The sequence below is a fragment of the Ochlerotatus camptorhynchus genome, unplaced genomic scaffold (genome assembly GCF_037179485.1).
Source record: "Ochlerotatus camptorhynchus isolate MF236.1 unplaced genomic scaffold, CSIRO-AGI_Acam_v1.1 ptg000074l, whole genome shotgun sequence".
NCBI classification, from domain to species: domain Eukaryota; kingdom Metazoa; phylum Arthropoda; class Insecta; order Diptera; family Culicidae; genus Ochlerotatus; species Ochlerotatus camptorhynchus.
The window spans coordinates 73,160-217,338 of NW_027040564.1; the positions used below are offsets into that span (position 1 = coordinate 73,160).

The 144,179-nt window shown below is 39.7% G+C and overlaps 4 protein-coding genes across 9 annotated transcripts; 1 reads left to right on the top strand and 3 right to left on the bottom strand.

The window, feature by feature from the left end:
* Window positions 1-27,490: 27,490 nt before the first annotated feature.
* On the bottom strand, window positions 27,491-31,141 carry LOC135697551 (uncharacterized). 5 transcript variants are annotated; one of them, XM_065217309.1, is made up of 2 exons: window positions 31,106-31,141; window positions 27,491-30,304 (listed from the first exon to the last, which is right to left on the bottom strand). In XM_065217309.1, the coding sequence occupies exon 2, from the start codon at window positions 29,089-29,091 to the stop codon at window positions 28,090-28,092; it is 1,002 nt and encodes a 333-aa protein (XP_065073381.1). In that variant the 5' UTR covers window positions 29,092-30,304; window positions 31,106-31,141; the 3' UTR covers window positions 27,491-28,089. The 5 variants fall into 5 exon arrangements, with proteins under 5 accessions (XP_065073381.1, XP_065073379.1, XP_065073383.1 ...); XM_065217307.1 differs by having other exon boundaries at window positions 31,048-31,131; XM_065217311.1 differs by lacking the exon at window positions 31,106-31,141 and adding an exon at window positions 30,960-31,003.
* A 32,784-nt stretch (window positions 31,142-63,925) lies between these two features.
* LOC135697567 (medium-chain specific acyl-CoA dehydrogenase, mitochondrial-like) lies at window positions 63,926-95,627 on the bottom strand. Of its 2 annotated transcripts, XM_065217336.1 has the most exons (5): window positions 95,622-95,627; window positions 83,897-83,913; window positions 82,968-83,226; window positions 64,905-65,005; window positions 63,926-64,846 (listed from the first exon to the last, which is right to left on the bottom strand). In XM_065217336.1, coding segments are annotated over exons 1-5 (1,263 nt in total). In that variant the 5' UTR covers window positions 95,623-95,627; the 3' UTR covers window positions 63,926-63,961. The 2 variants fall into 2 exon arrangements, with proteins under 2 accessions (XP_065073408.1, XP_065073407.1); XM_065217335.1 differs by lacking the exon at window positions 95,622-95,627 and having other exon boundaries at window positions 83,897-83,978.
* Window positions 95,628-98,370: 2,743 nt separating this feature from the next.
* LOC135697552 (uncharacterized) lies at window positions 98,371-99,000 on the bottom strand. The gene is made up of 3 exons (XM_065217313.1): window positions 98,862-99,000; window positions 98,536-98,805; window positions 98,371-98,465 (listed from the first exon to the last, which is right to left on the bottom strand). The coding sequence occupies exons 1-3, from the start codon at window positions 98,998-99,000 to the stop codon at window positions 98,371-98,373; spliced, it is 504 nt and encodes a 167-aa protein (XP_065073385.1).
* An 8,350-nt stretch (window positions 99,001-107,350) lies between these two features.
* LOC135697553 (uncharacterized) lies at window positions 107,351-109,138 on the top strand. The gene is made up of 4 exons (XM_065217314.1): window positions 107,351-107,547; window positions 107,609-107,697; window positions 107,762-107,939; window positions 108,033-109,138. The coding sequence occupies exons 1-4, from the start codon at window positions 107,409-107,411 to the stop codon at window positions 108,122-108,124; spliced, it is 498 nt and encodes a 165-aa protein (XP_065073386.1). The 5' UTR covers window positions 107,351-107,408; the 3' UTR covers window positions 108,125-109,138.
* Window positions 109,139-144,179: the final 35,041 nt, after the last annotated feature.

Sequence of the window (144,179 nt, forward strand, 5' to 3'; positions counted from 1 at the left end):
TCTGCCACACTCTTTCCCAGATTTCCAACTCCAATCCATGAGCCTCCATCCGATCGAATCAAGGAGAAAACATGGCCACCATATGGTTCCACTCGGCACCGGCTCTTGCAAGCCGGAGGAGTTCCAGCGAACAGCGAAATTGAGTGCAAATTTATTCCTCTGCACACTGCACGGTGGTTCAAAAGCGCTAAAATGTGCGTTTTATTATTTACGTGACAATCGAGAGACCGACGGAAAACAAATCAAGGAAAAAATATGAGAAAATATAATCCAATAATTTAAATATATTGTAGCTTTTTCCCTTGATTTGTTTTCCGTCGATCTTGTTTTCCACCAATGCTACCGACGTGCCAGGAAGGCAGCTCCCACACCTGGACCCTACCTATCGACCCATCAACTCATGAACCGGGGACCAACGGCTTTACTTCCCATCCGAAGGAAGGCGTGATCAGAGATGCTATGCCTCAGAACATCTCGGCGGCGCCGACTGGGATTGAACCCAGGACTACTGGGGTGAGAGGTAATCACGCTTATCACTACACCACCGGCGCCGCTTGATATTTTAGCTTGTGTTGTATCAATCTGGGTTGGTCGAATTTTGTGCGACATCAGACCCAGAAAAAAATGCGAAAACTTTTAACTTTAATTATTGCATAACCCCACTTAGGGGCCATGCAATAATTACGTAAGCACTTTTTTGGGATTTTCAGAACCCCCCTCCCCCTATTAAGATTTAGTGATATATATATCAAAACCCTCCGTCCCCTTTTTGTTAAATCTTAAGTTCGATATTTGAATGGTCTGTAAAGGCCGTTCACACCAAAATCTGGACTGAGTTTAACGATTTTTATTCAGTCAAATTACTGCGAAATGGGTTGAATTTTGTGTTTTTCTCATAACCAATAAGGGTAAGAATGTAAATCACATGCATTGCTTCTACGAGAGCTAAGATATTTTTGAGACTCCTTCCCTCCCATGTAAGAAAAAGTAAGAGAATTTCGAACCCCCCCTAGGTGCTAACGTAATAATTGAATGACCCCTTAATCGAATATCAAAGAGCTTCAAGGCAGTTCCATTATTTCAGAAAGATTGCAAGAACTTTACAGTTGTTGGTAAAATTTATGTTATACATTTAAAGATCTTTAAAAAAGCAACGTGAACTTCAAGGCAGCTCTGAAAATTTCCAGGCAGTTCCATGCATAGCATGAAAATAGATTGAACTTTCGGGCAGTTTCATTAATTTCAGGAGAATATCGGGAACGTCCAAGAAGTTCCGAGAACTATAATGTATAGTCCATAAATCTTCAGGGAAGTTTAGTGAACTTAAGGATAAGTTCAGAAACTTCACAGAAATTCCGAGACGTTCACCGAACTTCAGGGAGGCTAAGAGATCTTTAGGTCAATTTCAGATCATCATTAGTAAATTAATGAGAACTTCAGGGAAGCTTCATGAACTCCAAGAAAGATAAATTCACAGCAATTGTTGGAACTTTGAAGAAGATATGAGGAATTAATGTCAAGGAAGTTTCATAAACAAACTGCGAGAAGTTAAGGAAGTTCCGTAGATTTATGGAATGTTTTTGGACACTTCAGGGGAGTAGAAAGAACTTCAGTGCGGTTTCACAGTAAATCTGCAGAAACTTTTACAAAGTTCTGCGCCTTTAGGAATATCCAGAGAAATTCAGGGAATTCGTGAGAACTTCGAAGATGTAGAGAGATCTTTAAAAAAAATGAATTCCAAGTACCTCAGAGAAGCTAGGTCTACAGATCTTTGTGGAATCACGGACATCTTATGAGCAGTTCCAATAACTTCAGAGAAGGTCTGGAAACTGCAGAAAAGTTCAGCCCTTCGGAAAAGTTTTAAGTGTAGGTGTGAGATCTGTTAGTGTTAGTTCTGATAAATTCAGAACAGTTACATGGACGTCGCTAAAATTTCAAGAACCCTGAAAAAGTTTCGAGAATTTCAAAGTAGTCCAGAGATCTTCATAAAGCTTAAGAAACTTTGGGAACTTCAAAGACGCCTCCTTTAGCTCAGTCGGTAAAGGCACAGCTACAGAGCAAGACCATGCTGGAGGTGGCTGGGTTCGATTCCCGGTCCAGTTTAGGAATTTTTCGGGGTTGAAAATGTCTCGACTTCCCTGGGCATATAGAGTATGATTGTACTTGTCACACAATTTTACTAATACAAAAATGACACAGGCATCGAAAGCTCTCAATTAATAACTGTGGAAGTGGATCTAGAACACTGAGAATTGAGAGCACGAAATAAGTTGAGTTGAGAGCACGCAATAAGCTAATATGCGATAAGCAATAAGCTTGCAATGCGAAAAAAAAAGAAAGTAGAAAGGATCGTATTACCGTAACTTCATAAGAATTGTTGGAACTTTGAAGAGATTCTGATGAATTAAAGGAAATGCTGATAATTTCAAGGAAGATTCATAAACAAATTGCGAGAAATTAAGGCAGTTCCGAAAGATTCTGGAATGTTTTGGATACTTCAGGAGAGCTTATAGAACTTCAAGGAGATTCTGTTTACTTCAGGAAAACTGCTAAAACTTTTGCGAATTTCTGAGAACGTCGAGAATATCCAGAGAACTTCATGGAAGTCGAGAGAACTTCAAAGATGTAGAGAGAACATGAAGACAATTGTGGATCCCAAGTAACTACCTCAGATAAGCTAGGTCTAGAAATATTTGGGGAGCTACAGAGATCTTATGGGCAGTTCCAATAACTTCAGAGAAGTTCCGAAAACTGCAAGAAAGTTCAGCCTTTCGGAGAAGTTTTGAGCGTAGGTGTAAGATCTGTTAGCGATAGTTCCGATAAATTCAGATCATTTCCATGAACATCACTAAAATTTCGAGAACCCTGAAAAAGTTCCGAAAATTTCAAAGTAGATCTCCATTAAACTCAATTAAAAATTTTGGAATTTCAAAGAGCCTCCGTTAGCTCAGCCGGTAAAGGTGCAGCTTCAAAGCCAGATCATGCTGAAGGTGGCTGGGTTCGATTCCCGGTCTGGTATAGGAATCTTTCGGGTTGGAAAATTTCTCGACTTCCCTGGGCATAGAGTATGATTGTACTTGCCACACAATACTAATTCAAAAGTGGTACAGGCACCAAAAGCTTTCAATTAATAGCTGTGAAAGTGCATTTAAAACACTTCGTTGCGAGCAAACAATAAGCTTATATTGATAGCTTGAAATGCGAAGAAAAATCCAAATAACAATTTTAGCTGCTGATCAGCGTATGCAGCCAAAAAACGGCCCATACATCTAAAGTTTGCCTGTATAATCTAGTCTGCAGCTTAAATTGTTTGTTCAGAGGAATCGTATCACCGTTACTTGATAAATGATGGAGGAACTTTAAAGAAGTTCTGAGGAATCAAAGGAAATGTTGTTAATTTCAAGGAAGTTTCATTAACAGAGATACTGAAAGAAGAAAAGGGAAGTTTCGAAAAATTCTGGAATATTTTGGAAACTTCAGGAAAGCTTGAAGAACTTCAAGGCATTTCCATTTGCTTCAGGAAATTTTCATAAACTTCTTCAAAGTTTTGAGCACTTCAGGAATTTTCAGTGAACTTCAGGGAAGACAGATGAACTTCAGAATTGTAAAGAGAACTAAAAGAGAATTATGGAACCCAAGTTCTTTAGAGAAGGTAAGTCTAGAGATATTTGGGCATTTACAGAAATCTTATGGACAATTTCAATAATCTTAGAGAAGTTCCGAAAACTGCAGGAAAGTCCAGACTTCCAGAAAAGTTTTAAGCATTAGCGTAAGTTCCGATAAATTCAGAACAGTTCAATGAACTTCGCGAAAATTTCGAGAAGCCTTCCAGAGATCTCCAGAAAATTTAAGAAACATCTTCGAAAGTTTGGGAACTTCAAAGAAGTCACCTTTAGCTCATTCAGTAAAGGTGCAGCTACAAAGAAAGACCATGCTGGAGGTGGGTGGGTTCGATTCCCGGTCCGGTATAGGAATCTATCGGGTTGGGAAATTTCTCGACTTCCCTGAACATAGAGTATGATTGTACAACAACAATTGGCGTCGCCGGCGCCGGTACTGTAGTGGTAAGCGTGACTGCTTTCTAACACCCCAATGGGTCTGGGTTCAATCCCAGCTGAGGTCGGTGGGATTTTTCAGAGGCATAAAAATCTCTGGTCACGTCTTCCTTCGGAAGGGAAGTAAAGCCGTTGGTCCCGGCCCATGTGTGTTGTGAATGGGTGCGATATCCTACGCAGGTGTGGAAGCTGCCTTCCTGCACATTCGGTTGCCGTCAATGGATGGCAATCGATGTCCGTCGGTGATTGGCACTAGATTGCGGAACAGAGACCGACGTTAAATAGAGTAAAAAAAAAAAAAAAAAAGAAAAAAAGAAAAAAAAAACTATTGTGGCAACAATTACAAAAATGCCAAAATGGAACAGACATCGAAAGCTCTCAATTAATAACTGTGGAAGTGCATCTAGAACACGAAGTTGAGAGCACGCAATAAACTAATATGTGATAAGCAATTAGCTTGAAATGTGAAGAAGTAGAAGACGATTAAAAAGAAGAAGAAGAAGAAGAAGAAGAAGAAGACATATTAAGGTAATTCTAGAGAATTTAATGGATGTTCAGAGATATTTCTGATAGCCCTAATAACATCAGGAAAGTCACTATTGAGGAAGTTTTGAAAAGGTGATGGTTTTGTTTCCATAATTTCAGCACGTTTTCATGAACTTCAGGAAAACCATATTAAAAATCTTAGATCGACATTTATTATTTCGTTTTAATTTCAGGTACATTGAGGGGACTTAAATTTATACCAACTATTTGCAGGCAATTCCAAAGAACTCAAGGAAATTTAAGCGATTTCCGAGAGGGCGGCTGTATCTTAGATGCAGGAAAAATTTTGCTTTGCTGTTATGAGATGCGTCCAAGCTTAGTAGATCGAAAGAAGATTGACGAAGGTTTTGAAGATTTCCTGCAAATAGCTGGAGAGCGATGTGAGTAAAAGGATTTAGATGCAGGAGCAGAGTTGGGAGAAAACCGGTTACGTACCGTTGCGGTTCACCAAAGCACAATATGGACTGCAACACATCGTGTTTGGTTTAGATGCTGGTTGTGTTTTCATCAAAGCTTGTAAACCACCTCGGATTTCAAAATGGTGTCAGACATCGATTTCTGGTCCCTAAACGTCGTCCCAATTCCAAAAATACTCATATTGTGGGGTATTTGAAAGTATTTCCCAGTTTTTCTCCAACCGAAAGCCACCATCTTGAATTTCAAAATGGCGTCAGACATCGCTTTCTAGTCCCTACCCATCATCCCGATTCCAAAAATACTCATATTGTGGAGTATTTGACAGTATTTCATAGTTTTTCTCTAACCGAAAGCCGCCATATTGGATTTAAAAATGGCGTCAGACATCGATTTCCGGTCCTTACCCGTGATCCCGTCACCACGATTCCAAAAATTCCCATATTGTGGGGTATTTGACAGTATTTCCCAGTTTTTCTCTAACCAGAAGCCGCCATCTTGGATTTATAAATGTTATCAGGCATCGATTTCCGGTCCCTACACGTCCTCTCGCTTCCAAAAATATCCATATTGTGGGGTATTTGACAGTATTTCCGAGATTTTCTCTAACCGGAAGCCGCCATATTGGATTTCAAAATGGCGTCAGACATCGATTTCCGGTTCCTACATGTCACCACGATTCCAAAAATACCCATATTGTGGGGTATTTGACAGTTTGACACTTTGAATTTTTATCATCTAAGCTTTAAATCACTTGCAGATTCGGCAGCACTGTACCTCCATTTACAGCTTCTTCGCCCAACCGTTTAACCATGTTCAGCAAAAACCAGGTTCGGTTTGCAAAAACTGAACCGAATCCGTGGTTGATATTCCATACACCCGACCCCAAACTCGTTTACACGTGTAGACGGTGCTGATGGACTCGGTTGTGTTTTCGAAACAGAGGTCCGGTTTTGGTTTCAGTTTCGTTTACCGTGTAAACGAAATGAAAACTTTACACTGTGTGCACCATTCGTTCACACGTGTTGCGATTTTGAGGACCGTACCAGTACATGTGTGTACCGGTTGGTTTTCTTGTCCACCACTGTGCAAGAGTTGAAACAAGCTTTTTCGTAGATTTATTAGCTAACGTGAGATCTTCCGACCATCTACAATTCAGATTTACATGTGTCGCACCCCCAGAAAATTTCAGGAAAACTGAAACCTGGCGACACCTAGTGCTGCGGTCACGGAAGTGGTCCAATAGGAACGAAAAAATCACCGTGAAACTACATTCATGAATAAATAAATCTACGAATTTCCATGTATTTAGCCCCAATAAAAATCCTAAAGAAAGGCTATTTTTCGGGTCGCCAGAGTGTACTACCCCCTTAAGCTTAAGCGCTGTTTGCAGAATTGAGAGAACGTGACGGAAGATCATTGCAAATCTGTTAATTTCAGAAAAATAACGGAACAGTTTTCAGAAGTTCGCAGATTTACAAGAAGTCCAGAGAAATTAAGAAATGTTTAAAAATCTTCAGTATTATTTTTGGATTTTCAGAGAAGTTCAAAGTGCTCAGAAGAAAGAGTATTTCAAGAGCTTTGGAGTAGTTGCAAGAACTTCTGGAAGATCAGAGAACATTGGGACAGTTCGATTCATTTCAGGGAAATTAAAAAAAATAAAGAATTGATTAGAATTCAAGACGTTCCTAGAATCCCAGAATACTTGCGGGAACTTTACAGATGATTGAGGAAGCTTTAGGGAAGTCCACAAAAGTTCAGGGAAATTTTAAGGTTTCAGGAGAAGTACAGTGAACATTAAAGTTTTCATTCTAAAACATAGGAAGAACTTCAAGGCAGTTCCAGGGCTGTTACAAAATTTTCTAAATATGATCCGCGAAATCCGCGGTTTCTCAAAAGAAATCCGCGACTTCAAATACTAATCCGCGACAACAAAAAACTGTTTTCATTGCCTAAAAATACCATTGGTATACTACTACATGGTAGTTCAAGCTTGTTGCTTATAGCATATTAGATTTTTGCCTGCTCTCAACTTAGTGTGCATTGAAGTACTTTCACATTTTAATTGAGAGCTTTCTATGCCTGTACCATCCTATGCCCAAGGAAGTAAAGAAATTTTCCAACCCGAAAAATTAATAGACCGGACGGGAATCGAACTCAGTCACCTCCAGCATTAACTTGCTTTGTAGCTACGCCTTTACCGACTGAGCTTAAGGAGTATTGTTTGTAATCTTTGAAAAAATAACAATGTATCATGGGTTATTTATGTATAGTTTAAATTCTGAGTAATTAGTGAACGTAATAAAACACCCTTACATTATGAGATTCTATTGAATAATACCGGCCTAGATTTGATGAAACTTTATTAAAAAAATAATGCATTTTCATTTGAAATCCATTTTTTTTTTGAGAACTAACCTTTGCGTCTCTGACGTATTTTGCTGTCCTAAATGTTGTAGTTAATTTGGCTCTAGTTTTATCAATTTTTTACTGATTCAAGCCAAACACCCTGCACATAATCCAGAGTTTCATAAGTCACACTTGTTGGTCACGTCGCGGTTATGTGTTTACACGGATATTCCTTGGGGTCTTTCTAATGGTGAGACATTTTCATGATAGTTTTTATTTCGAATATGAACCTTTTCGATGTCAAATTATAACCGAATCGTATATATGTGACTTTAAGGATCATGCGACTACTAGATCAACCGAGATTGGGATAATGTCTTTAGTATCGAAATATTTCCAGACAGATGCACAGTGTCTACGTGGATCATGCATGAACTATTGCTATGTATACTAGATGTTTTAGGATCTCTAAACCATTCTGGAGTTCAGATGATTTATTTTACTAGATCAACCATGACAGGAATAAAGTCTGTAGTATCGAAATATGTCCATACAGATTCATAGTGTCTATATGGATAAAATGTATGATTTATTTCCACGTATACCAGATGATCTAGGTTCTCCAAATCGTCCTGCAGTTCAGATGATTTGTTTTACTAGATCAACAAAGACTGGGATAATATCGATTTGTAAATCTTAGAACATTTGGCATACACGGAAATAGGTTGGCATGGTCCACATAGACACTGCAAATTTGTTTGGACATATTTCGATACTACAGATATTGAATTAGTCTTGGGTTAACTAGAAGAAAAATAATCTGATCTCCAGAATGATTTCAGAACCTATAACATCTTGTACACGTAGCAATAGGTCGGGCACGATCCACATAGACACTTTGAATCTGTTAGGACATATTTCGATATTACAGACACTATTGCAGTCTTAGTTGATATAGTAGAACAAATCAACTGAACTTCAGGACGATTTGGAGAACCTAGAATATCCGGTATACATGGCAATTACTCGCGAATATAAAAAAAAAAACATGAATATGTCTCACGTTGCATAGACCAGGGATTTTTCCGTGTAAATCCGGTGTGACTTATGGAATTGAGATAATTTCTCGATTATTTGCAGGGTGTTTGGTTTGAACCGGTAAAAAATTGAGAGTGAAATGAACAACAAAATTGATGACAGCAAAATAATCCGGGACGGAAAGGTTACAATGAATTCCACAGTTTTTGTGACAGCACATCAGCTCCTTCGCGATTTTCGCGACATCATTTAATGTTTCCGTGATTTTCACGACTGAAAGTTCAAATCCGCGACAAATCCGCGAAAATCGCGAAATCCGCGAAATTTGCGAAATCCGCGCCTGTTGTAACAGCCCTGCAGTTCCATTAACTTATGGAAACTTGTGTAGCTTTCAGGACTTCCAGTCAGGGATCAGGTGCTACTCAATTTTTTGCAAGTAAAACACACGCTGTTGCGAGACTGCACTTTCATTTCCAAAGAGACGTGAAAGAGCATTTTAAATCGTGCAGCACATTTCATTCTTCTTGTGTTGGAGAGCTGCCGCTCCAATGGTGTTAAGTCTCTTTCTCTCACGCTTTGTTTCTCCGACAGGGTACTTTCTCTATAACTGTAGCGTTGTAGGATAGCTAGCATCAGTGCTGTTAATTTTGTCATTCGATTGAAGATGAACCAATACAACTATTCAATCGATTCTGTGAAAAAAATTCTCTCGTACCCATCATTTGAAGAGCCCCTTTCTCATTCGAAGCTCGTTGTCACTGTCAATTGAGTCAACCACTATCATTTGATATATGACAGTGGAGTGTGGAAGAAACCCAGCAAAATGGTCCCGAACAGACAAGTCGACCCGATGTCGGATCAATGTAAGGCTAATTTAAGGTCAATGTCGACCAAATGTCGTGTTGTTGTCGGGTCAATTTGGGGTTTATGTCGGATCAATGTCAGGTCAACATCGGGTTGGGGTTTCATAGAAATCAGGTTGGTGTCGGGTTGGCTTAGATTTTTCGCCGGAATGTCGACCAGAGCTAACCCCCTTGTGAAGAAAATTACACATCGATCTTAAAAACATAGCTTTAGGAAAATCATCAAAATTTGCATTTTCATTCGCTTTTGAATACCATGCAGTCAGTGCAACATATATTATGTGAGTGTAAAAATATTCTGCACCCAGCCTAAAATATGCAGCCATTCTCGAAATCTCTAAGCCGCGTCTCTCCCGATTGAAAAGTGCTACTCCCGTCATAACACCGTGCACTACTCGATTGTGCTATACGCAAGTAGCACCTGAGCTGTCCAACTACTTTCTCCTAAATATGAAATCTCTCTCTCCTTAGTCTCTTTCTCCTTCCAAATATAAGGGACGCGCTCCCTTATTTTAGAGTAGCACCAGTGTTTTTTGCACCACTCTGAGTTTTTAGTCAATCCCTGCTTCCAGTGAACTTTAAGGAAGTCCCGAGAATGTAAGAAATTCCTTAGCACTTCGAAGAAGTATATATAATTTCATAAATGTTTACAGAATTTTGCGACAGTTACGTGAATTTCAGTACAGTACCGAGAACTACGTCTTAGATAGTTTTACGCCGAGCTATATGCAGACAAGTTTTCCTCATACCTCAGTGTCAGTTTGAGGGATACATAAGATATACATAAATTTCTATTTTTGGGATATTTCCTTCTTAATGGGAGCGCATGGATTTTAGGTGGGCAGAGCGCGCTCATTTAAGAAATCAATGAGCCATCAGTTCTAAATTTACCATAACAGTACTGATAATCATGCGTTGCAAAGGCAGCTCCAGCTCCTCCATAAGAAGTGAGGCTGGTTCAAAACGGTAGGGTGGTAGACTATCTGGAGCTGCTTCCGTGACATCCGCAGAAAATACAGGAGAGCTTGTTTCTTGGCTGGAGCTACTTGTGGAACATTCCAGTTGAAGCACTTTATTCTACAGAAGGAGGCTGAAGTTCTCTGGACTTCTTGAAAATCTGCGAACTTCTTAAAAATTACCCGGTATTTTTCTTAAATTAATAGATTTGCAATGATTTTCCGGACGTTCCCTCAATTCTCGAAAAAGCCCTAAAGCTTACGGAACCAATTTTAACATGTTTCTGCATTTTCTTGATGATCTCACAATTCTCTGGAATTTTATGTAGTTCACGTGTGGAATTCCATGAATTTTTTGTAACTTATTAGTTAATTTAGCAATTTACCTTAAATTAAAACGAAATAATAAATGTAAACTTCAGGTAAATCCAGTGAATGTAAGCAAATCATTTCGAGGAATTCTGAAGAATTTCACAAATGTTTCCAAATATTTTAGGGCAACTTCAGCACAGTTCCGAGAACTACGTCTCAGATAGTTTTATGGCTTGCTAAATGCAGTGTCAGTTTGAGGGAACTAAGTTGTATGTACAGGCAGATATACATACATTCCTCTATTATAATTAAGGGCACTCCTGGTGCGTTACGAAGGCAGGTCCAGCTCCTCCATAAGAAGTAAAGATGGTGCCAAACGGGGTGGTAGACTATCTGGAGCTGCTTCCGTGACATCCGCAGAAAATACAGGAGAGCTTGTTTCTTGGCTGGAGCTACTTGTGGAACATTCCAGTTGAAGCACTTTATTCTACAGAAGGAGGCTGAAGTTCTCTGGACTTCTTGAAAATCTGCGAACTTCTTAAAAATTACCCGGTATTTTTCTTAAATTAATAGATTTGCAATGATTTTCCGGACGTTCCCTCAATTCTCGAAAAAGCCCTAAAGCTTACGGAACCAATTTTAACATGTTTCTGCATTTTCTTGATGATCTCACAATTCTCTGGAATTTTATGTAGTTCACGTGTGGAATTCCATGAATTTTTTGTAACTTATTAGTTAATTTAGCAATTTACCTTAAATTAAAACGAAATAATAAATGTAAACTTCAGGTAAATCCAGTGAATGTAAGCAAATCATTTCGAGGAATTCTGAAGAATTTCACAAATGTTTCCAAATATTTTAGGGCAACTTCAGCACAGTTCCGAGAACTACGTCTCAGATAGTTTTATGGCTTGCTAAATGCAGTGTCAGTTTGAGGGAACTAAGTTGTATGTACAGGCAGATATACATACATTCCTCTATTATAATTAAGGGCACTCCTGGTGCGTTACGAAGGCAGGTCCAGCTCCTCCATAAGAAGTAAAGATGGTGCCAAACGGGGTGGTAGACTCTCTGGAGCTGCCACCGTGACATCCGCAAAAAACACTGGAGAACTTGCTTCTTGGCTGGAGCTTTTTACTTGCGGAACGTTCCGTCTGAAGCACTTTCTTCTACAGAAGGAGGCTCATGTTCACAATTTTGTTGAAATTCTTCTTTCGTTTGAAAATGCCGGAAGCCTTGATTCTTTTCCATGAATCCTCGTTGAAAAAAGTTTTAGTGCTGGTTGTTTACAATTTTATCAATTTGGAAATAAGTAGTTATCACTGTTTTAAAATATATATTTCATAGCTAACACGTTTTATTCTGGTTGCTTATAATACAACTATGGGATTCGTTGGATTGGTTGTTGGATTTTATGAGAGCAATTCAGATTGTTTGTTTTTTTTTCGGAAATTCACAGCAATCATAAAACCTTTCATTAATCAAAACAGCATTGACATTGGACCAAACAATCATAATTGTTCGTTTCCTTCTTTACCACATTCACATTTTAGCAAGGAAAAAAATTTAAGCATGTGAATAAATGTATCAATGATATATTTACGATTTTCATACCAATGGTTGATTGAAATTGAAATCTTATTTAACTAGATTTAAACAAAAATGACCAATGTTAAACCTTCTGGGAGGTGACATTTGGCCAACACACATTTGATTAAAATATCTTAAAATATGTTAATGTGTCGTAGCTATTAGGAGTACACTTGGTCGTCTATCCGCATAAAAGAGTGTTGTTGCTGCAATAAAACCATTATAAAATTCGAATAAAACCAAGCAGTTCTAGATTTGTTACTTGGAATGATCTTCAATGCGTACCAATTACTATACTAAATGAGACTGTGCACAACATAGCTTGTGTACTAGGGCTAATGTCCCTAATGTCGGCCTTAGTGTCCCTAACATTGGGCCCATATATAAAATTAGAAAGAATACATATTTTTGATAGTTTTCCAATAGCAACCAAAAATATGAATATGTATTGTCCAGAAAAATTAAGGAACAGGATAATTTTTGAAATACGATTTGTGTCCAACGAAAGAACCATTCTGCCCCAGTGTGCTCCGGAACGCCTTGGCGACATAAATCCCGCACTGTTTCCACTTCCCCATCAGCACAGTGCACTGCAGTCGCAACGGTGTGACAGTCGCAAAGGACGCCAACGCATCCGTTCGAGAAAGATTGATTGGCATCCGCTTTGGGCACGTTCGGAAGTTTTATTTTTGGGTGGGTTGGTAGCGAAATCGTAAACAGCCGCAGTAACAATAGCCGGAAGGATAGGTCAGGACGATACGTGCGGAGGTAGGAAGCTGGCAGACGCGCCAGGGTGTTGACCTACTTTTAATGGTGATGACGATGACGTTGCTGCTGATGATGATGGTGGTGATGATGACGATTCGCGCAGTTAGCAACAAGAGACTCCGGCGGGAACAACGGAAGAGCCTGTGAGAGGGATGGCTACATTGTTGCATGGCCGCCAGGATTGTCGAAGTCCTAGTGTATACAATACAAGCGTACACACACATACACAACCACTCCAGCGATTTCGGTAGTCTTTGTGGGTGCCATGTGCCACATTGTACAACTACCGTTACATTTCCCGATGGTGGCTGGGTACCAATGCCCTATGTAATAATATCCAAGGGGGAAATAGATCCTCTTCCACAAGTGCGCGGAAAGTCCGCACTGCCGCGGCCTGTGCTGTGTATGTCAAGTTCAGAACAGCCATGTGTTCACATTCGTATTGAGGTTAGGGTTTTGGGAGCAGTGTCAATGGGGCAAGCAGCAGCCGAATGGAATAGACTGAACTCGTTGGTTGGCTTGGTGGTCGAGTTTATCGATTTCGGGCCTTGGTTGAACAAATTTGGCGAAAATGTGACTATGTCGTTCAACACCACCACCACCAACATTGCCATCCAGCCCTAAGGAGGAACCATCGACGATGGCAAGTGGCACCTCATGCTCGGTGTAATCCAAAGCGGAAGCATTCGATTGTCGGATGATTTATAGGACATTTGGGAAATTGATTTTGTGGATGGTGTTCGGGTGAATCGGTAAATCAATTGACCATATCGGTGGGTAATGGCTTTAACGAGTCGGACGCTATTTATAGAGGCAGGTTCAGTTCTCTAGAAGATTCGGTAAAATAATGACCTCGACTTCTATATTGGCATTTCTTGCATTCCCAGGTACACACCTAGTATTTTATTCCAAGTTCGGTAATTTATTTCACAGCTAAGTATGTAATGATTTTACCGAAATATTTGAGTTCAATAAAAGCATAGCTGTAAGTCATACTGTATGGAACCGTAAAGTTTTGCTGAAAGTGTGCTATAATATGGTTGTAGGAATCATCTTAATGTGAATTGTGGACAAACATAATCCGGTAACTTTCAAAGGATAGAACTTTCGAAAATATAGACAACAACCAGTGGGCCATTTCAGCCTGATATTCCCTGATTTTCCAGCAATTTTCAAAAAACTTTAAAGTGCAGTGCCTACCAGTTTTTTGGGAACACAACCCCATCAGCTATTACTTTCCTCATTTTTTCATTCAATAGCACATGGACCTCTAACCCAGTACCATTTCAAATTGAATAAAGCATTCGATACACTTCATAGAATGCAAAAAAAATGCAGTTCTCTCTGAAAGTGCCTTGAAAATGTCTTTATAACAGACATAAGGTAAAGGGTGTCCACGATGAAATTGCCACACACAAAATTGATTCGCAAAATTCGAGTTTTCATCCGATTGCCATCAAATTTTCAGGGATTGAGAAATAACTATTAAACTTCATTTTACCATTTTACTCGTATTTTATTTACAGTCCATACGCAAATGCCCGCACCTTGGCCTTAACCCCGGCCATAAGATTCTGCACAACCTGTGAATCAACCGTTTTTTGCATGTAAACCCATACTTTCTTCAGTTCCTCGACTGTCTTCACTACCTTAGGTCGTTTAAGAAGGTGCTGCTTCATAATCGCCCAGTACTTCTCGATGGGGCGGAACTCCGGAGTGTTGGGAGGGTTGAACATTTTCGGCACGAAATTGACCTTATTGTCCGCATACCACTTCAGCACGTCCTTGGAGTAGTGGCATGAGGCCAAATCCGGCCAGAAGATTGTTGGGACGTTGTGGGCCTTCAGGAGAGGAAGCAGCCGCTTCTGGAGGCACTCTTTTATGTACACCTGTCCGTTCATCGTGTCCTGGGTCACGAAAGGTGCACTCCGCTTCCCGCACGTGCAGATGGCTTGCCAAACCAGGAATTTCTTCGCAAATTTGGACATCTTCTGAGTACGGACATGCTCCGGAACGCTGAACTTATCCTTGGCCGTGAAAAACAGGTTGCCGGGGATCTGTTTGAAGTCGGCCTTCACATATGTTTCGTCGTCCATGATGCAGCATTCAACTTTCGTCAGCATGTTGAGGTACAACTTCCTGGCACGGGTTTTGGCGGACTTGTTCTGCTTCTCGTCACGATTAGGGGCCTTTTGTACCTTGAACGTTCGAAGCCCAGCCTTAGTTTTGGCCTTCTGGACAAAACTTCGGCTTAGGTGCAGCTTCTTAGCCACATCCCTAACGGAGGCGTTCGGATTTCGGTTGAAGGCCCCAACTACGCGGTTGTGATTTTTGGTGTTGTACGAAATACTTTTTCCTTCACTTCTGGGCTTCCGATCGGTGATCAACCGTTCCTCGAACCGCTTAATCACTCGCGACACCGTGGAATTCGCGATTCCCAACGTTTTAGCGATGGAACGATGCGAGAGATCCTTGTTCTCGTGATGAATGCGCAAGATTTTATCACGCACGAGCTGTTCTTTCGACTCCATTTCCGCGAGTTTTGATCACAGGACTTTAAAACCTGCAGGATGTAAATAATGCACTATGAACTAAATCCACCCAAATTTTCATTAAATTCTACCCAACGGTTAAAAAGTTAGAGCAATTTCATAGTGTGGCAATTTCATCGTGGACACCCTTTAAGGTAAGATATGAACCACGAGATGAAGGATCCAGACACTCCGAGTTTCTCAAGTTTGCTCAAAAGAATGTTGAGGTCTACTCGGTCAAATGCAGCCTTGAGATCAGTGTAAACCACGTCCATTGCCCGAACGCAGAGTGACACGAATTCGGTCAAATTGGTTGTAGCTGACCGTTTTGGGTAGAATCCATGCTGAGCCGTGGAGATGTAATTTTTACAAGAGCTGAAGAGTCCCTCATTGATGATGATCTCGAATACTTTGGAGCTTCAACATAGTGATGTGATTCCTCTGTAATTCTGGACATTCCTTTTATCACCTTTCTTGTGGACGTTTGAACATATTCGAAAATTTCCTCGCCTCAGGAAATTTACTCTCCTGTAGTGACAGATTAAATGACTTCACCAAGGGAGAGAGCAACGACTCCGAGCACAGCTTCAGAACGAACGCAGGAATGCCGTCGGGCCCGGCAGCAAACGAGAGTTTCAACCTTTGAAGAGCTAGATTGACGGTATGTTCACTGATGTGAAACGGACGGACCTCAAATGCATCTATTGGAGAATCTCTTATGGCAATCGTGAATTGATTTGGTGATCCGGTTCAGATTCAGCGGTTTGCTCAACGAGACGAACTGACAATGGCAAACCGACTTCGTTCTTTTTAGAGTTTACAAACGACCAGAAACGCTTTGGATTTCTGCGAAGAGATGATTGCGTACGGAAGACATATCGTCGATACAGGAATCTGTTGCATATCCTATAGTCGATACTTGCGCGGTTGAACTCCTGCTTCGTAATGTACGAACGATGTTGGCAGTATCTTCGTAGCGATTTAGCCCTATACCGTTTCAGTCGACGTAAGTGACCGTTAGACCACGGTGGCTTTGGTGCGGGGCGGGCAATAGGTACAAATTCAGCCATGGTATCCCAAATCATAGGACTGAAATATTCAACGGCATCGTCAACACATCCAGCTAATTCTAATGGTCGCCAATCGATACCGGAAATAGCATCACTAATCGCAACATAGTCGGTTCGACGGAAATCCAGTGTACGATTATTTTCGGAACAATCATTAAAAACGATTGGTGCTGAGAGAGGTTCATCAGGACGTCTAAAGCAGGGTGGTCTGCATCAAGAAAGATCAGAGGTTCTATGGCATCCGAAACGGTGCATGCCAGAGTTGCAGCTTCGTTAGACATGGTCTAGGTCTATATGGAAGCGAATACATCATATCAAGAGCCGGTACCGGTGGTGTAGTGGTAAGCGTGACTGGGGGCGATATCCTGCACATCCGATTGCCGTTAATGAATGGATGACAATAGATGTCCGTCGGTGATTGGCACTAGGTTGCGGAACAGATACCGACGTTAGATAAAGGAAAGAAGAAGAAATTATATCAAGAAGACTGGCAACTATGCCAGCATTCAAGGGAAAGATACAATAGTGCTGTGCTTGAGCTAAGGTGTAAGCAACGCATAGTAAAATGAGCAAATACTCAAAACGAATTTATCTTACATCCAATATAAGGCTGGATTTATTACATCATTTACATGTGTTTCATACAACAAATGTGATGGCAGCTCTTGCAATCGACTGCAGCGTACAAGCAAGATTTACAGAATGAATATTTTTGTTAAAAACCTTCCCCTTCAATGTCGTCTAGACGCAATGCATTTGGGAAAACACATTTTTGTACGAAATATAAGCCAACATGAAAACAACAAAATTATTTTAAAAACCTACTGGCAACCACATTACAGAATCTGTTAATATTAAAAAATAATTTCATCAAATCAATTCATATAATCGTTTACGAGTATTTTTTTTTAATTTCACTGAATCACACTCCGCACACCAATCTTGGATCAACATTTTTCTCAGTGTGCCGCAAGTGTAACGTTGGTGTATACGAATAGTACGGTATATTTGGCAACCCAGTATTTCTGACAGCTTGAATGTTTAGGTTTGCAATCGAAACGGCCCCGGAAATGTCGAATATCGTGCTCGATAAGGATTTCTTCTACCGACGAAAAAGCCTCTACGTCAGCTGGAAGGAACCAGAGTTTTCCCATGATGATTCGCTGCAGAAGGTGGATTGCATTCTGACGGCGGTCCGTAGACGAGGAAACCATTTACAGCAAATCAACCTCGCTGAAGACCTGGCTGCTGGGATACGAGCTGATCGATACGATTACGGTGCTGTGCGAAAAGTCAATCTTTTTCCTGACCAGCAATAAGAAGGTTGATTTCCTGAAGCAGATCGAGAAGGACGGTGAGGAGGGCATTCCGTCGGTGAAGCTGTTGGTTCGGAAAAAGAACGACAAAGACAAGGCCAATTTTGAAAAGCTGCGGGAGGCGATTAAGGGGTCCAAGGATGGCAAAACGTTGGGCGTCTCCTCCAAGAACAACTTCCCGGGTGAATTCTGTGAATCGTGGCGAGCCTCCAGCAAGGACAAGAGCTTCGACACGGTGGGCATCAGCGTCCCAATTGCGTACATCATGCCCTCCAAGGAGTTCTCCGAGGTTATCACCATCAGACGGTAGACGTATTCAAAAAGTACCTCAAGGATCACATCATGGGGATTATGTATGTTGATAAGAAAGTAAAACATGCCAAACTGTCGGAGGGTATCGAGCAGGCACTGACGGATAAAAGGTACGTCTCCGTTGTGGATACCAACTAGTTGACATGTGCTACCCGGCGATTATCCAGTCAGGTGGCAGCTTGAAGTTCAGTGCATTCAGCGACAAGAACTATCTGGGTGTGCGTTACAAGTCCTACTACTCCAATGTTGTCCGAACGTTGCTGGTCAGAAACACTACACCTTACTGCTCAATCTGGAAGAGCAACTGCTGAAGGTGATGATTCCGGGCAAGAAGCTTTCGGATGTTTTCGACGTCGGAATGGTTTATGCCAAGAAGAAGGATCTCAATCTAAGTCGTTCGGTTTTACCACCGGGTTGGATTTCCGGGAGAATTCGTTCGTAGTACCTCAAAAAGTGAAATTCAGTTTAAAAATTTAAGTTAATTAGGTTGCGTAGAAGCAATACAAATTCCGTGTGATTGTGCCTTGAAAATTAGTTCGGTATTGTTAAAATGAGTTTGGTTTGGTAGACGACCAATTGACCGACTACTTTTCACGGCACAATCACGCGAAATGTTTAATGCTTCCACTCAACCTGATTAACTTTTATTTTTGTTACAAAAATCGAAAACCATTTATTTCATCTCGTATAAGATGACGCATATCTGAAATTAAAACTACTCTTTTACCTAATTCAAATTTAAACCGAAATCTCACACACAGTTGTTACCCTTCACCGCCATCAAAACATATCCTTCGTTGCCTCAGTAGTTGGACCAGGAGTTCTTGATTAGCCAGTAATCTTCTCCTTTGAGTTTTTCGTATCCAACCACCACCACTGCATGATCCAATCCATCCAAATTACTCTTGCATTCCAGTTCGTAGTACACTCCATTTGCGTAGTAGCTGAAAGACTTGTTGCCGGCATCGATAGCAATCGACAGCCCTCGAAAACCTACATTTAGAATTTAAATGTGAACCGAGAAGTGAATTGCTGGTCTGAGTTCCTCTAGTATATTCAATTAGAGTATGTTTCTGAAATACACAGTCAAACAGCACATAATGTTGTGCACAACTTCAATGACAGCTGACCAGCAGTGTTCTCATTAATGAACAATCCAATGCCTACGAGATTGTGCCGAAGGTGTGCAGATGGATGTGCCCGAGCTATGCCGAGTCTACTTTCTGCACACTGTGCTGAGTGACTTACCCCTTGGTACAGAATCATTGTGCACTGTAGCAAAAGAACGTAAGAATTCCATAAGAACCAATTTTGAATATTAGCCACAAGAAATCGATGTGAATTTGTGAATTTGTCTAATGAAAAATAAGGTCGACAAAAAAAAAAAAATCATTAAACGGAGCAGACTGGACTTGATATTACGGGTCCTGAGTCTGGACCACTCGCCCGTCAACGCTTGGGAAAATGGAATGACTAAAGGCGTAATGTTTCATAAGTCTAGCTTATGAAATTAATATGTGTCGTTCATAAGTCGAGCCTTATGGAATTCTTAAGTCCATTTGCCTCAAGGAAGGAATTGGTTGCCAGAATAAGTTCATTTGTTTACATCATGGCTTCGCCAGAGCAAGCACGTCGTGATTTAATCCTGTACGCTCGAAACGAAAATCCCGGTCTATCCGCTCCTGGCAGTTTTCAATCAAATTCCTGGACAGGTTGAATGTAAAATCAAAAAGAAGTCGAAAGTCCCCAACAAGTTTCTTATCTGGCAAGAAATCTGCACTTGTGGGCTGAAAAGTGAAACTTGCGCCGGAGCAGCATGATATGGATTGCCTTTTTGGCTGGACTTGGCAAGCCGTGGTACAGCGAAAATGGGGCCACAGTGGTTCCCAAGGAGATGAAGTCGGCCAATACTCCGGAACTAAGGCCAATTGAGTAATACTGGTCAATTGTGAAGTACATACTGAAAAATTTACCGGAAGGATTTCAAGCGGGAATAGAATTTGTCAACCAAACAAGTGGGAGCAACCCCAAGTAACCAAAAGTTTTGATAAAAGGCTTTTTATGGCTTACGCAGCTTGGTTGAAGGTGGTCTATAGAATTATTAGCAGCCTCATTTTTAAGTCGTTATAAGAACTTGAAAGTTCCGGTACCATAATTGAAGAGCATTCTAAGCAGCCTCTGGCGGAACTTGAATGGAACTTTCAGAAAATAAATTAAAATAGGTTTTTTTTTGTCCTCTACACCAATAGTTCGCACTTTTATGAAAGTTATTTTTAAAGGCAGGTATTAAATGTGTATTGATTTACCAGCATTAGTAGTAGTAATGGAGCTGTTTGAAGAATTAAACACAGTCCTTCGGCGTGAGAGTCTCAGTACAATCCACTACGTCATCTGAAATATATTTAAGAGAGCTGTTGTCCCGCCTATTGTTGGAGTTTTCTGAGCCACCTGACTGACCTGAGTGACCTGACTGACTTGAATACGAAACACAACACCTTGATGAATTTTAAATTGGTGTTTGCCCGCATGGTATTCCATCACACTTGTGGCGCAGTGGTGAGCAATCGTAGATCGCATGCCCGAATACACGGGTTCGAATCCAGGAAATTACTTTTTAATTTTTTTTTATATAGAATGTTGCATAAATATAAGAATTATGATTTATTCGGGCCATTGATCATTTCATATTTACGTACATTTAATTTTGTTACAAATAAAGACTTGTGCGGATTGCTTCATTTGGCTTGAAAGTTCTGTCGGAACTTTATTTGAACTTTATGGAACTTGAAAGTTCTGTCAGAACTTTATTCGAACTTTATGGAACATGAAAGTTCTGTCAGAATTTTATTCGAACTTTATGGAACTTGAAAGTTCTGTCGGAACTTTATTTGAACTTTATGGAACTTGACAGTTCTGTCGGAACTTATTTGAACTTTATGAAACTTGTAAGTTCTGACAGAACTTTATTCGAACTTTATGGAACTTGAATGTGCTGTCGGAACTTTATTTGAACTTTATGGAACTTGAAGGTTCGGTCGGAAGTTTATTTGAACTTTATGGAACTTGGAAGGGATTTTAATCGTTGAATGCAAAACTTTTGGTTACTTGGGAAGGCTCGTGCAAAAGATGATGGGTCGTCGCAACAAACATTGAAAACTGAATAAGAGCTTTTTCAGGCAAAAATATGCTTCTTCAGACAAACAATAGCTTATTCAGCTTTTAATCAGCTCAAATTGTTTGTTGGGGTGTACGAAGAAAAATCCGAGTAATAGCCTATGGTAAGAAAGAAGACTGAAATAAAGGTCTTACAACAAGCATAATACCCACTCATGTATAGTTGTTACATTGAATTATGAAAGATAAGCCGCATTTTTTAACCCCAACAAGACTTTTGTGACCGGAATTTTTCGTGTTCAACCCGTATATCAACTCAATCTCATATTTAGTCTGGCCAAAGTCCACGTTCGATTTAAATTTTTGGAATATTGTATGGATAAAAGTCAAAGAGAGAGAGAGAGAGATAAGGGCTCTGGAATGGCCAAACATGAATCACCCTGACCGGTGAATTTCAATGACAAATCGGGACAAGTATACTTCGTTTTCTTTTCGAATAACAAATAAGATTTTAGACACCTTGTACTGGACTAGGACTTAGGATAAAGTCACTTAGAAGACATGATAAACGAATTTCACAAATTTTGAATAAATTTAAGAAAGTATTTTAGAGTAAATTTTTGAGGGAGTTTCATGATGAACTACAACTCAGTTGTAAGGTTTCATTGTCAAATTTGTGGAAAATTCCATGACGATTGTTAAAAAGTAAGAGGTTGTATCCAAGACACGACCGTAGATTTGACGTAGGATTACGAAAGGTTGTTTACGGCAAGTATGAACTCGTCCATGTGAATTCAACTGTTGATCCGCCACTTCGTTTCAGTTCATCTTCGCTTATGGCCACCACTTCGAGCCTTTCTACGTCAGGTGATCTTTCGCTGCCTGATAGTTCACCGTTCTCTCGTGCGGATCCTGGACAAGTTATCATTGACACGGCTCGCACCGAACCCTCTAGCGGTTTACGTGTCTACTATCAGAACACCAGGGGGCTCATGACTAAATTGGACGATGTTTATCTGGCTGCGCTTGACGGGGAATATGACGTTTATGTATTCACGGAAACTTGGCTCGATGGGAGGATCAATTCAGTGCAACTATTTGGTGACTCTTTTACTATCTACAGATTAGACCGTAATTCATCTAACAGCATTCGTACTCGCGGTGGTGGTGTGCTCATCGCTGTTTCCAACGAATTCGCCTCCTGCGTAATCTCCAACGAACTATTTACTACAATTGAAGCGGTTTGGGTTAAGGTCAGCCTCACTTCGCGGGACATCCTCATTGGAGCGGTGTATATTCCCCCTGAACGTCGACATGACTGCACCACAATGCAGCTTCATCTGGATGCTACAGAATTTGCATCGTCCATGGCTGATATAACGGATGTGCTTCTTCTGCTTGGTGATTTTAATCAGCCTGGGCTTAGCTGGTCACCCTCAGGCCAGGGTTATGCGTTTCCAGATCCGATTGCATCTTCAACTACTCCTGCCAGCCGCTTGCTTGTTGACGGCACGGCTTTTCATGGACTGAGCCAGATAAACCTTGTTCCCAATTTCCAGTCTCGTTTTCTTGACTTGGTTTTTGTTAGCGAAAGTGCACTTCTGGACTGTGTCGTCGTTGAAGCGCCTGATGTCATCGTTCCTCTTGACAATTTCCACCCTGCTTTGGATATATCTATCGCGAACGGATCTCAAATTCGTTTTGATGAAACCATGACTGCCACTCGGCTCAATTTCCGGAAGACCGATTTCCGTTTGCTGAGACGTTTCTGGTCCCGGATCAACTGGAACGTGTTGAATGACCTTGATATCTATACAGCAGCCGCTCGATATAATAGCCTTTTGCGCGACTGTGTTTGTGCTTCAGTACCGAAGTGCCAACCTCCAAGAAAACCGCCTTGGTCTAACGCTACTCTCCGCAACCTGAAACGAGTGCGATCTAGAGCTCTCCGTGCTCTCACTCATGGACGATGTACCCTTACCAAGCGAAATTTTTCAATTGCCAGCAATGATTATCGCCACTACAACAAGCTTCTTTACAAGAGGTATGTAATTCGTACTCAACATAATCTGCAATGCCACCCCAAGGGATTCTGGTCGTTTGTGAATACTAAGAGGAAGGAAACTGGACTGCCGTCAAAAATGTTTCTCGGCAATGACGTAGCATTGACAACTGAGGACAAATGCAGCCTATTTGCTAGGCACTTCTTAAGCGTCTTCTCGAATGACTCCCCATCGCAAGCAGAAATTGAGCGAGCCGTCCGTGATGTGCCAACCGACGTCGTAAATATAGATGTTTTTGCCGTAGATGTACAAATGGTTCTCTCTGTGATGAAGAGATGAACTAGCCTCAGGCTAAAAATCTCTAAAATAAAGATTAAAAAAAAAAAAAAAAATTCTCTCTGTGATGAGTAAAACCAAATCATCATTTTCACCAGGTCCGAGTGTTATTCCATCTGCAGTCCTAAAAAAATGCTCCGATATCTTAGCTGCTCCGTTGTCCTTTCTCTTCAACCTTTTACTTCGTCAACAGAAATTTCCCGCACTATGGAAACGGTCTACTATGTTCCCTGTTTTCAAGAAAGGAGACAAACGCAATGTGGAAAACTACCGTGGGATTACCTCGCTTGGGGTTGAATCTAAGGTGTTTGTGTCGCTGATAAATGAGAGATTGTTTGCTTCCTGCAAGCATTACATAAGTACATGTCAACATGGTTTCTTTCCTGGCCGCTCCGTGGAAACTAATCTCGTCAGCTTTACGTCGTTCTGTATGGAAAATGTATGCAAGAAACTTCAAGTGGATGCCATCTACACTGATCTTAAAGCTGCGTTTGATAGAGTTGTGCACGACGTTCTGCTAGCAAAGCTTGAAAAAATTGGATGTTCTGTTTCCTTCTGCAGCTGGCTTAGATCGTACCTCGTGCAACGTGAAGTTACTGTATGCATTGGAAACTACTCATCGTACTGTTTCTCGAACAGCTCAGGAGTTCCACAGGGTAGCACTTTGGGACCAATGCTCTTCTCTTTACTTGTGAACGATGTAACGTTTATTCTACTACGAGGAGGTAAATTGTTTTTTGCCGATGACTTGAAGATTTATCTAGTCGTTCGAGGCTATGCCGACTGTTTAGAACTACAAAACCTTCTTGAAATCTTTAATGATTGGTGTGAACGTAATTTTATGGTCCTGTGCGTCTCAAAGTGCTGCGTAATTAGTTTCCGTCGAACTAGGACTGCCATTTTGTTTGATTATAACGTTGCTGGAACTGCAGTTCAACGTGTCGATCACGTTAAAGACCTCGGTGTCATGTTGGATGAAAAGCTCACATACACTCGCCACTTCTCAACCACGATCGACAAAGCTAATCGACAGCTTGGATTCATGTTCAAGATATCTAAGGAATTTCGTGATCCTCTGTGTTTTAAAGCCCTTTACTGTTCATTGGTACGCTCACTACTGGAATTCGCGAGTGTAGTCTGGAATCCCTACCAAGCTGTATGGAGTGGACGATTCGAAGCTGTTCAACGCAAATTCGTCAGATACGCACTGCGCAATCTTCCATGGAGTGACGCGCTGAATTTACCACCGTATGCTGACCGCTGTCGTTTACTGGGTTTGGATACTCTTGCTAAGCGATGAAACATATCGCAGGTCGTCTTCGTTGCTAAAGTTTTACTCGCAGAATGTGATGTTCCTGAGTTACTGGCCAAAATTAATCTGTATGCTCCTGCCCGAACACTCCGTCCGAGAACCTTGCTACATGAAGTAGTACATGCAACCAACTATGCTGCAAACAGTTCCTTTGTCGCCATGATTCATCAATTCAACGAAGCCTCTGACCTATTTGACTTTGACATCAATGCATCGATGTTTCGTCATCGTTTGCTGTTGGCCAATTTTTAATTTTTAATGAGTGACTACATTTAGATTTAAGTGTTTCATTGAGACTATCAAGTCAGATGGACTATAATAATAATAATAATAAATAAATTAATTTGCTTGAAAAAGGTGATATCACAGCAAAAGTAAAGTAAATATTAAATTGATTTCTTAACTCGTTATCAGTGAACAATTTCGATAGGTTGAAATTCGGAAGCAATTTGAGAGTTCTGCCCAAGTAACATTGCAAGTTTTATCGAGGTTTCAAAGCATTCTTCAAGTCCAAATCATGGTCTACAGAACCCTCATAAAATCCGAATTGTTGCTTGGGTGTTTTTGAGGTACTCTGTCGATGTTCATGAAGCCAACTCTTTAGTTTACTCTTTTATTAGCCATTATTAGGGCCAATGGGTTGGAAGCTTGAAAGCTAGTAAAGAACAATAGTGTGGAAATTTTTCCTCGATGTTTTTGGAAATGATAGCGGTGTGGAAATGAAATATGTAGGTATTAGGGAAAACACATCAATCACATAATCTGAGCCTACCGGACGGTACCTACGTTTAAACGTTGTAATGCAAATTTTTAGCCCCTTCTATTAAGGGAACTCGGCAAGGTTTTTTTTTGGCATAATACTCTTAATAGGAGGGGCCTAGAATTTGCACTAAATGCATAAAGATTTGACCCGTCTGGCATGCTCAGTGCTTGATATCAATATTTGGTGACTGTGTTAGGGAAACCACTTTTCCCATCACGGAAACGCCTCGTTTTTTGATGACATAATTACGCATTTACGTGCACAAAACGCACGGAATTTTTGTTTTATTCAATACATAATAAATAAGGATCGTTTCGTCGTGATGGTTAAGTAATGCTGATCTATTAGGGTGTTTAACACGGATAAAGCTGGCGAGCAGTATGTTACTTGGAACTCACAAACAGGCTGCTTTTTCATGATATACACAGTGTGATATTGAATAATCAATTAATTATCTCAACATTTAGTGGCAGACCATTCATAAATTTGGGTAACATCAAAAATTCTATAATTCACATTAAATTTCCTATGCCGATCGAAACAAACGTTATGGCGGCACTACAAGGGTGATTGAGTAAACGAAAGAACACCTTATATAGACCAGGTTGAGCCTTGATAGTTAGCTGCTTGCGGGAACTGACATCCGATTTATGACCTTTTCAAATGTCCAAAACATACTCTTAAACAATTTTATGTTGGTCCTGAAAAGGACCGTTTTGTCGTTATGGTTGAGTAATGCTGAGCTATTAGTATGTTTGACACGGCTGAGGCTGGCGAACTGTATATTGTTTGGAGCAAGGTTGACACGCTAGGCATTGATAACCCACAGCTACTCACGAGGAAACTGATTTCCACCCATAGCGGTGCGGCTTCTTTCTCCTTCTATGGATGCTTATGTGGGCTCTGCAGCTCGCTGCTTGCAGGCTGCCTTTCGTTGTGTACTGGAGAACAATTTTCAACGCCACACGCCGAAAGCACTGCTGCTGTTGATGCTGCTGCTGCTGCGGACACTGACGACCGGACACCACACACGGTGATTGAATGAGCACCGTTCAGTGATACAGGATCGAATTCGATTTTTAAATCTGTGTTAGGGAATGCGCTGTTTGCAGGCAATCGGTGATAATTTTGATCACCATTGCAACAGTTAGACATTAGTGTATTTTTCAATAGTGACCTATTGAAAATTTATAAAGTGTTCATTTTAGCAGATGGGTATATAAATTTCCAATCGTTTGGCTTGTTTAGAAATAAAATCCATCTACTATTGACAGAGTTATATGTGGTCAAAACCTGACCTCTTTTCGTAATGCGGTCGATTTTGGTTTTTTGAAATTGCACCCCCAATATGTTGCCGAAAGACGTAATCCTACGTCAAAAGGTCCATGATTTGTGAAACATACTAAGGGAATAGAATTTTGAGGGTGTGGTAAATTTTCAGAGGAATTCAGAAAAGAACTCCCATAGCATTCTGAGCTAAATGCTGAAGTGAATTACTTGTGAATTCTAAGGAGAAATCAAGCAAATGGAGAGAAGTTTAGTGAATTCTTAGAGAGAAATAAATTTAAATTCAATAAATTTGAGATTTTTTTTTATTATTCTGTAGAAAATTCTTGGATTGGTGTGTTCAAGGTATTCCCAGTGAAAATCTCTAATTTATTATAAGAGAATTCAGAAAAGAACGTTGAGAAGGGAACTGATTTTCAGGGAAATGTTTGAAAGCAATCCATTAAAATTCAGTACAGAGTTTTGAGCGAATTTGTAACGTAGGTAAACAAATTTGATGAACGTAAAACCAGATTCAAGATCTTTAAAAAATGCTGCTTGAGACTGCTGCTGTTCAATCTCATTCGGTTTATCCTTAATTTAAATGCATACAGCACAATCGATAAATATCCTAAATTCCTGGAAAAACGGAAGAACTGGGAAATTACTAATCATTTTCACTTGCATAATTCCTATTTAGTGTAAAACGCTTATAAAAGTGCGCTTTTACGTTAAATCATGTCGGTGGGCGCACTTATTCCTTAATTCATGAGGAATAACTGCACAGAAGACACCAAGACACGATACAACGTCAAAGCGCACTTTTTTATTAGCGATTCCGCACTTTGGAATAGTCCAGTTTCAAATGCAAAATACAATAAGAAAAATTAATTAAATTTTCCACGTGGAAAAGGTTTGTTGTACCACTAAAATTTGAGAAATAAAAAAAGTATCCTTAATTTATATCATCATTTGCCATAACATTACATTTTACAGTTTTACATTTGATTGCAATATTTTCACACAGTAGAGCACAATTCGATAATCTTAACTAGAACTTAGCCTAGGATCTTAAATTACACAACACATGTCATCTGAGCCAACCTGGTCGCAGTCCCAATCCCGCAGGCGTAGAACTTTCGTCGACAACAACAACAATCATCTCCACAGTGCAATCACAACGATTGCAGCAACAGGGCTATCCGCAGTACCCATTTGAAATGTAAGACAATCAGAATAGAAAGGAAAAATGTGTACTCACCATCGGATCCCTCGGCATAGGACCCCTCCGATGGAATTTTAATTTCGATGGGCTCATGCAGCGCCACTCCTCCTTCCGCTGACGATGAAGCCGATGTTGACGATGTTGAAGCCGTTCCGTTGCTGCTGGTGGTCGTCGTTGCTACTCCCAGTTCTTGTAGGTGAACCACGTCAGCACCACCACCAATATTTCCGGCACTGGGTGAAGCCGAACTGCACGAGGACGACGGATGCAGATCGATCAGTGCGGCTGCAGCCGCTGCCACCGTGTCGGACATCAGTCCGGTGGATGTTCCGGGTTCGGAATCCAGAATGGAAACAGCAGCAGCAGCGGCGTCAAACGGGGATGACTCTTCCGTGTTGATGACGATGGTAGTAGTCGTAGTCGTCGTTCCGGAGGAAGTCGGAGCATTGCCCGATGAGCACGATGTTGATTGAACGAGGTGATGTTGATGTTGGTGGAGTTGGGCTTGCTGCTGCTGCTGTTGTTGTATGGTGTGATGCTGTATGGGGCGAACCTCTACCGGACTAGTTGTGGTGGTGGTACTGATTAGGGGCTGGTTGGTGATGATGATTTTGGTTGAATGGATTGGTTGGGTCGATGTCATGACCTGTTGATGGTGCTGCTGCTGCTGCTGCTGCTGTTGTTGTTGTTGTTGATGGTGATGGTGTTGGTGGAAAGAAGGTTGTTGATGATGATGCTGCTGCTGCTGATGGACCAACTCGTACAGGGAAGAGGATGCGTCCTGGACGGTTGGTGTTGTTGTTATCAGGAGATTTCCGTTAAGATGGGTTGCACCACCCCCGCCGGATATGGCACTGCCACCCCCGCCACCCCCTCCGCCATTGATGTTAGCGTAGATGATGTTGGTCGGTTTGGTGGAAGAACTGGCCGTCGATGAGGCTTCTTCGTGCATGGTTGCTTCACTTATTTTCTTACTATAGGTTCGCAATTTCACAGAATCTTCTTCGTAGCTTCACGGGTTAACGATAAATAATTCTACTGGCTTTTTTTTTTACTTTCTCTGCTTCGATTTGAACACTTTGCTCTACGTTATGTTGTAGGGGGGAGATTTTTCAAAATTTCGCTACGGATTTGGGTTGAACACTTTGGATCTTTGTACTAACGATTCGAGTACGCACGCGAGACACTTTTTAGTTAGCCCGATTCCATCAGGTAGCACTTGACTGAATGACAACGAGATTCTCGGGCCGCAGCGGCAGTAGCAGCGCTGGCCAATGCCAGTGAGGATGCACTCCGAAAACCACCCAGATTGTCGGTCACCAGTTTTACACGGTCACACACAGACACATATAAGCACAAACGCTGGATGGATGCATCCACTACTAGCTGGTATGCAGGTCGTTCCCGAAATATGCGCACAGGAGAGCCTCTGACTTCCCGGGATGCAACAGGAACAGATGCAGCAGCAGCAGCAGCAGCAAAACGATGACAAGTTCAGATTGCAATATATAGTTCAAGGTCGGAAAAAGGAGCACAAGTGCAACCGATTGATGGTACATACACCGAAAATAGCTTGGGAAATTTTACACCAGTAGCTTCGAGGTCCACTTGTGTTGGTCCGGGCGAGGTGGGGTGGCCGATGTATAGGGGGCGACTTTCCGGGATATGGGGGTGGTGTCAAAAACGCTACTCGATGTCACTCGGCTGCTGGGTTGCAGCAGCGGCAGCTGTAGCACTTTCGGGCCATCATCGTCTTCGTTGCACATGCACGCTAACTAACACTGTGACAATGGAACAGAAGGTGGCGCCTCCATCACTCTGGAGTCATGGCCACAGTCACGAGAAAATAGAAATAGCACACAATTTGCTCTATGAGCCGGAAATTTCAGCACAATTTCCGAATGGCGATACACTCGCGCTGCTGCATATACAAACGACGGACAGTGGCAGCAGCAGGAAGCAAAATTCGCGAATAAAATAAAAAATATACACTCGTTACGCACACTACCGTAGGCCCAATTCTATAAATTCGCAATAATAATCGCGAATTTCATTCTTGCTGGTCGTATTCTTCGCTTCTTACACGCGCACTTATACATACGCAAACGGGTTCCCCTTCGATTCACTTTTACAACACTGTGTTTGTATTTCTTCTAATTCGAAACCTGCAAAAAGTTGCAAAAGGAAAAGCAAAAAATTGCCTACTTATTCCAGAACTTGAAATTTGAACACGCCTGTCAATCCGTCTGCAATCGAATCTTCCGGCAATCGTCGATACCAGTAACCGTCACTTTCACTATCATCCCGCATAGGGAACGCGCCAATCCCGGGCCTATTTACACTGAATTTTCGGGAATAATCAAAACCTCACTCAAATATAGGTCTTTAGGCCACTTACACTCGTTCTTAATTGTGCCTTTTTTCCTTCACTCTCACTGCACAAAACTCGAGAGGCAGACAGACCGACAGACACATCCGCACACACGCACGCACACACTCACATTCCCCTGGATGCCTATAGTGGCGTTCCCCCCACAACCACCACACGAGTGGAAGGTTTTTATCACAAGTTCACGTCCAAACACAGTCCTCTGCTTAGAAGCGGCTTAGAACTCTACTGCACACACAAGCGCGCGCTCTGTGACGAACCAACACATGCTCACCGGCCCACCGACCGACCGACGACGACGACGACTACGACTACGGCGATGGAACCCCCCAAAATATTCGCTCTCGCTTGCTTCTCGGTTACATCAACTGACATTGAATTCATAATCAACCTTCACCCTTCACGCGTATCGTTCACTTCCTACAAGTTACCTCGAAAACGTAACAAAACACGTGAAACCACTAGCAATCTACTAAATAGTCACTCTTCTTCCCTAACACCGTAATGAACCACACTCACTTGGTAACACAGAATCAAAACATTTCACGTCGCTCTAAGCACAGCAGCCCTACATTACCTATTTACGACAACGGCGTTGGGATGTAAACATTCTCACTTTCTTCTGGCGAACGGCTTGAATCGGTACTGCCGGGATAGAACTATACACATCGCTGCTCAGAACACGAGCCGCCCACCAATACCACCGAACAAGCCGAGTCAGCCGCCGAATCATATTCACGGCCAACCTGCTTCCCCACCCAACACCCCACCCCTCGCCAAACCTCTCCGGAACCCGTTCCCAACAGACCATTTTTATTTGCGTTGTGAGCTCCCCGACTCATCGCGCGCATCCATATCTCTAGAAGAGGAGGAGGAGGAAACCCCTCTTTTGCTTGGTTTTGTGTTTTCTGTTTTTGATTGTTGCTGCTGTTGTCGGTGCTGACTGCCGTTTTGGTTCCGATTCTTCAATGTTGCTTATGTTTTGTGACGACGGAACTGATCGCTTTACGTTGCTGTTGGAGTCATCTACTGCGATGCGAATTAGGCTGGGTTAAATGGGAGATGATGGTTCTTTAGGAGATATTACTTAATGTTTTGCTTGAGGGGAAGATTACAAGCATTTTTTATCTGGCTTTATGATTTTTTCTAAAAATATTGGAAAAAAAAAATATTTAAAACCAAGGGAATCAGTTTTTTGACGTAGGACTACGTCTTTGATTTCTATATGGGGGTACACTTTGTTAAAACTTAAAATGGAACATGTAACAAAATTATGAAAGATTTTTAACGTTATTGGTTCAGCTGTCCCTGGACCAATTTCAATAATTTTATCACCAATCAATCAGAAATATTCCTACACATCTGTTAAATTTAAAACTTTATCATTTCTAAAAATGTCACTATTGAAAAATTCACAAATGTGCAACTGTTGCTATGATATCGGTGATCTTAATATCACCGATTGCCTGCGAAAAGCGATTTCCCTAACACAGTTTTCACAGTTGAATTTCATCCGGTCTCAACAAACGGTGTTTATTAAATCACCGCGTGGTGAGTGGTGGTGTTCTCCGGTACACAACGAAAGGCCTCAACCGCTGATCGGATTCAGTTCCAATTATCGTGTGTGGTGATGTCCGGTCGTCGGCATCAGCAGCAGCAGCAGCAGCAGTGCTTTCGGCACGTGGCGTTGAACATTGTTCTCCAGTACACAACGAAAAGCTGCCTGCAAACAGCGAGCTGCAGCCCACATGAGCATCCATAGAAGGAAGAAGAAGCCACACCGCTATTGATCGGAATCAGTAGCTCTTCGTGAGTTTCTGTCGGCCATCTATGTCAAGCGCGTCATACTAAAGAGTATCCCAACAAACATTAATTGTTGAATAAGAGCTTATTCAGGCAAAAATAAACTTCTTCAGCTAAAAAATGGCCTTTTCAGCTGTTAATCAACTCAAAATGTTTGTTGGGATAAACAGAGAGAACCTCGCTCAAATTCCTATTCCTACACAAAACACAAGCTCCTGCTGCAGTTAGCAAATATGATTTATTATATAAGAACACGTAGTTCTACGTCACCATTGCGTACAACCCCATAGGGCTGTCCCTTGTAGTTTTTTCCATAGATATCTGGGAAGATGTACATGGAAAAATATATGTTCTATCTATGTTTTCTTAGTTAGCAAAAGAGCACGAATGAAATTTTTTAAATTGCATTATTAACGAGATTTTTAGCACAATGGAAACTTCATCTAGACATAAACTGGATGTTTTCAAATAAAAAGTTTTGTGAAAGCGTCTTCTAGATACATTTTTCTAAGGATATATTAATGGCATGTTTCATTTCATCTTACCTCATACAGTGAGGTAAGTTGAAACACATAACAGAGTGGTTTTTCGATAGCAATACTCTTTTATTTTCTCCTAAAACGTGTATATTTAATATGGTGGGTTACCGTTGTATGTATGTTAGGGTGGCCCAAAATAATATCTTGTCTGGAAATCTGGGCACTCACCCTCCTAATGATAGCCATGGATGGAAAAAAGATTTAGTGGCAACTCTGAAAAAAGTAATTTAGCTCAGTGGAATTTTTGAAACAAGTGCATTTTTCATAGTCATATCTGAACATCCATTTCTAATGCATCAACATTTAATGCAACGCATCCCTATTATATTTTTTACACATTCAAATGAGAAGAAATTGCCGTGACCTGTTAGATGTTCCATTTTTTCATTAATTTTTTTATCAATTCTCAGAAATCACGATTAGTTGATTTAATACAGCTGAGCAATTCTCTACAGATTGACGAATTTTTTTTTATTTTTTTTTTTAATTTGTCGGCTCCGATTTTGATGAAAATTTGCACAGTTGTTCTTTTTTAGTAAAGATGCCAATTTGTGTTATCAGTTCTTCAAATTGAATCACGACTACTTTTCTAACAGGGCCTGTGTAAAAATAGTACTAATGAGTTAAAAAATTTATATTGCTGAAACGCTTTGTTCGACTAATTTGGTGTCTTGAGCAAAGTTGTAGATATTATTTTGGTAATAATGTTTAAAATAAACACTGTAAAAAATTCGTTTGTTTCAATGAAAAAAATATATTTATTATTAAAAAAAATAATTTCTCAAAAAGTACATTTTTGTACGGCTTGCTTGATTGCTATGGTGTCTTCGGAAAAGTTGTGCAAAATTAAAATGCAATTCTTGAAAAAATATACACGGTTAAAAAAAATGTGTTTTTAATGAAAATGTAAAAATCGTGAAATATTCAAAAAACCATAACTTTTTTGTTTTTGAGTTTACCATCACCAAATTTTGCCAGTTAGTAGCAAACAGTATGAGCTTCAATGAGGCTTAAAACGAAAATGTACTTTTTGAGAAATTAACTTTTTTAATAATAAATATAATTTTTTTCATTGATACAAACGAAATTTTTTACAGTGTATATTTTTAACACAATTGAGAAAATAATATCTACAACTTTGCTCTAGACCCCAAATCAATCGAACAAAGCGTTTCGGCAATATATATTTTTAAACTCATTAGTACTATTTTTACACAGGCCCTTTTCAAAAAGTAGTCGTAATTCAATATGAAAAACTGAGAGCACAAAATGGCGCCTTTACTAAAAAGGAACAACTGTGCAAAGTTTCAGCGTAATTGGAAATGATCGGTCAGGATCGATTTGCGAACCTTCGTGGAATGCCTCAGCTTTAAGATGGGAAATTTTGTCACAAACAACTTTGCCGAGAAGAGTATATGTCTATTGTTGATCGTTATTTAGTTATTCATGATTCTGGAGAAAGTAAAGTCTTCCATAATAAACAAATACCCAAAACGAACTGTATCCTGGATAGGTAAACTTTCCCACCAATGGTCTGGATGATACCCCGATCACGTCGTTAAACTCTCGTTTATGGATATATTTGCTTATTTTATTTAAATCTTTATGTATTTGTAATGTCATACAAAAATGCTCAATAAATATGATTCATTTGGAAATGAAACATGGCCTTGACATATTCACAGGAGTACGAAGCGATGCAGAAGAAGAAAAATAAAGAACTCAAATCCCCTAAATGTACATACAAAAAAAAATTACTCCGTCGGCTCCGTTAAGCTCCTAGAGACAATGAGCCCCAAAGCCTTTTTAGACGTAGAACTACGTCTTTGTTGACTATACTGGGGTGCAAATCAAAAAATTGTGTGGTGAAGTAGTGTTAGGTTTTGAACGCTTATAACTTTGTCATTTATAGATGAAATAAAAATCCAAATACTCCAAACGATAGGATATTACTTTACGCCTCTTTTGAAATAAATAATTTTCCAACTCTCCATAAAAACCTTTGAAAATGTACAAATCATAATTTTATTGTTTTTTTTTTCATGAAATAAATGTTTTCCCCAAACCCAGTCATTGTAAACGAGTACCACTTGGTTGCGCATCGTTCTGCTTGAACCTTAAAAGATTTAAAACAGCGCTGCTATCATAATTTAAAACAGGCATAATAGGACTAAAAACTGTAAATAATAATTAAAATTTCAAATGTACTTAAGTTGAAAAGACGCATCTGTGTCACTTGAAAATTAATACATGTAGCCCACGTCAAAATCGTCATCGGTGACATGAACGCTCAGGCAGGACGGGCCAACGATGCGTGAACTTTGCAGCCTCTCGGGGTATGGTAGTTCGAAGTACCTTTTTCCCCCGCAAGGAAAGCCACCTGGAGATCACCTGACCAACACGCAGAAAACCAAATCGATCACTATCTAATCGACGGGAAATTCTTCTCCAACATTTTCAACGTCCGCACGAACCGCAGTGCGAACATAGATTCGGACCACTACCTAGTTGCAGTATGCATGCGCTCAAAACTCTCGACGACTCCCGCGACCTAACATTGAGCAACTACGGGACGCCGGAGTTGCCCAGGACTACGCGCAGCAGCTGGAAGTTGCACTACCCACGGAAGAGCAGCTTTGCGCAGCTTCTCTTGAAGATGGCTGGAGGGACATCCGTTCCGCCATAGGTAGTACTGTTGTAGCGGCACTAGCAACTGCGATCCCGGATCGAAGAAATGACTGGTTTGACGGCGAATGCAAACTGTTTGTAGAGGAGAAGTATTGCAGCACGGGCGAGAATGCTGCAACATCGCACGAGATTGAATGTGGAGCGATACAGACAAGCGCAGAACAGACAAAACTCGGTTTTCCGAAAGAAGAAGCGTCAGCAGGAAGACCAAGATCGCGAGGCGATGGAAAATCTGTACCGCGTAAACGACACACGGAAGTTGTACGAGAAGCTAAATAGTTGCTATATGCCGCAAACCGATATGTGCAAGGAATTGGACGGTAACCTTCTCACGAACGAGTGTGAGGTGATTGAGAGGTGGAAGCAGTACTACGACGAGCACCTCAACGGTGAAGCAGCAGAAAACGAAGGTGGCACGGCAACAGACCTTGGAGCACGCGCAGAAGACGACAGGCTACGGGCCCTTGATCTTTTTAGTTGTTGTTGAAGTTAGTTAGAAGTTGAAGATGAGATCGGTCGGCTGAAGAACAACAAAGCAACTGGTGTAGATCAACTACCAAGTGAGCTATTAAAAAACGGTGGTGAAGCACTGACTAGAGCGCTGCACTGACTAGAGCGCTGCACTGGGTAATTGCCAAGATTTATCTCATTTTATCTGTCAAACTTTCAAAGCGAATCAAAACAAACATAGTGTAGTACTGGAATTTTGTCTAGAATGGGGTACATTCATCGATTTGCTTGGGACCAATAAGCTTGTCAAGTAGTGAGTCAATTTAAAATCGATAGTTTCGTATTGATTGTTGCTCAAACCGTGTTTCAAGCTTCCAACCGACTCATAGAGATATAGATTTCCTTGAATGAACTTCCTCAATCGTTGATATTTTACTATTTCCAGTTTTTTATGGGATAATGATTGAATTCGGGATTCAGCGAAAATTTGTGTTTTTTTCAGTTTGTTTTTTTTTTTCGAAAAGTTAATCCAGTTTCCTACAACTTTGTCTCATACGTCATTCCGATTAGATGAGGCCATTTTAATGCTCTGATTTATTGAAAAGTACCGAATTCAGAGTTGGTTGGAAATGCTAACATGAAGCTTTATTGTGATAATTTATTAGCTAGAGAATGATCTTAGAAGAGGGTAGGTAGGATACCCGACAAATAATCCCCTTGTGAAGAAACGACTTTTTGACGATTTTATTCAACTGCATGCTTAATAATACTTGTACAATTTTTAATAATGACTTCTGTACAGGCTTTGTTCACACAAGTCTGGAGAATTTATTCAACCACAACATGGTGTTTGGTTAAGGTATGTCGAGAAGCTTTTATTCGACTTCCATGCGTTGTTACAGAGTTTATTTCGAGAAAAGTTGATCCTCTGTTGACATTTTTGTTTCAAATACGTAATATGGGTATTCCAAGTGCACTTTTAATCAAACCAGACCCCAAGGTACTTGGAAGATAATGATTGAGTAATGTTTCTGCCCAAAAGATTAAGTTGCATTTGGGCTGGGTACCGCTTTCGTGGAAACACTACCAGTTCAGTTTTCTGCGGCGAGAATTCGATCCCTAGATTCCTAGCCCAAGAAGACAAGTTATCTAAGGAACTTTGCAATGGTCCTTGCAAGTCCACGGCACGTGGACCTCTTACGGAAACCACACCGTCATCTGCAAGTTGTGCAATAACATTATTTTCTCATTACATACTATAGGGGAAATGGATGTAATTTCGGCTAATTTGGGCCCATACATAAATTCAGCAATTGACTAAATTTTCAATAGCGATCAACAATATCCATAAGTACCGTCCCAATGACGCGTTCATTTAGATAAAATTGATAGATAATAGAATTTAACGATGGGCCCAATCTTAGATCCTTAGGTCAACATTAGAGCCATTTCCCCTATGTACACTGGAGTCGCTTTTTACGCGGTTTTTTTTTACACGGTTTTTTTTTACGCGGTTTTTTTTTACGCGGATTTCGGAATTTACGCGGTTTTTTTTTACGCGGATTCCGGAATTTACGCGGTTTTTTTTTACGCGGATTTTGGTTTTTTTTTACGCGGATTTCAGAATTTACGCGGTATATCGCTTTTTACGCGTTTTTTTCTTACACGGTTTTTTTTTACTCGGTTTTTTTTTACGCGGATTTCGGAATTTACGCGGTTTTTTTTTACGCGGATTCCGGAATTTACGCGGTTTTTTTTTACGCGGTTTTTTTTTACGCGGGACATATCACCCGCGTAAAAAGCGACTCCAGTGTATACACATTTTTAAACTTAGTTAAATTGTAAAAAAGCACTTAAGGCAACTATTGTAGAACGGTCTACACTGATTGAAGACACATAAATAAATTTAATGGGGACGCATGATCATTACTTAAAGTTTGATTAATTGTTGTTCAGGTGGGTTTTCAAGCCAACTAAAAATCGCGATCAACACCAACCATCTCAATCAAACGTAAATTCGTTCGAATGTTTTTCGATAACATCTTCCTTTTCTAATAGTATCATACAAATAATGCTACGGCATTTTCCTCCCCTAATCGCGATCCAACTGAGTAAACCCACTAGGCAGCGTGTGATTTGCCTTATGTATTTGCGCTGAAGCCGTTGTCTGAGCCAGAGCCGTCGGTCGGTCACCACCACCACCACCACCACCACTAAATACCATTAGCTGTTCGACCGTGCTGCGTCGTGTTTGTCACGGCCGTTCATTCGCGAAGCATTTCCGCGTCTCACGAGTCGATGGTGGTCCATTGAATGGTTTGTATATGTGATCCACCACCACCACCACCACCATTCATCCTATTCTACTTGTAAGCAGGTATCCTACCAACCTATCTGTGCTATCTACCTACTAGCACGAGTTATAGAGGATGCGAATGGAATACACTGGCTGGTGGTGTAGTGGCATTTTATCTTTTGCGCAATTCATAATTCGCCGCTGTCCAAACGCCCATGGTGTGCTTCTGGCTGTGGTGACGACGCATAGATTTGTGTTTATTTACGCTCACCACTCACCACCATCGCGATATGTCGACGGCCGTCGTGCTCTGGGCGGCGGTGGTGACTGCACTTGAACTTATCATCGCAAGTCGGAAGGTAGACGAGGTGAATATGACGGACCGGACTGCTAGGAGGATTCGGTGGTACTTCCATTATGGCGATGAGTTAATTGATGATGGTGTTCGGCATACATTTACAAGGAAGTGGGGGGGGGGGGGGATAGATGGAATCTGTATCAAAACTGAATTGCACGAATGTGTGTGATGGTTTCACATTCTGCGTCTTTTCGTAAACAACCGAAAATATAAAGCACGATAATTATGGGTTAGAAGCGGTCCGTACTCAATAAAAAAAGGAACTGTTCTATATGAGGCTGGATTCAGCGGAATATGAATAATCAAAACATAAATCATCGTAAATGGTCCGTAGGTTGGAGTTATGAGTACGAAGTCCAGAAATCTGAGCTTAGGTGACTCACTCATTGACACACATTCAGGGCAGGATATTTGTGATAGAAATGGTTTATGTTGGCCAAATTCTATGTAGAGCAAACTGTCTCTTAAATAAAGTAAAACAACTTTAAATTAGAATAGCGAACTAGGACAACTTTTTAAGGAAGGTACAAATCGGTTTTTTCATCTCTCTTTACCAAACTCCCCCTTTGGAGAGGGATGGTGAGGGGTGTCCCCCCCCCCCGCCACCACTGGCAAAAAGAGATGAAAACCGACCCGTTCAAGTACCAACTGTGTGTTTGAAACAGTTCTACCGATTTTTACCGCACTTCAATTGTTATTTGAAGGAAGGCATCCAGTCGTAGGTTTGGAAATTGCAACTATTGTTTACCCCTACCACGATATGTGCTCCTGTCATCGTCGAATTGACGATCTCGAGGGGACACGGGTGGGGTAGGTGTTGCTACTGTACCTTTCGACCATTGACAGTAATTGATGGTATGCTCCCATCCAGAGTTATGTACTTTGACTATATGTTTTTAGTATTACTTCTACGTGAAGTCAACGATTTACATAGTTGAAGATGCTAATTTCAAATAACAGACTGTAGTGGTAATTTTTATACGATAGATGGACCTCACCCGTGTTCCCTCGAGATCGTCTAGTCGACGATGACAGGAGCACATATCGTGGTAGGGGTAAACAATAGTTGCAATTTCCAAACCTACGACTGAATGCCTTCCTTCAAATAACAATTGAAGTGCGGTAAAAATCGGTAGAACTGTTTCAAACACACAGTTGGTACTTGAGCGGGTCGGTTTTCATCTCTTTTTGCCAGTGGGGGCGGGGGGGGGGGTACACCCCTCACCATCCCTCTCCAAAGGGGGAGTTTGGTAAAGAGAGATGAAAAAACCGATTTGTACCTTCCTTAAAAAGTTGTCCTAGTTCGCTATTCTAATATCTATATACAATCTTCACACTGCCGTACTCTAACGGAACTATCAACTCTATGTCATCTACTCCATCTATCGTATAAAAATTACCACTACAGTCTGTTATTTGACATTAGCATCTTCAACTATGTAAATCGTTGACTTCACGTAGAAGTAATACTAAAAACATATAGTCAAAGAACTTTAAATTGTCTAACAAGTCGAATTGAAGAACAGTAAAAGCGTTTAATGTAGGATACACGTATTTTTTTAGGCAAATTGTCCTCCTGATATTTGATAAAATCGCAAACTAAATCAAAATGAACTATCGCAATCGAATTTGGATTACAAGCAGCGGAGTCCTATTTTCACCTGTAAAAATGCAAAATTAGTCCATCGCTGATTGTGCTGAGTTGCAGCTGATTGTGGATTCAATGTAGAGTGTGTGTTCTCGTTACTTCCTGGCGATCAGCATCAACAAGTGCAACGTTGATTTGTTTCCATCGCAAACAAAAGCCGATTATACCTGATAATGTATTTATTTTAAAAAAAAGTGAACTGTCGTCTGTGATCTTAATGAATAAAAATTTGAACTTGTCACAACGGTTAAACAGTTACAAAATCGACGCACTAGTAATTTTATTTTTAAAATGGCTAGATGTTTCGCGGAAGTCAAATAAATTCTGCACCAACGTAAAAGGTTGAATCATTGACGATAGCGGTTCGTTGTTCGATGAAAATTGTCCTGTATGAATGACCGGTGTCGTAGAAGGCGTTGAGCTGCACGAAAGTCCAACATGGAGGGCAGCCGAGGAGAGTCGATATCACCATTCAGCAATTTCGCTACGAATGTTGCCGGTTGTAGTCTACGTCTACGTTCAGAGTGATCGGGATAAAGGGTGTCCACAGTTAAATTGCATCATTTCAAAAAACCTGTAACATTTTGCACTGAAAATGTGTTTTCGTTATTTCTCTGAAAACCGTTTCGTCAAAATGAATATCGGACATACAACACATCTTTCATAAATGGTACGAAACATTCGTTTTTCCTGTCATCTGGCGCAATGTCAATATTACGCCTTATTCGTATAATATACAAATTCATCTTCGTACAATCAAACCAACAACTTCGCTTATTGTCTCCTAAAGTGCTGATTGTGTGTTGGAGATGGGATATTTTTTTTGTAGAAAGATTGTCGGTTTGACCAATACATGCAAGCTACCACAATAAATCAAATTACTCGTCGCGGTGGTTTTATGTTAGAGAAAAAAAATACATGCAAGCAGCAGAAAAAGCAAGAGAAATCGAAGTACCGCTCCATGAGTGCTTCTTGTTTGTCTTTAGCTTTACCATTTCTCATAGCACAGATAGAGCGATGGATAAAGCACAGATCTAACGATTGCAAGGTTCATGAGTCGAGTCCGGTCTGAAGCCTATTTTTATTTTTTGTCATATTTATTCCTTCCATTGATAAAGTTATTTTTACCCAGCCTCACTAACACACTCCACATTTTTCGGTTTCCACAACCAACACTTGTGGACCGCTGGTTGGGTGTAGAGATAGCGAGTGTGGCAGTTCTAACGAAACTAGCTTCATACAATGTACAAATCCTTTTCGTTGCAGAAAATAACGAATTTTATTTTCAGTGTTCCCTTTGGGTTAATTTTAATGAAATTTTGTGTGGGATGGCCTAAGCGTGTATTGTTTACACTGCGTGAGTTTCATCGTGAAATTTCTAATAGTTTTGAAAATAGAGACGCGTGCTCCATAACATTTTGCACACTCATCTCAACAACCCACATCATGCGCACGGAGCCATCGGAAAGATGTTGGGAATCCAACGATCTACTGTTTCTCGTGTCATAAAACGTTTCGGAGAACGTTTAACTGTCAATCGGAAGCAAGCGAGTGCAAGAAAAAGTGTTCGGTAATGCGTTGAATATCACAAGTGAGTTTTTTTTTGGCTGGATCCAGCCTCTTGTCATTACTCCAAGGACGTTCTGGAGTAGTACAAGATGAATGGGGTCAATTTCGTGCCGATTGATCTCGATCCCCCAAACACACCGGAGTTGTAGTCGATCTAATAATACTGGGCTATAATGAAGCACGAGCTCCGTAAGCATCTTAAAGTTGTACAAAACCATATGGGTGGAATTAAGAAGACAGTTTGGGCATTTGGATTTCGTGAAGAAATGCTGAAATTCCCGAAATGTTTCGAAAGTCCTTGGGATTTCTCCAGAGTACTCGGGTATTCTTTGAAGTTCTTGAATCTTCTTTGAAGTTCTTGAATCTTCTCTGAACTTCTTGGAACTTATCGAGACTTTTCGGAATTCCTCGAAGCTCCTCTACCGTTCTTGGAACTTCTCGAAACTTTCTGAAGTTCTGAAGAGATCTGAAGTTTTAGGAACTCCCTAAAGCCCTTCGATCCTCTCTGCAGTTTATTGAACTTCTGGAAACTTATTGGAATTTCAAGGACCGGACGTTTTCAAAACTTCTCTGGATCTCTTTAAAAGTTATCAGAACTTCCCTAAGGTCTAAAGTTAAATGAAATTTTCAAATCTCATTATAGCCCTCGGAACCTCTCTGGATTTCATGGAATTTTCCGTAACTTCTTGGAATTTCTCGGACCTTAGCGGACGTTCTCGAAAAGTCTATGAAGCTTTCGGAACTATTAAGATGTTCTCGGAACTTTTCTTAAAAAAGAAAAGTTCCAAAGATCTTAGTTCCAAGAACTTGAGGAAATTTCCTCAAAGTTCTCGGAACTAAGATCTTTGAAACTTCTCTTTTTGATTTTTTCAGAATTTCTCCGAACTTCTCCGAACTTCTCAGAAGTTCTCGAAACTTATCAGAACTTTTTGGGACTTCTCTGAAGTTCATGGAAATTGTAATAACTTCTTCTCGGAACTTCTTTGAAGTTCTTTGACTATTACGATGTTCTCTAAAGTACTCTGAAAGTTTTCAGTGCTTTCCTTAAGTCCCCAGAACTTCTCCAAATTTTTCGGAAATTCTCCGAACTTCTCTGAAGCTCTCAAAACTTTTTAGAAATTCTCAGAACTTCAGTAAAGTTCTCTGGAGTTTTCAGAGCTTTTCTTGAGTCCTTGAACCTTTTCTGAAATCCTTGGAACTGCTCAAAATATCTCAGAATTTCTGCGAACTTCTCTGAGGATCTCCGAAATTCTAACAACTTTTCGGGACTTTGCAGAAATTCTTGGGAATGTAAAAGAACTTCCATTTAGTTCGTGGAAATTCTCAAAACTTTAAAGAATTTATTGAGGCTTCCCTAACGTTATTGGAACTTCTCAAAACATTCTGAGGTTCAAGGAAATTTTCAAAACTCCTTAAAGCCCTCAGAACCTCTCTGAATTTCATGAAACTTTCCGCAACTTCTTAGAATTTTCAGAACTTTCCATAGGTGCTCCGATTTTCTCAGAAGTTTTCGTAACTCTTCAGAACTCGTTCAAACTTCTCTGAAGTTTTTTTTTATCAAAAATTGTCTTAACTCCTTGGAACTTCTTGAAATGTCTTGGAAGTTCTAACAATTTCTCAAAACTTCTCGGCACTCCTTGAAGCTTTGGTTTGGAAGTTCTAGGCACTTCTCGGAACTACTCATAAGTTCATGAAACTACTCGGAACTTTTTGGAGGTTCTTGGAACTTTTCAGAACCTCTCGAAAATTCTCTAAACAGCAAGAAAAAGAGATTGTTTTCCATTTAATCCCACTTAGTAATTTTTTTTATCCATGATAGATATGTACATAGTTCCCAGTGGGAACCAAAATAAAAAAAAATACCATGCCCGAACGATAACCCAAATGATAGGACTATTCCACAAATATTTTGGATGATACCCTGAACACATTGTTAAGCAAAAGAACAATTCCAAATTTTATTGGGGAAGAATGTATATTGTAGTCGAAATGCGTATGGATACAAAGTACTATGTAGAGATGAATAGAATTTAGTTCTCAACAATTCTCGTAACTTATCTGAACTACTCGGATCTTCTCTAAAATTTTAAGCACTTTGCTTAGCTCCTCGGAACTTCTCTTAAGTGATTGGAACTTCTCTCAATTTCTCGGATCTTCTATGAATTCCTTAAAAGTTGTCGGAATCTCTCCGAAATGCTCGGAACCTCTGTAATATTTTCAAAACTTCTCAAAACTCAGCGAAATTTCTCTGAACTTCTCGGCAGTTCTGTAATCGTCTCAGAATTTTTCGATACTTTTCGAAACTTCTTTTTAGTTCTTGGAAATGCACGGTATTTTTCTGCAATGCTCGGATCCTCTCTACAAATATCAGATTGGGGGTGACCGTGGCGTAGTGGTTAACATACATATCTTTCACACCAAAGTCATATGATCAAATCTCACCCCTGGACTAATCACGAATGACCCAAGAGTGTTAAAGGGACTATTCAAATATTTTCTAATTTCCTCGGATCTTCTCGAAACTAGACTATCAGAAGTTCTCGTAAATTCTCAGCACTTCTCTGAAATACTCGGAATCTTTGAAATTTTGATATCTTCTCGACAGTGCTCAGATTTTATGGAACTTCTGGAAATTTGCCAGAACTTCTCTAAAGTACTCGGAAAATCTCTTAAATTCCCGGAACTTGAAATTCTCAAAAACACTACACTCGGCACTTCTCTGAAAGACTCGCAACCACATTAAAATTTTCAAAAATATATAAATCCTTGGAATTTCCATGACGTTAGTTCATTTCAGAATTGCTCGGGTTTCCTCTAAATTTATCTGAGCTTTTCAGAAATTTTCAGAAATTTACGGAAGTTTTCCGATTTTATTTGAAGTTCTTGGAAATTTTAAACTTTTATGGAGTCCTTAAGCTTCTTGAAACTTTACCTTATTCCTCGGAACTTCTCTGAAGTTATGAATTTCTTCAAGGTTGTCGGATATGCTGGAATTAACAAAACTTTCCTAAAGTCATCGGTACCTGTCTGAAGTCCTCTGAACTTTCTCGGATCTTCTTAGAAGTTTCAGGAAGTTCTCGGAAATTCTTGGAATTTCTCTTAACGTCTCGGAACTTCCATGCAATTTTCAGAACTTCCCTAAATTACCGGTGGACGAATATTTGTCCCATGTTCTATAAACTTTGGGCTACAAATCGTGAGTCGACAACCAGGAAGGAGTGTTGTCCCAACAGCTCTGGTCCTCACAAGTTCCTACCTCACGCTTCCACGGGTCAGCCGATGACAAAGACCGCCAGCAAAAGATACTGGTAGCGTAGCCTGGGCAATGTCCATGGATAAACATGGATCCGGATCGTGGTGATAGCAAAGTGAGGAGGTGCGGCTCAAACAGCGTCTGTCTCGGAGCGAACGGCTGAATAAGAAATGCTGTATCACGTCAGCTACACCTAAGGTGCCAGCCCCACCAACATGATGTTGGTTTCGCGACCCTAGTAAGGTAGCACATCGAAACCTCACCTTTACTCAGAGAAAAGAAGAAAGAGAAAACAACGAATGACATTTTCGGCAACCGAACCGGCAACAAAATAAAGACAATAAATGGAAACTCGGTTCTTGGAATGTCAGACCCTGAAATGAACCTGGACGAGTGGGCCTTTTGGCTCGTGAACTGCAAAAAGTGAATGTGAGAGTAGCTGCTATTCAGGAAGTACGGTGGCCTAGATCTGGAGAACGTGAATTCCGGGCGGTGGATCCCATCGCCATCATTTTTTTCAAATATCATTTCTATCACAGCGGTGGCGATAGGGCAGAACAGTAGGGTTCATAGTGATCAAGAAGCAGATGAAGCATGTTACACGGTGGAGACCGGTAAGCGACCGAATATGTGTATTAAGGATACGGGGCAAATTCTTCAACTACAGCCTGATCAACATCTATGCGGCAACTAACGATAAATCCGATGACGTGAAGGACACGTTTTATTGCAGTCTCGATAAAACTTAGTGTCCAAAAAACCAAAGGAAAAAAAGTGCCCAAAATACGACGTGAAGATTGTAATCGGAGATACAAATGCGTATGTCGGGAGGAAAGATTTCTTTCGTCCAATCATTGGTACGATGTATCGATGTAAGGACTTTCAGAGGGCCTAACATTGACTCAGATCATTATCTGTCGACCGTTAGGAATTCAAAGAACCGAAGAACACAATCCACGAAGTGGTGAACACAACACCACAAGAAGTGATAGGTACAGCTCAAAGACGACAACGTAATGGATGGTTTGATGAGGAGTGCCAGAGGTTGACGGATGAGAAGAACGTTATCAGAAGCCGGATGTTAGTTTCTGGTACCCGGCTGAACAGATAGCGGTACAAGGTAGCAACGGCAGCTGAGAAACGAACCAACCTCAGAAAGAAAAGTCAATACGAAGAACGCGTGATTGCTGAGGCGCAAGAAAGTATGGAGCAGAACGATATGGGAAGGTTCTACGCTACTGTCAATGGTGTGCTGAGTAAAACAGTACGTGTACAATGACCTTGAAGGGAATTTGCTGACAGATAAAACAATGGTGGTTGCCAGGTGGAAGGAACACTTTGAGACATTGTTGAATGGAGAAAGTGAAGAAGTATCAAGAAACAAAGTAAACATCGCAGACGTCGATCAAGATGTAGGGCCTTCAACGCTAGACGAGGTTAATTAGACTGAGCTGAAGATCAATAAGATGTGAGCTGAAGAACAATAAGGCTGCTGGGAAGGACGAGCTCCCGACCAGACTTTTCAAACACGGAAGTGAGCAGCTGCATCAAGCAATCCACCGTATTCTAATGAAGATATGGGAGGACGAAGAACTGCCTACTAGCTGGTTGAATGGTCTCATTTGCCCATTATTCAAAAAAGGGGACATACTGATACTAGAGTGTGCCAATTCGAGGAATAACTCTTCTGAATTCAGTGTACAAAATACTGTTACGCGTTCTGTTTAACAGATTGGCGGCGAATACCCGGCTGGTTTTCGTGAGGGCCGATCAACGATGGATCAAATGTTTACTCTGCGTCAAATCCTTGATAAATTCCGGGAGTACAACTTGCAGACTCAACATCTGTTTATTGATTTCAAAGCAGCTTACGATTCGGGAATCATATTGATTGTGACACGTATACTTTCAACTTACAATTCAAAAATTTTCATTTATTCTGAGCTTTGTTATTAAATAATTAAGTGGACTTAAGACAAAAGTGACCTAGTGAGAATATATACATTTTAAACACAGTTTTCTCTGAGACATCAGTTCAGAATTCTAAAATGTCTCGTTGATGTTTTCCTTTTAATATTTTGTACAAAACGACCAGAGCTTTTTCCAATCTGAATTGATGTCTATTTTTTTATTTTTTTTTTCATCATCACTTTCACCTTAGAAGATAGAACTCTAAAGTTTTCTTAAATAAGTTCGATGTAAAGCCATCTTCAACAGTTTCTTACTTAGGAATGCAAAATTTTGGCAACTAGTTCTTTGTTTTTGTCCCATTATTTTATTATACCTAAATTGCAGTTAATCCATGACGTATGAATGTTTGAATGGTTTCAATAAATTAAATAATTAAGTCTGTTCTTGTATTTGCTTTTCGGTAAAATTCTGTTGAGTAAAAAACAAAAGTATGTTCTCGTACTTTCTTCAAGTACGGGAACAGACCTAAATATTATGTCTCAATAATTTAACCCAAGTCCAAGAAAAAACATAATATCAACTGTTGCAACATTCACCTTACATTCTACCACTCCCGCTGGAGAGAAACGCAAACAAATCGTGAACGAGCAAATTCGCCTCATCATCGCTTATGAAATCGCCGCACACACCTCATTCACTCTCTTTTCGCACATTTCCCAACCATTCATCTTTCCCGCGCTGTTTCCGCAAACTTGCACTCACATTGCAATACAGGCGATCCCGCATTCGATGCGACTGCTGGACTGGCTGGGGATGCTGCATGGGGATAAAAGAAAAGAACAGAACAACAAGGGAAGAATGAATGGAAAAGAACCGTCATCGCTGCACACGATCGCGCTCCCATCCATAACCGGCACGGCGAGGCAGACAGTCGGGAAGGCGGCCGGTTTGTAGAATGAGTCTCTCTAATTTTGAATGTGTGTCAGTGTGTTTCGCGACAAGAATCTCCCCGCGCTCGCAGTTTCCTTTCACCATTCTTGGCGTTCAGCAGATTATGAGTTGCGTTGGAAGTCAAAGCGGTTTGAGCTGAAATACAGCGATGGATAAACTGGAGACTCCAGGAAGTGATGGTTGACTTGGAAGTCTATTATCAGAGTAACTACTGAAACGACTTAATGGACACCTTATCAAAAAATAGCACATCCGAAAATCAGAATGCATCAATTTGTATACCTTCGAAGTAGGTTTTGAATTAAATTGACCATAATGAACCATTTGCAGAAAGGTAGGGTATCGCAATTCTTCGTCTGCTTTTAATACTTCCTGTTAATTTCCATTATATTAATGTTAATATCAACAATGCCTAAAGTTTCACCGTCAGTGTTCACTCGGCTGTCGACAAAAGCAGACCACTCTCGATGCGTGCTACGCGATCGTCTGTTTTCTCGGCAGCAACCATTGTGTGGTCCTCCTCATTGTTCTTCATCAGCAGTTCTTTCGGTCGATGCGTCGTCGACTTTGGAAAGCAACCGTTTCGTGATGAGTGTGTGAGTGCTGACCACGTTTTGCGTCCATTGCTGCAATGGACGCGCTCTGACCCTCGTTGGTGTACAACAATTTGCCATACAATGAAACTACTGGAAGCGGCTCCAGTTCTGATGGAGGAGGCTTTTTGGATAGCGGAAGATAAAGTGTTTATTGTGTTGTACCTTTTGACTATATATTTAAGATGTATTGTATAGTGACCAAGAATCCTCGGCTCTGTTAAGTTAATTCGGTTGAGCCTTATCAAATAAATTAATAAACAAAAAAAAATAAAGTTTCACCGTAAGTAAATCAATTAATCTTTTCTACCGACACTTAAGTTCAAAAGCGACACTATTTAGTATGGAAGAACACATTGCACTATGGGCAAAAATGGGTCCAAAATTACCCAAAATACAATTTCTCAACAGCACGCTGAATTTCGGCCATGAAAACAACTTTTCCGAAAGCTCTAATTTTCGTAAAACATAAGCACTTTATGCATGGTTTTCGAATACTATGTCTTTAAACAAGAATTCATAAGATATTAGGGGAATTTGGGGTACACTTTATAGGGGATAAAGGGGTAAAAGTGAACCCTCGCTAAATTTATTTTAATTCATAAAAATGTTGAACGATGCGATTGTTTGAATGACTCCAAAGGTTGCCTGCAATAATAAGATTTTTTTTTGAAATTTTAATTTTAATTAGGGTTAAATAAGTTGTATTTTACTGCTATCTGTTTTAAAAGAGTTTTCACTTTTTTTGTCTGTATACAGCAAAACGATATAGTGGTTCTCAGAATTTTGTAAAAATTGGAAGTTTTGTTCCTTATCGCAACATATTAGACCCGTATTTTTTATTTTGTCATTAGGGTGACTATTTCTATATTAGGGTGGTTTGATTTTTTTCAAAAAATTATAACTTTTGAACTGTTTGGCCGATGATGGAACTGAAAATACCAAATGAAAGTTAATTAAAAGTTTTATTCAGAAAAAATATTAATATATTAAAAAAAAATTGATTTTGTATTAAAAACATTGATTATATTTTCACTTTTACCCCCAACTACCCTATAAAGTGTACCCCGTATTTCCCTAATATCTCATGAACTGTTGTTGAAAGACATAGTATTCTTAAACTATACATAAAGTGCTTATGTTTTACGAAAAATAGAGCTGTGAAAAAAAAATTCCTCCAAAAAGTAGGGGAAAATGGGGTAAAATGGTCCAAAACACATACCTACAAGAAACCGGCGCCGGTGATGTAGTGGTAAACGTGACTGCTTTCTAACACCCCGATGGGTCTGGGTTCAATCCCAGCCAAGGTCGGTGGGATTTTTCTGAGGCATAAAAATCTCTGGTCACGTCTTCCTTCGGAAGGGAAGTAAAGCCGTTGGTCCCGGACCATGTGTGTTTGAATGGATGCGATATCCTACGCAGGTGTGGAAGCTGCCTTCCTGCACATTCGATTGCCGTCAATGGATGGCAATCGATGTCCGTCGGTGATTGGCACTACATTGCGGAACAGAGACCGACGTTAAATAAAGGAAAAGAAAAAAAAAACATACCTACAAGGCTCTCCGGTCTATGGGACCACGTGCAATTGATTCCCCGGACGATTTCCGAAAAGTAGTTTTTCATGGCCGGAATTCAGCGTGCTGTTGAGATATTGAATTTTGGGTAATTTTGGACCCATTTTTGCCCATAGTGCATTGTATGACTATTAAAACAAATCAGGGGAAACAAATCTTCGTTTAGGTATCCTAATTGAATTTATAATAGTCACTTTAGCCATATAATAGTAGTAAAACACGCTTCCGATGATCCTTTACAATACTACTTTACCATCAGGACTGCTATGTTGACAACTTTGATCGATGATAATTTAGATACCAACTATACATTTAATTGCTATCTATCACAGAGCAGATATTCATAAAAATTCAGAATCACTTCGGAAAGTACTGAATTATTTCAGAGAGCACTGATTAACTTATGAAAAGTTCGAAATCACTTCAGAAAAGTTTGGACTCACTTCGAATGTGTTGAATTTCTTTAGAAATGTTTTCAATCACTTCTGAAACTACTGAATTACTAAGGAACGTATTGTATCACTTAAGAAATGTTCGAAATCACTTCTGAACTTACTGAATCGATTCAGAAAGTACTGAATCACTTCAGAAATGTTAAGAGTCACTTCACAAAGTATTAAATAACTTCAAAAAAGACCGGAAACACTTAATAAATATTCGAAATCACTTTGGAAAGTACTGAATCATTGCGGAAAGTTCATTTTGAAAATAATTGAATCTCTTAGAAATGCACTTAATCACTTCAGAAATGTTTGGAATCACTTCGGAAAATACTGAATTTCTTCAGGAATGTTCGGAATCACTTTGGAAAAGTTCATGATATCTCGGAAAGTACTGAATTATTTCTGAAAGCACTGAATCACTTCGGGAAGCATAAGCTCGGAATCTCTTCGGATAGTATTGACTCACTTCAAAAAATTTCGGATTCACATTAAAAGGTACTGAATCATCCCAGAAAGTTTGTAATCAATTCCACAAGAACGGAATCACTTTTAACATAATTTAATTAGTTAGGAATGCACTGAACCACTTCAGGAACGTTCGGAATCATCTCGGAAATACTGAATCGCTTCAGAATGTTCAAATTCACTTCGAAAAGCAAAAAAATTCAGAGAGTACTGAATCACTTCAGAAAAATTCGGAATCACTTCTGAAAGTACTGAATCACTTAAGAAATGTTTTGAATCACTCCGAAAAGTACTGAATAATTACAGATAGTTTGTAATCATTTCCGAAAGTACTGCATCACTTCAGAAAAAATTGAATCACTTTTGAACAGTTTGAAATCAATTCTGAGAGAAATGAATCACTTCAGAAAAGCTCTGAAATTCTTTGGATAGTATTGAATGACTTTAGAAAATTACTGAATCTCTTTGTAAAACACTCAATCTTTCCAGAAAGTTTGTAATCGCTTCCGTAAGGACTGAATTATTTCGAAAAGGACTGAATCACTTCATGAATCGTTGGAAAGTACTGTATCAATTCTTTCAAGTTCACAATCACTTATTCAAGAGCTGTATCACTTTGTAATAACTCAATCACTTCAGAAAAGTTTGGAATCCGTTCAGAAAATATTAATCACTTCATAAAAATCGAAATCACTTTGGGGAGCACAGAATCATTAAAAAAAAAGTTCAAAATCTCTTCTAAAAGTACTGAAACACTTTAGAAAATCTCGGAATCAGTTTGAAAAGTACTAAATTATTGCAGATAAACTTGTAGCCTTCGCTCCAAGCTGTAAATATTATATTAGCCATAAATAAAATGAGCACGAAATAGATCAAATCCATACGCCAAAAACTATGCCAGTAGCGAAACGACACTAGCTGATTTACGTTAAAATTGGAATGCCTCGCGAGTAACGACACTCGACTTTGCGTAGTTTCTCCCAAAGCCGAGTCCAGGGAAACCTTCGGGAAAGTTGGGGAAAGAGAGAGTGTGGCTACACCCGACTTTGAACGAAGGGTCGACGATCAGGATAATCTCTCGCATTACCGATCTCGTTCGAAGAAGTTCACGGGAAAATCGAACTTCCATTAAGTTCGGCCGAGGTCACCTTCCCTAATCTGAGGGTCACGGTTTCGCTTCACTTTCATCCGAACCGCAGTTTACAGTGGAAGTGCGTCGTTTTGTTCGCGTTAAGGTATAGTTTTGTATAGTGAGTGAAAACAACGTGGTTTTACTTTGTATTTAAATTCTAATTTATCGTTGATTGTTTAGTTATAGCAAATCATAAACTAAAGGTAGTGTGCGGCATAGGTTAGATTTTGTGTGCATAGAAAAACAATCTAGGCCAGGTAATGTGCTCGTCGAACAACATTTGTGCTTTGTGCTTATTATTAATTTCAACAGCCGACGACTACATACAACTTCCGACGACATCATCTGCTTTCCCGGGGCGAAAGATCCCGGCAACCGTCACCTTGTCCGGTGGAAAGCGATTAAAATTCTCATCGCGGATCGGGGCTTGGTTGATACCAACTGCCATTTTTGGAGAGATCACCGTCCACCCACGTGGAAATCATTGGCCGTCCAACGGTCGAACATCATCGTCACTGCCGATAACAGCAGCGCAGCAAACAACAGCAAATCGTGCGCACGTATCGTCAGATATGGACGCCCACTAGACTGATGCAAAATTTGACTTTTTCGCTCCACAGTGCTTAAATGGTTTCAAATCGGGTCGTGATTAGCCTCCAAAAGTTACAACTCATTTGGTTAGAAACAGACTTCGCACAAACCATTTGAAGTTCACATGTAAATTACTATGGGAAATCTCAACTTTTTGTTCATTGCCTTCTAGTCTTTTTCCATATTGAGCTGCAAAACAGCTCGATAGCTATTCTTAAAGAAAATTTTCTCAGCTACAACTTTGCTGAAGATCGTTTCTATGTAAAACAAGACAGGAAATAGTTATTAATTATTTAAGAGATTGGTAAACTTATGACATGATCAAGCAGCTGCTCTGTAGGCAACACTGTATTTTGCAGTGTGACATAGTAGCCATAATTTTTGTGTCCTATTCAACGCCCCAGAAACACCAATGTTGCCTGCTGAGCAGTTGATTGAGCATGATCATAAGACATCAGTGCATTGAACCATTAATAACTTTCGATCCTTGCATTTAATCAAAAAGTGGTCTTCAGCAGTCTTGTAGCTGGGAAAATTTCCTACAAGTAAAGTTGAAAGCTTTTGAAGCAGACCGATATGGTGAATTATTAGATAGACATGAACAAAAATCTTGGTTTTACGATAGTAATTCCCATACAAACTTCAAATGGTTTGTGCCATCTCAGTTTCTCACCAAATGGGTTCAAATTTTGAGAGGTTAGTCAGGATACGATTTGGAATCGTTTAAGTATTGTGGAGCGAAAATTTCAAATTTTGCATCACTCTAACGCCCACCCAACCCATTAATAATAGACACTCGGGTGTTAAGCTTCGTCTTTTCCCGCTTGCTGCATCGTCGTGGGATTAACCGAGAAGACAGAAAAGAGCACAGCACAGATGTTTTGAGAGATTATGCTGTTTCACAATAGGGGTTTCTACTCGATCAAATTCGGTAGTAGTTAAGCTGGCTCGATCTCTTCTTTCTAGGAAGATTTTCACTTGGACTCACCCTGAGGCAGTCTCATCCGGGCAAACTCAACGTGGCCTGCGGTCTCCTTTACCGGAGTGACGCTTATGCGGCAGGCTTAACCTAGATCGGCCAGTGTCGGCTACAAACTTCACAAAGTACTGAATCACTTCAGATAGTACAGACATAATTGAGCATGAGAATGATTGACCACTCGCGGTTGCTACTCCGTTATTATCAGCTCACCTGACAGAGAAGCAACAAACAATGCGTTGGACTAGCATGCATCTGCAATGTGTAAAATCTGGTGATCTCATACTTTACGACAGGCAATAACAGCGCAGGCCGCTTCCAAATGTAGGTCAATTAGACTGTCAAAAACGGAGAGATCCTCCTCACTTCCACGAATTTATCAATAGTTTTTCAACAGGATTCACACAATTGTAACACATCGAAAAAGGTCTCGATTTTGGCAACATAGATGAAATACAGGCAATTCTCCACAACTCGATGTTCACTAACTCGATATCGAGATAGCTAACCATAGTAAAAATGAGTGCCATGGCTACTGCGATAGCGAATTTGTATGAAATTGTTATTCTATTACTCGATAATTCTGTAACTCGAGTTGTAGAGAGTGCACTGTAGTTACATTTCCAATAACGAGATCTGGATATACTGACATTACATTACATTAGGACAGTTTGAAATCACTTTGTAAAAGTTCAGAATTACTTCAAAAAGTATTGAATAACGTGAGAAAAGCTTAAGATCACTTTGGAAAGTACTGGACCATTTCATAGACCATAGCACGTGCAGAATAACTAAATAATAACTGAACATTACAAAAAATTTCAATCACTTCGGAAAAATTGGAAACACTTGATCCGTGTATTTAGCTCATAACATATTTAATAACTTCAGAAAAGCTTCAGTTCAACATGTAGACTCACTGCCGAAAGTGTTAAATTTTCTGGACTGTTTTAACACTTTCGGCAGTAATGGGTTATATGAATAAAAAGAGTTGACTTTACTTTCCCGTGCTTTTCTTACGGGAAAAGTAAAGTAAAAGCTTTTATTCATACGACCTAATGTCACGAGTTCTTGGGAGCGTCTAAAACAAGAACTTGATATAAACGTAAAAACCTGGCACTGAAACAGAAAACGTATTGCCTATTAAGGTTTCCAAAGGTAACTTCAATTGTAACAGCACAAACATCTCTGGTTATTATTTTAAAGGTTTGCATAGAGACGATTGCGTTATTGACACGCACACATGCTCGAGGAGTTTGGCATTCCACTTTTGCTGAAAGTAGCAAAGGTTGGGTTCACGAGGTTTCCTATATAAAAGATTCCTTTACGAAAGTAAGGTTTCTTTTACGAGAGCCACATGGGATGTGCCATTTTGAATTATTCTACATATATTGTTATGGTTACTGTTCTTTTATGCTGGCGATTGGTTTATGCTATCTTAACAGCAGTCATAATTCGAATTTCAGAAGAGACATTAGTGTCGCTAGTATCCAATCTACGAAGTATATCATAACAACGCTAACGCTTAACAGCAGTCATAATTCATAACTACTCAAGATATCACAAATCTACCATCTCCAGCATAAATTGAACATCAACGTAGAAACCAAATTGGTAATTATTTGTAAAACGCCAAAACTCGGTTTTCCGAAGGAAGAAGCGTCAGCAGGAAGACCGAGATCGCGAGGCGATGGAAAATCTGTACCGCGTAAACGACACACGGAAGTTCTACGAGAAGCTAAATAGTTCGCGCAAAGGCTACGTGCCGCAAGCCGATATGTGCAAGGACTTGGACGGTAACCTTCTCACGAACGAGTGTGAGGTGATTGAGAGGTGGAAGCAGTACTATGGCGAACACCTCAACGGTGAAGCAGCAGAAAACGAAGGTGGCATGGCAACAGACCTTGGAGCACGCGCAGAAGACGACAGGCTACCGGCCCCTGATCTTCAAGAAGTTGAGGAGGAGATCGGTCGGCTGAAGAACAACAAAGTAACTGGTGTAGATCAACTACCAAGTGAGCTATTAAAATACGGTGGTGAAGCACTGGCTAGAGCGCTGCACTGGGTAATTGCCAAGATTTGGGAGGAAGAGATATTACCGGAGGAATGGATGGAAGGTGTCGTATGCCCAATCTACAAAAAGGGCGACAAGTTGGACCGCGCGATCACACTGCTGAGCGCCGCCTACAAGGTACTCTCCCAAATTCTATGCCACCGTCTGTCACCATATGCAAGTGAGTTCGTGGGGCAATACCAGGCGGGATTCATGGGTGCCCGAGCTACCACGGACCAAATTTTCGCGATTCGGCAGGTTCTGCAGAAATGCCGCGAATACAACGTGTCCACACATCATTTGTTCATCGATTTCAAATCCGGATACGACACAATCGATCGAGATCAGCTATGGCAGATTATGCACGAGTACGGACTTCCGGATAAACCGACTAGATTGGTCAAGGCGACGATGGATCGAGTGATGTGCGTTGTTCGAGTATCGGGGACACTCTCGAGTCCCTTTGAATCTCGAAGGGGGTTACGGCAAGGTGATGGACTTTCGTGTCTGCTGTTCAACATCGCGTTAGAAGGTGCGATTAGAAGAGCTGGGATAGACACGAGTGGCACGATATTCAGGAAGTCCATCCAGCTCCTTGGCTTCGCCGATGACATTGACATTATGGCACGGAGCTTTGAGATGATGGCGGAAACGTACATCAGACTGAAGGCTGAAGCTAGACGGATTGGACTTGCCATCAACGCATCAAAGACAAAATACATGAAAGGAAGAGGTTCTAGGGAAGACAATGTTAGCCTCCCACTCCGAGTTCAGATTGACGGTGACGAAATCGAGGTGGTCGATGAGTTCGTGTATTTGGGCTTGCTGGTGACCGCCGAAAATGATACCAGCAGAGAAATTCAAAGACGCATTATGGCAGGGAATCGTGCCTACTTTGGACTCCGGAGGACGCTCCGGTCAAATAAAATTCGCCGCCGCACGAAGTTGACTGTCTACAAGACGCCGATTAGACCGGTGGTCCTTTACGGCCACGAGACCTGGACTATGCTCGTGGAGGACCAACGCGCCCGTGGTGTTTTCGAACGGAAGGTGTTGCGTACCATCTACGGTGGAGTGCAGATGGATGACGGAACGTGGAGGAGGCGAATGAACCACGAATTGCACCAGCTGCTGGGAGAACCATCCATCGTCCACATTGCAAAAACTGGGCGACTACGGTGGGTTGGGCACGTCGTAAGAATGCCGCACGACAACCCAGTGAAAATGGTTCTAGAAAGCAACCCAACAGGAACAAGAAGAAGAGGCGCGCAGCGGGCAAGGTGGATCGACCAAGTAGAAGGTGACCTGCGGACCCTTCGCAGACTACGAGGCTGGCGAACTGTGGCCATGGATCGAGTAGAGTGGAGACGACTTCTTCGGACAGCAGAGGACAACAAGGCCTTAGCCTGATTGGTAAGGTAAGTTGTTAAACGCCAGAGGTATTCTGTGTAAAACGCATAAAGAAAATCAATTTGTTTGTTTTTTTTTTTGTTATTTTAACTATCATCATATCCATAATCTTCCCCTTATTTAGCCTAGTACTTGTGACTTAAGAAGGGGGCCTAGGAGAAACAAAAGTCCGTTGCGCCATTGCGGTTAGCGCAGTAAGGGTTTCATCAGGGAATATAATAAGGGAGGTTTTGATTTCACAACATACTGGTAGTTTTGGGAAGTTTGTTTTGCCCACGAATGTTTAGGAAAATTCTATAAATTTTTCAAGGTTTTTCTTGAAATTAGGAGAAAGTCAAGTATGATAAGGCCTGTTCATAAACTAAGTAGACAGTTTTTTGGGATTCTTGACCCCCCCCCTGCCCCTGCGTAGACAATTGTCCATACAAATGTTTTTTAAATTTGTATGGGCCGTGGATAATTGTCAACCCCCCCCCCCAAACTGTCTACGTAGTTTATGAACAGGCCCATATGAGATAAATAAGAAAACACAAATTATGTCGCTTGGAAAATGTTGACGGTACTTTTGGAAACTAATCATAATTTCAAGAAGAAAGGATAAAGAGACTTTGTAGAGATATCCAAGGAACATTAAAGCGATTTTCCACCCCTCGGGTTTTTGTTGTGTAGCAACTGCCATCTTCTCACCTGTAGAGTACGGTGCTGCTCGATAAAGTGCAAATGTTTTGCAGCGTACCATATAAACTAGATAATACACTGTTTGAAGCAACGTCATCAACGTTGGGGGCGGACGCATCGTTATTTAGGGCAGATTTATATTTTAAGGCGCTGGTCAATATTGGGTGCGACTACTTAGCTCAAATTTTAGGAACACAGCATAATACAATTTTTAAGACTGCTTCAATAACTCTGGGCCCCATTATGTAGGTTCGATACAGTGATTACCGAGATGCCTGTAGTGTTCAAACGAAATTCAAATTTTTCAGGAAAAAAATTAAAGGGTTGTGTCCTAGACACGACCGCAGTATGACGTAGAACCGCACAAAATTGATGTTTTTCATGCATTTTTGACTATTATACTTTATCTTAAAATTTTCAAGTATTTCAATGTTTCGGTTATGGTTGACTCAAAACAATTTACACATTTTTCTTGACAAATATCCTTGTGAAATTCCACATGATTTTCATTTGACCACACATAAACAGAATCCACTCAGAAGTACACATGAAATTTATACGCAAATGAATAGTATGTGTGGTCACGCATGGTTTATATATGTACATATATTAAGTATGTGGCCGACACATAGATATTGATTTGTTGATCACGTTGCAACAACTCATGTGTGGGACACATAAAATTTTTTTTTGAAATTTTGTTAGTGTTCAATGTTGGTTCAAGTATTTTTCTTGGAATGTAATAAATTATGAAAATTAAAATGTATGGTCCTAAAAATGATGTTGTGGTTCCGAAAGAACCGTTGGGTGATGTTGATATTCGTCCCTTCTAAGATGTGCGTGGGCCTAATAGTTCGTCATTTGTTGATTGAAGAAGTTCTTGAGGTATCAAGTATATGCCATGATGAAGCACACGATGATCTTCTAATCATCGATTGGATAAAGTCCTGTCCTAGAAGAGTAGTCTAATTAATATTGGAGGAGTTTGGTTTTGTAAGACGCACTGTGTTCAAATCTTCAGTATTGAAAGTATCGGTCTGTGGTATGTGAAATATGAACAGTATCTTTTGCATTCCGCACGAATGTTCCGGATGAACATCAAGTCCAGACACGAACCGCCAAGAGTGGTCGCTTGGGTGGGATCAGTGGCAAGAGTCAATCGAAGGTGCCTCTTCATGAACTCGATGAAACCGGAGTTCTCTGACTTGGACACATCGATGTTGAAATTTCCGGTAACAATCATAGGCATGGTACATCTGGCGTATGTCATCAAGGTGCGTGCAATGAAATACTCCTTCTGTTTCATCGTAGTGCCTGTTGAAAATATATAGTTTATTTGACAAATTGTTGCGTTTCCCCTAATGAAACCTTTACTTGGCATAATGTACACCGATACCAGCAATGTTGGAGTGCCCATTATAACAATTTCAGCAGCACAGATATCGCCGTAGCCATCAGCCACTCGGAGTTGCTCGTCGTACTGCTCACTAAGCCTCTAATTCATCAACTTAATATCATTGAATATGTCCTTCAAGAATTTTTTTTGTTAAAGCTTGAAAGTTTTGGTGTGGGAAGAAATTAAGGAAAAACTTCTGTTTTTACTAATAATTGTGATTTGTTTAAAATTTATTTCCCGGAAAAAAGTGATCGTCAAAATCCATGTCTTTTTTGCGTTATTTTTAGGGGGAGGGAGGTTGTTGTGAGGGGGGGAGAGGGGTTAACATACATTGTTTTTTTCCATTGTATCGCATTCCTCATTGTGGTCACGCCGAAGCGACAATGAGCAAAAGCATGACAGCAGCGTTGTTTTATATCTTTTCAGGTTCAGAACCTGATAGGATTTCCCGCAGTTTTTTATGAATGGGGCGGAGCAGAAAGTTTCTTTTGTGCAGAATATGTAAAAAAGGATAGACTTTGGATGTTAATATAATTGCATATATAGAGGTACCAGATATGTTTTACAGTCAGTTGTTGGTAATTCATCAAGTGTATGTCCCCTATTAAGCAATATTTTTTGTTGAAAATGTTGGCTCTGCATGTATAAAATTAATTGTTCATACATTATTGTGGTTTGCTTAAAATTTATTTCCCGAAAAAAAATGATCGTCAAAGTCCATGTCTTTTTCGGGTTATTGTTAAGGGGGAGGGGGAGGGGGTTGTTAAGCGGGAGGGAGTTTTACATGCACGTTTTTTCAAGTCTCATTCCTCATTGTGGTGGACACGCCGTGATCCACCTTTATCCGCTGACCTAGTCCTGCCTGATGCAGGACCTAGTGCCACGTAGGATTGGGCGATCTTGGATCGATCTTTGAAAGATCGATTTTTTTCATCCCGATTTCTGATTTTTCGGATCGATTCTTTGTCCACGAAAAAATCGAAAAAAATCTATCTCTTCTCTAGATCTTTTCGATCTTCAAAAAAAAAATAGGTGTTAAATTTTGTAATTGAATTGACATCGAAAAAAACGATTTACTCTCACTCCGGACTGCATGGTAAATTTAATGAACATAACGTTAACATCAGCATCGCTCCCTATAATGACGTCACTATTTGCGTTTCCGATATATACGAATACAAAAACATTTGAAGGTTTTCGCTACCTCCCTCCTTACCGTCACGACAACATTTAATTGAATATAATAAAGGAAATAATTTCTTGGGGTACCAACGTAAACAAGCGTATAGTCCATTCTATATGCAAGAGTATTGATGGTCCGAAAGTGAGGATAACAATAACAAAATTTTTTAGCTAGAGCGAAAGTGAGGATAGCAAACTAAGCACTTGAAAATGGGATTTCGCAAGTGTGCAAGGTAAGATCAATTAAAATTAAAACCATAAGATTGATCAACCAAAGATCGATTCATTGGTACCGATTTAATCAGTGGATCGGTTCTAGAGCCATATATAAGATGGATCCGTCAAGATCGATCTTTCTCTGAAGATCGCCCAATCCTAGTGCCACGCCGTCCGAAGCGGTAATGAGCAGAGGCATGAGAGCAGCGCTGATTTATATCTTTTCAGGTTCAAGCAGAATGATGTGGAACCAAGTGGTATTAGTTTATGATGACTGGGTTTGGGAAAAAGGCTTATTTCATGAAATCAGTGATAAAATTATCATTTGTACATTTTAAAAAGTTTGATTACAGAAAAATTGGAAAAACATATTTATTTCAACAGGTTTGTAATGTAATATTCTATCGATTGGCGTATTTGGATTTTAATTTCATCTATAAATGACAAAGTTACAAGCGTTCAAAACCTAACATTTCTTCACCACACATATTTTTTGATTTGCACCCCAGTATAGTGGACAAAGACGTAGTTCTACGTCAACAAAAGAAGCTGGCAGCTTTTGAAATTCTACCATCTGTACATACTAGGATTATTTCATAGATTTCAGTGCCATTTTACCGAAATATTAAAACAGCTGAATGTTCGGTTAACAGTTGGGTAGTTTTCACAGTGGTGGTGGGGGGGGGACACCCCTCACCATCCCTCTCCAAAGGGGGAGTTTGGTAAAGAGAGATGAAAAAACCGATTTGTACCTTCCTTAAAAGTTGTCCTAGCTCGCTGTTCTAATATCTATATGCAATCTTCACACTGCCGTACTCTAACGGAACTATCAACTCTGTGCTTTCATCTACTCCATCTATCGTATAAAAATTACCACTACAGTCTGTTATTTGAAATTAGCATCTTCAACTATGTAGTTTTCACAGTTTTCCTGCAACCACCAAGCTGTTTACCGAACGTTCAGCTGTTGAGATTTCAGTTAAATTTCCCAGAAATCTGTGAAATAATCTTAGTGTATGCAGAAACCAGGAACTAGTCACATTGTTTACCAGAAGAAAAAAACCTGTGTATGCAGAATATAACAGATTTTTCGGTAATAAAAAAAACATAATTTTTCTAATATTCTGAAAAGTTTAAAAGAAGAAGTGATCTGAATATTTAATTACCGAACTGCAAAGAAAAATCAATACGATCTGTATAATGTGACAAACGCCGGATTCGGTAAAACATTACCGAACACACTGTAAATGGCAAATCAGACTGTCAAATCGTGGGAAAACTGTGTAGTGTAATTTTTATCATGGAACAGGTATGGTAGTCAATTCAAGACCAGGATGAACGCATCATCGAAATTTCCCGTAAGTAAGTATTTATTCAATAAGCTCGATTATTTCCAGGCATTACCAGCGATAGAGTGTTTTTTTGTTAAGATAAGGTTCCAGATTATGTACCTGGATTGCATCGCCACAGAAGTAAACACCTGCAGAAAGGGCCCTTTTCAGCGACAATTTTGTTTTGATTGGCCTCATAAAAAATGCAACTGCCAAAGGAACCATGTTAGTCTATTCAAAGAGCGTTTTTCTATAGCAGTCACGCAATGCGATGACTCATTTTCAATATCTGAGGATCGGTGTGAGAAGCTAAATACTTTGGAAGAGATTAGTGTAAATCTTATGACATGCGTTGTGTGACTACCCCAAACCAAAATCTCAGATATTTATAAATTGCCGGCGCCGGTGGTGTAGTGGTAAGCGTGACTGCTTTCAAACACCCCGATGGGTCTGGGTTCAATCCCAGCCGAGGTCGATGGGATTTTTCTGAGGCATAAAAATCTCTGGTCACGTCTTCCTTCGGAAGGGAATTAAAGCCGTTGGTCCCGGCCCATGTGTGTTGAATGGGTGCGATATCCTACGCAGGTGTGGAAGCTGCCTTCCTGCACATTCGGTTGCCGTCAATGGATGGCAATCGATGTCCGTCGGTGATTGGCACTAGATTGCGGAACAGAGATCGACGTTAAATAAAGGAAAGAAGAATAAGATATTTATAAACTATGTGACACAATAACCCAGCACGTTACTGGCTACTTAGAACAGCGCACTGCGCATTTTCTTGAATCAAAAAGAGTTCATCAAGAGTCTGAAAAAGAGGTAGAACTACGGAATATTTTTCACCTTGATGATTTGCTTAATGAAGTAAGCTCTTTCTCTAAACAATCTAAATTGCTCAACAAGCTAGCAGTAACCGAACCAACTCCAAAAGAAATATTGCTAAGCAGTTGAGAAGTCGTTCGCCATGTAAATTCTGTTCCAAAAATATCTTGGTTAATTAAACTGCTTCTTACATAAGTATTATGGACATATTTGAACTCCTTTTCATAGAGTCTAGTACGAGGCAACACTTGAAAGAGCTAAACATAAGCAGTACTACATTTACTCACATATGAAATCTGCCACGACCAACCTGGCCAAAACGTGCCCTAACCCTCACTGAGCCAAAGGGCTGGGGATGAGATGTAAACAAGCATGTCATGTAAAATTAAGTGCTCCGCGACTAAAAGTACGTTTGATTGAGCTGAATTTCGCGTCTGTTATGACTCAATTGGCTGTCAAAATTGACGCTCGTATATGTCAGTCTCAGAGCACCTAAATTTAAATCAATTTGTCTAAGTGTGTAGTTTTTAAAATCCACGTAAAAGAGACCGCGTACATTCTGGAATCCACGTAAATCAGGACCACGTAAATCCCAAAATCCACGTAAATAGGGAGTCCAGTGTACTATTGAACAATTTCTGAGTACTTATTTGATACGTGAGGTCCGTCACATGATTATTTCATTAGTTTTAAAGCTTCAAAACTAGGAAAACTTCACCGCAATGGCAAATCTCGATTATTTAAACAAAGCTGACAGTGTTTTGAAATTGAAATTTCAAGTTTCACCGAACGTTCAGCTGTCGAAAGGGTGGTAAAAAATATCGATTTTGGTAATAATTTCTTAGTGTGTAGGTAGGTAGTTGACAGGAAAATAAACAAGCGTTAGACTCCTGTACGTATGCAACACCCTCGCCAGTGCTTTCGGAAGATAACGCTACACACAAACAAAAAAGCAACAAACATTACAGTAAAAGCTTAATGATAACAGATTTATTGCAAATAAATGATAACGGTTTCTTTTTGTTATTTTTTTTCCCCGAATGGAATCAATATGTAGATTGTTTAGCTCGCACAAAAACACACAGTAAAACAGCCCCGCTCACACTCAAGCCTTGCCCTTCGCTGCATCAATCATGTTCCTGGAAATGATCATTCGCTGAATCTGCGACGTACCCTCGTAAATCTGGTAGATCTTGGCATCGCGCATCAGCTTTTCCACCGGGTATTCCGAGTTGAATCCATTTCCTCCGAAGATCTGCACCGCATCCGAAGCAACTCTGTTGGCCATATCGGCGGCGTAGCACTTGGCAATCGACGCGTAGTAGCTATTCCTTCGGCCCTGGTCCACCTCCCAAGCGGATTTCATCGTGATCAGACGGGCCGTTTCCACTCCGATAGCCATATCAGCCAACATGAAGGACACTGCCTGGTGGGCGGCAATTGGAACTCCGAAGGTCTTGCGTTCCAGCGAGTATTTCAATGCTTCATCGAGAGCACGCTGTGCCAAACCGACGGCTCCAGCGGCTACCGGTGGGCGAGTCTTGTCAAAGGTACCCATGGCAATCTTGAATCCATCTCCTTCCTTCAGCAGGACGTTCTCCACTGGCACTCGCACATCTTCGAATGTGATTCCTCGAGTGTCGGAAGCACGCTGGCCCATGTTCTGCTCCTTGCGACCGGGGGTCACTCCAGGGGTATCACGCTCTACAATGAATCCGGTGAACGCCTTCGATGCGGGGCATTTGGGATCCGGGTTGGTACGGGCCAGCACAAAGTACCAGTTGGCAACGCCTCCGTTGGTGATCCACATCTTCTGTCCGTTGATGACGTACTCGTTGCCCTTCTTTTCGGCCCGAGTTTTAACTCCGTTGACGTCAGATCCGGCACCGGGTTCCGTCACGCAGTAAGCTGCCACTAGAGGTTCCTCTAGCAGACGACCCAAGTACTTTTTCTTCTGTGCATCATTACCGGCCAGGATGACGGGAGTTTGCTGAAAACGGGAACAATCAGTTAACCTATTGGGGATCAATGCAGAGAATTTGACTTACTCCAAGACCGCTGGCTTCGAGGGCTGTCATAATACCGGTGCAACCGTAGGCAAATTCCTCTGCGATAAGGCAGCTGGTGATGATCGACATATCAGTGCCACCTGTAATGGCAACGAAGATTTGTTTGAATTATGGTATACTTCGACGAATTTCTAGATTAAAGAGTTGGTAAGGTGTAGAAATAAAATAAAGTAATAATAGATTACCATTTAGTTATATCAACATTCATTAGAGAATTCACATACCAAAAATTGTTCGTGGATGAAATCGATTTAAGAAAAAATGCAGCGGATCCAGCATGTTGGCAAAATTTAGCCAGCTTCTAACCAGCGTATGTAGGCTTTATATTCAACTGAGCGATCTTTTTTCTTCTCTCTGTTAAGCTGTTTTTGCTCAAAGCCTTTCATCAGTATTTTGGTTAATTGAAAACTATACTTCATTTCCATGCGACTTTATTTACTGCATTCCAAGTTTACATCATAATTCGAATATTCATTTTGTCCAACATTAAACAGGTTCCGAGATAAGGAAGAAATGTTCAATATACGACCACTTTCACCTGGTTGGTAGGAACATATACATAAAGAGTGTTACGATCAACATTTGGTGGACTTAAACTTGACGCATTTCTTGTAATCGAGCATTTGAAAACCTGAACACCTGAACATGATGGGTTCTGTTTTGGCTTTGACATTTCTAGATAGAGCTGGAATTAGGGCGTAACAGCCTTTAAAAAAACTGACTTCTCTCGTTGATTTCTAGGAATTCAAGGCACGCTTACACAAACCAACAGATCAATCGCGTAGGGGAAGTCTTCCCCTACTCGATGGTGATGTCAATTTGTCAGGGAGAGCCATGGCTTTCAAGAAGTCATTGTTTACAAAAGCTGTTACGCCCTAATTCCAGCTCTATCTAGATTTGCTCTTCAGTTATCAACATGCCATTCAAGCAAGAGGAGTAACGCATCCAAATTTTACACGCGCATCGCGAAAATCCGAACAACTCGCACGTAATCTACGTCAAGGCAGACTTGAAACAGCTTCCTGGGCAGGAGTTTTATACGGCAAACGGAAGGAGAAAGATGGCAGACATTTTCAAACATATGAAACTGTCGAAGCTCGCTAAGAAATATCTGATTTGGCAGGCTATCTGTACATTTGAACTTGAAAAACGACATTTTCATTGCCATCGGGACCGTCAACCAGGAAATTTACGTGAACGGATCAACAGCACAACAATTCAAATCAAATCTCCCAGATATTCTCTCATCATACCAGGTTAGTCAGAAACTATTGCAAAGACCTCCACGTGATTATAGATCTCCAAAAGAGCATCAGGATATTTGTTTTAGACTTCAGCTTGATCACGTATCATTCTGAAGATCTTCAACTGCCCAACAATCTAAATCACATCTCCAAGAAATTCTTCAAGATTCCAGGTTGCTCAGAAATTATTTAAAGTAACACCAAGTGAGAAGAGAGCACATTGAAAACCTCAGGATGTTTGTTTTAAAGATTTCAGATTCAGGTATCATTATAAAGATATGCAAGTCTTCTCTATTCCATATAGCATCTCTCGGATTTTCTCTTAAATATGAAACACGGCAGCTTCGAAATTATTTCAAAGTCCTCCATGTGTTTTTAGATCTCATTAAAGTCGTCTGGATATTTGTTCAAGACTTCAGGTTGATCAGGTACTATGGCACTGAAGATCTCAAACTGTTTAACAATTCAAATCACATCTCACGGATATTCTCTCAATGTGGCTCCGAAAATATCCCAAAGACCATCAGGTGATCAGAGATCTTTGTTCTCTAGGAGGTTGATCAAGTTTTGTTCTGAAAATCGTCAACTATGCAACAATTCAAATCATATGTTCAACTATGCAATGAGCAAGCTAATGAATAGTTTTGTTTTGTTTCCCATATAAATTTTCAAGCTGATAATCATAACATAATTGCCATATAAACTCGACCCACCCTAATGTTCATGAAAGAATAATATATTAATATAATAAAATATATTGTTTGATTCAAATCCAAATATCTCAAAAATATCACAATATCCCTCTGCGACATTTTGAGGCACGACAATCTATTTGATGTTAATTTTAAGTAACTGATATTATTTTGCATTCAAGCGCTTTTTTAAGATAAATCATTCAGAAATTCATGTTTTTTTTAATCTCATGTGATCTTTATTTAAAGTGCCTTAAAAATAAAAGTATTGTTCTGGAAAAGATTGTCAAAGCAGATCGACGAAGAATGCTTAAAGTATTCATTTGAACGAATTTGAAAAACTTAATGCAGGTATACCTCGATAAAACGTAACTGTCTCTTTTGACTTCCATCGTCAATATATCTAATAACAATTGAATCATACAAATTAAAATTACCAATAAATCAGGGATTAACTAATATGTCCAATGTCCAAGTTTGCTTGTTTGAATGATAATTCGCGGGAAATCGACGATGGAAGTTTAAAGTGACTTTTAGGGTTATATTAACCGGTGGAAACTAACGATTTTAAATTGGCTCACTACTTGACTAGCCTATTGGTCCCAAGCAAATCGATTTACGTACCCCATTCTAGTCGAAATTCTAGTACTACACTATGTTTGTTTTGATTCGCTATGAAAGTTTGACAGATAAAATGAGGGATTCGTGGATTTTCCTATATTTCGAGGGGTGCATCGATTAGCTTGGGACCGAAGCGAGTACCAGATCTGAGCCAAAAACTTGAACACGTTTCTTCGGGACCTTCTGGTCTTAGAGTTACCTCTATGGTTATATCAAGGTATACCCTTAAAACTTTAATTTTAGACATATATTACAAATCATTGGTTATCTCTGTTGTTTGAATATGTTTAACTTCAGCAACTTCCATAAAATTTGACGTTCTACAACTTTGCCGGAGACAGCTAACCTCTACCGTGCCCCGTAACGTGGGTAGATCACCTTTTCGTGGTACGTTACGGGATGTAAGATCTACCACCGATTCCTAGTCCCGACTACTTCAAACTAGGGGAACAGGATTTTTCAGTAATCCAAGAAACACATCTTAGTCCTTGTTACTTTTTATGCCTTGTTGATAGTGACAAAACTCGGCTTTGTCTACCGAGGATGATCTTGAAACAAGGCAAAAAAAATGAGTTAGTTGTCTTCATCTATGTGATTCCTAATTTTCTCTTCGTTGTTCCCTAGTTTGAAGTGGTTAAGACTAGGGTTCTGATGCATGGTCATTATCGGTGTCATACCTTAATTTTGTTGCTAAGGAATCCAATTTTGACTGACAAAGGGGCGCGCCTTTGGAGGGTGTTTCAACACTCCGAAGGGTATAAATAGCGGGACCTTTCAATTAGACTCGGATCCTTGCGATAAATGCAAGATTGGCAACTGTAAAAAAAATCGAATGCTTCATCATTTCTCAATAGTGATGGAGTAATACGACATGCACTAAACTAAGGACACGGGATATACTACAATATATCAATTTACTGGTCGCAGTAGTGTTAGGTCCCGAACAAAGGAAAAAAAAAACCTCTACCGTGCGAAAAAAAAAAGATTGCCATTTCAGCGGCAAAAACTTGAACTATTTTAAAAACTTTGCTGAAGACGTCAACTCAAATTGATGCAATCCGAGAGCGTTATTATTTTTTTCCTGCTAGCTTTCATTCTTTGCTCTCGTTCTCGTGTGTTCTCGAAGATTTCCTGAAAATTCATAACTTCGCTGAAGTTCTTTGAACTTCTACCAAATTTAAAGAACTTCTTAAAAGTTCCCTTAGTTCCCTTAAATTAAAGCAGCATCATTTATGAACTTCTTTGATTTTCAATGTTGAAGTTCTCTAAATTTTCGTGAAATTCAGGCAAATGTCCACACATTATCGGATCTGATCCGTCTACACCTAAGAACTTCCCTAAAAGTCTAGAATTTCCTGATGTTATTGGAACTGCTCAAAAGATCTCTGAACTTCTTTAAAGTTCTCTAGACTTCCTAGAAATTTTAAGGAATTTCATTAAAGTTCACTCTATTCTTTTAAAGTTTATGGATTTCCATGAAGTTCCTAGATCTTCTTCGAAGATCCCTTAATTTCTATCGACTTCCCAGAACTTTTCGGTGCCTCCGTAAAGTTCCCTAAACATTTTAATGATCCGGAAGTTATCCTGAGATTCAAATAACTTCCCTGAAGATCCCGCGATGGCCTGAGCTTTTCGGAACATTACTGAAGTTCTCTGAGTATTCCATGATTGCTCGAAAAGTTTCTGCTGTTTTGTTTTTTTAAGTTCATAAGAGTGCTCTGAAGTCATCTGATCATCCTTAAAATGGGGTAAAAGTTGACTTCGACACCAATTGACTATTTTCGGCAACCAAAATTTTAAAGTTTAATTCACTGTATTTTCCCATCAAAACACTTCGCTGAATGTATTCAAACGATTCCTTAGTCTTTCAGCTTCAATCGGATTTCAGTTTTACGAGTGAGCAATAGGGTGTTTCATTTTGAAAAAAGTGATGAATTTTTGATAGGCCACCCTCCAGTTCGATTCATAGCCCCAAAATATGAACCTGTGCAAAAAATGGTAAAGATTGATGAAGGTTTAGAGGTCGCGCCAATGATTTGGATTTTGTATGGAGATTTTGGTGAATTAGTATGGGAAATTATTGATTTTCGTTTACATTGCTCTAACTTTGGTTGTAGTTGTCCAAACGTTGAAAAAAAAAAATATGTGGTTGTCATGACAATGATCAACAAGCCTGTTGTTGTTGCGATGAAATTGGCGTTGTTGCCTTGTACATATTCATCTGTCAATTTACCCTATTTTGCCATTTTTTCACATTTTTATAATTCTTGATACGCTGCAAAACTGAGCGTAGCAACTGTAGGCTTTTTGTTTATTGCCATAGCAATAACATACTAAATTTTTTCGACATTTGGACAAGTAGAAGCAAAGTTATAGCGATATAAGCGATTTTTTAAATTCTTCCATAGTAATTCCCATACAAATTTCAAATCATTGGCGCGACCTCTAAACCTTCATCAATCTTTACCAATTTTTGCACAGGTTCATATTTTGGGGCTATGAATCGAACTGGAGGGTGGCCCATCAGAAATTCATCACTTTTTTCAGAATGAAGCACCCTAGTGAGCAATCCCGCTATGCCATGTTTTTATTGAAATGAAATATGTGCACTACAAAATGCGGCTGATTTCGAGATGCCGATGATAGAACAGTTGGTAACACGCAGTTCAAACGGAAAGGCTGCCTGAAGAAAAAAGAAGCCTAACTTTCTTCAACTCCAGCTCTGTTTTGATAGTTTTGGGATCTTTGCAACGTGCCGTCTTCACAGATTTTTTCAATTGGGTGAACTTCCGGTGAATTTGGTGGGTTCACATCTTTTAGCTCAAAATTGACTCCGTTGGCTCGGTACCACTCCAACACGTTTCGAGCGTAGTGGCAGGATGATAGATCAGGCCAAAACAGAGTTGATTCTTTGTACTTTCTTATGAATGGCAACCCAAGCAAAGTCTGAGATCAAATTGAAATCTAAATTTGATGTTGTGATTTCGTTGATTATGATTACTAAGGTTGTTGTCGTTTTGGTCGTTAAGGTTAACATATCAAAATTAAGAGCACAAAAAACTTCCTGTGACATCATATTGAAAAATATTTCTGCTACCAGTGAGAGCAAACTGAAAACTCAATATGATATCAATTTTTCCTGTTGATAACAAAACAAGTATTCAATTTGATGTTATACTAAGGCAATGAAAACAAACCCGCAACAACATATTTTTGAAGAGCAAATGTACAGCAAAATGAAATCAAATTTGTCAATAGCGTAAACTGGAATCAAATTATGATTTTAGTTTGATGTTGATATCAAAATTTGATTTCAATTTGCTGTCATTTTGATGCTTGACTTTGCTCGGGAAGAGACGCTTATTAAGGCACTCTTCCGTGTAAATCGCACCGTTGATTGTTCCGGAAGTGATGAAGGGAGCGCTTATTTCACCACATTCGCAAATCACCTGCCAGATCAGGAAATTCTTTGCAAATTTCGATATTCCTCCAGAACATCGAACTTAGACTTTGCAATGGAATATTCTTGCCTAGGAAGTTGACGGAAGTCGGCCTTGACGTAAGTTTCGTCATCTATCACGAAGCAACACGATTTGGTGAGCAACTTCATGTACATTTTCCGGGCGGGGGTTTTCTCAGTGATGTTTTGCTTTTCATTCCAGTTTTGGGCTTTTGCACCTTGTTAACATGTAGCCCAGCACGCTTCATGGTTTTCTGCACAAAACCGACTGACACCTTGAACTTTTTAGTGACATCTCAAATCGACATGTTTGGACGGTTCTTGAACTGTTGCACCACTTTCCTGGCCATTTTAATGTACATTGGACCACTTTTACGACCACCGCCTTCCTGCCATTGGGCACTCAGACGCTTCTTGAAGGTTCCTATCACACGAGACACAGTTGTATTTGCAATTCCAAGCTTTCTGCTATCCATCAGTGGGACTGTCTCTTGGGGCCTCATAGCCTAGTCAGTAAAGGCACGGTATAATCAAGCCGGAGGCGGCGGGTTCGATTCCCGGTCCGGTCGAGGGAATCTTTCGGGTTGGAAATTTTCTCGACTTCCCTGGGCATAGAGTATCATTGTGCTTGCCACACAATATGCAAATTCATGCATTGGTATTGGCATCGAAAGCTCTCAATTAATAACTGTGGAAGTGCATTTAGAACACTAAGTTGAGAGCACGCAATAAGCTAATATGCGCTAAGCAATAAAGCTTGAAATGCGAACAAGAAAAAGAAGCGGTGGGACGCCTCTGGATTTTGATTGAAATTGCAGAACATTTTTTTCATGGACAACTTCTTGTTTCGACGACAAGTTCCAGTCATAGTTCCACTGTATGAATAGCTATGTAACTTACACTATGAATAAGATTTAAAAAAAAAATCATGTTTTTGACTCATACGGTTCAAAGTACAGAAGATTTTTGGTGTGTCATTTTTATCGAATACACTCTTTAGTTGATTTTCCTGATTGAAACGCAAACTGATGGCTGCTCAAAGGATTACTTTTCAAAAAAATTGATTTGATGTGTTTATTTATAAGCTTTTCCATGATTTTAGCATTACGGACCATAAGCTTATTGGTCTAAACGATTTAGGTGAAGTCTTATCCTTATTGTGAGCTTCCGCAATAAATACAACACGTACTTTGCACCATGATGATGGTATATACCCACGCATAAGACTACACACTTAATTCAGATCACCGAAGTCGGTAGGATTTTACCGGGTTTTTGAATAGCAGAACAAGTCGGTAAAATTTTCAAATGACCGTTACACGTGAGAAATCAAGAAAGTGTATAAATTTTATTTTTCATAAATAAATTAGTTACACGTGAGAAATCAAGAAAGTGTATAAATTTTATTTTTCATAAATAAATGGGGCAAACTGAACAAATTCTGTACAAGTTCGGAATAAATTTTCTAAAAATTGGATTTTTTACTGATTTTTAAACTTTTACCGAAAAGTTCTGTGGTTCAAAATTTACCGAACGACGGAGGCCTGGATGAGGAGAGATGAAGTAAGTACGGTGGGTGAGCCAGTAGTGGAGGTACTAAGCCAATTTATTAATAGAAAAATAACTATACGATGTACACACAATCGTTATAAGTCAATTTATAGCTTTCAACCTCTATTTTGATAGAAAAATATTACTTTGTAATATAATTGCATGCAATCTTAGAAAACTCGTCCTCCATCAATAGGAACACTGCTCCAGTAGTTGTGGTAGTTGCTAACTTTGGTTCCTTTATAGGAATGCGTTGGTTTCTTATGGGTTCCACTATTATAGGAACACTACCGCAACTATAGGTGCAAAGGAGTGAAAATCTTTAGGAAAATTAATTATTTTCCGTCACTTTTGGGCATATTTTAAGATTTAAATATGCAAATATGCTTTATTTTAGGAGATCTACCGATGGAAAATAATAATATCCGGGTCCCCCTCACTATTCCGGCACAAACTCCATACCACAACTATAGGTATACCACTATTACTGGAACACCTACCCTATTTCATTACTTTTTATTTAGAAAGGCAGGAAATATTCCATCCCTGCCAGGATATTTGAATCGTTCAAATGAATGGCTCATTCTACGTTAGAACTAGTAAAAATTCCATCAGCTATGTTTTTTCCATCATATGTAGATAATAAATCAGCATTGGACATCTATTAATGCTAGATTCATCATGAGCATTTATCTTGGGTTTGATTTGATCAGTATTGTCCTCTGTTTTTACTTATAAGTACTGAACACGGAAAATGTGTGCATCATTAATTCCTATGATTCAGTTTCATCGAAAGCATAGAAATTGTTTTCACTTTTGAGACTTCCTAAGCCATTGGAATGATGTTTGGAAAGGACTTTTTTGCAGTCTTGCAACTACAGGAGTGTTTTCAATGTTTTCACATATACGCCTCCAGTTCATTCTTTTTGATCTTCTTATTTCTTTACTATATTCTTTTCGTGCTTTCTTTCTCAGTTTCTGAAGCGTTTGTTCTTCCAAGATACGTCTCTATCATTTGAACGTTCAGTAACTAGGCAACTAGCGTGAAATGCCTGTTGAATTAAGCTTGATACTTGCACAAAAGCAGCTTCTAGTTCCTGAATTGTGCAGGAATTCGATCTTCTTGTGTTAAATTTGAACAGTATAAATCCCAGTTAGTTTTCCTGGGATTCCGAAAAATCACTTTTTTTTCAATTCGTTTGCCTGATAACCGAACAATATTTGTCTGTGGACGGACAAGGATATTTCATCCGATACATGCCAATTTTCAATGTTTTCTGATAAGCTGGCACCACATAGATTCCGATCAATACCTCCCCAACTAATAATTTTCACAATGTAAACGCTTAACTCATTTCATTTATACAGCTTCAAGCTGTATTCTAACGTTATACGATATGAGGCAACCTTTACTCAACCTCTATACAAGCAAATACTTATGGCTGTGAGGACGGTTGGAACAAGCTCTTATTGCACTTCCATTTAAGGTGTTTCGCTGTGAGATCCTTATTCTCGTAACCACTTTGGAACTTTAAGTGCACAAATATCAGCTCCAACGATACGTACCATAATGAAACTGTTACTCCACGTTTGCAATTTCATGTGAATTTCAGGTGAAATTATGGGACATTGATTTCCGAGATGTGTGTAATTGAAAAATCGAAGTGAAGGTGCATATATAGCCTACGTGTTGGCCATTTGTGGACTCTAAAGGGAATCACCTTAGCGCTTCTTAACAGCTGTTATCCTGCTGTTTAGTTGTATGCGAACTTGAAAGGCGCCTATTCAACCTTTTCCCGGTTATCCAATAATCACTAGACAGCTTCTCTTGAAGCCGGGTTAAAAATTTTTTACGCTTTTTTTGTTAGAGCAATTGATTGAGTTTATTTTACTGTGAGAATTCTTTTCTAATTGAATTAATAAAGGTTGGATCACAGCCTTTGTTGCAAATATCAATATTGTTAACTAACAATATTTTCTAAAAGGAAATCACCCCGATTATTGACTTCAGTGCTACTCCATACTGTATGGTGAGCATTCGCATCACATCCGAAAATGAACGGTTTGTTGTTTCTTTTAACAATAAAAGATCCAGGAAAGTAAGCGGAAGCCACATGCATTTCCTTCTCTACACGCGAAGTTGGAACCTGAGATTATAACAATATCTCTTTTGGTTTTATTCTGTTATTGGTAAGAAATTAGTTTGCCATTGACGAGAATGGCTGCTCTTGGTGCTAGCTGATTTTTGTCGTACATCACCTTACCTGACTGTGTAGGTATTCAGTTTGTTTGAGTAAATTTGTTATTGTTTTGACTTTAGTTTCCATAGCTATTCCTGTTGTTCGTACTATTGTCTTGGCAGTTGTTGTTGTTGATAATAATTTTATCTGCGTTATGATTGTTCATTGTGTGTTCAGTAAAGTATTTGGTTTTACGATCACCCAAATTTATCATGTAATTTGAAATGTACTTATTTGTATGTAAATTGTTTGTTTTGTGACCCTTGTTAAGACCACGCTCTAATGGTACTGTACGAGAGGTTCTATGATAGTTGTTAGCATTTTGTCTGGACCCCACAGCATCTTTAGATCCAGAGCGTTGTTGAAAAGTAATCTGTGATCCTTGTATGGTGTTACTGGTTCCTTCGGGAATTTTACTAATTCCACCGATAAGCACAGTACTTTGCAATCTGAACTTCTCTTCTTACTTCCAGTACTCTTATGCTGTTCTAGATGGATCTTCAGCTGCTCATCCTTCTTGCCCCCATTCAGACCAAATATATATTGAAATGCAATATATGATAATAAATAAATATGACAAATTACAAATAACCTTTATTTTTTTTTTGTGATTTAACTTTCTTTAACCGATATTATTTCAATGCCACTTATGCAAAAACATGCGTCGGAAAGGAGCTGTTTTGAACTTTTAATCAAGTTGTGTTCAGTGAGACTCCATCTACATTTAAAACTAATTCGACATGTAGCTGATTAATGGTGTTTTTTCCAAGATTCTCCATTCATCAGTATTTAACCCTTCATTTTAATACGTAATACGTTAATCCTCCGAGCAGGCAGTATACCTCTCGGAGGCAAAAAAAAAACAACAGTGAACTAAGGGTAATTACAATGTTTTAATTATACTCCGGAAAACTTTTCGCCTAGCCGATTTCCACCACCGTTCACACCACAAGGTAGGGCGATGCATGCTGGCCGAAAGAGTGACATTAACAGGATAGAATAATTTCAGGACATGGAATATTTTTCTCGTCCACAGCAGTAACTTCTATTTCTCCGAAGATGGTAATGGTAGAAATTACGCTTTTCAGCCACACACATAGAAAAATTCATGTAAATTTGGTATTTATAAGTGTGCAGTCAGCTGGTTCCTGATGCAGACGACAACTAGATACCTCATCCTAAAAAAAAAACATTGTCCATACAATCCAAAATTGCGTATGGCAACCAACTGTTGTGTGGAAAATTCAACTTTAGGGTAGTTTTCCGGAATGATTCCTACCTTAACACTCTTCATCACATCACGATAAAGAGGTTTAGTAGTTCAACAGCCGACAATAGTCACACTAATATGAGCAGTTCTGAGCGTTGTAAAAACAATTTCAAACAGTTTTGGACAATTCTGTCGTTTCTGTGAATAGAGAAGCAAGCAGCAGATAAATGTAAACAAAGAAACACGTCATATGTGTGCGTGATGCTGATAAAATGCTAATAGAAGCGCGGACGCTGCCTAGATTGACGAGAATACGTTATTTCCCCTACTTAGTACTTTCCTGAATATAATGACACTTCCTAAAAGTATATGCTCCTTTTAAATTCTCTAAAGGAGATTTTTTTATTACTATCGGACAGGTTAAGGCCTCATTTTGAAGGAGTATTCAACTTCTAGATAGAGAAATGATTTCATAATCATGAAATGATCATCAAACTATCAGTATACTATCCTCTCGTATGAGTTACTGACATACTGTCGAGAAGAGACGAACCAGCCAGCAGATTATTAGTAGGAATCTACTACGGTGCAGTCGGCACAAAAATAAACTAGAAATATGTTAGTACACTAATGGAAGAGATGTAGCTTTTTATGAAGGAAATCTTTATTATTCGTCAAGATTCTATTTTAATTTCTTACATTACCTATGCCAAACAACTATTACACCAAACAACTTTTTGTCAAATGACCATTACGCCAATCGACTTGATGTAAAATGACCTACAACCGTAGCGAATATTGTATTGACTAAATACGTTACCCCGTACCGTCCATTGCCCTCCCTTAGAGTTATCTACTTCAACTGCATGAAAGAACCCCTTCCATGTGGCCTATACCCTCCACGAGTGCTGCACATAACGCTTGGCTTAATTAATGCCATTTACAAAAGCGTTGAAAGCATTGATGCCGAAGTAGCCAAGCCGTGAGCCATAAGAAGCAGAGTAGCACCATACACAACCAATATGGATTCACCGGCAAAAAATGCCATAAGCCTATTGAACATAGTTCAATTCTCAGCATGGATGGATCGGTTGGGTTATTACGAAAGGTATCAATACCGTATTTCAGGCATAACATTTGATAACGGCACAAAAGCAGTTGTAAACAAACTTTCTAAGGCCCTTTACACGCGAACCAATGTACGCCCACGCAAACCAATACCACTTTCGGAAAGGTGATAGTTCCCCTTATCCGATGATGTTGTTGGTTTGCGTGGGCGTACTTTGGTTCGCATGTAAAGAGCCTTAGTTTGTTTACAAATGCATTTGTGCCGTTATCAAATGTTATGCCTGATTTCTAACATAGAGATAACCAATTTTAAGTTTATGTTTTTCAAACGTTTGAGCAGGTTTCAGTTATTCTTCAAAGATACAGTATGACCCATAAAAAAATGCGACATTGATTACAGCTTATTTTTGGGTTTATTTTAAAACTGTTTTTACCACTATTTTATATACGTGTATTCGTTAGAATCTCTACTGTCAAGTGATGTAAACAAAACAGTGATTTTCGTTTTAAAAGTTTGCAAAAATGTACGCAAAAGAAATTGTTACCAGTTTGCTTCTCGCCCAAAAGTCAGTGAAAGAGATAACAAAGATCGTAGGATGCCACCGGTCCACTGTTCATCGAATTAAACGTTCTCTCCTTGCTGGACCACATCCACGGAAGCCAGGAAGTGGACGTCCGCGATCGGCACGCACTCCAGGGGTCATCAGATCGGTCAAAAGAAAAATAACGGTGAATCCGGTAAGATCGATCCGGAAATTGGCAAAACAAGCCAATATCTCCAACACCTCGATGCAACGGTTGGTCAAAGATGACTTGAAGGCTTCGTCTAGGGCTAGAGTGAAGCGCCACCTGATAACGAACCGGATTAAGGGACTGCGGCTTGAGAGATCTAAGCGGCTTCTCTCCATCTTGAAGAAGAAAAAACCAATAATCGTGTTCTCTGACGAAAAACTTTTCAACATCGATCCGGTGTCCAACACGCGCACTGACCGGTTTATTTCGCCGAAGAAGATCGAGGAGGTTCCTGAGAACATAAAATTTAAGTTTACCACCAAGCATCCTGCAGGAGTTATGGTTTTCGGAGCAGTCGCGTCCAACGGCTTGAAAATGCCTCCGGTATTCATCAAAGAGGGTCTAAAAGTGAATACGGAGGTCTACATCGGCATTTTGAAGGACCATCTGATGCCATGGATTAAGCTCAACTTTGGAGAAGACCAATTAGTCGTTTTCCAGCAGGATGGAGCGCCCTGCCATACTTCTAACAGGACCCAAGCTTGGCTCACCGAGGACCTGAATTTTTGGTCGAAGGAGCTTTGGCCCCCCAGCAGCCCGGACTTGAATCCATTGGATTATTCAATATGGGCCTATGTTCAGGCTAAGGCCTGTGAAACCCCCCATCCCAGTGTGGATTCGCTCAAGTCATCCATTCGCAAGGCATGGAACTCGATGCCAGCGTCATATATTACGACCGTGTGTTCCAGATTTCGACCCCGCCTGGAGCAGGTGATCGAGAACCAGGGAGGACACATTGAATAAATGTATTCAAAACATGTCAAATAAACATGGGAAAGCAAAAATATATTTGTTTCAATCAGCAGTTTAGAAGGAATCACATTTAATTGGAAAAAATGTCCCATGTCGCATTTTTTTATGGGTCATACTGTATGCTAGACCTAGAATACGAGCAGCACACCAATCGAAGAGAAACAATACTTCTCAACAGTTTGAAGCTTCACATTTTGAGGATTCAAGTTCCACAATTTGGGAAATCAATGCAGTCTGCTTTGGGAAAGTTTAGTGAACAAGCTACCGAATCTGTTCATTTTATCTTTTCTAGGGCTTGAGATAGATAAGGTGCCAGAATCATCTGACAATTATGAGAAAGTCAACACGTTTTTTGATTTTGCTGCTGATTTTCATTTGGGGATTTTAACCATTTATAATCATGTTTAAACAAACTTCCGATTAGTATTTTCCATTTAATTCCACTACTTTATTTGCTTATCCTTGACAGATACGCGTATTTCTTCTACAATGTGCAGACTTCTTCAGTGTCTTGTACTTATACTCGACTGCATGTCGAGTATTAGTACAAGACACTGAAGAAGTCTGCACATTGTAGACGAAATACGCGTATCTGTCAAGGATAAGCAAATAAAGTAGTGGAATTAAATGGAAAATACTAATCCTTCTCTCTCTCATTATACAGGTATTCCACTAAGACACCCACATTCATCAAGAAACTTCCGATTGTTCAATTGTTCAAAATCTCATGGACGGGCTCGAAATAGATCAGACCATGGCGGATGATAAGTGAAAAAAAGATAAAAAAGGAAGATCCAGGAGCGGTGTTTGTTGGGTGCTGTCCCAGACAACCAGAAGTCATATAACAATGTACAGACAGTATCGTAAATTGCTACAGTTTAAGTCAAAATCGCATATTAGAATGGCATACCTCGCATTATGTTTAAGTAAAATCGTATAGAATGCAAATTTTCGACTTATATGCGATGACTCATTTTTCCGCGGTACTGTATCACAAATTTAATCGGATTACATCGTAAGACTTTTCAAAATGGATTTGTTATTACAGATCAAATCGCATATGATGTTAAATCAACTCGTTTAAAATTAAACGAAAATATGCACGTATATGGCCTCCACTTTTGTACGTAAAAGCCATTTCTTTGCATTATATACGACTTGTTTGTTTGTATATATGTTTGTATATCAGCAAATCCCAACGTCTCAAGTCGTGATTTGGCTAAAAAGATCGGCATGTCGCAGAGCTACGTCCAGAATGCAAAGAAGAGAGCTGGACTACATACATACAAGGTACAGAACTTCCCAAACCGCGATGAGCGGCAACAATCGACGGCTAAAACTCGGGCACGGAAGCTCTACGAGAAGATGCTGACAAAATATGGCTGCTGTGTGATTTTAACAAATTTAAGAAGAAGAAAATGTCGAAGTTCGCCTCCAAATATCTCATTTGGCAGGCCATCTGCTCTTGCGGACTGAGGAGTGAGCCTTTCGTGACAAAGGGCACAGTAAATGCCGAGATCTACAAATCTGAGTGCCTCGAGAAGCGCCTTTTGCCGTTCTTGCAGCAACACGACGAAACTCCGCTCCAGATTTGGCATCATGCCACTATTCCAAAAGTGTCCTGGAGTGGTATGAGGCCAATTCTGTCCATTTTGTTCCAAAGGACATGAATCCGCCAAACTGTCCGGAGCTGCGCCCGGTGGAGCAGTACTGAGCAATAATGAAGCGGGAACTTCGGAAGAGCAAGAAGACAGTCAAAGACGAGAAGGACATGTTAAGAAAATGGAAAAAAAAACTGAGAAACTGGTACCGGATGACACTGTAAAGACTTTGATGTAGGGCATCAAGCGAAAATGCGTTCAATTTTACACTCAAGGCTCCATCGATTAACTTTTCTTTTGATTTTTGAAGTAAATATATGTATAAAACTACCCTAAAATTTTGGTTTGATTCTAAACATTATAAGAAAATTGGCATGACATTTTCGGTGTCGCAATAATTTCGTGTTCGCCCTTTACCGTGAATCTGACCGTTTTTAATCTGAACACTTTTTAATTTGAACCCCACTAATCTGCACACCGTGCAAACTGAAAATTGCTCAAACATCATCCAGCATATGGAATGGAGAAAGTGAAATGGACGACTGTGAAACAGAACGCAGAATCTAAACAAAACAGCTAATAAGGCTACCAGAAACATGCATTTCTGATGCTGATAGGGTTACTAGAAGTGCAAATTAAATGAACTATTTTTTTTTCTTTGATTTGTTTTCCGTCGATCTTGTTTCCCGTACTGAGTACCAAAGCTACCGACACCAGGGACGCAGCTCCCACACCTGGACCCTACCTATCGACCCATCAACTCATAGACCGGGGTCCAACGGCTTTACTTCCCTTCCGAAGGCAGGCGTGATCAGAGATTTTGTGCCTCAGAAAATTCCAGCGGCACCGACTGGGATTGAACCCAGGCCTATTGGGGAGAGAGTCAATCACGTTTACCACTACGCGCCGTTGCTTTAAAAAATGAACCCTGTTAATATGCAAGTGTCGTTCAGATTAGCGGGCGTCCACGGTACAAGTTTCATCCCAACATTATGACCAGTATTGTAAATGGTCACCGTAGTCGACATATTTTCTGTGATAATCGACTGCTTTTGCTGCCGACACTTGCAAAAATAGCTAAAAAATTACAGGTCCAAACTAAAATGTCATGTGACAGGCTCTGTCATACGCAGTGTTCGGAAAATCATTCTCAAATCTCATTCATTGAGCCTCCCTGCGAGTATAAACTCACGTGCGAATATGGCAAACAAAATTCACGCTTGAGATTATCATGCATATTCACGTACTCACACTCATAACGCCGAAAAATCATTCCAGCTTCAATCTCATAAAAACCAATCAAACGTCAATTGATGTCATGCCTATGCATGTTGTGTTAGTTTTCCAACCCCTGATGCACAAACAATAGTAATAAAAATGAATAACACCAAAATATAAAGCATTGAATTTTTGAACCTGAAAACTCACAGGTGATTTTTGCAACGTTGAATTTTGCAAGGCAAAATCATAGGCTCATAAACTCATGCATGAGATTTGAATTTTTGAGTTTTTCCAAACACTGGTCATACGACACTGTTGCCGAAGACCGTCACGAATGTATGTATTTTAGTTTGTAAACAAACGTAAACAAACCAGAAAATGAATTTTAAATTTTTCCGCCACTATTCAATTCATATTTAAGAAAATTGAAGTAGTTTAGGCATTGATATTGTTCACAATAACAAAAGTAACTGTATCTCAGCATACAACATCCAAAATATGTGAAAACCTTTCAAAAATATATCAAAATCGATAAGATTTCAATTTCATAAATTAATAAGCCTTTTTGTGAATCTTTCAATGGAATGGCCCTTTTTGTTAAGCCGTTGTGCATGTCATCAGAAATGGTACGCCCTTTGCTAAGTCTTTTCGCAACGTCAAATAAATTCAAAACAAATCATCGGCCTCGCCTCAAGCAGTAGGGCCTAGCTTTGGTTTGAAAATTTTCAATCATCGGCCCTTCTACGTCACTAGGCCTATCAATGAAATGAAATAAATGAATGGTTGGTCGTTTTAGCGTGCGGGCCTATTAATGAATTGAAAAATTTCGTTGATTGGGCGTTTCGAAAATCGAGTTATTTTTAATGATTTTTCTCGATTATGCGGAACTTTCCTACATGATTAGAGCTATCAAGCGGTACTAAAGAATGGTATCAAAACCCGATTTGTTTACGTTTTGGACATAGGCCCATTTCAAATGTTACTCGAGACATGTCATATGATAGTTATTTGAAAATTTTCTTTTTGCTTGAATGTTATACCGTTTGTGTTGTGTAAGAGAGATGACGGCAGAGCCTGAGAGTACGAATAAAAACAGACTGTCACGCACGACAACGAAGCGAGTGCCGTAAAAAACGTCAACAGTTTCAACCCCTGGTTATGACAATCAATATCATATGTTCGGGATCCCTAGCTGCACTATTTCCAAATAGGTAAATGAAAGGTAAAAGCCATATTTTAAAATAGTGACGAATTCAGCGATACACAGCAAAAAATTAATTTTGATATCACATCAAAGTGGATGCACATCAATCTTGTCAAAAATATGGTGTAATATTACTTGCCAAAAAGGACAAAATTATCATTACTACAGTGCATGAACTGGCATTACGCTGCTTTTACTGCATTTTTTTTATTTTTTGTGGCCATAAAAATTACATGAGATTTTCGACATGATTGAAGCGCATCCTCTTGGATGTAATACTTAAATTTATTTTTTTGCTGTGTACTTTTTTTTGTAATAATATTGTTCTACCGTTTTATGTTCAGTTTCCAACTCTCTGAATCCATAGTCTCATTTAAGTACTTACCAATATCAGTCGGAATATGGTTATTCATCAGACCCAGTTCCCAGGCCTTGCGGACGACGGGCCATGGGTATTCGCCGGTCTTGTCGTAGTGAGCCGCCACCGGAATGATTTCCTCTCTGACAAATTTCTTGGTCATGTCGACGATTTCGTTCTGCTCATCGGTCAGCGCGAAGCACGGTCCCATCGAAGATCCCTCGACGGCGGGAGCTGCCTTCGAAGACAGGGCACGGCATGCCGGACGGACGGCCGATTTGATGAGCTGTGTAGCACAAAGATCATATTGATTTAAGCTAAGTAGGTAAATATCAACAATTATTGAATGCGGATGAAAAAGTAAACTGCGGCACGAGTTGCGGCTCTACTTCGAGCCAATTCCGTCCATGATGAGGTAGGCAACTTTGCTTATCAGCAATCGGAAGGGTAGACAAAGTCTGAAGTATCAATCATAGATAAGCACCAGGCACCATGAAGCGTAACAATTTGGTACCGAAAACAGTTTAACTCGCTTTGATAACGTGTGTACTTGGGGAGGGATTTGCAGAAATTAAATTGAATAGCATATGATTAGATATTAAATACTCAAAAATATAAATTTAATTCGAGAAACTTCCGGCTGAGATAAGCTCAAGGAAGTCTTAATTTGTAACATTGACGGGTTATTTAAATAAAGAAGAAATAAACAACTAGGTCAGTGTTTCAAATATTGATTACACGAATAAGAAATTTAACCTCCAGAGGCCTTTGCGAATAAAAAAAATGTCAAAACAAGTTTATATATGCCATCCATTTTGCAACATCTCTCTCTCCACTTTGTTTCAAGATAGAGGGTTCAATGTCCAAAGTCCGCGAGATCACTGTCTACGTGTAGTGACACTTCACCGCACTCCCTAGTGTGGCAGATTTAACTTTCCTTCTATTATCTAACTTACCTGGGACAGAGCAGCCATTCTCACGCAATCGGTAATACAAATATTTAACAAGAAATGTGTGGAAAAACACCAACAAGTATTTACTAAATATATGCTAACTGTTAGTACGTTTATTTTTTGTAAATCACTACGTAATCACCGGAGTACGACCTACTCGAGCAAAGTGTTACCAATGAATGAATGCTGTGAGCGAAACGATAGCTTGTTCACTGGGAATTGTGTTCGTGTGTAACATAGTTGGTTACTTGACGGCAATTACTGTTACTGTTAGCGAATTCGTTTATTATCGGGGTTAACACCAGTTCCAACCCAGTGCGAAACCGAACTTTTTGTCAGTGTGAACCTCAACCTGAGCTAGGTTTTAAAAACAAACGAGCAAACTGACGTTTGTCAGAAAACAAGCAGACCCAATCTTGATACCCGATCCAGGTTGGAACTGAATAATAAACGAATTCGCTATGTATATTGTTGAAAACTATATAGACGTACGCAGATGCTTGGGTGAACCCCGGTGCTCGATACTGCGAGTGTAGAATGGATCGCACACAATCAAGCTCGAGATGGTTGGTAAATTTTCTAAAGGGTCTGCTTTGTTGTGTGAGGGTTTGCTTGGTTGGACATATAGATGGCAATAGTGTGGAAATTGTGTTCAAGAAATTCTTATTGGATAGCCTATAAAAGTGATTAAGGTGTTTCCTTGTAATTAATTTTCTTATTCGCATTTTCATGAGCACATATCTCAAGATTCACGAGGTTTATAAATCTGTAAATTTCAGACATTTCTTGCTCCTCCGCAGCGAACAGCAAGTAGTAGTTATAACTGCGTGCATTCACAAGAACCTTAATATTATGACTTGTGAAATTGCGAAGTGTAAAGCGTAAATGGACAGTACAAGAAATCGCCTTAAAATAGCAAAATCAAAAAATGCCACCAGATACCAACATTCGAAACAAGTTTTCAATCTAGTCCAGAAATCACTAAATAAGTATTCATCTTCACAAAATATCGTAAAAAAATGTTTTGTGAAGGTCAGGATATGGGTTCTTCAGGTTACATAAACATAAGATTAATTTAAACCGTACTTACAACTTGCATCATTTAAAACAGCCTAAAATATAAGAGGTTTTCCAAAAATGTCTGCTTTAACATTGAAACGTTTCAAAACTATGCATGATTTTTAAAATATTTAATATAATATATGTGTGTAAGGAACATTTTTGACGTAGAACTACGTCTTTGTCGGCTATACTGGGGTGCAAATCAAAAAATATGTGTGGTGAAATAGTGTTAGGTTTTGAACGCTTGTAACTTTGTCATTTATAGATGAAATTAAAATCCAAATACGCCAATCGATAGCATATTACATTACAAACCAGCTGAAATAAATATTTTTCTAATTTTCCATAATAAAACTTTTGAAAAATATTCAAATGATAATTTTATCACTGTTTTCATGAAATAAGCGTTTTTTTCCAAACCCAGTCATCATAATCGAGTACCACTTGGTTGCACATCGTTCTGAAAAAAATATAAAACAGCGCTGCTGTCGCGCTTTTGCTCATTACCGCTTGGGACGGCGTCAGGAGCAAGTCAGTGGTTAAAGGTGACTTGGGTCTCGTTCAACTAAGGGGCTGTTGATTAACTACGAGGGGGAAGAGAGGTGGGAAAGAATCCTAAAAAATTTGTCTCCGTAGTTAATGAACAGCCCCTAATACGAAACGCGGGAAAGCTATTTATGCAAAACTTATTTATGATGTTTCCTATAAAAACATTTAACAGGTGGAGAACCTGTATACGAGCTTTTGCTCTGACTTTGAAATTCAATAGCTGAATCCCCTAATTTTCAATTAATGTTGTACTAAACACCTACTTATTGGACACCAAACGTTTAATTTGAGAAAAGTCACAGTATTTTATTTTGCAATCATTCTACGAACACGCTGTAAAGTACATAATGATGATGCATGGTAATTTTATGTTAGGGAGTACATAGAGGTGCTTAAGCCCCGTATGATCGTTATACCGTTATACCCTTCCTCCCCTACTTCGTTGACATATGAACCAAAATTTTGTTCAATATTTAAAGTACCGTCTTCTGACAGGTAAAACAACTGCCTGTTGCGTTATCATAAAATGCAATCTTCACTTTCTTCTCTGCTTCAGAAAACTAATTTAATGATGAAGCTACTGAAAACTGAACAAATTCTATCTGAGCTTCCTCCTGAGGTTAAAGTTCACATCTATGGAGACTTTAATCAACGCCATGCTGACTTCATTCTGGACTCTGAAAATGAATGTATCTTACTCCCAGTCGTTGGGGATAATGAAACATTGCAGTTCATTTTTGACAAAACTGCTAATTTAGGACTGAACCAAATTAACCACATCAAAAATCAACAAAATTGCTATTTGGACTTTTTACTAACGAATATTTATGAAGATTTCTGTGTGACCGAATCATTAAACCCATTGTGGAAAAACGAAGCGTTTCACACAGCAATTGAATATTCTTTATTTGTACACGAATACCAAAGACCCAACGACTGCGAATACGAGGAAGTCTTTGAATACAAATTAGCAGACTACGAAAAAATCAAACATAAATTAAACAGCGTCAATTGGCAAATAATTCTAAGGAATGAAGGAAATGTCGAAACTGCTGTAGACATCTTCTACCAAATTTTATCAGGAATAATTTTGGAAGAAATACCTTTGAAGAAAAAAAGACACTACAGAAGCACAAAAAATCCAGTCTGGTATAACAGACAAATAAAAAACTTAAAAAATCGAAAACAGAAAGCACATAAACATTACAAAAAACACAATAATAGTGAAAATTTGGCTATCTATTTGGACTTATGCGATCAACTAGATTTAGCCATCAGTAATGCATTTGAAGAATTTAATTCAAAAACTGAACTTGAAATAAAGTCCTGCCCAAAGAACTTCTTTAATTACGTAAAAACCAAATTAAAATCTGACAATTTTCCATCAATAATGCATCTTGACGAACGTGTCGGGGATAGCTCGGAAAAAAATTGTAAGCTTTTTGCAATTTTTTTTCAAGAAATCTATACGACATTTTCCGATGAAGATCGCGACCGCGATTATTTTGCATTTCATCCAGAATTTTCAAGGGACATTGGCGTCAATCAACTTCAAGTGCAGGATATTTTGCAGGCTTTAAAGAATTTAGACGCCTCAAAAGGTCCTGGACCTGACGGAATTCCTCCAGTATTTTTAAAAAGTCTAGCAATGGAACTCACTGCTCCATTGTTTTGGCTTTTTAATATGTCACTGGAATCCGGAACCTTCCCAAAAATATGGAAAAGCTCATTTTTAGTACCTATTTTTAAATCTGGCCGAAAATCTGACGTACGTAATTATCGTGGAATAGCCATTATCTCTTGCATTCCAAAGCTTTTCGAGGCAATTGTAAATGAAAAATTATTTCTTCAAACCAAAAATAGAATTACTGACATGCAACACGGCTTCTTTAAAGGACGGTCGACCTCGACAAATTTACTTGAATTTATAGACTATTCATTAAATGCAATGGATAATGGAAACCACGTAGAAGCTCTCTATACAGACTTTAGCAAGGCATTTGACCGAATTGACATACCAATGCTTCTTTTCAAATTGAAAAAAATTGGAATTGAGCCAGGACTCCTGAAATGGCTTGAATCATATTTAACTAACCGCCAACAAATAATTAAATTCAACGGAAAGAAATCGACCCCAATTCAAGTCACCTCAGGAGTCCCGCAAGGCTCTCATCTGGGACCTCTTCTTTTTATTCTGTACGTAAACGACATTTCCTTCATTCTCAAAAAAATAAAATTGCTAATCTATGCCGACGACATGAAGCTCTTTTTGGAAATAAAAAATGATGAAGACATCAATATATTCCAGAGTGAAATACACATATTCTACACATGGTGTGAAAAAAGCCTATTAGAACTGAATGTAAAAAAATGCAACTTAATATCATTTAGCAGAAAAAGAACACCATCAAACATTTCAATTGCATTAGGAAATCAGAATGTAGAAAAATGTGAAAGAGTCAGGGATTTAGGGATTATCTTAGACTCCAAACTAACTTTCATAGACCATTACAATACAATTATTCACAGGGCAAATAACATGCTAGGCTTTATCAAGCGCTTTTGCTATAACTTTCAGGACCCATACACAATTAAAACACTATATATTGCCTATGTGAGGTCAATACTGGAATATTGCAGCATTGTATGGTCTCCATTTTCAATCACGCACGAAGAAAGATTAGAATCAGTACAAAAGCAATTTCTATTATATGCCCTTCGTAAATTAGGTTGGACATCATTTCCTCTTCCATCATATGAAGCACGCTGCATGCTTATAAACATACAAACATTAAAAGAGCGTCGTGAATATGCAATGGTTTCGTTTGTAAACGATATCGTTTCGCAGCGCATTAACTCAGCAGAACTTTTATCAAAATTAAATTTTTATGTACCTACTCGACAACTCAGAAATCGAAATTTATTTACCGTAACCCATCATCGCACAAATTATGCAAAATTTGGGCCATTAAATCGCATGATGGCGTCTTACAATCAATACTGCGAAACCATTGACTTTTCAATGTCTCGGCATAAACTAAAACAATATTTTAACTCCATACGGAATCATAACTCGTAGGAAGTAAAAATATAATAGCTGACAATATATTTTTTAATATTCTTAAGAAAAACAAATTTGTATATGTATTTGTACTAGTCTACATCGGTTGATGAAATAAATAAATAAATAAATAAATAAATAAATAAATAAATAAATAAATAAAAAATAATGTATTTTTTGGCAATTGTTTTATCCCACAACATGTATGGCGTTTTTGTGTACTATACTGATATAATGTGCCAATCAGTTCAGATTTATGAAAAATCGTACAATAAGACAATTACCGATGGAAATTGGCAAGATTTTGAATGAAAAATGCTGTTATTTGCGTTGTGAAAAATTGTTATTCTGATGTAAACAAACGGTTTGGTTGACGTTTCTTCTCGAACTCGCGTGGCGCACTCTACGTTGGTGGTGCATTAAAAAGGCGTATTCACACACAAGATATCCGGAAGATCATAACCATTAAGGCACTTTTCTAATTTTCCATTTTTGTCAACAAAAATATTCCTGAACACCAGCAGGATCTTTTCAAAACATTACAGAATTAAATTTTTCAACTTTAGATTAAGTTTTGCAGCATCTCAGATGAATCAATTTATCAGGAAAAGTAAAAAAGTGTTCCGCTTCCTATGTCTCAAGGCAAACATTTATGCTCACAACACTCTTTTTGACGTTCTCTTATTCAAAACCAGAGGTTGAATCGATCGTTTAGTTTCTATTAAAAATGCCTATAGTGTTAGTTCCTATTGTAGTCGATGTCAATGTCAAATTTAGTGTACATTGATCACAGCAAAATAACTCAACATTGATCAACCCAAGATAGTTATGAAGGGGAAATTCTGTTAATTCTCAACCATTACATTAAATTTAAATACATTATCTTATGCGTAAGATGAACCGTGGTCCGATTATGCTAACATGAATTGTCGCGAGCTTTGAACCATAACCGAAACATTGAAATACTTGAAAAATTTAAGATAAAGTATAATAATCAAAAATGCATGACATACATCAATTTTGCGTAGTTCTACGTCATACCATAGAGGTAACTCTAAGACCACTGGGTCCCGAAGAAAATCATTATTATTTTTGGCTCACTCAGTACCAGAACAACGGTCCCAAGCAGTCCCAAGCTATTTCACTCACCCCTGCATGTTCTGCATGAATCCACACACCCCTGATGTTATCTGTCAAACTTTCATAGCGAATCAAAACAAACATAGTGTAGTAATAGAATTTCAACTAGTATGGGGTACGCTATAGAAGTACTTGGGACCAATAGGCTACTCAAGCAGTGAATCAATTTAAAATCGTTAGTTTCCACCCCCTGGTCATACTGCGGTCGTGTCTACGGCACAACCCTTCTTTTCTTCTCACTTTTCTTCTTTTTGCTCTTCTTTCATCTCTCTCAGTCCTAACGCAGTATGACCGGGGGGTCGTCAGATGTATTTCACGCGTAGCATCATACTCCACCCGTTGAGTCTATCGGATCAACAGTTGGTAGAAAACAGATCTTCGATACAGCTCTTTGCGACGTGTCGGTATTCTCCAGTTTTTTGTGCGGATCGTAACCACTCGCACTATTTCATCTTTTTTTATATATATAATGCGTTTATTTTCACAGGCTCATTTGCCATATCTTTGCTGAGCCGATATTCATTGTTAAGATTACAAAATTACTTAAAATTAACGTTAGTAAAGCGGGGGCCGATTATTCGCGGCTATCTCGAGGTTAGGAGTAACAAATTGTAACAAACGGATTGCAGGGTAGGGATTGAGAACACAAGGTTTGGAGTGCAATGTGCTCTTGATCTCAAACTAAGCGACATACTGATGAAAAAGACAGACATGGGGGTACACCGATGGGAAGCTAACAACTTGGGAGAACACAAGATGACACTAACTACTAAATCCTCAGATCTATTCGTTTTAAAAACACATAAATTGAATTGTTGTAGTCGAGATCTCGACTCGCCAAGATGTCTCTAACGGGCAGTAAGGGTTGTTTTCCTCGGGCCCTGAGGGATGCGGATAACTCGGATCTAGCTAAACAATTGAGGGTGCATGACCGAAGCACGTGGTCGATCTCATGATAACCATTACCACAAGTGCACAAATTGCTGCCTGCGAGCCCGATTCGAAAGAAATGCGAATCTAACGAGCAGTGATTGGACATGACCCAAGTAACCAAAAGTTCCGCATTAAACGATTAAAATCACTTCCAAGTTCCGTAAAGTTCAAATAAAGTTCCAACAGAACTTTCAAGTTCCATAAAGTTCAAATAAAGTTCCAACAGAACTTTCAAGTTCCATAAAGTTCGAATAAAGTCCCGACAGAACTTTCAAGTTCCATAAAGTTCAAATAAAGTTCGACAGAACTTTCAAGCCACATGAAGCAATCCGCACAAGTCTTTATTAGTAACAAAATTTAATGTACGTAAAAATGAAATGATCAGTGGCCCAAATAAATCACAATTCTTATATTTATGCAGTGCATCAACATTCTATCCAAACCAGGGGGAACGACACTTCAAGATTATCCCATTTTTACCCAAACCTCTCATAAAATTTTCAACGTGCACAAAATTTCAATCAATCCTATCTATTCTTTCTATTCCCAACTTATCTCTTCTGCATGCACACAAATTGTCAAGCAAGCCGTGCAGTTTTTCGAAATTTTCAGGTAGACCGCGAAGCACTCTGTCAGTTACTGTCAGTTTTCAACAATCTCCACAACAAACACCACGTATGTCAGTTGGCCATAATCGGTCGCGGGGGCAAACACATCAAGTGCACCACGGAAAAGACGGCAACGCACATCCATTTCCCGGACTCAAACCGATCGAATTCGACGGATAAGAGCCCGGGTGTCTCTTTGTTGTAGCATGGAAGTTGCCAAACAGGCACGAAGCAACTGTTGATTTCGTTTGAACAGCTGATTCTAGGCCCAGGAAAAGCATCACCAATTAAACCCCCTACGATAAACAGGTGGAAAAAGAATTCAGGTCATTTTTTCCACTCGGCCCGCTGCTGTTGGTCAAGGGTTCGGAGAAGAAAGAGCTAATGGCGAAGGAAAACACTCACCGGCTAATGGAGTTTCTGTTCGAGAATATTGCGAATCAAAATCCGTCAGCTGGGAATAATAGCCGGATCCTAGTGATCCATCGCCACCACCCGTTCCTTCTACAGTACGGTTTCGACCTATTCGGTACGAAATCGTTTTCTGCACTTGAGCTGTGAGCTTTGGTTAATATTGTTGGGCGGTGACCATTGATTACGTAACGATAAAATAAATATGTTCGACCCCCCCCCCCCCTTTGGATCAAAACGTAACACTGAAAATGGTCCCCCTCTATTTATCCCGTGACGCTCTAAAAGCCATATTTTTTTTTTTATTTCGTTATGCCTTTTTTATTTTTAGGTAATGATATTATTAATTTTCAAAATAAAAACAAAATATCAGCGTACCTGCTTTTCAAAAGTTTAAGTTTAACAATTTAAAATTCATCAAGGTGTTGTGTTTCGTATTCAAGTCAGTCAGCTGGCACTGAAAACTCCAACAGTAGGCGGGACAACAGCTTACTACACGGATAGAAATCTCCTTATACCTTTTGGCAAATTTCTATTATTGATTATTCATAAAATGTATAAGTCAACTAATAAGCAGACGCCTTGCAAAAAGTTAATGAAGATCATGTGTCAAATGAAATGTATAAGCGGTCACACATACCTTTTATGCATTCTTATAGGACCTATGTGGTTTGTCTTATGGAATGTAAAAGGCTGATGTTTGGCAAAAATGTATAAGTGAAACACATGAATAAAATAATTGATTTTCGTTTCGTGTATATTATATCTCAGATGACGCAGTGGTTCGTGCTGGGGCTCTCACGCAGACTGGGTTTAATTCTTCAAACAGCTCCAATTCTACTACTAATGCTGATAAATCACATAATAAACACATTAATACCTGCCTTTAGAAATAACTTTCATAATAGTGCGAACTAAATATAGAAATATTGTAGAGGACACAAAACCTTTTTTAATTTATTTTCTAAAAGTTCCGTTCAAGTTCCGCCAGAAGCTGCTTAGAATGCTCTTCAATTATGATGCCGGAACTTTCAAGTTCTTATAACGACTTAAAAATGAGGCTGCTTAGAATTAAATAGACCACCACCAACCAAGCTGCTTAAGCCACAAGTAGCCTTTAATCAGAACTTTTGGTTACTTGGGCTCTTGCTCAGTATTTGCCTTAATGAGAAAGTCGTCGATATAACTGTTGTCTCCAATGACCCTGGCTGTGTCGGAATTGCACTCACTGGTACGATGTCCGCGTCGTAGGCAATTGAAGCAAAGACAGTGAGGCTTTGGAAAATGTCACACTTGTAGATCAGGTGATCACCACTGCAGCAGAAACATGCATCTTTGGACTGGCTGAATTAAATTTTAAATATTTTTGTACGGAATTCCTCCCTTGAGAAGTTTTCTGTTAGGGTTTCCCGAGCAAAGTCCAGCATCAAAATGACAGCAAATTGAAATCAAGTTTTGATTTGAACATCAAACTGAAATCCTAATTTGTTTTCAGTTTATGTAATTGATAAATGCTCTTCAAAAGTATGTTGTTGCGGGTTTGTTTTCATTACCTTAGCATAACATCAAATTGAATACTTGTTTTGTTATCAACAGGAAAAATTGATATCAAATTGAGTTTTCAGTTTGCTCTCACTGATAGTTTCAGTTTTCAATGGGATGTCACAGGAAGATTTTTTTGCTCTCAATCATTAGCAATCATTACCAGCGAAATCACAACATCAAATTTAGATTTCAATTTGATCTCAGACTTTGCTCGGGTTACCTTTCAGCTTCGTTGGAACGGGTAGTCGCGGTTCATTGTAGCCTTTCTTTTTCTGCAGAATGCGACCACGCTCTCGCAGGAAATCAACCATATCAGCATGCATAGATAGCTCATCTACTGGGACCACTGGGGGCTGCGATTCCCACAGCTCCCTAGTTTCCTTATCAAACCGTTTGGAAATTACATTGACCAGGATCATTTCCGAAAGTCCTCCTACAGGTAGCTATTGATTCTTCAAAGCGTCAACATGCTATCGAGGTATCAGGTATCGAGTAAGTTCCGCAATTCATTGCCGTTCTCACTCGTCATCTTGGGGAGGTTGAGTAGAGCATCTATGTGAGTGTCAACTATGAGTCGCTCGTCTTCATAGGTGTCCTCTAGCATCTTCCATGCCGAATCGTAATCATTGTTGTTGATTACGTCTTGGTCAATCTTACCAGCAGCGTTTCCAAGAAGGCATTTCTTCAAGTAGTAATGTTTTATCGCCGGGCTCTCATCAGGGTAACGGTTCGTTATGGTATTGAACATATACTTAAAAGAGTACCAATTCTGCTGCGGCACAAAAACGGGCACCAAAGCATTCAATTTTCTTCGCCGTCTGTCCTCTTCTGCTGCATTCCACTTTTCTATTTTCGTTTGAACTTGCACAAACAGCTCGTTGTGCAGTTCTTCGTTTCGGAAGTAGTCTCCTGAATTCGTCACGCTGATAATATTATGAGGTTCCACAAACATTTACGGATTCTTATACTAAAAAAGAACGTTGAGCAAGACTTCGTTCAAGGATATTTTGGAGAACCCGAAATACTTTGTCATAACAACTATACACTGCCGTTATACGCATAAGTGTCCCACGGTACATAAGAGTTGCATAGAACATGGGACAGTTATGCGTATAACGGCAGTACACTGCAGTTCATGAGTTGTATTTTGGATACACAGAGGGGTCAGCCTCGTCGTAGTGGTTAACATCAACACATATCACGCTATAGTCACGAGTTCACATCTCATCCCCGGACATGTCACGAATGATTCAACAGTTGAAACTCTTGGACCCCGGAAGATGCTGCACCGTCTCAGAAGGGAACGTGTCTTAGTCCCTGGCTGTTGGTCCCAGCCGGTCGGCAACCAATGGTGGGGGAATTTAAGGTCTCTTTTTCTCCCGGGTCTCAGGGTGTTGGTGAGGATTTGAGAGTGTTTTCGGATGCGGAAAGCCCTAAAGCAAAGCAAAGCCACTAAAAAGGCAAATTAGAGATTTACTGAACTTTATTCCGGTCCTTTTATGAATGGTGGAGGCAGGGCTTTGACGGGATGCTCTCCAGATACACTGGTCGAGATGTCAGGATAAAGGTTGGTGATCGCTGTAAGTAGCCGACAGGCTGGTAAACCGGGGCACGCACTCGAGAACGCAATTGGGCCACTGGAAGTAGCCACTGATGGTGAAAAGTTGATGTTCATCGGACAGCGATCGCTTTCCAGAGGGCTAATATATAGGACCCCTTCCTTGTAGACACGTGTCCGATCGACAAATAGGCCACTCGATCTACGAGTAACTTCGGATGGTACTAAAGTGGAGGCTTAGCACTATCGGGGGTTACTTCTTCACGTGGTTGAACGATGATAGGCCACCCGGTCAACCTGACCGGTGACGAAAGTCCGGTGTGATTCCGACGACTGACTGGGTCCCCGTCACTGTTGAAATTCCTCGGAAGGGATGAATACCGTCTGGTTGGTGGGTAACGACCAGAGATGCCAGATCTACAGACATGTCTGGGAATTTACAGACTTTTATTTTTTTCAGAGACATTTTTTTCGTTACAGACATTTACAGACTTCTTAGTTTTTTCACAGATGTAAATATCTGTAATGACTTTTGTAATCAAGGGAAAATTTTAAAATTTATTTGGTTACACTGTTTTACACCTTTAATCAAATTACACGAGCGATGCATTTTGCAACACACATTAGAAATCCGCGATCGGGAAAAAATCAATAGAAATCCATGGGTATCTGAAACACATCTTCTGGAACTTGTTCCACTCAAATTGGTCAAGCCATCTCTGCGAAAATTGAGTGAGCTACACTCATACAAACTTACATACATACATATATACACACATACAGAAACATTTTCTGATCCCGTTGAGATGAGTCTATTGGTATATGCCATCCGTCTCTCCGGGTCTTCGAACGAAATTGTGTTTTTCAAGTGATATCATAGCCTTTCGGCACACCTTGGTGTACAAGAAAGGCAAAAAGGTTGGTAACAGCAAATTGTGTTATATTTAACCAAGTTTTTCTCCCCCAGGTGTGTAATTATTTTGCAAAATGTAATGAATGTTGCTTGATATATCTTATTTTAAAACTGTATTTGTAAAATCGTTACAACAGTGTTAGTATTAAGCGCCAATTAATCATACTTGGCTTCGTTGTACAGTACTCTACATTTCTCGATGATCTTTATTTCGATATTCCTTCTTATCTGAATCGTTGCAGCAACTCTGATCTTGATTCATCAACACTTTTTGAGCACGATGTGTTAAGAATCGTATTAATTGTCTATTTCTATTATATTTAGGTGGTGGAAAGTAGAATCTTTCACTAAGATGTGCTCGTTCCCTCGCTGCTGGCATGCAACAGGACCAGTACTAAGTAACTAATGTATTTCCACACTACATGGCATATGAGATCGACGCAAATTAAAGTTTAAATTACTAAAATTGGGAATCGCACCACAAAATAACATGAACACTAATATGTCAAATGAAATTTAAGTGATTTATCATAAAGAACTCATGTAAATGCATGAATGTTATGTGAAAGTCAGATAGATAAAATTGGTTTTGTAATGGAAAAATGTAGTGTGCATTCCCAATGGCAACTACATGAAACCTTTTTTCCGTGTAATAATTTATAATGTACACTGAAAAAAGTTTTCACTTACTTTTATTAGGAACGCACATCTTATTTTTCCAATATAAAAAATAATGATTTTAATCTGAATATCACACAACATAAGAAATTCTATGTGTGTAATCATATAGATTTCATTGGACACATAACGTTCATGTGATTTAATGGTACAATTTCCTATTATAGGATCACATGAAAGTTATGTGAAATTCACATGGATATTTTCCACTGGTTTTATGATTTATTTTATGAGTGTACATCGAGATGATGCTCATATTAGAAAACAAATTCCTGTTAAATCTCATAAAATTTTACTAAGTCTATGAGTTAACTACGTTTTCAAGAATATGAGCAGTGTTGGCAAAATCATCAATCAAATAATATTTTTCCGCTCTCAATATCACGCGTGTGGATCAAAATAGCTCGAGCTCGAAGGAGCCACTCCACCAATGATATATCCGAGGTTAATCTAGCTCCACGCGGCGAAGAATTATCTTCGGTCTTGGAGGGGTGCACGCCGTCAGCCCAGGAACTCGGGTCAAATTGCTCGACCAGAGGTTTACTTTTTTGAGGTGTGAGCCGGTATCGGAGCTAGATAGGTGATCATGTAACTTTTGATCTTCCGAATTTTGAAAAACTGGGTACTATCACGACTCGATCGTATGATCCTTGCTTTGCCACTCAGATTCCCTATTGTCCTCGTAGCACAGTTTCTCTTCCGCTGTCTCATTGCCACCAACATTACGCAGTGGTCCTTTTGCACCCACTCATCATTCTTGCGTTCAAATTAACCGTTAACTAACTGAACAAATTTAATTTCCCTACCTTTCCACATCGGGTAAACAAAAATACAACTGCTACCATTCGGTAACAGAGTTTTAAAGTGACCAAAAAATGCACAGAAACTGTCTCGGGAACGCCTAGTTTGTAGAGCATCAAGATCTGAACTCAAGGATGATTTGAAAAATCAAAGATATTTTGGTAATACAAATGTAAATCTTGAATAACATGATGAGGTCCCACCAAGCTATACGGATTCGTATTATAAATTATGACATCATGAAAGACTTGGTTAAGCCTGTAGAACTTCGAGATCAAAGAGACATCTTCAACGGATGAGTCTGGTAAAGGAGATGATCTACCCGATTCGTACCTTCGTCAAAATTGTCCTTGCTCGCTTTGTACTTTCTATGTAAAATTTTCAAACTACCGTACTATAACGGAACTATCAACTCTATACTTTCATCTCCTCATCTATGGTATAACATGTCCACTTTAAGTTTGATATTTGACGTTAAGCATCTTCAACAATGATGGTATAGTTTCTTGATGCGATCCAACTTGATTGAATTTTTGATGCAGTCCTCTCGTCATTTTTTGAGATCCAGATCGTTCTCCACGTCTTAGTTGAATATTTCAATGCGGTTGATAGGTCGATAATCCTGATCACGGCACAATATGACTCGTCCAATGGTGAGGCCCCTACGTTATATTGTTGTGAGATCAACACCCTGTCTTCCCAAAATATCAAATACCACAAAGGCTTGAAATTCGGACACTTAGTGAACATATCTGAACACTTTTAAAAGTTGATGATCTATACCTTCTTTATTCAAAATAGCACGTAAATTTAATCATGGTCTCTTAGTATCGTTCAGAATCATCACACATATTTAATATGTTGCAAATTAGACATAATTTTGAACATAAAATTAAACTAAAAAACCGTCTGATACGAACCAGTGAACCGAATACGGTACCTACAAAATGAATAAATGTCTCTTAATCTAGCATCCCTAATCCCAATTCATACTTAACGATCATTTAACAAATCAATCCAACGTGTGAGTTTTCCATGATCAGTGTTATTCAAATGAAAATGATTTGAAACATAAAGAACATTAACTTACTCGAATGTTATTTGTAAAAGGTTTATCACAGACTGAGTTAACGTTCAGCATAATATAATTTAAAACATAGCACAAATGAACACTATCACAGCCTTGTTGAAACACGTAAATAAGTGGCCACAATCACCTCAATACATCTCCTCGTTTCTACTATTTTCCTGTGCTCTATGCTTCACATAGCGCTGAACACCATTGAGAATCCATACCTCCAAACCGCAGATTGCTGTAGAATGAGTCAATATTTCCCAGAATTAATTTCCATTCCTGGAAAACCTTATGAATACAGCTCTCACCTGCCATGGTCATGAGTAGTATGGTTGCGATATTTTCGGCCCTCGCCACATTTGGTCTAGTATCTCCGTTGATTTGGCTGATCCTCAGTGCAACACTTTCGTACGTCCACCGTACCGTCAGGATCAAGCTCCGGGTAAGCATAAATACCCGGCAGATATGAATGTAACCCGGAATGGTCTCATCGATTCCTATTTTCACGAAAATGGCAAAAGTTATCGACATCGCACAGATCATCATATTGATTGCCATGGATAGAAGGTTTGTCGTTCCTGAAAGAAACACAATCATTGCAATTTTTTTTCAAGAACTACATGAAACAACTTACCATTTTCACAAAAATAGTCCACACAAATGCTTTCATTCTTGACAAGATTTTTGAAAAAGTATACAGCACCAACCGTCGATGCGAGCAACCACACCACAGCGTATGCGAATCCGATTCTACGGAATGAATTTACATCCATTCCCAAAGCGCGCGCGGCCCCGAGCAGTGGTGCTGGATACAAGTGAGTGAACGGCGTGATATCCATGAGATGAATGAAGGCCGGTGCGATGGTGAAGATCTCTTTTCTGCTACTCGAGCGTGAATGTGGGATTGTTAGACTCAGGCGGGAAGCCCTATCAACTGTGAGGGTTGAAGCAAAGTTGCACCCTTGGGTGTTGGGTTTTCATCTCGAAGGTGGAAACACACAGTTGATGGTTTTATTCGATTTGAAAGAAATTTTGATTGAGTTCTTACTTCCCTTTAACGCTGCTTCGATACATTTGAAGTCCATACATTGTAACTAGGGGCTGCTCATAAACCACGTAGAGACTTGGGAACGCGGGATGACGTGGATTTGTGATTGTCTACGGTCCATTAAAATTTAAAAAAAAAAAAAGAATGAGGGTTGCCTACGTCTCCGAATGAGAAATATATATTTCATATACTGAATAAAGGTAGAATCAGATCAGTTTTGACAGTGTTAGTAAAATATCAAATATTTAGATTGATGCCTGTGTTCCTGTGCCTTACCTAACTGGGAATGTGGGGAAATAGGAATTGGGCCTGGGCTTCTCAAATGGCTCGAACCTTATCTAACTGATCGTCAACTAATAGTTAGATTCAAAGGCAAGAAATCAAATCTTATTCAACTCACTTCAGGATTACCCCAAAGGTCTCATTTAGGCCCTCTGTTGTTTAAATTATTTTTCAAATTTGGATAGGAGCTTTTTTCGAGACAATGAACATTTTGTAAACCATCATAAAAACGAAAACCTTAATTGGGTAGTGTGCATGGGTAGATGTGCCGGAGTCCGGGAAAAGTCGCGGAATATCTTCGAAATTACGATGAATTTTAGGATTGAAAATAGATGATTAATTTATTTATATTTACTGCCAAATCCAAAATATCCGCAATTGTTGTAGTTCCATGTATAAATGCAGGGTTGGTAGCAATCACCAGCGATCACAATCACTGTCGTCTTTTCCTTGACAAAGACAACAGTGACCATTTTTATTTACTACAAATTTTTCACTCATGTTTACAAATTTACTATTTTTTTTTCTTTTACTCACACTTGATGTGGTCGGTCGTTGATGATCTTCAGGGTTGGCGTGTAGCTTTTGTGATATATCGGCCACCGGCCGGGGAAAGCTGGATTCTGATGCAACTATGATGATGATGATGATGATGATGATGATGATGATGATGATGATGATGATGATGATAATGATGATGATGATAATGATGCTGATGATAATGATGCTGATGATGATGATGATGATGATGATGATAATGCTGGCTCTCTTCAGGTCGCTTGTAGTACGACTAGCTGTCTTCTTGTTGTTAAACTGCTCACTTAGTTTAATTCTTTGTGGCGTGGTGTAGTGTGAATTTGCTCATATGCTGCCGGAACAACCTTTCTTTGGCAGTACCGCGCCACAAGATCACTGGAAATGCCTTTGTGACACAGTATTCTCCCTTAGGAAATGGTTCCTTGAGCCACTTTTTGTAGGCCTTTCCTATCTTCAACTTTTCCACTTGAATGTCGATTTCTTTGTTCTTGATTATCTCTTTGTCAGATTGTCACTTTTGGCGCAACGGCCCACTTGGCTTTAACAAGCCCAAATGTTCGAAACTATCTGACCTTTGTCAGATTTTGCGTTTCGGCGCAACGGCCCACTTAAACCGCCAACTTGCAGTTCTTTGCAGTCAGATAACGACTGACTGCTATTTGGCTTAACGCCACACTATTTGGCACAAAGGCCCATTGGAACCGCCAACTTGCGGTTCTTTACAGTCAGATTTCGACTGACTGGAAGTTCACGGGCTCAAAACGTCGGAAAACGTCCTCGAAGATTCCTCTCTGGAGCCACCTTCTCCGGTTAGGGAGAGTCTTTCGCTTACTAGGTCAGACACTGTTTCTCGATTCTAAGAGCTACTTTTTTCTCCGGTTAACGAGAGAAGTTTTCACTTCCAAGTCAAGAGTTCTTCTAGGAGCTACTTTTTTCTCCGGTTAAGGAGAAAAGTTTTCTTTTCTAGGCCGAAAGTTCTTTCGGATTCAAAAAGAGAAGAATCTGGAGTAACCTACGAAACTTAATTTTATTCAACAAAATTGTAAAAAGTGATCTTACGGCTACGTGTTGCATTAGCAACTTATAATTATGTAAAACTTTTACATGATTTGTCCAGGGTTTAACATATCCCTTTCAATACCGAACTTTAACCTAATTTGCCTATTCTAATTAGCTAAGATTCCGATCGCCCTTGAAGGGGTAAATTTCTGTTGTTTAGACCTATATACTATGCCCTCTCAGATCTGGGATTTCTCAGATATCTTGTAAGTTTATTTATTTTTGTAACTCAGATCTGATATGGCTCTACAAATTAGAAAGTGACATTTGTAACGTTTAAACATTATAATTATATCCTTCGTTAAGGATAAACAGAGAGGGAAAGCTAAACTAAACTAGATGCGCAAGCATGCCATGCATGGGCGTGTTTATTCCACTTGAACGCAGAAATGTTCCTAAGTAAATACTGCAGTTAGATTATGTAAAACGAGCTCTCGCTCCTTTTGCCCTACTTTTCATTTCATATTCTTGGCCTTGGTATCAACGTCAGCTAGGGCTATGCAAACGAGATGCAACTATGTGGTTATCTTATGGTTTTGGTTTTAAATTAATTGGCTCGCGGTAACACATGTTGATGAAATAAGTGACCAAATAGTGGCTTATAGTTGTAAAAATAGTGACTAAAAAGTGACCTAAGAGTAGAAAAGTAGTCGTTATGATGGCACACCAAATAAATGTTTGTTGTTTTAGACTTATTCAATAAGTATCTCATAAACACTGATGTATGTAAGATATGAACCTTTAAAGCGAAAGATTCAATAGAAAGTTTATGGCCAAACCTACGGTATTAGTCTGGATGCCTACTAACTGCAAAAACTTGGAAAACAGCGAATCCTAAGGAAATTTTTTTTTTCTCAAGATACCTGGAAGTCTCAGAGAATTTAATAATTTTCTTACTAAGGATATTTATAAGAAATGAATAAATTTTAAAATATCAGCATTTATTTTTTTTATTTTCATTAACACTTTGCACTTTACAGATGCACAGTGGATAAATCTTCAGTATGGGGGAGAGGTAGCTCATCGATTCTTCCGGTTCGCCTCCTAGCATCGTGCTATAAGGTACCAGGCGATAACCAGGATAGTTGATCGATAGCTCGATGACGTCATTTCGTTGGCGTCTGCAATGGGAAATTATCATAGCAGGCGTTGACGATGGGACGTTGTCGAGTTGTGGAATAGCAACTATCGTGGTAACTCACCGATTACCTGTCGATCTGCCAAATTTTGAAAGACGTCTGCATTGAATTGTCTCATATAATAATATTCCGCCCGCTATATCACAAGAAATTGCGAGTAGCTGAGTGGAATTGAGATAAGTTAAGCATTGGGTACAGGACCAAGTCTCCCCTGGGTGGTGCCAGAAGATGAGCGCAATAGAATCATCAAGTTGCCATAAGGCACGGAATGAGACTATTGCATGGCTGGGTAGTCAAAGTCTTCCATGCGTTAGTCATTTCAGGTGGATTAGAACAGGTTTAGGTTTAGGGTGGGCGTTGGCCAGATTTGGATTTTTCAGATATAATCCTAAATAGGACCTAGATTATTTAATACACTAGTAACCTCAACTTCTGTCACAATGTTTCATTGTGACTAATCAACACTCAATGGGTAAAATATCAAATTTGCGGTAAATTTAAAAAAAGGGAACTTGGAGTTTAGAGCGCACTGCCCACTGAACGATTCTGAAGCCTGACCAAGTGAGTGTCAAGTTTCATTTTGCATTTGCATATAATTGTAAGTTTAGGTTTGCTTTTGTAATTGTAAGATAGATAGTTCGCCTCAATTGAAACATTGATTTGTATAAACTTGACGAATCATACCTCTAAAATAGTAGTAGTTACAGTGCCGCATTATCTAACAACCACTGCCTGCAACTAATGTTGGAGGGGTCGGCAGGGCTGATTACGGATCAAAACTAACATAACTCTAACACTGAAATGATCCCGAAACTAACGCTCATTCATTGCACTTTGAGTCATAAAGTAGCTTTATTTATTTTCCTACTAATCTATCTACACACTTAGTTTTTTCTACCTAACTCGGCTGTGCGGGTCTCGGCGGGGAGGGTTCCGCTGAGATCTCGGCGGGAGTGACATTTGATTGCCGAGTCTCGGATAATGCCTTTTCTAATAATCTGCCTACGTTTCTTTTCTTTGTTATCTACTTTATCCCCTGTTTTGGCTGAAAGTTACTCTAATAAAGAAAAAAAAATCCCCTTTTTATTTTTCTGCTCTTCTTTTCTTTTGTTTTGTTTGTTTACATATAACTAATACTAATATCTCCTCGTTTTCTCTCTAATTTGTCTACTATGTCCCACCATCACGATTAGGTACACGGTACATGGTACACGCTCATATACACTCCCAAAATAGTATGCCGCAAGTAAGAATATCACAGAGGCAACTAAAGATCCAGAAAAAAAAACCGATAACGCTGAAGATAATGAGATGTGGTGATTTATATGACGTACCCCTGCGTGACGAATTTTTGCAGTAAATGGCATATTTGAGAAAAAATACACCAGTTAGTTATTCTAGCAATGAATTTTGTGCGATTTATTTTCTTTCGCAACATATGGAAGTTGTAAGTAAATTTATTCAAAAAAATTGCCTTCCCTTTCGACGACTGTAGTTAGACGCTTCCGGAAACTGCAGTATGCACGTTTTAAAATGTTTCGATCCATAGATGTCATCACTGCCTTGATTTTAGCTTTTAGCGACTTAAGTGTGGTGTGAGGGGTTCTATTGGTATCCCGTTGGACGACGCCCTATACAAAATAATCCAACGGATTGATATCGGGACTGCTTGGGGGCCAAATTTCTTCCTCCCAAATTTACGAAATATTTTCCGTAAGCCATTTCTGTGCTTTATTAGCAGTATGAGCAGGTGCTCCGTCTTATCACTTTCCCAAGCCTTTTTTAATATTATACACTGTTCTTTCAGACACATTTACCGACCGAATTATTTCTTTCATGCATACTCCGGCGCGCAACAAAGCGACAACGGCTGACAGGTTGCTCTCTTGTTTCGACATCTTTACGTTTACTCAACATTGTTTGTTTAAATCTTACACCTAACAGTATAAGCTATCCAGTGCTGCCAAATATATCTAAATAATGATGCACAAGCATGAGAAATTACTATTTGAAATTTACTGCAAAAATTCGTCACGCACCCTGTATAGTATTATTTACGTGAGGTGACCCAAATCCAAACGATCACTAATCAAAATAATAGACTTATCTTTTTTTCAGCAGGTGTAATTTCGTATAGTTCTGTTTCTCTCTTTTCAGCAAAACAACAACAAAAAAACCGCTATAACTCTTCACAGCAAAAAAATTATTTTGATATCACATCAAAGTGGATGCACTACAATCATGTCGAAAATTTCATGTAATTTTTATGACCACATAAATAAACAAATGCAGTAAAAGCAGCGTAATGTCAGTTCATGCATTGTATTAATGATAATTTTGTCCTTTTTAGCAAGTAATATTACACCATATTTTCGACATGATTGTAGTGCATCCACTTTGACGTGATATCAAAATTATTTTTTTGCTGTGTTCTCCATTCTTTTAATCTCCTACTATCCCCTATAAATGTATCGGAAACTAGTGGGACTGTCTGTGCAAACAGAAACAGGCCTGCTAGTGGAAGAAGGTCGTTATGCTATACGGTCTAGCATAGGCCTACGGCCAGGTTTCAGTAGGTACACACTCGCTTAACGGCAGATTAGTTTACAGTGGTCGACCAGGGTGTGTGCTGATAAATTACAAAATTACAATTACATCATTATTTCATACATCAGCTTGAATTACGTTGATCAATATTACATTTTTTTTGCTGTGCACTACACCACCGGAGCCAGCAAAGTTCAACAATCCATCGTTGCTTATGCCTTTGTTGTCGTTTGGAACCAGTTTTGCGAGGTAGGCGACGATTGTGCGTGTTTCTCGCGTAACTTTTGAAAAGGGCCTATTTATAGCCTGAACAATACGTAAAGAGCAAATTGAAACATTGAACGTCGCGTGAAAGTGGAACTTAATGAAGGCCTAAGTACTTTTTCGTAGTTTTTAGTTTTCGGATTTGAAAGATCGTCGGTTACAGTGGCCTGCTTACTGAGCAGAAAAACGCGGTCCCAGGTCCTTACATATCAAAGAAATTTATGCTAAAATCGCTTGTGTATCGTGTATTTTGCGAAACTCGTTGTTGTCGTTGGTTCCGGGTTTGAATGGATACAAAAATTTGAGCAACGGTATTATGTGATATGAGGGACTCGGTGGCCTTAGAGCAACCGTTTTTGCTTACTGAGCTGAACATCATGAGTCTAATCTCAGGCCCACCCACATTCAAGATTCGTCAATCGTTTTATTTGTTAATATGACTACATGGTAATAACAGCAACTCGGTGATTAAAAAGGTGCTCGTTTGCCTAGTGGCAAACGTTTTTGCTTACTGAGCAGAAGACCGTGGGTTAAGTCCCAAGCTCCTTAGCGTTATATGATCGTTACGACATCAATTCAGCTTATCGTTTACCAAAACAAACACTGCTGCGAACCCAACCCTCTTATCCAACATCCCAGTGATTCCTCGCGGAAGTGCAGAGGTGTTCTCGGCTTCCATCAAAGCGAGTGTCATGTCAACACAATCCTTCCCATTCCTTTCTTGAGCTTTGTTCGGGCACGGCCGGCGCTGGTATTGCCTAATTTAAGATCACCAGTTTTTACACATTGAGGATGATTGCTAGTCCCAAGCATCGTCTATTGGTTCTCTGTGTAATTACAGCTGATCTGGCAATAACAGAGTAGCAACCGTGGGCGGTCAATCAAGCTCAAGCTCAAGCTCATGCTCAAGCTGAAATGTAATGCAATTTTGTTTGATCGAAAAGGCATTGGAAACATATATCATTTTCAAGTGCACGTAAATTGAAAGGGCTGAACTTTCGATCATCGAGCTGTAGTAAGCGGTGCCGGTGGTGTAGTGGTAAGCGTGACTGCCTCTCACTCCAAGGGGCCTGAGTTCAATCCCAGTCGACGCCGTCGAGATTTTATGAGGTATAAAATCTATGATCACGGGAAGTTAAGCCGTTGGTCCCCGGTCCATGAGTTTTGATGGGTCGATAGGTAGGGTCAGGTGTGGGAGTTGTCTTCCTGGCATTGGTATGTTCTAGAAACGATGCTAAGAAGAGAGTTCCGTAAACTCTCGCTTACACGCCACACTAATGTAAATACCCACACCCACACGTCACATAAAAGGTCGGAATAAATGTGTTAGAAAATGTGAATATTCCTGTGTTTTCATACTTTGTATCGCGTCCCTTTGGTCACCCGGTAGTAAGCTGACTATAAGACCTACTTCGAAGAGTCTCTTGCTACTGCTGAGTTGTCGGGTTAACTGTTGGGCATCAGCTAGTTACAGTGTCAATATCCTTAAGTTTAACTTTAGTCCAAGAGTAATGTTTTTTTTTGCTATCTGAGGTCTTAATTTTTTTTATTTGAAGTTGTTTAAAGGCTTAAATTTTGAAACGTTCAGCAATGGGAAAACTGGCCTAGCCTTAACATCTTGAAAATTGTCTCTTGTGATTTAAAAAAAAATCTATGCCCGCACATTTAGATTTTTTGCCGAGATGGGCACCACCGAGCAGCTCGGCCATCTATTTTGCTGGATCTCTGTGAAAAATTTGCCGAAATTCAGTTAACAAACGGGAATTTTGCCGAGATCTCGACTAACAAACATAAATTTTGCTGAGATCTCAGTAAAAATAAATGCCGAGGCTGCTCGGTGGTGCCAATCTCGGCGGAAAGGTTGAAAATAGTGACTGATTACAAGAAAAAGTGACTTTAGTGACTTGGCCTTGAAAAAGGAGAATGGCTTGAAAAAAGTGACCAAGTCACTAAAAGTGAGTCGCTACCAGCCCGGTAAATGGTCCATGCATTAAACATAATAGATCCAGGTCGTGAAAGTGTGTGGATTACACTTCCATGATACCCACAGGCAGGCTAGTCAATGAATTTCATTCATTCATTCGTTCATTCATCTCCATCACACGTTAACGTTATTGCATTCTAACAAAAATCAACAACATCATCCCGTGTTGCAACATCGAACAAAAACATTGCAATAAACTGAACTCGTGGCAGTTCGTTCTTTACTCGTTCAGTCGTTCAGTCGTTCAGTCGTTCATAGTTCGCTTGGCGGTTCGTTTTGCTCTTCACATTTGAAAGTTTTTGATCAATTCCAGCGCGGAAAATGGACGTTAAATCATTTCGGATAATCGGTTTGGTGTATGTCGTGTTTTGCTGGATGTTTTCCGCTCTTGGAGCCGTATACTCATTCCTTCACCTAGTCGTTGGAAAACCTTTCTGGGCCAATATCTTGTCCTACGATGGTAAATCAAGCACTACAAGTGGCTACAGTCGATAAGGATTTTAATTGTTTTAATTTTGCAGACGCTATCAACACTGCGATTGTCGCCTGCTTATTCGTATTCACACTGTCCTCGTTTTTTGTCGCATTCGTGAAAGAAGGAATCGATGAGGTAAGTTACGAAATTCTTCTGCGATTAAAGGAAGATCTAATGAAATTCCTGCTTTGCTCACCAGGGAAAGGCTTCCTTTATCCGAATATACCGGGTTTTCGTGATACTTCGAAACCTCGCACTGTCCGCTTTGTGGACCTACCAGTACGCTATGCTGGAGGAAGCACGAATTCATGGAGACGCCTCGTCGAAAGTGAGGAATGGTGACTATATCACCCTCGGGCTGTTTGTTGGAGCCATAGGTGAGATAATTTTGGGATTTTTGAATTAGTGATGGAATGCATTTGCTGTAAACATACTTATTTCTTCTGGGAATCGATTGCTACTCGTATTAGTCATCACCGGTTTGGAGCTGTGGATTCTTAACGGTATTCAGTGGTTAACGGAGCAGAAACTCGTCGAAGAGGAGTGCACTGAGGCGGCGTAGAATCGTGTTTGCTAATAGGGAATTCTGTTATCTAGTTACCCAGGGTTCCTTCGACTCAGTTCGCTGTAAAAAAAAAGGATTTTCGGTATGATGAAATCACTGATTGTGATCTTCTGAAATTGAAATTGACAGGTTTTATATGAGAAACACATATTATAAAACCGCTTCTTAAAATTTAAAAGTACAAAATATCATCTTGGAATCTTTTGATTTAATAATTGAGTAAAAGTCTCCATCATCAAATTCCACGGGTGTCCCCCGAAAGTGGCGAAAGTTTTACGGTATGTAGAGTTTCGAAAAATCGTCGATTTCTCTTCAAACCTTGCTTGTAGTGGTGAGAAAAATACTTAATTTTATTCTTTTTTAGTAATAGTGACATTATACAGAAATAATGTTTCGGACAAATAGCACCATTATTGATATTTTTAATAGTGGATTTCACCATACATTCTAAAGTCGACTTTCCACAAGCCCATACGTTCATAGGCGGCTCGCCCTCTGGTGGTGAGTACTGTCAGAAGCAGCATGAAGCACCTAATTCCGAAACATATATTTTTCTAGCGGAGTGAGTGGAAGCAACCCTGTAGTTGATTATCTTTAACTTAAACGCTCACCAGACTAAGCAGCTACAACATGTTATAAGCCTATATTGATGACTCTGTAGTATGAACGTGGTATTAGATATCATATCTTGATGGACCCTACTGCGATCCCATACACTTATTTTAAAATGTACCGGTGTAAAATGTAAATGGTACCGCTGTACCATCGGGTTCCATCAATATCGTGTTGGATGTAGATTGTAATTATTTTCCAAAAGATGGTTCCAAAATTGATGAACGATGGTTTAATTCATCACATAGTAATCGTACTATTGAACGCAATAGATCGTATTTGAGTTAACATTTTTTTTTTAAATATTCATAGTAATCCTATGATAATGAGCATGCCATGCTCGGGGTAATAACTTTTTTTTTCTATAAATAATTTATTTAATAAGGTTAAAAAGTCCAAAAGAACTCTACGGAGCCGAGAAACAGTGAATAATATAGTAATAAAAATAATATTCATGAAAAACAAAAGTTCTTCTTATTTTTCCTAGAAGGTTCTGGGAAGTTTCAGAATCGAGCAAGGTAACGTGATCCATCATGTTTGAAAGCATCAGAAGCAGAGTTACATTTTCCTCGTGTGTGCAAAAATGTGCTGCCGAGACTCTCAACAAACCGTCTCCCGTCGCAACGAAAACAACATGTGACGAGAGAGAAAGAGACACGCGAGAATAAGATACGAGGGAGAAACAAATGCGATACCCAAAAATCCTGGCGTGCGCGAGGCTCGCGCTGATCTCATGTGCCTCATCTCATGTGCTACGATTAATGCTAGAACAGCAGAAGGTGTAGGAAAACGAAACACAGGCTGTTGAAACTTGGTTGCTTTGACCGACATTTCATATGCGTTACCACAAACCATTCCTATATTAGAGGAAAGGTAGCATATCAAGACCAACAATTGAAAAGGCCGCAACTACATTTTGTAAACAAACCTTGAAAGGCCATTTTCTCGCGAACCGAAGTCCGCCAAGGCAAATCAACATAATGAACAGACAGGGGAATTTCTCCTCTACTAGATTGTGGTTTAGGATTGCGAATGTAGGTTTCGGTTCCCGAGAAAATGGCCTTACAAGGTTTATTTACAAAATGGAGTTGAGGTCATTTCAATTGTTACTCTTCATATGTTTGCAGTACTTTTATTCTTGAAGTCCTCTAATAGCCAAAGCCATTCATTTGCCGGTCAATTAGAATATTCTTTGTTAATTTTTTTCCGGTTCAACACTTAAATGCACTTGCATGACTAACATCTTTTGACACGTTATTTTCAAAATATGTAATGGATAAAAATTCTACAAAAAGTGTATTGTTTAGAGCGGGGATTTGACTGTTGCAAGACGTTCAAAAATATTCAACGTAATTTAACCAGGCATCGGCAACACAACTGGTTAGAAGGAATGTTACGTAATTTGAATAGATTATATCGGAATGCTACGGATGCAGCAATGTTATGAGAAGTCAATGGGTGAAAGAATTTTTTGTAGATTTTTTTTAACTCAGATGAGCATGTAGACCAGTGCAGTGATATATTTACCATTCCAATTATTAAATCTACCGACCTTTTGGATCGTTTTTTGGTTGGTTCTGAGTCAACTATTCATAGACGTTAAGGTCCATTGCTCTGTGGCTTTCGATGGCATCGTAATCGCTAAGAAGAAATAACCTCTTCGGTTCGATAATGGGCGACCTTGCCTTTGTATACCAACAGTGAGTATTGGGACCAATTCCACAAAGCGACCACCAAGCGCCACCATCTCGCTACAACAAACGGTTGACCAGAAAGTCGTACAGCCATCGCTACAACCTTCAACAGACCAACCAATCAAATCATCATGTTGCCACCAGAATCGGCGCAGCACCGGAATATGATTCACTAAAGTTGATCAATCCATTTGAAAAAAATATGATATTCAAAAACTTCAGCACATTCTTAAGTCATCCTTTTTTTTAGCAACTCTCCAATTCAGATCAGAAGAACATCAGCCAATGCTGGTATTTTAATACTTCTTTGCTGTCTAGGGGGCATATCTGAAAGAATATCTTGTTACTTATGCATCGTTTCCTGAACATCTACAAAATTTCCATAAGTTTTAGAAAATTTACTCAAATTTCAAAAATTCTTGAAATAAAAAGAATCGTCCAAAATCTTCATCATCAGGAAGTTCATTGAGCTTTTTAAGATTTCTGACAAACCGCTATGAAGTTCCCTAAACTGAAACGAAGATCTCTGAAGTCGTCTATCTCTAAGAAATTCCCTGAACTTTTTCAAAATGCCCTGTACTTCTATGAAGTCTACGAAATTTCCTGAATTTGTGCGGAATTATCCGAACTATTTCGAGGCCACGAGATTTCATCAAAGTGCTCTGAAGTTATAAAAAAGGTCACTGAATAATAAAGAGGTTCCCTGACATCAAACAATTAACTTCTACGGAGATTCCTCAGCTTGTATAAAGTTGCCACTTCTACGAAGTTTTATGCACTTTGAACTATTTGAACTTCAAATAATTTCACAAAAATTTGGCTCATGATTTATCTGCATTTGTCTTAATGCATAAAACAAAATATAAAAATAATACCAAAGAAACATTCAAAATTAGGACAGTGTTCCAGTGAAAACAGTTAAGCAAAAGCCCGAGTAGCACACTTTCATCGCAATAAGCTACAGCAACTTGTTTACGACTGAAATAAGACGTATATAATTTCTACAATTGATTTGTGACAAGCGTGCTACTAGGGAGAGTTACCGAAGTAGTTCGATGAAACTCTACGAAGTTCACTGAAGTTCGGTTAGCTTCTACAAAGTAAGGTGAGCTTAAAAAAATCTACAATTACAATATCTTTAAAAAGTTCCCTGAAGATCCGCGAATTTTCTTGCATAACTACAACATTCCTTGCAACTAGGATAGCAGTTCGTACTGTGGGGTAGTGACTGTAGGTGCATTGTAAGACTGCACCAGTAAATAAACATAGGAAGTGGTAGAGGTGCTGCATGAAGAGGTGGTGATAATGGACGTGTCCGCAGGAGACCGATAAAGCATGCAAAAACGAAGCCCTGCATCCTCGGCAGAAATGGTTTGCGGATCTGTCGAGATTCATTAAACTATGTCTACGCAAAATTACAATTAATTTTACCCAAAGGATCAAAAGTTAGAGCAATTTTATTGTGTGTGTGTGTGTGGATTTTAAACGGTATACCCTTTAATAGATGGGACGTACACAGCATGCTTTTTATTCTAAATATATTTGAACAGTTCTCAAATGTAAGTACATTTTTGAATTAACTAGTGATGTTATCGGCTACAGCTTGAAAGGCTAAAAATACTGCTGGATGCAGTAACTCGAATCAATTTCAATAACGAAGATATTGTTTTAAAGGGCCCTCCGAACTATTGGTTCGCTGCCAGCTGCAAAGTATCTTTTCATAATATAATGGTTTCACTTTGATCCACCAAGCTCAATCGGGTCCAAATCAGGCTGATCAATCTCCCAAATATTGTGCAAATTTGATGGCGAACTCATTCTGCACTGGCTCTTTGAAGTTTATATGGGAATTACTATAAGAAAAGTTGTCCATCGAAGCCCCCCCCCCCTTACGTGAAATTTTCCCAACTACAACTTTGTTGAAAACCAGTTTTCAATTGAATGTCAAGAAAATTAGTTATTAATTAATTTCCAAGTTGATAACTTTCTGGTAGGATTGATCGGCTGCTTTCAGGGCAATACTGCATCTTGTCCAGGGCTTCTGTCTGTCCTTTTTTTCATGAGCAGTCAACATAACCATTCATTCAATTTCAAGCTGTCCTTTGTGTGCGGTACTTCGTATACCATCCGTTGCTCCACGCTACTTTTCGCATTCATAATTCCAAATGCACAGCGTAACGAATAGGTAGAAAAATCAGTATTTGCTCCCTCTCGTAAAAAATCCTCTCTCGTTTAGTCACTCTGTTTCGTTTTGATTTTTTTCCACATTTTCATTTCGGTCAAGTTCCCTTTGTCGTTTGCTGTAGTGAATGACTGCAAAAAAAAAATCAGTTCTACGGCAGTCACCTCTACCGCAGGTAGTGTTTGCAAACTTTTTTTTTACCCTTCTTACAAAGAAGGGTATAGATATCACTTGAAAAACCGACTATCGATCCGAGGCCCGGAGGGCCGAGTGTCATATACCATTCGACTCAGCTCGACGAGATCGGAACATGTCTGTGTGTGTGTGTGTGTGTACGTGTGTATGTGTGTATGTGTGTGTGTATGTAACGAAATGAGTGCGCTCACGTTTCTCAGCAACCGCTCAACCGATTTGGACAAACTCGGCGCCAAATGATAGGTCTTGGGGTCCCAAGTTTTGGAATCGGTGAACTGGTTCCGGAGATATGGCCGGAATAAGATCCGGTGAATATGGGTATTCACGGTGGATTTAACGGAAAACGTATCAAACCCATCATATACCATTCGACTCAGCTCGACGAGATCGGAACATGTCTGTGTGTGTGTGTGTGTGTGTGTGTGTGTGTGTGTGTGTGTGTGTGTGTGTGTGTGTGTGTGTGTGTGTGTGTGTGTGAGTGTGTGTGTGTGAGTGTGTGTGTGTGTGTGTGTGTGTGCGCGCGTGTGTGTGTGTGTGTGTGTGTGTGTGTGTGTGTGTGTGTGTGTGTGTGTGTGTGTGTGTACGTGTGTATGTGCATATGTGTGTATGTGTGTGTGTATGTAACGAAATGAATGCGCTCACGTTTCTCAGCAATCGCTCAACCGATTTGGACAAACTCGGCGCCAAATGATAGGTCTTGGGGTCCCATTGAACGGTTCTGGAATCGGTGGACCGGTTCCGGAGATATGGCCGGAATAAGATTCGGTGAATATGGGCCTTCACGCTGGATTTAACGGAAAACGTATTAAAACCATCATGCGACACATCAAATTACTACAGAATTCAAAAATAAGATCAATGCAAGTCGTGTTAAGTGTTCCAGACCACATTGGACACACTTGGACATGTTCCGGGTACCCCGGGGAAGTTGCTTGAATATGAATTGATAAGGTGATTGGTAGCCTCACCAAATAGACTACACCCGGATATATTCCGGGTACCCCCAGGCAGTGGCGTAGCGTCACTGGATGACACGGGGGTGGGGGGCTTGGTCACTGATAATGACAATAAAATAAATAAACTTGAATAAGTAAGAAGGGTCTGTTCACACCATAGGTGGATAAATTCGGGTTTTTTTTTCCTTTGGTTTGTTTTTTCCGTCGATCTTGTTTTCCGTGCTGAGCACCAATGCTACCGACGTGCCAGGAAGGCAGCTCCCACACCTGGACCCTACACCTATCGACCCATCAACTCATGAACCGGGGACCAACGGCTTTACTTCCCATCCGAAGGAAGGCGTGATCAGAGATGTTATGCCTCAGAACATCCCGGCGGCGCCGACTGGGATTGAACCCAGGCCTGCTGGGGTGAGAGGTAATTACGCTTACCACTACACCACCGGCGCCGTTATTTGCAAACTTAGCAGTGTGGTTTTTAATAAGAAACTGGTTGAAATTGGAAAGAAAATCGCAGGCAAGAGGAAGTTTCGTGATTTGGCGAAGGATTTCGTTGTGCAAAATTACGTGGGTGTGTGGTGTAGGTTGAGTGGTGATGAAAGTTGTAAATATTTCCAGAAGAATTTTGATGCGGGAAATTTTGTGCGTAATTTTCGCAGTACACATTTCGCGTAGGCCAAGGAAAGAGTTTTTTTTAAGGAGGGTGAGGAAGTGGAAGCAAAATCGAAGAAAATGAAAAAAAAAACGTCCGTGGCTATTAATGAACAAATCATTGTCGATTCGTGCGTGAAGCTTGTGGCTGTGAGGAATATGCCTTTGTCTTCGATTGACTGGCCCAAAATGCGTGCGATTCTTGACGCGCTAGCTAGTGCGTTAGGTACCAGTTTTTCATCGGGGAAAACCAAGAAATACATTAACATCGATGCTGATAGAATTCAGAGATGAGAGGAAAGTTAATTTCACTGAAGATCGACTCTGCATCGCGACATGCTCGTCATATTTTGGGGATTAACGTGCAATTTGAGAATGAAGACCAAATCGTCATAAGAACCCTTGGTAAGAAATATATTTTTGTTCAACCGTAGTCCCTCAACAAATTGGATGGTGTTGTGCTAGTGGTCACCACTATTTCATCGCTGTTTTTCCTGTCTCCGCTGTTTTCCAATTGATTGAAGGAAAGCGCAGAAAAAGCGGTGAGCAGATAGTATCACTCTTAATTATAAATATAAGGTGCGGTTCCATTGCAGCATACCTCACTTCAGCTTTTTTAATTAAACTTGTGATGCGTATAACAGAAATTTTTCCAATATTCCGAAGTAGTGCTTCACCCTACAACCTTGTTTCTAAGATCATTCGTTCTCAAGCTATGTACTCTTATAGCATGTGATGTTCTGAAAACCTCGAAAAGTTGAACTGAAATTCGCTGAGATAAACTCTATTTTTTCCTTCCATCTAATATAAACTCTACCCAAGGGCAACATTTTATTAAATTTTGATACTCTGATACCCTTTAGCCCACTCGCAAAGGAAATAAACGTAACATTTCACTAACCACCCTTTATTAGCACAAACCTGTAAGATAATAAAGAAATGACCCCAGTTCGAATTCTTTACCGTTTTTTCCCTCAAATTCGATACATTTTTTACGCTAGAGATTGCTGGTTTGCCTAAACAACAGACAGAAAATGTTCATAAATTATATTTAGCAAATCCACGACTAACCATACAAGGGTGTTTAAAAATATAGATTTTGCTCTACCCTGCTCAATTGATTACAATTTTTGAGTATTCTCCAGAAATTTGAACCCATTTGGTTGCGATCTCATACTGCTCTTTAATTTTTATAAGGAAATTATTACGAGAAAATTTGAGAAAGTTCTATCAAAAAGTAGTCTCCAAATTTTACATAAGAAAAGATAGTAGGCATACCCGTATATCATTTTGGAAAAAGGCTAAAACGAAGAAAATAAATCAAAATCTTTTTTTTTTCCTTGTAATTGCCATATAAACCTCGAAGAGCTATTGTAGTATGAAATTACAAACCAGTCAGGTCAAACTCAAACGCAAAAGAATAATCTGGACGGACCTGCTTTGGTGGAGGTGGAGCAAAATCTGCAAAATCATTGCAGGGGTTTCTTTCCAAACACTTCTATGGCCACTAGAGGCCCTACGGGCACCAACTCCGGGACAATCCATCGGATGATCACAAAATTATGATAAACAGTCTCCTGCTGTAAATTCATGAATTTTGATACCCATATTGTAGCGGTTTCTTCCCAAACACTTCTATGGCCACTAGAGGCCCTACGGGAACCTGCGCCGGAATGGCCGTTCCGGGGAGAAACCTTAAACTGGTCCTCAAGTAAGCTGAAATTGTTTCTTGAAGGAGATTCTACTTTGATATCGATTCCTTCAAAATTCTAGCAAAAGGCAAGAAAATGCTTAGTTCTGAAACAATCCGGATTTCTTAGAACCAGACTATTCCAAATGGACATTGTTGGCAATGTCCAGAAAGAACCCAAATTTCTGAATCCTATGGTGCCAAAAGATTCAAAATCGGTCAAATTTGGCCGTAATAGCAACCAGAGACTTTAAATATTAAAAATTAGATCGATTTGTTTGAAAACAGCCGAGTTATAGCGGTGAATATAAAATATTTCCTACCGCGTCTATCGAGAGACTCGTACAGCATAGCTCACCATTGGAAAAGAGAAATGAAAACAAAATACGCAGCATACTCCCGGTCATTCTGCAGCTTCAACTTTCAACATGCACGATAAGCGGGAGAATGAATGAATTGAAAAATCGGCTTCCACCGAGCTGCTGCAGCAAACAGCACACAAGCAATCGACAAAAGGCAGAACGACTGCGCCATTTTGCCAGTCAAACCAACGTGCTTGCTTTGCACATTGAATGCAGAAAACGTACGCGATCACGCAGTCACAGTCGATATGCGATCCCCTTTCAAGCCCTGATCTTGTCTTTATGACATAATAGCCTGGATTGTTTGTCCCATTATGTCCTATTATAGCTAATTATCCTAAAATTTAATTTTTAAATTCCCACATAAACTACAAAGGGTCAAGTGCAGAATGAGTTCGCATCGTAATGTGATCAAATTTTGTGAGAATGATCAGGAGCTGATTTGAAATTGTTTGAACTTGGTGGAACAAAATCAATATTTTGAACGATGGAAATTCCGTGCGGCATGGATCGGTAACAAATATCCCCGCCGGTAATTGGTTCGTAAACTTCCACTCGAAATACTTCTACAAAACCGCAATTTCTCAACGCTCAAAAACTGAATAACAACTGATTCAAATCAATCAGCTGTACCAGCAACACGAGAATGTGACAGGACTACTCGATCAACAGTTCTCCGTGGTTTTCTTTATCACCAACCAGCCACTTTAAGCATGCACGCAGGACGCAGGACGCTGTCGATCTCCCTGGAGCTCGCCGAGCTTAGCTCATGAGACACAGCACATGTGACACGAATAAGGCACGTAGGAACAAAAAAGAGACGCGAAATAATTCGTCTCGAAATTTACCAGGCACCTAACATCTGATAGAAAGTGTGTCTCTATCACGCGGGATGGATGCACGTGTACATTAACTCTGATCAGAAGAGATGTTGTTATCTGCGTTGTTTGCTTCTTTTGTCTTCGCGTGTGCTCCCGGAACAGAAATTTAAGGCATCGTGAGTGATACTTTTTAACATCGTGAGTGATAGTTTGTGCTGATGTTTTCCCCCCTGTTGCTTAGGTGTGCTCTCGCTTCCCTTTGTTGCTGGTGTGACTCGACCGCGCTGATCTATTGTTAGGTTTTTGCGATGTGCATTGCTTTTGTGCACAAAGTGACTTGAAAAAGAAAAGCGAAGAAACGTGATATTTAGGAGGAGGCGGAGGAATTGTGACTAGATAAAAATATGCGTGGAAACATCGGGAATGCGCTCCCGGGTGTAATGATTTGGTGAGTACAGCTTTCCCCCGAAGAATGCGTTACCCACTGAGTTCTACGCACCGCTTTGTATCGGTGGGTTTTCGACCAAGCGCTCTGATTTTCTGCGAGTGACTAGTTCTTCATTGGTACTACTCACATGCAAAAAATCAGTCCGACAGGTTGAAACCCCGCCGAGAAAAAGTGGTGGGTGCAACTCAGTGGGTAACGCGTTCTTCGGGGGATAGCTGTACGTTCCAGTTGAAGATGGTTGAAAAGTGTATTTGTGGTGATGCAAATTATGGTTTTGATGACGTATGGCTTCAAACATTTTGTATATCCTAATAAAATATATTACATACTAAATACGCACAGGGCATCGTCTGCTAACTAATGCCGCGGGTATATCGTGGGAGTCTTAGGTACCCGGTTCAAGCTTTAGTTGGTGGCAGTGGCTCTTCTTAACCTTCTACCCCCTGAGTAGTAAGTGTGAATAAGGGCGTCTATGTGTTGTTTTGCTGTACCTATTGTGGATATCTAGAGCATAATGTTTCCTTGACTTGCCTCAAAAGTTACACTGTCTGAAGTACTAGTCTTACCAACATAAAGAGCACCATAGCGGAGCTTGAGATTTGATCAAATTATTCGCAGTTCTACTTGTCTACAGTGCTGCTTCTAAATATGGGTAAAAATTCCAAATTTGTAGATATACCGTAAAACGGGGTAACATTGATAGTTTTAAAGGTATATTCTAAATATTTTTTACAGCAATGAATGTTTTTCCAATTTTATATTTTTAAAACAAGTACTGAGGATCCAAGAGTCAATTCGTTAGTAAGATGTTTAACGGAAATTAAAGCATTTGCACTACTTTTTTAGTTTTGTGACCGAACGTCAGTGTTTTTTTATTTGGGGTTTCTTTGATGATGAATGTAGAAAAAAATGGGTGAAACTCAAACAATTTAGTTCTTTAAATATGAAACTTTGAATGAGTATATAATCAGAAAACATCATAAGCAATGAGAATTCAACATTGAATTTGTGATGGCTCTATCGGAGATATATTTCATAAGTGATGGTTTGAGTGCTTTTTCAAACAGGCCAAAAACACGAAAATTGTTTTTTAATATGTTTTTAAAATATGCATTACATACTATATAAAACTATATACGATATCAACGGAAATACCCTAAGCTACAATATGGAACCAATGTTTATAATTTCGAAAAAGCGCAGCGATTAAGTTTAATCTTTACATTATACTATCAAAATTACCCGCATTATCAAAGATACCCCGTTTTACGGTACCTTTTTCTTTTCCCCTTGATTTGTTTTCCGTGCTGAGCACCAATGCTACCAACGCCAGGGAGGCAGCTCCTGCACTTGGACCCTACCTATCGACCCATCAACTCATGGACCGGGGACCAACGGCTTTACTTACCTTCTGAAGTAAGGCGTGATCAGAGATGTTAAGCCTCAGAACATCCCGGCGGCGCCGACTGGGATTGAACCCAGGCCTGCTGGGGTGAGAGGCAATCACGCTTACCCCTACACCACCGGCACCGCTATGTAGATATTCCTTAAACCTAGATGCTCAAAAAATCTCACACTACGCAATCAACTTTCGAAAAATCATCTATAATTTCTCGCATCTAGGGTAAACGCTCCTATAGCTGCGGTACGTTAGAAGCGTTAGGATCCTATAGTTGTGTATTGAGTCTCCATGCACAACTATAGGAACCTAACGTTTCTAACGTACCGAACGATAGGAGCGTTTCCCTTACTTGCATTTAGAGATGAACTAGCCTAAGGCTAAAAATCTCTTAAATAAAGAATTAAAAAAAAAAACCCTACTTGCATCGCCCATCAAATTTTTGCAGGAAATCTTCAGAACCGACATCAATCTTCTTTCTATCTAATCAGCGTGCGCTCAGCTAGCCACAGCAAAACACAATATTTTCTGTATCGTAGATAGAATCGTCTCCCTCGAGCCAAGCGACGAATCGGAAAAACTCAACCGCCATTTTGGATCTGGTAAAACATTCAAAATGGCGTCTTAGAAATTAAAACTAAATGTAGCGTGGAAACAGCACTTCTGATTGTAATGAAGTCTGAGACAAAGTTGCAGATAAATAAGGGAAATGGCTCTAATGTTGGCCTACGGATCTGAGATTGGGTCCATCACTAAAATTATCAATTTTATCTAGAAGAACGCGTCATTGCAACGATACTAATGGATATTTTTGGCCGCTATTTAAAATTTAGTCGATTGCTGGATTTATGTATAGGCCCAAATTAGGGGAACTTAGGCCTACATTACATCCATTTCCCCTTTAATATTTTTCTGAAAAAAAAAAATAATTAAAAAATGGTAATGACAATTTAAAAAAAAAATTAAATTAAATCCAAATTCATCAAATGTCCCGGTCTAAATTTTGATTTTGTTTTTATTGAATTAATTTTTTTGGAGTGTTTCAAATTATTGACCAATTTTTGAAAAACAGAAATTAAAACACTTGTAAACTAACAAAAATCATAAAACAAGAACATTTGGTGTAGTTTTTAAACTTTTTGCAAAATCGTTTTCTCATGTAATGTATACTCAAAAACAATGTTTGAGTAATTTTTAATCCTTTACTGTGGAAACATTCACAAAACAGCGTACTAACAAGAAAATAAAAAATTTAACCAAAAGTTCTTGTTCTATGATTTTTGTAAATTTTCAAGTGTCCATCCATTTCAAAAGTTGGCATTTTCATAAGCTTTTTTTTTTCAAAAATTGGACAAGTAAATTTGAAGACTCTAATGTTGGCCTATGGATCTAAGATTAGGCCCATCGCTAAAAATATGCTATTCATCAATTTTATCTAGATGAACGCGTCATTGCGACGGTACTAATGAATATTTTTGGTTGCTATTGAAAATTTAGTCGATTGCTGAATTTATGTATGGGCCCAAAATCCATGGTGGGTTTTTAACATATTTTTTTTTTATAATGAGGGAGAGAGAGAAGGATTAATAATTTCCATTTAATTCCACTACCTTATTTGCTTATCCTTGACAGATACGCGTATTTCGTCAACAAGGTGCAGACTTCTTCAGTGTCTTGTACTAATACTCGACTGGTCGACTAGTCGAGTATTAGTACAAGACACTGAAGAAGTCTGCACCTTGTAGACGAAATACGCGTATCTGTCAAGGATAAGCAAATAAGGTAGTGGAATTAAATGGAAATTACTAATCCTTCTCTCTCTCATTATACAGGTATTCCACTTAGACGCCCACATTCATCAGGATATATTTTTTTAACTAATTATGTTTTTATTACTTTATGCGTGAAGTTCACGATTTGCCCAAACGTGCAAGAGGCTTAACGTGAAATATCATACTTAAAGTGGACATTTGTGGATAATTCCGTTATAGTACGGCAGTGTGAAACTTCTACAGTCAACAGAGATGAAGAAGCCGAGGGCTAAAAGTCTCTTTAATGAAGAAAGATGAAAAAGATAAAAGATTGTTCAGTCAAGATGTAACAATCAGGAATTTTGTATAAATGTGTATGTTATTTAATAGGTTTAAATTATTTGAATTAAATTCCTTAGGGTAGACAGTAGGGATTCACAAGCATTTTTTGTGCTAAAATCTTTCTTAAGACGGGTCCATTTAATTTATGGACAAGGTAGGAAAGGGACAACGGAACTTCTTTCGGCCAAGTTATCTTTCGTGTCTTTGGACTCACGAAAGTGCACGATGGGTTTCGGGAAAATATGGACTTCCGGTCCGTCCGAGTCTTACATTTCCTTAATCTGAGGATTCACAGGCTCGATAATTTCGTCCGTGACTTTACACCAATTTAGAAATGTGCGCGTTTGTTCGTGTCCGTTATAGTATAGCGAAAAGTATATCACAGACAAACAGACGTAACTCTTCATTGTGTGTCTTCGTTCATGCATTTAACGGTTGATTTGAATATTATCAGTTCCGCGAACTACTCGCCGCAGCGCTGGCATCGGATCACTTTGACGTTTCCATACATTCGATAGAACTTTTATGCAATATTGTTTACGAGTTAGCGAGCAAGCTTGTTTTCCGCGAGAAGCCAGAGAGATGTCGTTACTGAGGTTATATGTTTTGAGATACTATGTTTTCAATAACAAGTTTTTCAAAGAGTTACGTCTGTTTGTCTGTGAGTATATGCTAATATAAAGTGATGTCAATTATTCAATTTAATTAAAGTTTTGCTGTTCGTTCTAAAGTTTAGTTAAAAACTAAAGTGTGCGTGAATTATTTGTGTGCGGTAGGATAGAGTTGCTAAGGAAAAAGTTGGTGCGCTCGTGCTTGTGTTCAGCTTTCAGTTGTAGTGTTGTACTTTCATTCCGCAGCAACCCAAGCGTACCGAAGCGCGATACTTCTCCCCGTCGGACGGAATTTACCGGAAATTGCCAACCGGCCGGAAACGGACAGACCCGTAATCACATCGGTCCGAGGAGACTCGAGGGACCTCCACGTGGACAGGAACCACACGCCGGCTCGTCATCAAAACCGGCACGGCATAGTAACCGCCATCGTATCGGCGTGTGAAACGCTGAAGAGCCATTTGCCACCGTCATCAAAGGGGTGACGCTTTCAACGCGGTCATCGAACGCGACACCGAGTGCGTCGAATCCGCCGACCGGTCATCGACTGTGACCGTTGGCAGAAACCCACGTAAGCTACTACAAGCCATCATCTGGTGAGTCAACCAAGCTTTTATCTTTTTTGTGGAGTGTGGCGTCCGGTGAGGGCGCCACGGAGTAGTAATTTGCCAGTCCTAAGGCTGATGTAATTTGAGTCGAGTTTCGTGACGACTTGCCGAAACTCGTGACTCGCCGATTCCGCTAAAAGCATGCGCGCGTAATTCGACGCTGCAAATCATTGTCATCAGGAGCACATGCCTTGGTAGAGCTGAGCTACCGATTTGTGACGACACCCAACAACACATAACACCGAGCACATGAGCCTATGAGAGACAAAACGAGAATGAGAGTATGCTAGGAAGAGAGCAAATATATCATATTAACAATATGATCCATTCATGCCTTTTCCACATGTTACAATGGCGACCCGCAAAATATTACTTCACGCACCATCTAGCGTTGAAAAAGGTCAGCAACAATCATTCAATTACAATCGAGGGGTGCGAATATAGCACTTATTACAAAAGTAAGAGTCAAATTATTTTCATTAATTACATTGTGTATATTATTTTAAAATTTGTCTAACATGTCACTGTTGTCATCAAATAAAATAAAATGCTGAAATACATTCATTTGAAATATTAAACAAATTTTCATTTCGTTTTCCCCTCGTGACGATAAACAAATACATTGGTAGCGAAAGAGTGAATCATATTGTTAATATAATATATTTGGAGAGAGCAAAATCGCACACAGTAGGAGAGCGAATAAGAACAAATAAATAGAAACAGAAATAAAACAAATTTTGAACAAATGTAAATAAACAGTAAGTGGCAATCAATATATCGTCATTCATGTTATAAATATATTGTTTCCCCGTTCCAAATCTCCCTAGCTTTAATTATTTGAATGTGTTTGACATCACACCTCGTTCGTGTTAGTTTTCGTTGCCCGTCCTCTTGTTGAGTTTGAATGGTGGGAAGTACATTCCACTACCAGATTAGAAAGACGTCTAGCGGCAGGTGACGGGACTGGCCGATGATGAAAAGTTCTCTCTCGTAGAGTTTCAGGGTATGCGTGAGCTCTACCGTTTCTCTGAGTGACTTTCTTGAGTGTGAATTCATGGGGATGATAGGGAATTCCCATTTGGTCGTTTAGTTGGAAGCTGTCTGGAACGATCCGTAAATCCTTTCTAGGAATTAATGGACTTGCCCTTAGGAGAGTCTCATCCGGACAAATTAACCTTGGACGTGTGGTCTCCCATGTGGAGTGGCGCTTAAGCCACGCGTTTTTAAGCTGGATCGTCCGGGCTAGCTACGGTTAATAGGGACCGTGAAATAGGAACCGGCATGAACGAATACAAGAACCATATGGGATTAGAGGTAATTGGGGACAAACTCTTATTGTAGAGTAATTTGAAAAAAAAATAAAACCGCTCATAGGCGTCTTATCAGAATTACTCCGAAGTTGTGATCAGAATTTGAATCCAAGGGACGTAATGATCCTCCGGAAGAACCGAAACATCCGTAAAGTTGTCAATTTATGAAACTGATCCTAAAGCTCCACAGATTTTTCGAAACCTCAGTAAAGGTCTTATCAGAATTAATTCGGAGTTGTGACCAGAATATGGACGCTAACGGCTACGGAATGGTAGACTAGAAGATCCGGAACATCCGTAAAAGTGGTCAAATAATTAAACTGATCCTAGATCTCTGTGTTTTTTTTTCGGAACCTCTCATAGACGTCTTATCAAAATGATTTTGAAGCTATGACCGGAATATGAACGCTGGGGATCATGGAATGTTCCATCGGATTCGGATAGTTAGTAAAAGTGATCAATTTATGAGATCATACTAGGATATATATATATCTGCCACAACTCATAATTGATTCTGATAAGGCGTCTATGAATGGTTTCGAAAAATCCGCGGAGCTTTAGAATCAGTTTCATGAATTGACCACTTTTATGGAACTTCCACAGAACCAGACTTATGACCTACCGAAAACTCAATGTTCCCAGCTATCTGCCTAACAACTTCTTCAAAGAGATCAGGAAGTTATCTCTTCAAATTGTCGTACAATCAGTGTTTGGTTCTAATAAGCTCAAATCCCATATGGTACGTGTAATTGTTAATGTCGGATCGACCGGCAAGAATGAATCCGTACTATAGGAATCTTGACTGTATATAGAAAGTAGCAGCGAGTAAAGGAAAAATTTGAGGATGGTACGAATCGGGTAGATCATCCTCTTTATCAAACATCCCCGTTGAGGAGGGATAGTGAGGGGTGTGTCTATCCGCCTTCACTGGCAAAATGGATGATCGCCGATTTGCTCATGTACCTTAGATGTGTGGAAACAGTCCTATCGATTGTTTTGCACTCAAATCCCCATCTGACGTAAGCATCTAGATTTAGGTTTAGAAATTGCAGCTTCCGCTCCTCACACAGTAATGTTTTTAAGACTTTGTGCACTTAGATATTTGTTCTGATTATTTGAACGGAAATGGGAAAACGGTAATTTCACGTTTATTTCAATCGATTTTGTAAAAAAGGCGGGAAATAAATTCAAATTGAAAGATAAGGAAAAAAAAAGCTTCAAACGAATCGTTGTGCTGAAACAAGACGGTCAAGTGCAGTGTTCAGAACCGAAATTATTTACTCAATGTGACAGTGAAAATGGAGGTGGTGTGTGATAAAACAACTAACAGCGAAAGGATTAAGGTGGTAAACGTACCAGGAGACGGAAACGGTTTCTTTTATAGGTAGTACAGCAGCTTACAGGATGTTGCAGACAGTGATAGATGCACATTAGGATCCTGTGGAAGTGCCAAGGTGCAAGGGGTAAGCTCTAAATTCGCTATAATCGTCGTCGTCGTTGGCAGTACTATTTGTATATTTCAAATTGATTACCGGCCGCAAAAGGCATATGAATTCTGCATATCTTAATCGTTCGTTACATACCTCAAGAGAACTTAATCGTACTTTGACGCGAAGCACTGTGGATTATGAGATGCTCAATGACCCTAGAGGGATCGATTTTGCTTACTAAGCAGAAAATCATGGATTTTACCCCAAGCTCTTCCACAGCACAATAAATCGCCACCATCATTTGTATATTTGATGTTGAAAATTAGCCTCGGAAACTATTGCATATCAAGCGAAAAAGTAGTCCTGTATTGTCACGAAGCGTTATGGTTCTGAGATGCTCGATGACCCTGGAGGGATCGTTTTTGCTAACTGAGCAGAAAATCATGGGTTTAATCCCAAGCTCTCCGTCATGACTCTTAAAATTCATGATCACTAAACAAAATGAATATTTTCTTTCGATAGTCGGCTATCGAGAGATTAAATGAACAACAAATAAACAATATATACTTTTGGTTGCATCGCCAACTTGAGGTGAAGCCTAACCGAATACCCTACCCAACCCTCCAACTCCGTAGCACTTATGAGGGTGTCGCTAAATCGGTGGCCTCTCGTTAAGTAAGTACTACATCAACATTTCCTTCCCTATCCCTAGTTATGGTAAAGATGGGCGTGGCCGGGAAAAGCGACAGTCATGCTTCTGTTACTCTTGTTTAGATTGGAACCAATGTTTACTCCTCCCAGCATAATTCCTGAAAGTAGTCTAACTGAGAATTTCAGAAAAGACGTGAGTGTCGCTAGTATCCAATCTACGAAGTATATCATAACAACGCTAAAGCTAACGCTAGATATTTGTTCTGATTATTTGGGCACTCTAAAATTTTGTAAATTTCTCCTTGTCTGGAATATTAAAAAAAAACTACCCCAGTCTTGAAAATCCATCATAAAGGATCAACAATTTTTCTCTACATGTAATCTCAAAATTTATAAATTTATAAAAAAATTCCAAATCCTGGTTCATGATTCTTTCGGTTTGGCAAATATCTCGAAAATCATTCTAAGTTAGAATTATCCTGATACCATTTGAATGTTTAAGGTGGTCCTTAGAAAATGTTGAACAGCAGAATTGCAACCAGCAAGTGTAACCCAAGAAGCAAAAGCAGTGCGATGCTAGTTTTTACTGCTACGACGACGACTCAATTAAGGGGCTCAGAAGCAGAGAGGTGAAATTAAATTCTCTTCATCGATTTCCTCTTTTGATGACCATGGCTTCACTAACCTACTTCGCACTATTTCTGCTATGCTCATCTAACATCCAGAACAACAAACGTATCAATGAATGTATTTGCTGTCGAGTTATTAACGAAACAGAAAGTCGATGAAAAGAATCGATCAAAATCACTTGCACCCCTGCTTCCAAGTTAGGTTACAAGAAAACAACTCTGGAGAGCATTTTGTGTGGTCGTTGAGGGCGTGTGGTTCTGATTCTGGCGATGAAAGTGCAAAATGTTACGCAATTTCATCCTCTCTATTCATACACGCCTGAGGATCGGAGGCGAATGCCACCTCGACTTGTTTCGTCTACTAACGACTCTCTGATGATAGTGTTGGGGAAGCAGCAATGCTACATCGACATGTTTTACCTAGAAAAGATTCTCTGATGACTGTGTTGGGGAAGCAGCATATGCATGTACGTAATTGGTGGATTTGTTAGTTATTTCGACGCTTTTGGACAATGTTTGATATTTACCAGCTATCGATGCGTAGAAATATTTCTGATCGATTGGTGATAACATTATTGGAATTGGTCCAGAGGCAGCTGAGTTATTAACGTTCAAAATCTTTCATAATTTCGTTATATGTTCCATTTTCACAAAGTGTACCCCCAAATAGAAATCACAGACGTACTCCTACGTCAAAATTAAAAATTCGTTGAAGAAAAACACAAATATGCACGTCAGACTTCAGAGCGGCTTACTGCGATCCATCACGAAGAATGTGTCTATTTAATACACACTTCAAACCATTTGCCCGACCTTTAAACTTTCAACAATATTTACCATTATTTGAACAAGCTAAAATGTTGGGATTATGGATCTAACTGGAGGGTGTCCTATAAGATTGCAAATACCTTTTTTTCTAAATGATGCACCCTAATGACTACCTTACGTTGTTATCTACGGTCACGAAACATGGATTATGCTCATGGAGGACCAACGCGCCATTGATGTTTTCTTAACGAAAGATGTTGCGTACCATCTATGGTGTAGTGCAGATGGAAGATGGAACGTGGAGGAGACGAGTGAACCGCAAATTGCTGGGCTGGGCACGTCGTAAGAATGAACCAACTAGAGCGATACAAAGAGGCACGCAGAATGCAAGGGGAACTGTCCAGGTGGATAGCAACCTGCGGCTATGGATTGGAATTGTGACAACTGCAATGGACGACCAGCATTTAGCCTGAATGGTAAGGTAAAGGCTGACTAAAAGTAAATTGGTACGCCCCTCGCACGCCGCTAAGACGCCTCTAGTATTGGGAATCGACAATCTTTGACAGTGGTTGGTTTACACTTTTATAGAGAACAACTGGTGCAATTTTGATCAAAGTAGTCGATCGCGTTCAGAAATAACGTCAAATGGAACTCGGAAGAAAAAAAAATACTGTGCACAAACACTTGGAAAATCCGGAGTGGTCCGGTCCCAAGCTGGCTAAAATGCCTACAAGGAAACCCTGAGTGTGGGAAGGAATCAGCGGACCTACGAAAAAACTGGAACCAGGGATCGTCAGCTGTGCAGAGGTGTTGAGGTGCGTTAATTCCAACCCCGGTCTTTCGATCCGAGTTGTGGCCAGAAGGTACAACGTCAACTTTCAAACGGTGTGGAACATCCTTGCCAGGAAAGGATACAAGTCGAACAAAGCCAGTAAACATCCAAACCGGCACATGAAGCAGAATTCCGTGGCCAAAAAGCGTGCAAGGCTCTTGTACGACCATGTTTTGACGAAACACAAGGGCTGCACTTTGATTGATGACGAAACATACGTCAAACTTGATCTTCCCGGTCAAAAGCTTTCAACTGGACGTGGAGATGTGCCGGGAAGATTCAAGTTCGTGTTTGCCGACAATTTCGCGAAGAAGGCCATGATTTAGCAAGCGATTTGCAGTTGTGGCCTGAAAACGGAACCATTTGTCACATCCTCGACGATGACATCCCAAGTTTACATCGAAGAATGCCTGAAAAAGCGTGTATGGCCGTTCATCCACAAGCATAGTCATCTTTTGGCCCGATTTGAGTCAAGGACATCCAGCAAATGCGGGCAAAATGGAAGAAATCCGATTATTCCGTATCCGTTTCCACTGTGCGGGTGCTGATGGGCTCCATCAAGAGGAAGGTTCGAGATTTCGTCCGAATTGGAGAAATGTAACCGTCTAATGCTGTAGCTTTGAAGTTTTAATAAAACTACGGTAAAGCAACCAGTAATGGATTGTTTAAACTTATTGAATCATGAATTACGGGTCTTTTTGTGCGTGCCAATTTACTTTTAGTCAGCCTTTAGGTGAGAGAAAGTGAGAAAAGAGAACTGAAATGTGAAAAATCAAAGTAGAGCAGCAAAGAAATGAAAGTAGTGAGAGGAAAGCGAAAGTTAGTAAGGAGTTAAAACTGAAAGGTGAAGTATGAGAAAATAAGGAAGAATTAACCGCGTATTGTTGATGTAAGATAAGCCTCCATTCTGCAATTATTCAGAAAAGTGGTAAAACAGGTTTACCTATTTTCTTGAAGAAGTACTTAGCTATAAAGACCTTCAGTTTATTCAGAAAGCAATCGTTAATTCGTGGGACATTTTTAGAATTATAGGATAGGTGTACCAGTTATGGCTTTACGTTCCTATTATGAATTCCCATAGGTCATAATTGAAACGTATCGCCATAGTTGGTACACCCACCCTAGTCAAAACTCTGAAACATCAAAATCCCAGATGGTGTAAGATGACTTCAAATGCTAAAGACAATTTGACTGATTGCAGTAAGCGAAATGCCGTTCGCTGTGTGAAAACTGCATATTTTGCTGTTACCAATCCAGTCGAGTGTACACCTAACATTGTCCAACAATCAACGGTTGAGATTAACTGGCAGTCAATTGACGGTGAAAGCGAAATTTACATCTACATGTTTCGATCTTCGCTTTTGGTGTACCGTAAAACGGGGTGAAGTTGATTATTGAGGTGAAGTGGATCACTATTCCTCTCAATTTCCGATTCTCAACACGGCTTGTTTATGATGTTGACACGAGATAATTTGTTTAATGTTTCATTATGTATAGTACCTTTTCAAAGTTTTCCCTAAAAAATACGCATTCTAAATATTGCTCTAAATGTATAATTTTGTAAAAGTGATAAAATATACAATTTTTTTCTGTTCCTCAAAATCCGATCATAATGAGCATTAATTCTGGTCCTGTCTTCGACATAACTACTAATTTAAGAGCTGATTGGAAATGCCATTTAACATGGAGCTTTAGTCTTAGAAGAGGGTAGGTAGATAGTTCCGTTCTTCGAAGACCATTCTCTAGCTAATAAATTATGACGCACTAAAGCTTCATGGTAGATAGCCTTTCCAACCAACTTTGAACATCGTAAACTTCGCATATGAAGTAACATAAAAACACTTTGAATGTAACAACTCAAGGCGGGAGTTGCCGTCAACAATGCTGATGTTGGTACAGCACGCAACAACCACCCTACTGCCTTCTCTCTGAGATGACTAAGTTGGTCATGACAAGAGAAGCAACACAATAGTTGGGTAAAGAAGAATTGCATTATAACACACCATTGATTGAAAATGCTTTCCGCAACGTGGGGCTTTAGGTAGTGATCAAACGTCGCTAGAACTATTCCACAGTCGCAGACAGTATATGAGCAAGTCAAGCGCGCACTGTTTTACCTGTACTTCAAATCTCCTCGTACATCGTACGGGTTAGGCAAAGAAGTGTGTGTTTGTCTTGTAATGTCGCAATTAAAGGCTCATTTTCAACTTGTATTCAGTTTTCATACTGCCGTCCTCTAACGGAACTATCTACCTACCCTCTTCTTAGACCATTCTCTAGCTAATAAATTATCACACAAAAGCTTCATGTTAGATAGCATTTCCAACCAACTCGGAAAATCGCAAACTTCGCGTATAAAATAACATAAAAACACGTAGAATGTACTAATTTAACTAAATTTTGGGTCGCAGAATCCGAATCTAAAATCTGAGTTAATTAAAATGATAATTACAAAAAAAAATCTTAGAAAACTGAATTGCGTACATTTAGGCGCGTTTTTTGCAACTATTTTCCGGTAAAATTTGCAGTTTTATCACAAATTGTGATTCCTACGTTGTGTTGATACGAAAAGAAATAGAAATAAAAGCACACCAATTGTTCGGCCGTCCTGCCATGGCGGAGGCATGCGAGATACTGTTTATTGTTTTGTATGAGGTTTTGTAGACTGTAGTTCTGTGTAGGAATCCCACCCGTGAGCGATCAGCTACGTATTTCGACAACAATGTGCAGCCTTCATCAAAGTAATTTCCACTAAAGACTTATCAAAATCTTAGATTTTGGTATTTTGAGATTTTTATAAGGCTTTTGTGGGAGGAATGACGCTGCTGAAGGCTGCACATTGTAGTAGACATGCGTATCTGTCATGGATAGTAAAATGAATTTAATGGAATTAAATGCAAAATAAGCAGATTCTTCTTCAGCCAACACGAATAAAGTATAAATTCCAACTTCTGAATATTGCATTGCACAAAAACTTGCATGATCAACTTCATCACAGAATTGAAAATTAGCATTTTGAATCTCAAACATTTAAAAAAATAAAATAAACATGCAATTCAAAAACTAAATTCATTCATCAGAATAGCACTTGCTAGTACAGGTTTGAGAGGTATATATATGGTTGTAAAAATATCCAAGATTATCGATAAAAAGTGATCAACTTCTCCCCGTTTAACGGTACCAGTCTTGCATCGCACAACCCAAATTTTGGAAACCTGATTCTTCCTTCTGTTTAGCAACATAAAAAGCTCTTCCCACTGAAAGTGAAAAAAAAAGTATAAAAGGGAATCTCATGACCCAGTACACTTTAGTATCATCTGATTCAAAAATGTTGCTGAAGTGCTGGGCTGTGCTGTTGTTGTCTGGAATTGTTTGTTTTTCAACTGGATATTTACATCCATCAACTAGGAATCCCAGGCTGAAAACTAAGAACAGTGATGATAACCACCGTAAGTACATCAAATATCAATTCTTGGTTCCTTTATGATGCTATTCTATTCGCTTGAAGTTGATGTTGAAGCCAGACAATCGCCCGGAAACCCAGCATACTCATTACCATCAGGGAAAAAAAAAGTATTCCACATACGCCACACATCAGTCACGTTCTGGGAAGCCATTCAGCATTGCATCGATGAAGACAAACGGCTGGCATCTGTAAAGAGTGAAAGAGACACTAAGGTGCTGATGAGAATCATCGGTATGTACAACTTTCAGGAATTTGAGTGCATCAAATGAAATTTTTTACCTCCTACTCCATAGGTGAAAGCAAGGCAAAATTCTGGATAGCTGGAACGGACATTGGCCATGAGAACAGGTGGATATGGCTTAACAAAGGTGAAGCACTTGGATACACAAAGTGGCTTCCGGCACAGCCAGATAACTGGAATGGCGCGGAGCACTGTCTGGAATTTGACGCACACGCAAATGGCCACTGGAACGATTACGACTGCGACAAATGCAATCACTATATTTGCGAGGATACCGATACGGAACACAATTCCAGAGATTAATGTCTGTAAATGTATTATGTTTTTAATCATAATAATGGTCAAACTCAGATTGAATCAAAACATTTCTGATCTTATTTTGAATTTTTTTTTATTGACTAACCCAATTTCATTGAGTGAATTCCGAAACAAGATTTGCAAGCTTTTTCTTACAGAGGTCATTGCCATTCCACAACTGCATTTCGATGGAGGTGTGTCTGCCTTTCTGGCTACATGTGCAGCTTGAGAATTTCTTTTCCACTCTCAGTATCATTCGATCATGGACCGGTTTTCGAATTCGTCTTTCAGTGATCTTTAGGGACGGTTTTTGCAGAGTCTGCGCACCTGCACCGCTTAAATGAGTCCAATCTGAATTGATCGATATTTTAGCTGAGCTTGTCGTTTGAGGTGGATGTACCTTCTTCAATCAAACTATATGGTGAAAATTGCTCAAAATGGGTGTATTGTATTTTCCTGAGAGTGTATGATATCAGTAGTTTTTTGTGGCCGTGCAGTATGTAAGTGGCTAGGTTCGATTCCAGGTCCGGTCTAGAAATTTTTCGGGTTTGAAAATTTCTCGACTTCCCTGGGCCTGTAGTTGGCACACAATTATACTAATGCACAAATGATATGGAGGCATCGAAGCTCTCATATCATAACTGTGGAAGTGCATCTAGAACACAAAGATGAGAGCACCCAATAACCTAATATGCGATAAGCAGTAAGCTTGAGTTGCGACGAAGGAGATAATAAGCAGTAAGTAAAATGAATCATATAGGTTGTATGCTGTATCCACAGTACAAAATGTGTGAAAAGTACAGGAATGTTTTGCACTCACTTGTTCTCCGCTTGCTATGTGCGAATATGTAGGGTAACTGATGATGGTTGGACCTATTTAGGCCGGTTTCACTCGACGTCAACATTCATGTCGTATTTTTTTTATGAATTCAACATATAATTATAAAAAATGCGTGAGAAATTAGCTCAGCTATAACTTTGCCGAAGAATGTATACCTTAATTTATTCAAACAAAAAAGTTAGATTTTTGATTTTAATGATAATAGGAACCACCCTAGAATTCATTGTCATAAAAATGAAGGCCTAACTATAAGAAACAACTTTGTAAAAGAGACTTTTAGTCTAAAGTTTCAATTTCAGGCTCAAAACATATCATTCCACCTAAATCTGCATTGCTTCCAAATTCGATAAGAAGATCAATATCAAAATTGAGTGCCTTGGATCACATTGGCCACTTTCGGGCATGTTCTGCGTACCCCCGGGGAATTTAGGGGCTTAAAATAACAGAATATTAGAACTTAATTCCGGTTTTATAGTTCTTTTTCTCCTAGGAGCTTTTTTTTCGGAAATAAGTTTTAGTTATCAATTTTTAGTTTGTTAACATTTTATTTCAAGTTAATTCACACACAGAAGGTGTATGAGAAGTGCTTAATGTTAATTCATATTAACAGATTCTTTCGGCGCTTTCGTGGTAGTTCGGAAATCGGTGGTTACCCTTTCAGCCAACTTGACGATGGAATTCTTTCTTTAAATTTACGCCCAACTAGTGACGCAAGGTCTTTAGCAGCTTCCAAGATCTGTTTGGCCGTCTTGAGACTGCCAGAAGCAGTGCACATACAATCACAATCCGCTAGCTGGTTCTCCAAATCAACACTAAACACTATTTCCCTTCCATATTTCTTGCCGTGGCTTGCGTTAATTTTTGCGTGAAGTGTCGTTTTCGGAATATTGTACCTTTTCTGTGCCTGATACGCGGTAAGTGATTTATTTCTTACTAAAAGAACAGCCTCTTGAAGATTTTCGACCGTATAACTCTTTTCTTTAGCCATTTTTTCAATCGAAGAAACTGACCACTCGACCAAAACGAAATCGAATTTCAAATCAGCTGCGCATGAAGGATGTAGACAAACCGAAGCGCACCTAGCGGCCGTCTTAGGAAACACATAGGTCCAAACATCATCATGCGTAGGTCCAACCATGATCATATATATCTATTCGAATTTCGCCAATTATTCAAACATTTTAGTAAAACCAATGGATAAATGGCGTACTAACGTGTTGTTTACACCTTAAAGCAGTATTTTACTGCATGAAAATAAAAATAAATGTAAAAAATATTCCTTTTTTGTATGTTTGAAAGTAAGGCATGATGACGAGCTAATGCATGGAAAGTGAACTGTTTTGAAAACACATTTAAATTCAATTGCTTTGAAGTTTTTTCAATAAAACACCCATGCAAATTGAAGAAAAAGAATTTTTTTATGATAGTATAGTGATCTTTGAAAAAAAAATTAGCGAAGATTGACTAAACTAGCGATTGAAAAAATAGGTCCAACCATCATCAGTTTTTGGATAGGTCCAACCAGAATCAATTACCCTACAAGCTCATTTCTAGAAAGAGCTGGAATTAGGGCGTAACAGCCTTTGAAAACAATGACTTCTTCGATGATTTCTTGAAAGTTAAGGCTTGCCAACGCAAATTAACTACAGCATCGGGTAGGGAAAGACTTGTCCTACCCAAAGGTTATATTGGTTTGCGTAGGCGTGCCTTGAGTTCCTAGAAATCATCGATAGAAGTCATTGTTTACAAAGGCTGTAACGCCCTAATTCCAGCTCTATCTAGAATTACTTCTCTCGTTGATTTCTAGGAATTCAAGGCACGCCAACACAAACCATTATATCCATCGGGTAGGAGAAGTCTTCCTCTACTCGATGGTGATTTCGATTTGCCAGGCATGACTTTCGAGAATTCATCGGGAGAAGCCATTGTTTACAAAAGCTGTTACGCCCTGATTCCAGTTCTATCTCAATTTGTTCAAACGTTTGTACTCAAGTACAATGAACAAGTTTACACCCATGTGCAAACTCATGTCTCATATGGGAGACAGCTTGCATAAAGGGCAGACGAATTAGTTCCCGTAGCTACTATGAGCGCTTCTTATATGTCTTTAACCTTAACTTACTAGGTTAAGTGGTAACTAGGTTAAGAAAAGTAGCCTCCTTGACCACCAGAATGCACTGCAAGTGCCAAAAAGGTTATGGTGCCTTGTAGTCCATTCATATTTAGGCAGACTAGAGTCGGTGAATAATGAGTCACGCCAAGGGATAAACAGTTGGATTCGCATCACGGTTTTCGAAGGATTCCCTTTCTTTTCACTTGGCTACAGAAGACTTCTACATCAACTTCAAATGACTTCTAGCGAGAACAAAAAATAGCGGCTCAGTGATTTTGTCAAATTATCTTATCAAAAAAATAATAAAAACTACCATTACTGATCATTACCAAACGTATCCCATGTCAATTTAATGCTCACTGGGTGCTTATGATCATTTCTTCAATTTTATTTTATATTTTATTGCAATACCTTTCGTGGACCCTTCATAGCATCGTAATGTTTGTTTACTTTGCACGATAGGTAGCCGGTTTGACAGTTCAATATGTAGACTTGGCTTCACTCTTGGCGTGACTTATTATGCACCGACTCTAAAGCTGGGCTTAGACAGGGCAAGTCGATTGTTCAAGTCAGTTGAATTCAACTGACTTGAACGCAAATTGAACGTGTAAACCATGCCATTCAACTGACTTGATCAATTCACTTGAATTGAAAAAAGTTGAACCAGGCTCAACTTTTCAAGCCAATTGAATTCAACTGAGTTGATCAATTGACTTGCCCTGTCTAAACCTAGCTTATTTTTTTTCCTGTGTTGGGGGCATAATACCACCGCGACCATAACTTTGATCTATTGTGGTGTATCCTCTTATGATTTTGCCGTAACGCAATGGCAAGAAGCTATTTATATGAGCAACCACCACTACTGTTGTTAGCAATTATACCAAACAGGTAATGCATTCCTTATGAAATGTATAACTTGATTGGGAGAAGCAGCCCAGATTTCCCAGGGTTCCATAAGCCCCTTATCTAGATATATACATCGTTTGTGAAATAGTGCAACGCAGCCACACAGCAAATGTTTAGAGCTCTCACTCTCTAGTTTACAAAAACGGCATCTGTCTTCATCAACTTTTCCGATAAGTTTAAGGTGATATTTACTAGGACAGTGTCCTGTAATCAAACCAGTATATGTACTCAAATCGTGTTTCGATAAGGTCAGCAGTTTTTGTGTGTGCAAAGCGTTGGGCTCTATGAAACGTTTTGATTGCCGGGCATTTAAGGTATTATTCCAGTTGCACTGTACCTTTATTCTTTCCCAGTTATTGAACTCCATTTTAAGAGCACAATAAGGTCCAATAAATTGCATTGATGATCCCACTTTAGCCAATTGATCAACTTTTTCGTTCCCTTCGATTCAGCAATGACCAGGAACCCAGTATAGGTTAACCTTATTACAGTAGGACAAATGCTGCAATAGCTTAGTGCATTCCCAAACCAGTTTTGAAGTGCAAGTTTTGGACTTTAGAGCATTCAACGCTGCTTGGCTATCTGAACAAATACATATGTTTGCATTTTTAAAATTTCTTTCTAAGCAAATCGTGGCACATTCTAGGATGGCATATATTTCAGCTTGAAACACTGTTGACCATTTTCCATCGGCACCGATAGGCTGATCCCAGGACCACTTATTCCAGCCCCAACCATATTATCTTGTTTCGATCCATCCGTATAGAATACTATTGACCCAGGACGAAAAGATGGCCCTCCTGTATTCCAATCACAACGAGTCACTTCAGGAACTTTGAATTGGTGATTGAAGTTGTTACGCTTTAACATCCAGTCTTCATTCATTAAAAGTAGTGGACTTATTTGAAACCCTTTAAAATGCTCAGATGTCCAATAAGATCTCCATCAAAGAAATTCATGGACCGTTTGAGCCTCAGAGCACTTTTCATTGTATCCATTTGAATAAATTGATGTAAAGGAAGAATATTGAGTAGAGCATCTAATGCCTTCGAAGGAGTACTACGCATTACTTCAGTAATGGAAAGAGTAGCAAGTCTTTGTAACTTGTTCAATTTAACTTGTGTCGTTTGCTGTCTGATTTTCGGCCACCAGATTAGTGATGCATAAGTGATTCTGGGTTTAACAATAGCCGAGTAGATCCAATGTATCATCTTCGGCTTTAGACCCCATTTTATACCAAATGATCTTTTACAGACCCAAAAAGCATTAGTTGTTTTTTTTCTTCTATTTGTTGTTTCATATGTCTGTTCCAGCAGAGCTTACTATCTAGGATTACTCCCAAATACTTAACTTCTGACGACAGTGATTATTTAACATCTCCTAGTTTAAGATCAGTGGTAGAGACTCTACGTCTTTTGGTAAAGGGTACAATTGATGTTTTCGTAGGATTTATGTTCAGTACTTCTTGTGTGCACCATTAAAGTGTGAATTTTAATGCTTTTGGCATTCTATCAAATACAATTTTATCAAATTTTCCGCGAACTATAATAACAATGTCGTCAGCAAATCCGATTACTTCAAATCCTTGATGCTTTAACTTTAAAAGAAGATCATCAACTACCAGAGTCCACAGAAGTGGAGAAAGAACTCCTCCTTGAGGACAGCCTTTTACAGCTGTTACTTTTACTAGTGCATCTCCAAGATTAGCTGATATTTCTCTTTTGGATAGCATCTCCATAATCCATTTAATTTTGTTTTCATTAAGGCCACGATTTTTCATGGCGTTTATCATTGACGAAAAAGACGCATTGTCAAATGCACCTTCAATATCCAGAAACGCTGCTAATAGAATTTCCTTTTCTGTGAAGGTTTTTTTTCTATTTTAGTAACTAGCATATGAAGAGCTGTTATGGTGGATTTGCCTGACTGAAGAACATCTGATTTGACATATTCATCTATAAGTTTTTCTATTAACTTCAAAAATATTGATGAAAGACTTATTGGTCTAAATGATTTCGGAGAAGTTTTGTCTTTTTTGTTTGCCTAGCTTAAGGCAGACATGCCAAATTTCAGTGCGATACTGTCTTTAGTTTTGTTTTGAAAGCTGATTGTTGTTGACGTGTTTGGCATCATGTTGAGTATGGATAATAACGATTTTTGTTCTCTCATAAAACATTATTTTTCGAGAGGTAAAACAGCGAAGGAAACAACAAAAGATTACACCGACAAATATTGGTTTCCAGAGTTTCGTGGTGGCCGCAACTCCACTACCGATCTAGTCCGCAGCTGCAGGCCCTCCGATGCGGCTACAGAGATCAATGTCAAAAAATACATAAAATGGTGTTGGCTGACCGGAAAGTGAAGATGCGCGACCTAGCAGATACCGCAAAGATTAGTACTGAGCGCACACCCCATATTTTGGGCGAGATTATGCATATGAAAAAGTTTTCCTGCTACTGGGTGCCGCGCAAGCTCACTCCTGACCAAAAACACGAACGTGAGAGCACTTCGAAAGAGTGTGTGGACTTGCTGATGTGGAATCGGGCGGATTTTTGGCGTCGATTGGTAACTGTATTATACCCCAGAAAACAGAATGAGTTCCCGGCAATGGACTGAAACCGGCACGAGTGCTCCGAAGCGGCCAAGGGAGACTCGATGTGTCGGAAAGGTTATGGCGTCGGCTTTCTGGGGTTGTCATGGCATACTCTTCGTGGACTACCTCGAAAAAAGAAAAATAATCAACAGCGAGTATTACCGTGCATTATTGGAGCTATTAAAGGCGGAAATCGCTGCAAAACGGCCTCATATGAGGCGAAATAATTTTTTTTTGCAAGACAATGCGCCAGCGCACAAGAGCATCGCAACCACGACTAAAATCAATGACTTACGGCTCAAATTGCATCTGCATCCATCGTATTCGCCCGATTTGGCTCCCTCCGACTATTATCTCTTCCCAAACCTAAAAAAAAAATCAACAAATCAAATCATCAATAAAAAAAAATCAGCTCACGTGAGGAAATCATCGACGCTGTGGAGGAGTATTTTGCAGACCTTCCGAAAAATTACTTTTCGGACGGGATCGTGAAGTTGGAAAATCGGTGGAATAAGTGTATCAATCTAAAAGGGACCGTCACGAAAAGGTGATATAATTCAATTAAAATCCTGGTACACCAAACGATAGAAATTAACCCTCCGAATTTGATTAAATAAATATTTTCAAAATTTCCACAATTGTTTTTGACACATGTACAAATAAAAGTTATAATTTTATCACTGTTTTCATGAAATAAACATTTTCCCCAAACTCAGTCGTCATAATCGAGTACCACTTGGTTGCACATCGTTTTGCTTGTACCTGAAAAATTATGAAACATCGTTGCTGTCGTGCTTCTGCTCATTTTTGCTTCAGACGGCGTGGCCAGTGGTACCAGGAGCAAGTAAGCGTCCTGGTACCAGGTGAATTCCATCCTGAGCGATATTCTAAGCGCGGGGCGAGATTTAGCGAAGGTACGAGAGGGAGAGAAGTACTAGTACACCATAAAGGTGTATTTTACCTTTCTCTCTCTGCCGTTGTGTAGCAAATTATCGCAGGTTGGCTTGTTAAAAGACCGCTACTGTCGTTCCTCTGCTCATTGTCAGCAACATGGGAAACATCAACCTGTCGTGTATTAGGAACTCAGCTCGGATGAAGTGGGTTCCTCAGTCAACAAGTTTCAAGCATCGCGACGAAACTAGCATCGGGTAGATTGGTCGCAGTTCCAACACTGCGTTGACACCAGTATCGACTATGACGTTCACCCAGAAACGACCGACGGCATCGACCGGTGTCTGCGCTCCATCGAGCGATTTCCCGGGCCAGGAAGCAACATGTTCCAGTATCCAGACAGGTGAGTAATACTCTGAACCTTGACAGGCCCACTAAAGACCTCATTTGAATCCTAACCTGAAGACCAATTGCACCCGTTTGAACAAAATCATCCAAGCCAGGATGGTGGATCTCAGAAATATCGATTTTGCAAACAAGATTCACTATCTCTCAGATTGTGCTAAGCCATTCTGGAAAATGGCAATGATTTAAAAAAAAATAAGCCGAGGCCCATCCCTCCACTTTCCTCTCCTCATCAGAAATCGGAACCATCCTTACTCATAACCCCAGTTGAAAAGGCCAATGCTCTTGGTCAACACTTTGTGAATTCACATAACCTTGGTCAAGCCATGGTGAATCCCTACGAGCCTGCAGTATCGGAGGCAATGTCTAGAGTCGCTGCTATCCCCGTAGTTGTCCTTGACGACAGTAGAATATCGGCTGACGAGGTGACAGCAGCGATTAAATCAACCAAGAACATGAAGGCCGCTAGTGTCGATGAAGTGGTCAACCTCGAGTTGAAAAACTTGAGTGTTGACTTTTTCGGCTTGATGCTTGGAAACTTCCCTGCATGCTGGAAGTTAGCCAAAGTCATTCCACAAGCCTAGCAAAGACCCTACCAGTGCCAAAAGTTATTGCCTCATCAGCCTCTTGTCCTCCATCTTGAAGCTATTAGTCTGCTGGTATTTTCAAATGATAATAATATCTTTCTCAAAGAGCAATTCAGGTTTAGGAAAGGCCACTCTTCCATCCACCAAGTCGCACGGGCTACTAACAGCATCAAGCGGATCAAGTCCGTTTCCAATACATCTGCCATGGCATTGTTTAACGATGAGAAGGCGTTCGACAATGTCTGGCATGATCATCTCACTTCCACTCAGCCACACGTCGATGCATCACAGATGTTCCAGTTCCGGCCGTCACAGCAAACCCAGTCAACCTTAAAACGTTCCATCAATGCCAGGGGGATAATTCCCCCGCTGCTCCTGAATTCGAAACGAAAAAAACATCTTCTCAACGCCTCATTTCTGTGTACTATCAGAATGTTAGAGGTATGCGAACCAAAATTATACAGTTACGTTTACTTCTTTCCAGCTGCGACTACGATGTGCTCATCTTCACAGAAACTTGGCTTCGAGCCGATATTGATAGTGCTGAAATTTCATCCGACTATACATTTTACCGTTGTGATCGTAGTGCGTTGACTAGTCAGCATTCTCGCGGAGGAGGAATATTAATTGCGGTCAAAGCTCATCTCAACTGTGAGGCTATTCCACTCTTGAATTCTGACCACCTTGAGCAAGTCGCCGTCCGTGTACGATTGGATTCTCGGTGTCTTCATTTTGTCGCTATTTACCTTCCACCAAACTCATGTGCCGACCTGTACTCTGCACACGCTAACGCAGTGCAGCATATTGCAAACTGTGCTTCTGCCGCGGACATAATTGTATCTCTGGGTGACTTCAACCTCCCCAATTTGCGTTGGCAATTGAATGAGGATGTAAATGGTTTCATTGCCTTGAACGCTTCTTCCGAGCATGAACAGGCACTCACTGAAACTATGTTTGCTACCGGTTTGCAGCAAGTTAACCGATATGTGAATGCAAACGGAAGGCTTCTCGACCTTGTATTCGTCAGTCTTCCAGAGCGACTAGACCTCATTGAACCCACCACGCCTCTGTTGCCCGTAGACAATCGCCACGTGCCTTTTGTTTTGCTGTTCGATGAGAGTATCGACGATTTAGTAGGACAGAACGAGTCAGACGATAATCTTTACTACGATTTCCGCTCGTGTGATTTTGGCCAGTTGAAAACGGCTCTAGCTGCCATTGACTGGGATTCCTTACCACTAACCGGGCCATTGGATAGAACATTATCAGCATTCTATGACAAGCTTTATGCAGTGCTTAACGACTATGTTCCTCGGAAAAGCCGATCGTTCAATTCAGTTTTCAGCAAGCCATGGGGACCTCCGAACTACGGCATCTTCGTAACATCCTAAGGAAAGCACGTCACCGTTTCTTCCTTTCGAAGTCTGAGAGCGACCGTAATTACCTTCGCGAAGTAGAGCTGCAGTACAAAACAATTCTATTATCCACGTACGATAACTACTTACTCAGGATCCAGGACAGCGTAAAACAAAACCCATCGTGCTTCTGGGATTTCGTGAAAAAGCGGCAAGCATCTTCTCGCATCCCAGGCAACGTTACCTTCAATTTTTATCTATGTAGTTCGTTTATTTGTAAGGCTCAATCGCGTTAGCTTTACGGAATCGATAATTCATTGTTCTTTGTTTGTAACAAAATTCACTTAATTCTATGTCTAGTAGGAGTTGGGCCGGATACTCGCGGCTTACTCGAGGTTAGAGGGGTACATTGTCGAAGGATAGGAAAAGGGGAGGAGCTTGGGAGTAGGGTATCGTTGCCTCATCAGAGCGTTGTCGCCAGTGTGAACGGTAGTGTGGTTCTAGATTCGTCTGGAGTTCGACCGGCTATGGTGACCAGTGGGCGACGATGAGGCTCATCGAGACGGGGGACAAGACAAACAAAAACTAATAAAGAGATACAAAAGACAAACGAATTAAATTCTTATACTGTTACCTTCAATGATGCCCAGGTTAATACAAATGTGGATGCTGCAAACCTTTTCGCCATGTTCTTCGAGAGCGTTTTTAGTAAAGTCTCACCTATACCAAGGCGCGATTGTTTTGCTCACGTTCCTTCGCACAACATCAACGAACCCGTTATTCAGTTTTCCGCAAATGAAGTAGTAAAAGTCATCGATGACCTTGACATCCAAAAAGGACCTGGAATACCACCCCTGTTGCTGAAAAACTGTTCAAAACTAGCGAACCCAATTGCTCGCTTATTCAACCGATCACTTCACGAAAGAACCTTTCCGACAGCTTGGAAAGCTGCTTGCATCGTTCCTATTCACAAATCTGGCAACTGTAATCAGGTGACAAATTATCGCGGCGTATCTTTACTTTGCTGTCTCAGCAAAGTGTTCGAAAGACTGGTGCACAACGTTCTATACAACGTAGCGACTTTGTGGCACAGCATGGCTTTATGAAGCATCGTTCTACAACAACGAACCTCATGTGTTACGTCACCGCACTGTCCCGCGAAGTAGAAGAGAGGCGGCAAGTTGACGCGGTGTATGTTGACTTTACGAAAGCCTTCGACACTGTACCGCATATTCTAGCTGTGGAAAAACTGAAGCACATAGGTTTTCCAGATTGGATTACAGAGTGGATATATTCGTACTTGTGCGACCGTACTGCATATGTTGCGGTCAACTCGACTCGATCCCGCACTTTCAAAATCACATCTGGTGTACCCCAAGGAAGCGTTCTGGGACCATTAATATTCAACATTTTTATAAATGACCTGTGTCTGCTGCTTTCCTCGTTTAAGCTTTCATTCGCTGATGACCTAAAAATGTATCGTGTCATAGCTTCTCTTCCGGATTGTATTGCCCTACAAGAAGATATTGATACTATACTGGTATGGTGTGGCGATAACGGCATGCGGGTCAATAACATGAAGTGCAAAGTTATTACCTTCGTTCGCTGCAATAACCCCATTCTTCATCAATACAGAATGAAAACTGCATCATTGGAACGTGTGTCGTCCATCTGCGAACTTGGCGTTACCATCGATTCGAGGCTCAGATTCAACGAACACGTGAGCATTACCACTGCCAAAGCGTTTTCTGTGCTGGGATTCATCCGTCGCCACGCTTCCGAGTTCACCGACATCCACGCTTTAAAAACTCTCTATTGCTCGTTGGTTCGTAGCATTCTGGAGTACGCTGCTCCGTTTTGGTCCCCTTATTATGTAGCTCATGTTCTCACGATTGAACGGGTGCAGAAAAGGTTCTTACGGTTTGCACTGAGACAACTTCCTTGGAACGATCCGACCAATCTTCCTCCTTATTCTGACCGATGCAAGCTCATAGGATTGGAACCACTATCTGTCAGACGAGTAACGATGCAGCGGCTATTTATTTTCGATATCATTGGAGGATCTATCGATTGCCCTGAACTTCTCGCACAGATCTCGCTCAACATTCCTCCTCGACAGTTTCGGAGCTCAGCTTTAATAGCAGTCCCATACCACAGAACAAACTACGGCTACAACAACCCTTTTGATTCGTGTCTTCGCTTGTTCAATGTTGTCTGTGGCGAAGTCGATTTTAACTTGACTAAAAACGTTTTTAGAAATAGGATTAGTAGGGGAAACGCTCCTATAGTTGCGGTACGTTAGAAGCGTTAGGTTCCTATAGTTGTGTACGGAGTCTCCATACACAACTATAGGAACCTAACGCTTCTAACGTACCGCAACTATAGGAGCGTTTACCCTAGTAGTTTACAGTTTAT

Excerpts from the sequence above, each read along its gene's own strand:
- LOC135697551 (XM_065217309.1), bottom strand. The coding sequence starts at position 29,091 with ATGCACGAAGAAGCCTCATCGACGGCCAGTTCTTCCACCAAACCGACC.
- LOC135697567 (XM_065217336.1), bottom strand. Across the intron at positions 65,006-82,967 it reads CCATATTCCGACTGATATTG|GTGGCACTGATATGTCGATC; the intron begins GTAAGTACTTAA and ends TTGCCATTACAG. Across the intron at positions 64,847-64,904 it reads TCGAAGCCAGCGGTCTTGGA|CAAACTCCCGTCATCCTGGC; the intron begins GTAAGTCAAATT and ends TCCCGTTTTCAG.
- LOC135697552 (XM_065217313.1), bottom strand. The coding sequence starts at position 99,000 with ATGGATGTAAATTCATTCCGTAGAATCGGATTCGCATACGCTGTGGTG. Across the intron at positions 98,806-98,861 it reads GGACTATTTTTGTGAAAATG|GAACGACAAACCTTCTATCC; the intron begins GTAAGTTGTTTC and ends TGTTTCTTTCAG. Across the intron at positions 98,466-98,535 it reads ACTACTCATGACCATGGCAG|CAATCTGCGGTTTGGAGGTA; the intron begins GTGAGAGCTGTA and ends CTCATTCTACAG.
- LOC135697553 (XM_065217314.1), top strand. The coding sequence starts at position 107,409 with ATGGACGTTAAATCATTTCGGATAATCGGTTTGGTGTATGTCGTGTTT. Across the intron at positions 107,698-107,761 it reads TGAAAGAAGGAATCGATGAG|GGAAAGGCTTCCTTTATCCG; the intron begins GTAAGTTACGAA and ends TTTGCTCACCAG. Across the intron at positions 107,940-108,032 it reads GCTGTTTGTTGGAGCCATAG|TCATCACCGGTTTGGAGCTG; the intron begins GTGAGATAATTT and ends TACTCGTATTAG.